The sequence below is a fragment of the Centroberyx gerrardi genome, chromosome 20 (assembly GCF_048128805.1).
Source record: "Centroberyx gerrardi isolate f3 chromosome 20, fCenGer3.hap1.cur.20231027, whole genome shotgun sequence".
NCBI classification, from domain to species: domain Eukaryota; kingdom Metazoa; phylum Chordata; class Actinopteri; order Beryciformes; family Berycidae; genus Centroberyx; species Centroberyx gerrardi.
In genome coordinates, this window is record NC_136016.1 from 12,296,566 (window position 1) to 12,440,744 (window position 144,179).

The 144,179-nt window shown below is 43.9% G+C and overlaps 5 protein-coding genes across 6 annotated transcripts in view; 3 read left to right on the forward strand and 2 right to left on the reverse strand.

The window, feature by feature from the left end:
- The first annotated feature begins 13,015 nt into the window (after window positions 1-13,015).
- LOC139920140 (thyroid hormone receptor alpha-B) lies at window positions 13,016-30,414 on the forward strand. The gene is made up of 7 exons (XM_071910072.2): window positions 13,016-13,051; window positions 17,488-17,588; window positions 19,081-19,228; window positions 19,500-19,705; window positions 25,902-26,048; window positions 27,853-28,111; window positions 30,084-30,414. The coding sequence occupies exons 1-7, from the start codon at window positions 13,045-13,047 to the stop codon at window positions 30,332-30,334; spliced, it is 1,119 nt and encodes a 372-aa protein (XP_071766173.2). The 5' UTR covers window positions 13,016-13,044; the 3' UTR covers window positions 30,335-30,414.
- An 18,019-nt stretch (window positions 30,415-48,433) lies between these two features.
- Window positions 48,434-61,231, forward strand: LOC139933176 (ATP-dependent RNA helicase DHX8). The gene is made up of 24 exons (XM_078290647.1): window positions 48,434-48,576; window positions 48,892-48,977; window positions 49,115-49,187; window positions 49,680-49,771; window positions 50,909-51,015; window positions 51,343-51,771; window positions 52,126-52,270; window positions 52,617-52,823; window positions 53,034-53,121; window positions 53,607-53,704; window positions 54,120-54,267; window positions 54,854-55,035; window positions 55,713-55,907; window positions 56,111-56,296; window positions 56,447-56,657; window positions 56,861-57,042; window positions 57,179-57,319; window positions 57,591-57,746; window positions 58,101-58,238; window positions 58,509-58,637; window positions 59,009-59,205; window positions 59,695-59,874; window positions 60,184-60,760; window positions 60,807-61,231. Exons 1-23 carry the CDS (start codon window positions 48,468-48,470, stop codon window positions 60,401-60,403), a joined length of 3,699 nt encoding a protein of 1,232 aa, XP_078146773.1. The 5' UTR covers window positions 48,434-48,467; the 3' UTR covers window positions 60,404-60,760; window positions 60,807-61,231.
- A 647-nt stretch (window positions 61,232-61,878) lies between these two features.
- Window positions 61,879-77,095, forward strand: LOC139933179 (ATP-dependent RNA helicase DHX8-like). 2 transcript variants are annotated; one of them, XM_071927216.2, is made up of 23 exons: window positions 61,879-62,000; window positions 62,187-62,272; window positions 62,370-62,436; window positions 62,528-62,619; window positions 62,921-63,027; window positions 63,331-63,675; window positions 64,091-64,235; window positions 64,896-65,087; window positions 65,225-65,312; window positions 65,407-65,504; window positions 65,742-65,889; window positions 66,667-66,848; window positions 67,196-67,390; window positions 67,947-68,132; window positions 68,279-68,489; window positions 68,688-68,869; window positions 69,248-69,388; window positions 69,576-69,731; window positions 74,365-74,502; window positions 74,990-75,118; window positions 75,484-75,680; window positions 75,984-76,163; window positions 76,445-77,095. In XM_071927216.2, the coding sequence occupies exons 1-23, from the start codon at window positions 61,898-61,900 to the stop codon at window positions 76,662-76,664; spliced, it is 3,588 nt and encodes a 1,195-aa protein (XP_071783317.2). In that variant the 5' UTR covers window positions 61,879-61,897; the 3' UTR covers window positions 76,665-77,095. The 2 variants fall into 2 exon arrangements, with proteins under 2 accessions (XP_071783317.2, XP_078146740.1); XM_078290614.1 differs by lacking the exon at window positions 69,248-69,388.
- Window positions 77,096-77,413: 318 nt separating this feature from the next.
- etv4 (ETS variant transcription factor 4) lies at window positions 77,414-107,698 on the reverse strand. The gene is made up of 12 exons (XM_071927220.2): window positions 107,566-107,698; window positions 106,790-106,880; window positions 106,470-106,517; window positions 101,351-101,404; window positions 88,356-88,485; window positions 87,600-87,782; window positions 86,490-86,926; window positions 82,943-83,011; window positions 82,056-82,103; window positions 80,480-80,652; window positions 78,534-78,635; window positions 77,414-77,920 (listed from the first exon to the last, which is right to left on the reverse strand). Exons 1-12 carry the CDS (start codon window positions 107,620-107,622, stop codon window positions 77,693-77,695), a joined length of 1,620 nt encoding a protein of 539 aa, XP_071783321.1. The 5' UTR covers window positions 107,623-107,698; the 3' UTR covers window positions 77,414-77,692.
- Window positions 107,699-141,423: 33,725 nt separating this feature from the next.
- Window positions 141,424-144,179, reverse strand: part of meox1 (mesenchyme homeobox 1) — a 9,962-nt gene continuing 7,206 nt past the window's right edge. Inside the window, exon 3 of the mRNA XM_071927215.2 lies at window positions 141,424-142,218. Coding sequence (XP_071783316.1) covers window positions 142,096-142,218 — 123 coding nt within the window. The 3' untranslated portion in view covers window positions 141,424-142,095. The remainder of the gene's footprint in view (window positions 142,219-144,179) is intronic.

Consider the following 144,179-nt stretch of genomic DNA (forward strand, 5'->3'; position numbering starts at 1 on the left):
TAGCATTTAGATGGTATAATGGGTGAAAAGCTCCTTCAAAGGCAAAAGGAGGTTGTTTGAATATGGCCTATAATCTGTCTATTAGCAGCAAAAGCAATAATAATATCAGTCATGTCTAAGAACATTCTCATGCTCTGAATCCCACTGTTCAGGATTAGAAAGGCATTGAACCAGGGATTAGCGGAGGAAGGAATAAAGCCCTGTGTGGACAAGAGAGGGCTGAGGCATGGGCTAATAGATCAAGACCTTCTGACTGCTTAGACACATACACACACACACACACACACAAACACACATACACACATACTCTTTCACACAGAGTCAGCAGCACGTCTCAAAGCTACTTAACCCTGCGTAAGAGGTGACATTCCGTAAGCAGATTCCAGGAACTATCCAGTTGTAGCAGCAAGAGTTGAAGGTGAGGGAGATGTGCCTCTGACCCGCGGGCCAATACATCCAGTCTTGACTCGGTGTGTGAAGCATACGAATCCCTCTGCTGCTGTGTGCTTGAGGAAAAGACCCTTTGTCGTGTGACCAGGGGTCATGTAATGTTAGACGCCATGTGAGAATCGCTCACATGGAAGGCTTAGAGGAGCTGACAGTATAACACAGTGTAGACACAACATGTGGTGGAGCATTTAGGGAAGCTCCCATACTGCCACTGATACTCTTAAGACCCAACTGCATGTCTTCAATTTAATTTGGCACGAGCAGAGGAACTCACTGATCAGATCATAGAAGCACGGATGGGCTTTTTTTTGACCCATTTAGAGCGTCCACCAATCCCAAATCCAAACCCAAATCCACCAATATTAGATGAATATAAAACTTAAACGCAGAAAAAAACTATAAAGCACAAAGATGTTTGTCCTATTTTAGCACTCAGTGTAGCATATGAAACTATCTGTCTCTCCTCAATAAAGGGGGAGCATTATGTCTGATGCACCTTCAGTGGGCATGCTGCCTTATCAATTTCATAGGAATTGCAAAAGCCCAGAGAGAATGAAGTGTGTGCGGACAGGTATACTGGTATGAATGCAGTACAAGTTAATACAGTATGCAAAGACTTTGTGAGATACATCAAAGACCCTTGTTATGGTAGTGACTGAGTGTGTCCATTCTTCTCTTCCAGAGTGGATCACGTTCCCCCCTCTTGAGACCCAGATCCCGCCCCAGCCCCAGCCCCAGGCCCAGCCCCAGCCCCAGGCCCAGGCCTGGCCCTTCCAGCCCCAGTGCAACCTCCAACAGCATCCCTATCTTGCAGCCCCACACCCAGCCCCAGCCAACCTCACAGGCGGTCGACTCCTTCCGGAGACCCCCAGACCCCCGGGACGGGACCCTGTCATGTCTCACTGACTGACCCCCCCAACCAGCGAATGACAAGTGTGCATCCGAGGGTGGGGCCCGCCTCAGTCTCGCATGATTGGCCGCTGGATGGAATTAAGGTGAATGGAACACATGCCCAAGGAGCAGGACCCTAACCTATCAGAGGGAGAAGAGAAACGGTGAGTTTCTTCATGAATTCCTACACCTTCAGCCTTTGTTTTACCTTTATTTACCCTGGGAAGATTGACTGAGCACACGTGTTCTATTTCAGCAATATGCAGGCTTCACACTCACACTATATTTATACATTCACAGCTCACCACATACATGTTTCATGTTCCTCTGCATGGTGTTGGTGTCCTTTTTGTTGCAATTTAGCTTTTCCCCAACATGTCTGTTGCTTAATTATTTATTGGTGTATGTTGTGTTTGCTCAGTCTGTTCTAATGCTTCTACATGTAAACCCCCCAGTGCTTCTTATTAAGAAGCCTTGTTTCCTTTTGTTGGGCTATAATAAATAGGAACATTGTTCTTTATTGTCGAGCCTTGGCCAGGTTAATGTTATTTAATGCAGTATAACCAAACCCCTCCTTCTTCCTCGCATGAGAGCCTTTTCTCAACTCCCCTGTTCCTTGTCTTCCCTGATGTAAACTTATGACCTCCCATCCATGAAATGAAGCAGGCTTTCGCTCTGCCTGTGTCACATGACTCTGTTATGGTGTTATGACTGGAAGAGGTCTTCTGAGGACACCAGAGAGTGAATCATTTCACTTTTCCTCATAGTGCTCCTCTGTTTCTACCTCTCTGTACCATTTTAAGCTTTTTCAGACAACCAAAAGATTGTAGCCCCCCTTTCCCTCTCTCCCTCATTCTCTTCCTCTCTCTGGACTGTTTTCAGAGAACCCAGACAACTAGGCCTCTAGTTCATTCCCACTGAACCCTGCCCCCTATAGTCCTCCATCTCACCATTCTTTGTATGTTTTTTACCGTCTGTTGAGAAGTGGAGCCAGTCGGTCAGGCCCAAACACACACAAACAAGGTGCTGTTTAAGCCCCTTCTCATTAATGAAAACATAACATTAGTGAAATGGAACCCCTCTCACAGTGCCGCCACAGAAGGAAGGGGCCTCCCTATGGAGGAGCAGAGAGGCTTCTGGGTAAATGGCAGGGTTATCAGTCAATCTGCTTTGCCCTTGAGAGAGGAGGCCCTCGCAGGCCCAATATGCAAGGACAGTTCATTAATTTGAGTTTGAGTTAAAATGGTGGTGAAAGCATGGAAGCTGTGTCAACAAGTGATGGTAAAAGCAATGTAGTTCATTATTATTATATGATATTGTTTGGCATTTTGCGTAAATAATTAATACTGCACTGTGTATTTTCACTTTGTTTAACCTTGTCATGCTTTAAGTGCTCCTCTTGATACTGAAGAGACAACAACTGCAAGTAGTATTTAGCCTAGAGTTTATTTATATTGCTACAAATGATGTAATAAATATACAACAGCTTTGGGTTTATAAAGTAATTAAAACATTAATTTTATGCCTGATGCCCATTCTGCACAAAGTAGCACTGTGTCGCTTGAACTCTAAAATCAAACAGCCACCAAAATAAAAATCTTTTGTTACAATTTTATTTTGTTATTTTTTTCTGACAAAAAGCACTTGAATGTACGACAAGCTGTACTTATGACTTTGAAACTCTGAAGTAGGACGATAGGAGGAGCACTTGAAGGCAACATTAGGCGCAGATCATGTACTTGCGACATTATAGGTTTGAATCTGACTCCTCACCTTTGTCATCCTCTCTCACTCTCTCATCTTTCCTGTCTCTCTCCACCGCATACATTCTATCCACCTGAAATGCTTTAAAAATAACATGAAAAAGAAGAAGAATCAGATTCAGGTTTGCGCGTGTGTGTGTGTGTGTGTGTGTGTGTGTGTGTGTTATGATCCATTTGCCCTGTGGAGACGCTCGCTGTCTGCCTAGAATGCAGAATCAAATTCCCCTCTACTGTGTCTCCATGTGCCGTATTACCAGGGCTGTAAAGGAAGCCAAGGCACTGGAGCCTGGATAGATTCCTCAGCTAACATGGACACCTGTCAATAGATTAACAACTCGGGCGCTGGGGACAGGGACAGTTGGTGTGGGTATGGGTGTATGAGTGGGTGTATAGGCTGTGTGCTTCACTTGTGTTCCTGTGTGACTGTGAGTACTGTATTTCTTGGTAGACATATGACCCTTTGTGTGTGTGTGTGTATATACGTGCATGTTGGAGTTAATCTCTTTCACTCTCCAGTGTGTATTCACAGTTACTTGCCATCTGTCTATATATTTGTGACCTTTCGATGCGAGTTCCTATACCTGTACCAAGTGCCAGCTAAATTAAGTCCCGCTGCACTTGGGGGATAATTAAAAGCATGAGGAATTAAGCGCTCCAGCCTCTGATTGGACTGGTTGCTAATGACATTGGATGTGATTGGCCTGCTCTGCATGACAGTGGGTTTAATTCAATCCCTCCCCTTCCCCTCAGCCTGTTGTTTAGCACCGGTCTGGCTCTTTGAAGTGACACTATGGTTACCGATGTGCAGACAGGGAACAGAACAGAGGAGCTGCCCTGCACCTATAGAATGGAAAACTGTCAAGCATCTTCAGCAACATTTTACGTAAATCCATTTTGTGTGCAATATTTGATCATTAAGCTAGACATGTTAAATGTCCACATGCAGCATGTCATGATGGACAATCTAGCTTGAATTTACTTCAGCTGAGGCAAGTTGTTGCTTCAGTTTTCGGAAGCTTTTATGAGTTAGTTCATCAGTATTACACTTTGAGTCAGCCTTCTGTATAAATGCAACATGATGCATATTTCTGAGCTCGTAGCACACTGTAGAAAGTAACCGTATTAATACAAGTGTCAGCTTTTTCATAAGCACACTGTGATTTTTATTTTGGTTTGATTGTTTATTTATGCTATATAAACTGTTATGTTCTGTACAGTGTATGTCATGTTGGATTTAGTCAGAAGTGGATACAAGTATTTTTTGCAGCATTTCTGCTTGCATCACTTCTCCCAGCGCATCACTACGGCTGATGCAAGGCTGCTTGCACCGTATTGCATTTACAGAAGCAAAGGCTTGCAACGCAGTAGTGGGTGGTTTGCCATATGCAGGAGTATATCATTCTCATGCTTAAAGTGCTGCAGAAAGGCTTGTTTTTATCCTTTGCAGTTAGCTGAGAGCTTCCAGTCAAGCAGCTTTCAGAGCAGATCACGGTGCCCAGTTAATTGCTGGTTCAGAGGTTTGCTAAGATTCCCTCTGGCAGCAGTCCTGTCAATGCTTTTAACCATAAACTCAATTACAGTAAATGATTTTAATAATTAAATTCCTCACCAAATCAGATGTAATTGTCGGTAAGGCGAAATGGAGGTGGTGAATCCCACAATCGGTAAAGAAAAAGCAGCATCGTTTCTCCTGTGCCACCCAGCGTATTTCCTCCCTTCAACATGTTAGAAGTGGTATATTGTGCTCATTTGAATTCCACATTCAACACAGAGATAAGCTGGTTTGCCCGGCTGTAAGGGGATAGAGACGGGTGATAATATCACTCCGCATTATCCGTGTCGGGGGAACACACACAAACCTACGTCCAACTCAGACAGACTCGGAGAGAGAGGGAGCGAGATTAATCTACCATGCAATTCTGATAAAATATGGGCTATTCCTCAACTTAAATGGCAACACAAGCACAAACACTCTCACGTACATGCACACACGTACAGAGAGAGAGAGAGAGAGACCAATCTACCATGAGATGCAGATAAAAAGAGGACATTTGCATCTCCGCACACACTTGGAGGCAGAAAATGTCATCCGTTTTCAAGGCACATATATATATAAATATATATATTCAAACACATATATATTCAAACAAACTTTTCTGTTGCCTCACCCTCCTAAGACACAGCCAGTCAGCCCTCCCTGTGTTTTTCCTTACTGCCTTTAATGTCTCCAGCAGCCTCTGTGTCTCCGCTTTAATCAGATTCTCTCTCCTTCCACACCATGGTATGTCTGTGGTGCAACTGAAGTCTCCAGAGAGGTAAACAAGATTTGTACCCATATTGCTTTTCCTTCCCCTTGACATCAGGATATCCTGTCAGGGGTGGGGTTATAGGCGTTGTTGCATGCTCTCCTGCTATGGATTTTACGACTTTTACAGCCACTGGTCCATTGTCCATTGGAGACTTAAATGTCAAGTTAATTGTATAGGCTTTAAAACTCTGCGGATGTGGTTTGAGAGCTGCTTCAACAGAGTGGGAAGTGGGTCCATAGGCATCTAAAGATAAAGATGTTTTTATATTTTTTTGTAATATGTATATGGATGTATCCATGTGTGTGTGTGTGTGAGAGAGAGAGAGAGAAAGAGAGCTGTCTACTCATTTACTTATTTCAATGTGTTCAAGGCTCTATTCATCTTAAAGCAGTTTTTGAATTTAAATCAAAAGCCTGCAGGAGCGTGGGAACAATTTTCTGGTTTGTTGCTGTCTTCCAAGTACATCATAGCATCATAGAGATTGCTGCTGAATGCAGGTGCTGGCTGTCTCTCCATGTCAAGGAGTGGCCTCTTGTGGTTGATTTGTGTGGTTTTGTCTGCTTGAGGAGCACAGGGCTGCGGCCGTTTACAGCCCGGGGTCTGTGTGTGTGTGTGCGCGTGTGTGTGTGTGTGTGTGTGTGTGTGTCCGCCTACACCTGGGCTAATCAATGTAATTGACCGAAGCGCTGTCAATTTCCTCAGTCAATTATTCCTTCTGGATGTGCATAATTAGAGTTCACTGCCAGGGATCTCACAACATTTTCAACAGCTTTGACATTTTTCAAACAAGCGTTTGCAGCGAATTATTGTAAAATAGGAGTATCAACTGATTCCTGCCAATTGAAACAAGCACAGCTGAGCGTCTCTGCGCTGATGCTGCATGTGGGCAGCCGTGATAAACTGGTAAACTTCCCAGGAAGGTACACCTCAATGACCCAAGAATTTGCACGTAAGTTGAGCTGTTGGATGATAGCAGACTTTAGTTGTGACATGTGACTCCTTTTACACCATAATTGTAAACAATGTTTTATGTTTAGGAATGAAACACCATGAAATATCAATGGTAAAATTCTACTTACCAACTGTCAATAAAGACCCTAAAACATGACTTCACATATTAAAGGGAAAAAAAAAGTTAAATGTTACATGCACCCGAACACGTTGTCACATTATACAGTATATCAGTTCAACTTAGCAGCTACTGTTTTTCTACTCCTGAACCTGATTTTGACTGTGATTGTCACTGAGGAGCTCGGGGATTTGAAAGGGCTGATATTGTCACTGGAGGCAAGCTTCAATTCTTTGTTCCATATTTCATCTTTCATCCCAGTATGTATGTACGTATGGTTTTGTGTCCCAGTGGGTCTGTGAATGTAATCATCGTCAGACACAGACAACTCTGCCTAGACCTGGATTTTTTAGACTTTTTTTACACATCAGAAGCATAATTTTCCCCACATTTTTTTTTTCATCCCAACCTATGAACGCCTTCAGAGTTTGATTGAAATCCTGATTTGAATCCTGACACAAAATGCAACTTTCGTTCTAAAATGAAATATCTAAAGTGACACCTACTCAGCACAGAACTAAAACAAAAGATGTTACTTTTTAAAAGACAGTAAGTAAAGTTAAATGAATGGATGAATGAATGAATGGTGAAATGTCAGGTAATGAGAGTTTTAAAAATTAACTCTTCACTTCTTCTCATAGATAATATTTATGATGTCATGGCTGCATGGCTCACCGGTCCACTGCATTTTTATATGCCGATTAAAATAGCTCCGCCATATAAAACCACTGAAGCTGCTGGGAGTCACACTGAAGTACGCAAAATGCCATCATACCAAGTACGAGCTGGAACTAATAGAGAGTTCATCAGTGCAACATGATCCCTGTTTTGGTTGTGATTTGACTGGCATTGTTCGCTGATAAACTCCTGAGCAAATGCAACCCCTTGAAATCACATTATGCAAATATGCTGCTACAGATACAGATGCGCCTGCCTCTGAAAGGTGCTAGTTCATTTACACAGTGATGCTTTATTACACCAACATCACGCCTAGCAGCTTAGTCTGTACTCACAATGGTTTTTAAGTTTCATGTTTGTCAAGCACACTTAAGAGGACTTAGAGGCTATATGCAGGCCATTAGCCTTTCTTATAGGTTTTTGAATTCCATAGTGTTACAGAGTGTACTCTCTGTATTTGTTTGAGGATTTAGCCCGTGTTTATTATTAGTTATATGTGGGTTACTGTGCCCTCCAGTGTATTTGGACAGAGGGAGTTGGCTAGCTTTCATCCAGTGGCATGCTATCCCCTCCTAGCTTAGCTTGTAATTTAGACAATAGTGGGACATACGAGGGAACAAAATGTCCATTAGCACTGGGGATGTATGGGATGGGACGGCCCCAGCTGTAGGCCTGTAGTATGCATGGTGAACAATAGGCTACTGTGGCGCTCTAAACATAGGACGGGGGGGCCTCTCTCAATGGCTGTCATGGATATAATTCCCTGGACTATTTTGAGTGTGTTTGTATTGTTGTTTCAAAGCAGGCGCATGTCAGTTTGTTTTTATTTTTGGCTTAAAGGTGTTAATTTGAGAAGAATTATCTGAGGACATTTTGTTCTCTTTCGCTGCTGTTTTGCCTTGCTATGGTCGCCCCACCGCCAGCAGTTCACCCAAAGCTATGCTCCTTGCTAGTATTTGCAGCCATGTAGCTTTGGCCATATTTAACTGTATGCTGTGTTAAAAATAGCTGAGTCTCATATGAGTGCTCTGTAACCTGGCAGCCTGGCAATTACCTGTTAGTCGCTATGTCAACCACACTGTCGTACTCCGAAGCCACTGTCAAAATCACAGGTAGAGAGGCTGGCTGCGGTCCAATCAGGAGAGATTGGGTGGGACTAGCAGTGGAGCGAGAAAGCCCCACAGATTGGAGGGAGAGAAAGAGAGAGTGAGAGAGAGCGAGAGAGAGTAAAAGAGGGTGTGTATGTGAGTGGGTCCCAAGCCAGAGAGCTAAACATAGAGCAACTGGTAGACTCAGAGACAGAGATAGACAGGCTGAGTGCATGTGTGAGTGCTGGTTAGCAGCCAAACAGTCAGCTACTACAACTGCAACTAGCACTGCTCATCTACCATGCATATTTTACACTCCCACTGCGTCATCAGGTCAGCATTGTCAGTCTTTTACATGTCACCTTTTCCACTGCCATGTTTTTGTTGTTATTTGTGTTTTTGTTGTGTATCTGTGGTGCAACATGTCTGCATATTCTACACACCTACTGTGTCATAGGCATAGAATTGTCGCTCTTTTGGTATGTCAACTTTTGTTTACTATAACATTGCTTATGTGTGCTGGGGGGCTGCGTACAGTATCATCTGTCTTGCTCATGCACATATTCAGAGGTGTGTCGCAATACATCTCCAGTCACGAGTTGAAGAGCTGAAAATCGAAAAGCGCTCTGTGGTATGCCTGTGCAGCTCACCGCGACGTGCCTCAACCTGCAAAAAATTACATCCTATCAAAAATATATTCAATTATGCATGATGTTTTCTTCCATGAACAAGCACACTTGTATTTGCGCTAAGTGGACGCGCATTCCCTGGCTGCGTGGCATAATTTAAAATCCTGCCAGGCTGCCAGCGTTCTTACATAAACACCCGAATCAAATGGAGCGGTGTTTTTTTCATTAGATAGACAAGAACTGGATCGTTCTTTATGGTACGTGCACAAACTCCCACAGCAAATGTAACCAGGCACGGGAGCCTGTGCTAACTGTAACTTACCTGAATGTTTTTCTGTGGTTGTTTTGATATGTTTATGTTTTTTTGTTTTGTTGTTTTTTTTTAGTATTTGTATCTTTCAAGGACACTTGCCCCTGCTAATGCTCAGGGCTTGTAACCTCTCCAGCTGAGCGTGAAATAATGCTGTTGTGTCGTAGAAGAAGAAAACAGGGTCTCCTCTTTCTTCTGTTTCTCTCTCTCTCTCTCTCTCTCTCAGAGAGGACACGGAGCGAGGATAACCACTTGTGAGGGTTCCGCCAAGGGTGCTAAGCTCTTTTTGGCTGCGAGGGTGCTAATATTTTCATTAGTGCTATTTTTGGATTGATCAGGTCTTAGAAGAGGGTTAGAGGGGAGCCTAGTCGGAGGATTGGTGACTCACATCATCAATTTTTTCATCGCTATGCCAGCACTCTTGCTGCCTTGCCATCAAATGTGTGCTTTGAAGAAGAGAACTAAACACTCTGGTGAGGAAAACAAAACTTCAGTGAGGAAAACAAAACTCTCCGTCATGTCATCTTAGGGTAGGAGGGAGCTGCAGCGGTCGGAGGGCGACGTGAGGATGGGAGGCGAGATCACAGGACAGAGAAGAAGAGAAAGAGCAGTCTCAGTAGGAACGAGAGAGAGAGAGGGAGAAAGAGTATGTGTTTTTATCCCGTTCGCCCATGTTTCCATCCACGTGGGAGGACTGAACTGTCACTTAGCTGACAATTTGATGGCTGTCGCCGCCAGCAACCGTATGTGATGGCTTTTGATGAGGAAGTCAGTCGGCAGAGGGAGAGACATTTACCTTTGGATGGCAGTGACAGCCCCACCTTGTCATTCACTCTGACAGCTTCCATTCTCTTTCTCTCAGCCTATTGACACTTTGTTGTTGTCCATAAAGAGAAAAAACAAAACTTGGTCATGTTCGAAGAGTATGTCAACCCCCCGGAATATATACATTTTTATAGCCTATTACACTGTGAAACACACACAGTGCAGTCTTTGGGGTCAATTGGTATTGGGTTCCCCACCCAGGAGGTGTTGCTTGATGACATCACAGGTGAGCATCCTGGCTCTCTTACAGCTTTTGGAAAGAATGTGAATGTGGTTCATGTGTATTGACTCACACTAATCTGTCCAAGTTGAGAACAACGTGAATTATTTCAGTGTGGATCCTTAGATCTCAGTGAGATCAATCATGTATGTTTCAAGTGCCCATTTCAGTTTCATCTCAAATCTTCTCCTCCCGCCTCCTCCCACCTTCTAGCATGACATGGGACATTATATCCCTGGGTTGGGCCTTAGTTCAAATCACTTGTTTAGCGTCTCTAATAAGATGCTACCGTAGCAACAATCAAGATAAACGAAGCCTTAACTCAATAGGATATTTAAAAGCTTAACCTAATGCCCTATTAAGCCTACTGATGCATTCTGAAAAGGGCAAAGGCAACCATAATTGAGAACAAGCTGGTGTTGTGATTTAAGCCAAGGTAGAATGTGAAAGGCAGTTGCAGATGGCATTTAGGCTCAATTACTGTAACTGCCAAATTGAACAGGCAATTTCCCAGGAGCAAAGATTGTTTGCTGGGGAGAATTATCAAAACATGCTGGCTTGTAAATGAAGTGAGAAACCTTTGTGTCATTTAAAAACTTTAATGAGAGAAAATGTGTGACATTCTCTATTAAAGCATTGTTCACTGAGAAAAGAGTTCAGAGCACGAATGTTTCGGTCACAGTCACACTGCATAAAACCGTTTCATTATATAGCATGGAGACATTGAAACAATGGCTACGTTTATATGCACTGATTAACCCAGCTATTAGACAAACTCTGGTTAAGGCCTTATTCAGGTTAAGCTGCTTACATGCACCTTTGATACCCTGTGAATGAGTTTCCCTGTTGCCATGAATAAACCAATTAACAGAATATTCCTGTCCACCTGTGGTGTCCCGCCCACAGATGGTCCACCAGCAAAAAAAGATGAAAATGTGTGGCTGCCAGCTCCCCCCTCCCTCTTTGACGGAGTAACAGTAGGTTGCTTCTAATAAAAGGGGATGAAATGATGATCCCAATAGTAATAGTAGCAAATTCAGTTCACTGTCATGTGCCCATAACTCTGTGCAAGTCTGAGTTTGCACAGATGGCGAGAACCAAAAGTGAAAGAAATAAGATGTTTACATGCAACAGTAACCAGTTTAATATCGGAGTAAGCCAGGCATCTTAACCATGTTTCTTCATGACTGGATTTCACAATAAGAGCATGAGCTTCTCATGGTTATTCTAACCAAGTTATGATGTTTACACGCGTTGACCTGAACAGAAGTCACCGGGTTATGAACGGAACATTCTGTGCATGTAATAATAGTTATTGTGTCCACTTACTGCAAAAACACTATGTTTTGGTGTTTGTTTTTTTCCCCAGAAATTAATGCTCTTGTATTTTGCAGCATTTTTTGTAGAGGAAAATGCAGATTTCTACTAGACACTGATAAAAGATGAGTAAGAACATGTATAAAAGTGATTCATTTCCTGCACCCAATATTTCCTGTAGTGTAGAAAAAAATCTGTTGCCTGTTATAGCTTAAATCCCACTCAAAGAACTTACTATAACTTGATTACTGAGCACATGCAACCTATATCCCTGTATATTACATCTTAACTGAGTGTGGCCATGTTTTATTGATGACGCTTTAATGGAGTCCTGCTCCCTCTCCTGGAGCTGGCATTAAAGAGCCTTGGGCCGGGAGGAAAGCTGGGGGCTATCAGGAGTGTCTGAGAGCAGAGATCAGCCCTCTGGGGAGTCTGCACACATCCCACTGTACAGCACTAATAGGGAGCGCTCGCTCTCTTTCTCTCTCACCTTCTCTCTGTCTCTTTTTTTTCACAGCTGTTTTTTTTTCTCCTCCACTTTCTTCTCTCCGTCTCTGTCTCCGTCTCGCTCTCCATCTCTGTGCTTTCACAATTCCCTATGGAGCAGGCGGTCAGCTAAGAGCTCCTGTCTGTGCTCTACATGTCTTTCAGATGTGTGTCAGCGTGGTTGCGGGTGTGTGAGTGGGTGTATGACTGTGCCCGAGTGTACATGCTTTCAATTAATCTTAAATTGGACAGAGATAGTAGTATGTTGCCAAGGGCCAACACCCTTCTGTGCGTGTGTTTGTGTGTGTGTGTGTGTGTGTGTGTGTGTGTGTGTGTGTGTGTGTGTGTGTGTGTGTGTGTGTGTGTGTGCAGTACATGCATATGTACGCAGCCCTATGGGAAATCACTTCAACTGTGCCTCAGTTATGCTGATGCAAAAAGAGGATGTAATTTTCTTATGGTTTGTGTGCCTGCACTTCATACCCAACTCTTGTGCCCTGCACTTGAATCAGGCCTAACCTTTTCTTTCTTGTTCCACATGGCTCCACCCCCCTCTGTTAGAAATTGAAGTGGCAGGCAAGCCTTGCTCTTGAAACACTTAAAGCTTGGCCAAGTGGGTGGTGTGTGTTTGCTTTTTGTGTGCACAGAGATATGCACTATACTCCCTAGCAATGATGACCTACCATATCTGGATTAAATCATATTATTTGCATTTGTTTCAACCTGATTTGAGTACCAGATGGTCGGTTGGTAGGATGATACAAGGAGTGCTAGAAAGTTTAGACAAACACAGAAAAGTATCTTGAATCACTATTTTAATTGTCTTGATATTGTGATGCTCACTCATCTGTGGCACTGTTTGCAGCTTACATTTGGTCTGTCATTTACTTATGTTGTAATTTCCTATGTGTTGTATATTTATGCTCTCTCTCTCTCTCTCTCTCTTTCTCTCAGGTGGCTCGATGGCCCGAAGAGGAAGAGGAAGAACAGCCAATGTTCGGTGAAGAGTATGACTGGTGAGTACCTGCCTGATGCATGGTGGTTTGATGCAGACAGACTCTCAGAAGCACATCTCTGAAGTGGCTGCTGGGCACAAAACTTTCCCAATCTTGCCTGCAGTAGCTGGGCGAATTGTTTAATAGATCAACGTCTCTTCAGAAACAAGCCTCTCCCTTGGAAAATAAATGCTCTCCAAACGCAGTCCACCGTTCGTGTTGAAAAATTATTTCCCGGCGTTTCATTTAGCTAGGCTTGATACATTTCAAGCCTTTTAGAAAGAGAACACTGTAGCTGTCACTCCTAACAGCAGTGAATGCGAGCATCTGTGCGTGCGACGCAGAAGCCAGCGGGACATGACTTACTGCCGCCTTGTTTACATTACACTTTCTATTTGTCACCTGAAAAGAGAAAAAGTAAAACAACTTGTGCGTCTGTCATCGATAAACGAAAGCCTTCTGCTTTGCTTGCTTTCTTGTCCGACGCAGCACTCTGTCTGACTGACAGCTCCAAATCCCTTGAGTTGAAAGAAGTGAATAAAGAGACAGAGAGAGAGAGAGAGAGAGAGAGAGAGAGGGAGAGATAGAGAGAGAGAGAGGGTGGGAGGATCAGAAGAGTCTACAGCATGGTTGGTATGGCATCTGCTGAGTAGCTACAAAACATGTGCGTTCATATGCATTTGTCGTAAGGCCAATTCTCGGACTGACCAATCAGGAAGCCCCAGAAGTCCCCCAGGCTCTGTGTCTGCCTGCCCGCCTGCCTGCCAGCCTTTGTACCATATGCTACCTGCCATGCTCCATTTGAATTGGGAAAGTATGACAATGTGTCTGTCTGAGGGTCAGTCAGTGGCATGGTTGTCTGAGGTGGAATTACATCAACCATAATGATGTCAGCGGTTGCCCATGGGAGAGTAGACCCTCAACCAGACTTGATTTTGCAGATGGGGCTACTTTGTCTGCTTCCAGAGCCTTTGAGGACAGCCAATGGCTACTACTCTGATGCACACTTGTGCCATTTTGCATCCCAGACTGATTTCAACTGAATGCTAGAAGTGCTGGAAACAAAGGATAAGTCTTGTATCACAGCTGCACAGTCTTCCTTGAACAGGGCATGACTTTTGTTACTAGAAATAAAGTCTGCTGCTTTTGTGTAATTTTGTGCAGACTCTGGTAAAATAACAGATAAAAAATCAATCCAGCACCCCGGGGCACACTGGCACTCCTCTGTGCTGAATCAGGATAAATTACCCAAGACTACTCTCAGTGTATTAATGCAATTTTTCCAGTGTCTCTCACGCATTGATATTGGTCAGTGTCGTGACCTGCGGAGCACAGACACTCACTCTAAAGAATCCTAATTTAGTGAAGAGGCATGCAGACTCTTGCTTAAAGTAAAAATATATAATGCATTCTGCTCGGTCAATGTTTTTAACCTAATGAAATAAGGCCACATAGACCAGACACAATCCAAAATGTGAATTGAATGCGCAATTCATGTAATGGCTGAAAGTTCATTTTCAGGCATATGTTCATAGATTGGACCCTTTTTATGGCAAAAGATGGCTAGTTCTTGACTTCTGAAGCGTATCTATTGCTTGATGTTATTGAATTGAAGGTGAATTAATCCAAACTGACATAGACAGTGTAACATAGTCTGGTAGTTAATGTTGGCAGATCTATTTCTGTGCCGGTCAGGAGAGGGACGATAAACACAACAGTAGTGGGCACACTACTATACTAGAGTTTGTGTCACACAGCTGTTGTTTGAAGCCCGGTCTCTGTGTATAGTTTGGGTTTTGTTCCCTAAGGCTCTAAAAGTTTGCAGAATTCAATGTAGGCTCACCCTGGGATTCAGTCCACTGAAGACACACCAGCTCTCGTGCCATGTAAGAACCCAGGAGAAACAACCCCGCGACACATTTTGGGACCCAGTCCACAGCTCACACGATATTGGCTTGATGCACACGGCCTGATCAAGTGAGAAATGTTCTGTTTTGAACCTTGCGAAGACAAAATATTTATCTTCACACAGACGCACGAGGAAAAGCTGCTTCCCTTCCCTGGATTACGGCTTGGTAGCTTAGTAGAGCCATTGCAGGGCCTGTCATGGGAGCGGCAGCAGCCAGAGTAGAGAGCTGCAGTAGTATTGATTTTGGGCTCGGCTTCCAAACACAGCCTCAGCAGACTGGCATGGGATCCGGCTGCTGCTGCCGGCCCTGCCAGCCCGCTGGAGCTGACGTCTTTCCGATATGATCCTCCTTCGTTGTTGTTGTCATCTTTCCTTTGCCCCCTCCTCCTCCTTCCTCTTACTGCCCCTTCTCCTCCTCCCCCACCTTCTCTTATTCTCCCCCTCCCTCTCTTTCCCTCTCTCGTTCTTCCTACTCTTTGCGCTCCTCCTTCCTTCTCTCCTCCTCAGCCTCTTCTGTCATCCCCTCCTCATCATCCTCTCTGGCCTCATTGTTCGCTTCCTCCTCCTCAGCGTCCCCCTCTTCTTTCCTGTCAACTTCGTCCTTGCCCTCCATCTCCTCTCTCCCTTCTTCTCCTCTCTCTTCTCTCCTCCTTCTCCTCCTCCTCTTTCTTGTCCACCCTCCTCCTCCTCCTCCTCCTCCTCCTCCTCCTCCTCCTCCTTCTCCTCCTCCATCTGTCGCTGAGCCAAAGGGCAGAGCCCGACTGACACTGCCGGGCACAACTCTTGCGGGGCCTTGGCACACAGCATACACACACACACACACACACAAACACATATATGTCGACAGACTGAGACAAAGAAGCTGATGCTGTGCTGTACAGAGTGCAAAGATCTGCCAGTGGCTGTGTGAATGTGTGTGTGTTTGTGTGTTCAGACATGGGTGTGTTTGCATGCGTGTTTGTGTATTTTTGTGTGACGTGCAGCGTACCATCTCCTCCCCCTCTCTCAGTTTCCCAGCTATATATCATATTAAATGGCTGGCAATCTGCTATTTCCTGTGTCTCTGTACTCGTTCCCTCAGTCTCACTGCTCTTCCAGGCTGTATGGAAAAAGAACAAACTGTCCTATTCCTGAGTTAAAAAGAACGGAAGACTTGACAGAGAGAGGAAACAGACCAGAGAGAGAGGAAAAAAAACCCATCATATGTAGATGTGCTGGCACTGTAATTCATGTAACATTTATGCCTGTAAAGCAAATTAAATTGAATTGAACTGAGCTGAATTGAATTGAACTGAGATAGGGAGAGGAAGAGCTCTTCAGCAGTGAAGGAGTCTTTTTGTGTTTGAAGAGCCTCTCTTAGCAAAGTGATCTGATGGAAGCCCTTTAAAAAAAAACCCTCAGTATATTTACCCCAGTTTATTATTTTGCCTTCTTTTATCCTCTTTCATCCCTTTTTCTGTCATCCACTCTCCTCCAAGTGATGAACGTGCCTCGGCGGCTGTGAAATCCTGATACATTTACTCTCAGATGCACAGAATCATGTTTTTACATCAGTAAATGTCAGTCATACAATGTAGGTAATTTGTTTTCCACAGATTGTCAGCCAAGAAGCCACAAGAACCACAAGAAGTGAAAAAAATAATAAAATGTCTACAGATTCGGTGTTGGTCATAAGGAGAGGAAAGATGATGCGGTGTAATGCCATCAACTATATATTCCTTTACCCTCATCTTTCACGCTCTATCTCTATAGCACTCACTCCAAATGGACTGTGTTTGTCTCTCAAATCAATTCATTTCATTTCACTTTAATTCGAGCAGCTTCAGGAGCGTGACGTTTGACCTGTTTTGGCAAAACCGCAAAAACAGAAATCAATCACAGTCCCGGTGGATCACATTATCAACAGGCATTACCTTTGAAATATTGCCACAGTTTCACTATGAATATAACAATACAGCAATCCCTGTGTTAAAAGTACTGGTATGAGGAGAGACAGCATGGGTTGAGGACAACATTACAAGCGCAGGACATACAGGATGCATGTCAGACTTTAGTAGAGCTAATCCACACAGTTGGGGCCTTTGAGAACAAGCCATTCTGACTCCCATGTGATTAGACCCTCCGGACAGAAAGCAGAACACAGGATTGATTTCATTTATTTATTTATTTACTGCTGTGTGTGTGTGTGTGTGTGTGTGTGTTTGTATGTGAACATTCTGTCTGTGCGCGCTGGCACTGAGATATCTCAGTTTTAATCTTCCGTTTGAGAATGTCCATGGTCTATGTCTATGTCACTTATCTGTTTAGCGGCAAAGCAAATACATTATGGACAGATAGCGGAGATTCATGTGTTTGCGTTTGAGAGAGAGAGAGAGAGAGAGAAAGAGAGAGAGAGAGAGAGAGAGAGGAAGAAAGGAAGAGAAAGAGAGAACCAACAGGTAATAAAAAATACATAAGCTCATTCTTGCTAACGCTCTGTCTCTCTCTGTCTCTCTCTGTCTCTCTCTCTCTCTTTCTCTCTCTCTCTCTCTCTCTCTTTCTCTCTTAGGGTACATCCCCAGCTACTTGGAGAAGGATGAGCCGTGTGTGGTGTGTGGGGACAAGGCCACAGGCTACCACTACCGCTGCATCACCTGCGAGGGCTGCAAGGTGCGGAAACACATACACACACACACACACACACACACACACACACACACACCTCACAGGTTAAGGCACAGCGGGTCCATGACCCACATAATGTCGACCAGAAAACCAGACATGATGCCTCTGTGGTCAACCGCTACAACACACACACACGCTTGCACATGCATGCACATGATACATACACACTCAGACACACATGCACTCACACACTCACTCACATACAGGCACATACGCACAAGGACATACACACATGCACAGACACTCAAAGACACACAAGTGCAAGGGCATAACGTATATATTCACACACACACACACACACACACACACACACGTACAGCATGACAGCAGCCTGTTTTGATGTCAGTCTGCTATGTCAGCTCCGAGCCCCGTATCATCTGTCTTCCTCTCTGTCAGACCGACACCCTCCCTCTGCTCTGACAGCTCGCACCTCTCCGCCCCTCCGCCCATCTGTCTCTCTTAATGTCTCTGTCCCTCTCTTTTGGCTGCCACCCGCCCGCTCACTTTCTCCCCGTGTTTTTGTCCCCCGCGCTGAAGTCGGGAGGAGGTCTCCTTCTGTTCGTTTGTTCATCTGTTTGTTCATCCATCACATGCGATATCTCAAACACCCCTGATTGGATTTTAATGGCGTTCGGGGGTTAGAATGCTTGGGGAATGGTGCATCTCACCATTTCGTTCCGGCATTATCAAAGTCACACTACTAGCTGCATGCTTGATATCTCAGCCACCGTCGATCAAGTTTTACCACAACTTAGCGAAATGATGCATCTCACCATCGCACTCCAGCATGTTTAAAATTACACTGATTGGCCTAAGGGTGAACGCTACAAGTACAGGTCGAAACAAGGTGGCATATTTGTTACTGATTGGCCTCGAGGGAGACTGCATCATTCTTAGGGGGGCGACATACACACAGAAAATGGTTCTAGAACCATATGGTTCTTTGGGATATTAAATGACTTTAATGATTCTTTGTGTGGTTCAACCTCTACCCTGCACATCATTGCCTGTCTTACACGAATGTCCACATACCTTTGAACGCTCACAAGCACACTGACAGGAAAAGCACACACAGATATATACACACACGCAAAGGCACACACACAAACCCAAGTGCACACACACACATCCACAGAGGAGAGAACCGTAAGCAAAAACACAAGCCAGCACACACACACATACACACACACAAACAGCCTCTGGCTCGATAGCAAGTCAGGCATACGTCAAGTTTGAGATTTTATTTCCAGATGAGTTTTTATCAGACAGAAGCAGCAGCAGCAGGGGGTTAAAATGCTGCTTCTTCTGTCTGTCATTCACTATTCCTCACACTGTGACAGGCGCCAATGAACTGTGGTAGACCGCTTATTCTCTCTCTCTTTCATCCCCTCTTCCTCCCCCACTCTGTCTTTTTGCTTCTCTTTCTCCCTGCCTGTTCTATCCATCCATCCCTCCCTCCCCGACCCTCTGTCTGCAGGGTTTCTTCCGTCGGACCATTCAGAAGAACCTCCACCCCTCCTACTCCTGTAAGTACGATGGCTGCTGCATCATCGACAAGATCACCCGCAACCAGTGTCAGCTCTGCCGCTTCAAGAAGTGCATCGCCGTGGGCATGGCCATGGACTGTGAGTGACGCGTGTACACACACACACACACACACACACACACACACACACACACACACGCACAGGCAAATGCACAAGATCGTATACAAGCAGAAAGAACAAAAATGTAGGACAAGGATCATACACTAATACACCATCACAGGTAGCTGTCATATGAAGTCTCACACTTGAGGACAGGATTGGAAAGAAGTCAGTGGCCAATATAGACATCGCTCTCCATTCTCTTTCTCGCCGTCTTTCTCTCCCCCTCCCTTCCTCCACCTCCTCCCAGTGGTGCTGGACGACTCGAAGCGGGTGGCCAAGCGGCGACTGATCGAGGAGAACCGCGAGCGACGCAAGAAGGAGGAGATGGTGAAGACGCTGCAGAACCGTCCCGAGCCCACCGGCTCCGAGTGGGAGCTGATCCGCCTGGTGACCGAGGCCCACCGGCACACCAACGCCCAGGGCTCCCACTGGAAACAGAAACGCAAGTTCCTGGTGAGAAGACACGGGGAAATAGGTGTAGTGGCGTAGACGCACACACACATACACACATACACACATACCAACGCCTGGGGCTCTCGCCAGAAACAGAAATGCAAATAGGCACAGAGTGATGCACAGAATATAATTTAAATCTTTATTTAACCAGGCAAGATGGGTAAGAACATATTCTTGTGTGCAGTTACTGCCAAGGGGAGTTATTGCACACACACACACACACACACACACACACACACACACTGGAAGTGATCTAGTACTAGCCCATTTTTCTGCTTTTGGAAGTTGTCAACAGAGGTGAGATGTTGCTTATTCACTTCTCCCACGCAAATTGTACAATCCCATTCCACATTCCAATTCTAAGCTTCATTCTCCAACTATTTGGCTAATCTAACATAACACAGGAACGTACCGTATTTATTTACAGGCACACACACGCACATATACACTCACGCAAACATAATGCCAGGGATTAGGCTTTAATTTCATCTGGGAGACAGAAAGCTGGGACTCTTTTCCTTCCACATGACTGTCAGTCTGTCAGCTCTGCCTCGGTCTCTCTCTGTCTCTTTCTGTCTCTATTTTGCAGTCTTTCTCACTTTCCTCTCTCTAGTATTCCAGGGCTTTATTTGACCTAATCCTTCTGGGCTCTTAACTAGCCCTAATTCCCTTGCGAGCTTTCCTTCGTTCCTCTACTCTCTATTTTCTCTTTAATCTCTTTCCCCTGTCTTGATTTCTTTGTTTCCTCTCTCTCTCTCTCTCTCTCTATCCCTCGTTTTCCTCTCAGTGTCCCTCAGTGTCTCCCTTTACTTTCCTCTGTATTTTGCCTGTCTCTTTTCCATGAGCTCCCTCCTTATCTTACCCTAGGCGAATCCTCAGTCATGTGCACTCAGCTCCAAGCTGGCAGGGATATTGGCAGTCAGTCAGTCTCTCTCTCTAACTCTCTTCCCTGCTGCCCTAGTGCTCAGGTTTATCCTGGATAGCCCTGTCAGGGTGCCCATGGCTGTGTCAGTCCACTCACACACACACAGAGAGAGAGACACTGACCGCATGTTTTGGCCCAGGATTATCCAAGCTGCTTACCCAATTTTAGCTGGGTACTCATTCCCTCTTTCACAGCAGAAATAGACCATAGCCCGTGACCAAATGAGGGGGCTTTATTAAAAATTCTTGCCCCGGGAACAGGTGAGGTGAAGCTGGGCGTGAGATGGGAGGAGATGGGCGGTTTAGGCTGGTGGAGGTTGAGGGCGTCCATAGTGCGTGGCAGGTGTTGTGGAGCGAGTTGCTAGGCAACTGGAAGGAAGTGGCAGAGTGTGATGGGAAGGGGGCCATATGGGGATCGGGTGGGGAGGCGTTAATCTTCAAGCAGAGAAGGAGAGGTGTGAGGATCTCCTGAAAGAGAAGAGATAAATTGGAAGCCTGTTGTGTGTGCGTGTGTGTGTGTGTCCTTGTTTTTTGGTCCTTGTGAGAACCAGTTTCAGTTTTAGACCTTCGTTGTGAGGCCATTTTTGTGAAGTGTTTTTATTTTGTTCGGTCCTCACTCGGTTTAGGGTTGAGGTTAGAATGAGGATTAGATTCAGGGTTAAGGTTTGGCATGTGGCGATGAGAGTTAAGGTTAGGTTTAAGGGTTAGGGAATGAATGTAGTCCATGAAAGGTCCCGAAAGTATGGTAAGACAAACGGTTGTGTGCATGTGTGCTTTGTGAGTATTCATTTACACTTATCTACAAATTGTGACTTTGCTTGGATTGTACATAATCATGGTCACTACAACATAGCCAGGTGGAAGGATGTGACAGTGTGAAATATAACCCAGAGCCCAGTGGTTTTAGAGTCAAGTTAACTCTGGGCAGTGTTGATAGGGTTAAGGAGCGTTCTTCAGGTCTTATCCACATGTGTGTTTGCTTGTACATAGCTATACCCACCTGCACTCCCCCCCCATGTAGCCGTGTGGGGCAGTTGATATGAATGTGAGTACAGTACAAGGCTTCAGAGCATGTTGGTCTTGGCAGGCTGCAGCATCACACTGCCAGTGGGTGAGTGGACACAGATGTGTTTTTAGGTGGGTTAGGTGCACTCAATCTGTCACTCCTCGGTGGCACAAGCCATGGAGGGCATGGAGACAGACACATCTGAACCATTGTTCGTGTTCTACTCCTCCCTCACTCCCCTGCTTGCTCCCTCTCTGGGGAGATAGGGAATGTGTGTGGCACATTGTCAATACATGCATCCAAAGAATGTACAGATATAGATATCCATGCCCAAATATTTAAAAGCACAGCACAGTCTCTTCTCTCTCACTCACACACAGACTCACTTGTTTTCTGGCATGCACAAAGGAATGAAACGTTCCTGATTTTACATTTTATTCCCTGCTCCTATAAAGAGGATCACTCTTTGCTGCATACCGTTCGCCCACAGAGCCACAGTCAATTTGCTTGTTTAAACCATAAATGTGTCCTAACCATTATGAGGAGTGTTAAGCACTGACAGCCCAAACCCACTGGACCAGAGCAAAGCTGCAACTTTTAACAGCCAGTACAGCGGGAGTGTCTTCTCAAGCAGTGCCAGAAGAAACCAAGAGTTTATGTGTATCAAGCTTCTAAATATAGATACAGACAGAGCAGCGGGCTAAGCTGGGAATAAAACAAAAAAAAACAACAAAAAAAGCCTGGGATGAAATTAGTCATGCCAACTTGAACATATTTGTCTGTATCCCATCGACAGATTGTAAATTGTTAAGAATGAATGAGTGTGTGATGCTAATAGGAATAAAGAGACACTAGCACTACATTAGTACCAAGAAGACCCGCATGGATCTGTGTATATAGGTACTGATCTTGGATCAGTGGGGTCACATGACACAAGTCCTCAATATACACTCAATATGCACCTGGTCAGCAACAATATTTAGGTCCACTGTGGCATTGTAATGATGCTCAGTTGGCACTAAAGCGCCTAATGTTTCCGGATGTCCCAGAGATGCTGGAACCAACGTGTCTGGCACTACGTTCAAAGTTGCTTAAATAAAGCGCCTTGCCCATTATATTGTTCCGCCGCACAGCAACTGAACCCAGATCATGTCTGCTGACAGGATGTACTTATGCTTTATTTATACATGACTCAATTCATTCGGGACAGTTGAGAGTCAGGGCCATAGCCGGGCTTCCCCAGTGCAATCCAATGATAATAGATTTTCCTGTATGTGTGTGTATATGTGCCTGTCTGTATATGTGTCTGTCTGTATGCTGTTTGTCTCATTGTATGTATGTATTTATGGCTTTATGCTGATATGTGCATTTTTGTGTCTCGTTTATGTGTGAGTGTATGTGTGTGTGTGTGTGTGTGTGTGTGCGTGTGTGTGTGTGTGTGTGTGTGTTGTTGGCCAGCTAACACACTGGTCTGAGTTATGGTTACACAGTGTTCTCTCTCACCACTCTGCGGTCAGGAATCTGGAAACAGCTTTTACGAGAGCAGGGAGCAGCAGCCAGTTCATACAGCTATGTGTGTGCCTGCGCGAGTATGTGTGTGTGTGTTAGTGTGTGTATGTGTGTGTTTGTGTGTGTTGTCAGCATTATAGCTAGTACAGAACGTATCTGCAATGCCAGCTACTAATGCACCACCAGTAGAAATGTACTATTACTACACATTAATACATAACATACAATGTGAAAAATCCTAGAGATATTTACCAGTGCACCGGATGTGATGTAACTATCCCTTGTGCTATTTAGGGTGCCGGCTGCTATGTAGAAACCTGGCTTGGATACCAGAGGAAAGGAGGGGGGATGAGAGCAGGTGTGTCACTGGGGTTATCAAATGGGCACGTCCCATCACAGATGTTTCATTCAGTATGGCCCACATCTGGCATTCCAGGTGACAATCTTGTAGTCTCTTGTCATCATACACTGTACTGTACACTATATTTGAAGAGATTCTTTCCAAATGAGTTAAATCAATTTTAAGGAAAATAACCGAACCTGTTCAGATCTCTATATTTCATTGGATTGGGAGTGTTTTGAAATTCCAGTGGCTGGGGAGTTTTATTGCAAAACTGAGTTTGGAAGCCAGAAATCAGCACCTGGAAAAGTAATCGTCATTGGTACTGATGAACAGCTTTATCAACCCCCGCAGATTCAGTACATTGTGGTCATTTTGTGTTATTTTACATCTTATTTATTGAATTTAAACAGCAGCTACAGTATGAATAGGTCTAATCTTGGCTGCACAAAGACACTTAACATTAAAAGCAATGTAAGCCAAAAAGAATAGAAAATACGATTCGCTCTATTCATTTAGCACATTTCTTAACAAAGTTACAATCAAATAGGAAAGGAAAGGTAATGCTCAAAGCACACTGGTAAAGCCATTACCCATATTAGAACATGTATGGACCCATTCCTCTCCTCCGGCCCCAGCGGAACAAACTTTCCAGAACTAATCCATTTGATAAAAGGTCAGCAGATGAATTGTACCACATGAGTGATGAGACTGCAGTTAACAAGAAATTGATGAGCGTTCCAGGAAAATCGCATTAGTCCATAAGAAGGCACGCACATCAAGCACACACATAGTTTTACCACGTGCACACACTCACTCTCTCACACACACACACACACACACACACACACACACAGACACAGCCCTTACTTCATGACTGTGTGTTAACTGGTCTTTAGGAAACTGGTGCTCTTGACTGGTGCTTTCAGTTTTGGGACTAATATTGATACTGCGATGGAGCGATGGAATTCATCTAGCCTTTTTTTCCTGGCTTTGGTACATTTTTATTTATACATGACTCAATTGACTCCATTTTGTACATGTACTTTAAATTAATCATTTCGATTGACTGATCATGGGCACTACAATCCCCAGGCTGTATGGGCCCACCTTAACACAATCTATTTTACATGCTGAAAACTGATTTACACACTTTGTACCTTCTTATACTGTGGGAGAACCATGGAAAATCGCTGTAAGAGGTAGTTTGCGTTACCAGAGTTTTGAGTCTAACCCGGTGTGAAGTTTAATATTTTGATACGAGATACAGTACACTGTGTGTTCGTTCCTGTTGTCTACATCTTGAAGCTCTCACTGGCGTGACACACAGCTGAACTCGCACTCGGTTTGTGTTGCGGTTTGTTTCTAAGCTACTCCACTTGAGAATGTGGCACGCATTCAGCAGTTCTGAACCTCAGCTGCTCTTTCTCTCCGAGGGCTATTTTCTCAACATCGAAACAAAAAAAAAAAATGCCGCCGGCCTCCAACAATGAAACCGATGCTTTATTTTGGACCTCGCATGACAAGAGATGCAGTCCATCAAAGCTATTATTACGATTATTCAAATGTTCCGTAATTGCTCGGCTCTCGGGTACATAGCAGGCGATTGGTTCGGCCCGCACTGATGTACTCAATCCATCTCCCGCTGGTTTATGAATATGATTCCATGTGTGAGGTGATTATTCCTGTACTTTTATCTCGTCCCATTTATTGTTGAAGCCCGTTCTGAATAAATTGACTGGAGCCGTGACACATGTTTTATTCACTAGAGCGTGAAACGATATTTTTCATAGTCTTGGCCTCGATTCACCTAACTCTGGAAGCACATGTATAGCTAGCCTGCAGTTCCCCGTCTCGAGACACTTCTCCATTCTTTTCACGGAGCACAATTTAGTACTTCACTTGTCATTATCTGATGAATTGGTCTTAAAGTGTCTCTCAAGACACCTGAGGACGTTGTCGAAGGGAGCAGATAGGGCATAAAAAAGCTAATAAGGGTGCTGTTGTCTCCAATATACTTTACCACACCACTTTTCTCCACTCATCTTTTCTTACCCTTCTCTTCTCCGCTCTGAAGTTCTTCAAATTTAACTATGCTCTCCTCCACTCCGCTTTACTCTGCTTTGTTATTCTTGTAATATACTCTATTGTTCTTTACGCTCTTCTTTTCTCTAATGAACTGTCTTCTCTTTATTCTCTTCTGCAGTCTACCCTGCTTAAATTTGCTCTACTCTAATTGACTCTTATTCTTCTCTTCTCTTCTCTTCTCTTCTCTCCTCTCCTCTCCTCTTCTCTCCTCTCCTCTCTTCTCTTCTACTCCACACAAATTTACCCTGCTCCTGTCCACTCTGTCATTTTCTGCTGTGCTCTGTTCAGCCCTGCCATAACAGACCCACGTTTATTTCCCTGTTTAGCCGGAAGAAATCGGCCAGTCGCCGGTCGCTCCCACGTCAGACGGAGACAAGGTGGACCTGGAGGCGTTCAGCGAGTTCACTAAGATCATCACCCCCGCCATCACCCGTGTCGTCGACTTTGCCAAAAAACTACCCATGTTCTCGGAGGTGAGTGCCAGTTAATTATGCTCCAGTCTGCGTGAGCCTGTTTATGTATGTCTGCGTGTGTGTGTGTGTGTGTGTGTGTGTGTGTGTGTGTGTGTGTGTGTATGTGTATGTGTGTGTGTGTGTGAGACAGATGGAGGGGCGGAGGAGTAGTGAGATGTGCACTTAAGGAGCAGAGGGAGGGAGTCAGGGTCTGACAGAGAGGAAGAGCGATGATACAGAGCTGACATGGCAGACTTACTGTGCATTAAAACACATGCTGCTGTCATGCTGTGCGTGTGTGTGTGTGTGTGTGTGTGTGTGTGTGTGTGTGTGTGTGTGTGTGTTTGAATCTGTTGAGGAAATTTGTGAGTTTGGGATCAATTTGTTTTGCCAAATTAGCAGAAATATCCTCACAAATATTTGAGTAAGATTACAAGAATGTTTTACCACAAAGAAAGTCCAAAGCACTCATAATGTTCGTCAGTCCCCTTCATCCCTCTGCAGATAAACCAGAAGCAACCTTTGTCGCTCATGACAATCAGAGGAGCACTCTGTGAAATCCTGGGCCGGTTTCTGTGTCTCTCTCCTCGGCATTGTGCATCTGTTTGCCCCGCCGTAATTAGCAACTGTAATCATGTTTCTTGTCTCTGCTGCTTGTAATGAGACCTTGTTTGATTGGATAATTATCAGGGTGTTGAATTATCGTCTGGTGTGACTGCTGCAGTGAAGTGTGTGTGTATGTGTGTGTGTGTATGTGTGTGTGTGTGTGTGTGTGAGAGAGGGGGGAGTTGGGGGTGTGCTAATCCATTTGCTTAAAAAAACAATAATTACATCACAGATACTTTTTAAAGTATAGGATTGTTGAAGGGAAAAGGCATGTAGATTCTGAAATTACAGACAATAATGTTATCGTACACATCTTGACATGATGGTTGATACTGGTTGTGGATGATAACACAATTCAAATGAGTGTGTAATTTGGAATAAATCCTTCCCTTTATTTACATTATAGTACATTATATTATGAAAGTAACCTTCCCAATCCTGATGAGGGAGGCGGAGAGAGAGAACCTGTTTACATGAGTTGTGTTCCTTCCACTGTAGCGGTGAATTACAGATAAACACACCCAGAAACAAAGCCCGCACTCTTCTAGAGACTAAAAATGAATCATCTTTTCCTTTTCCACAAATTGATTTTGTGGAGCAATAAATGCATTATGAGCTTTTACTCTAAGTATGCCCTCAAGGTACAAATGTACAAGACAAACCAAGCCCTTAAATGCTTATGAAAATGCTCACCAGTAAATAGCAGTGAAATAAATAACCCGCTTTACACATTAAGGTGAGATTCAATTCGCCACATCAGGGCCTGTAGATTTAATCAAATGGGTCTCAAGTCAGAGATTCCAATATCCATGTAAATCAGGGTATATTAGTTATCATTTACGTTCATCAGAGAAAAGAAATCCCTTCCCCTTTCCAACTCATCTTTCTGTGTTTCTCTCCCTGCCATCCCTCCTCTCTCTCTCCTCACTTCACCCGCAAAATGAATGATTTCCATTCCAAAATGTCCTATAGGGAAAAATGTTGCCTGATGTTCATTGCTGCTCACTATTTAAAAATCACAGATGGTTTCATCTTTCAAAATGTTATTCTTCTGTAAATGGCTTGTCTTAAGATAGCTTAGAACTGAGTTTTACGTTCATACCAGCAATCATTTTGGGAAAGTAGGTGTCAAATGGTGGATATCTCATTTGAGAAAGATATATTTGCGTTCAACTTTTTCAAACTCTTAAACCCCCCCCCCCCCCCCCCCCCCCCCCAGCTGCCTTGTGAAGATCAGATCATCCTGTTGAAGGGCTGCTGCATGGAGATCATGTCGCTGCGAGCCGCCGTGCGCTATGACCCCGAGAGCGAGACGCTGACGCTGAGCGGGGAGATGGCGGTGAAGCGCGAGCAGCTGAAGAACGGCGGGCTGGGCGTGGTGTCGGACGCCATCTTCGACCTGGGCAAGAGCCTGGCGCAGTTCAACCTGGACGACACCGAGGTGGCGCTGCTGCAGGCCGTGCTGCTTATGAGCTCAGGTCTGTCGACATGAGAACTCGCGTCTCGATCAGTTGTTCGGGCTCCTTTGTGAAACTTCAAGCTACTGCAGCACAATGCCTTTGCTGTCGGCGCTCTCATGTTACACATGTTGTAAGGGGGCTGTGGCTTTGACAGTCGCTCTTCTTACTATTGGCTGCTTGTAATGTTGACTAGCAATTTGAGGGCAATCTAGCAAATCTAGCAATTTCAGCTTATTCTATTGTTGGACTTTTTGCAAGGGCAACTGTGGATAAAATCGTTAACTAAATGTAATATAACGCAAATTCTTCTGTGCCATTGGAGACACACTGCCATGAAAGTCCATGTTTCTAATCATTACCTCCTGCTTTTTGTAGCTGTTAAATCAAAATGTAATGCCTGAAGGGAAAAGTATCCAGGGTACAAAGAGAGAAATCTAAAGCCTAACTGGTTAAAAAGCCTTTACTTCCTTGGTTTGTTCATCACAGAAAGCGGGGAGTATTTTATTTGAGGTCATATGTCACATAATATACTTAGCATTTTGAAATAATAGGATGGAAATGAGGCGAGGGTGTGTCCTCAAGGACAACCTTGGCCTCATGCAAGAGGAGCTATGTAATAATTCTCCTCTCAAGCTGTTTTCTCCTCATCTCTTTTGTTTCGTGTGATGGAAACAGAGTTGCCTCTGAACCCAGTTCTCAGCTGGGGATGCATCTCTCCTGTTTACATACGACTTGTTGAGGAGTCAAACAGACAAACTCATTCTCCCCGTAGGGTTCGAAATGATTAAAACAAAGTCGCTTTTCATTGCTTGCTTCTAGTGTCCTAGCTCACAAGGGATTGGATAGGATATAGAGATAGGATAAAGAAAGGATAGGAGGAGGAAATCAGAGAGTGATGTCAAGTATTGATTCCCACAGTCGTGTAGGGGAGTATATGCTGTACGGACTTATGAGATGTTGTCATAGGCTATCTCTGTGTCCCATGAACTCTGCTCAGTGTTTTCCATGCATCTAGAAGTAGGTCAGAAATGTGATGCTGCTTGATCATCTAGCCTGACAAAGTGTAAATTAAATTATTTGAATGGAGTACACAGGGGCCAAGAACCACCTAAAGCAAATTTAACGGAAACCTTCCAGCCAGTCAGAATTGAGTGTCGTCACTCGTGTAAAATAACATTTTTCTCATCAGTGGGAGCTTGTATAGCCTTGAGATGTCGGTTTGCCTTTAGCCTAACTTGTCTAGGTGCTTTTAAAAATTCTCTCTCTCTCTCTTGCACTCTTGATATGGCCATCTAAACTGTTGAGTTAAACAGTTTCGACCCTTTAGTGTTATTATTTCTTATGTAGATTTGGATTGTTAAGACATTACAATGACATGGTGTGTAATATTTTTTGTTCTGTGGAGCGGGCCTTAGTGGAGCCTGTAGTGCAAGTCTTCCCTTTCGTCTTCTTCTTATTATTATTATTATTGTTATTATGTAATTGTTTAAAGTTCATAGAAAACATGCTAATTCCAGGTTAATCCTTTCCTCTAGTTGTAGAAATCTCTGAAAAACCAAATGACACAACTCAGAACGTCAGAGTCTGTCTTATATGCCATGAAGTTCTCTTAAAGGCTGTTACCTTCTGTCAAATAAACACTTTATTGTCCATATACCTGTGACAGTTATGACAGTGCATGTGACCCAGCCTGAACCATACATGATAACCCAGTAATAGGCTGATGTGTTCACTGAGCTGACCACCCATCATCCCCCCCCTCCTCCCCTCCTCCCTCTTTACCTCGCTCTCTCCGTTCCTCCGTCCTTTGCTCCTTCTCCCTCCCTCTCTCCTTTCCCACATTCCCCCGTTCATCTTTCCCTTCATCGTTGCCTCCTACCCTCCCTCTCTGCCTCCCTACTTCCCTCTCTTTCTCCTTCCCTCCACTCCAACTCCTCTCCCTCTCGCCTCCAACTCTTTAACTGTCGCTCCCTCCCTCTCCTCTCCGCAGACCGCTCGGGCCTGACCTGCGTGGAGAAGATCGAGAAGTGCCAGGAGACCTACCTGCTGGCGTTCGAGCACTACATCAACTACCGCAAGCACAACATTCCCCACTTCTGGCCTAAGCTCCTGATGAAGGTGACGGACCTGCGGATGATCGGGGCCTGCCACGCCAGCCGCTTCCTCCACATGAAGGTGGAGTGTCCCAACGAACTCTTCCCCCCGCTCTTCCTGGAGGTCTTCGAGGACCAGGAAGTGTGAAACACGGTTCCCTCCACCGCGAAGGGGAAGAGGAAGTCGGGGCAAATTGGGAGATGGGAAGGGCCATCGTTTTTAAAAAAGGGGAAAGATGGAGGGAGAGTCTTCTCGGCAGGACTTGGCGTTTCTCCGAAATGATATTTTACGCGGTTTTGAAACAGGAAACGGCAACAACAACAGCAACACACCAGCAACAGGAGAGTCAAGCGAACAGAGGATTTTGTTTTTTTGAACATCCCCTCCTCCATCTCTTTCTCCTCCTTTTCCTTACCCGCATTTTGAAATCCGTGTGGGGGCCCTTCTGTCTGAGCATGATGTCTTATCTAGTAAGAGTTGTAGCCATTTGCCAATTCACATACATAGACACACACATGCACACACAGACAAACACACACACACAGCCACAGCCACCTCAGTTCCTCAGAGCAGTGCCCTTAGCGGGGGGCCTGTTGCTCGCTGTGGTTCTTTGTAGTGCCACCACCAGATGTGACGGTGGTCAAAGCTCACAGATTTACACCTGTTTAGAAACCCCTGTTACCAGCTTCCAGGCTGGCCAGCACCTCTCAGTGTTAATCTCTGAATTAGTGTTAGGCAGTGATTCAGAAAACATGGTCAACAGTGAAAGATATTACTTGCAGACATACAGGCGCGCGCAATCAGCAGTACTGCGCGTTTTTAAGTTTGAGCAGATGCTTAAAGCGTTACTCTGGTGCATAGTGACCGCAGTAGAGCAGTGCTATCAGACCTAGTAATTATCAACTCCTCAACTTAAACTGAGCCGTTATAACTGTTTTGGAGCCTTTTTTAGACCCCAGTTAAAATCGGTGCTATATTTATAAAGCTACTCCAGTTTTATGAAATTGTGTTGTCTACCTTTTAAAAAAGTGCAGACCATAGCTCCATATCTACCTTCATTTCTGTCATTGGACCGGCTCCTGTGACATACAGTACACACACACACACACACACACACATATGGGCAGACTTGCCTTGTCATTGCCTGTGCTGCTTGTGCCAGCGGCATACCCTCTCATGAATGACAATTGAGCCCTTCTCTCTCCAAGGAGAGTCGCCGCATTGAAGGAAAGAAAGAGGAGAGGAAAGGAGGAGGGGAGGTGCACTAGGAGGAGGAGGGGGGAGGAGGGGAGAGGGAGGAGCAGAGAGACGGGAAAGAAGAAGGGGCAAAGAGAGAGAGAGAGGGAGCAAGGAAATAAGATTTAATAGCTGGACAGTAGATTCTGAGCCAGGGATCTGAAGTAAATCTGTGCTGACTCCCACACCCAGCCTCCAAGGAGGGTTTCAATAGCAGCAACCACAAGCAAGGCAGGGAAGCTCATCTTACACACACACACACACACACACACTCTCTCCTTTTCTCTTTCTCTCTCTCTCTCTCTCTCTCTCTCTCTCTCTCTCTCTCTCTCTCTCTCTCTCTCTCTCTCACACACACACACACACACACACACACACACACACACACACACACACACACACACACACACCAACACAGACATACACAGCATCACCTCAGAATAACTTGAATGCCTCATTTTACTGTATGCACTGCACAGCGGTGTTGATATATAGCCCTAACCTGCAGGGTTTGTGTAGAGTCCTCTCCTGTTGGACTTAGCTCAGTGTGGCCCCTCCAGGCTTCCGTACACATATGCCTTTTACCATGGGCGTCAATGAGAGCAGGCAAATGCCAAGAAGGCTGCCATTTACCTCAAAGTGGGCACACCCCCAGGCTGGGGCAGCAACACTGCCCCTGTGGTGTCAGGCTCTACCTCACCTCTCTGGACACAGGGCAGCTGCCCACAGCCTACACACACACACACACACACATAGACATATATACCGTTCAAGTTGGCATGTGTAGAGTAACACAAATGTGCATAATTTTGCATGGATGCACACTTGTAGACATGTAAAAAAGACAAAACACTCACAGACACACACACACACACCCTCAGTGCTATCACTTGGTTGAAATGAAATACCACTGAAGACAGGAGGGCCGGCCATTCCCCTGGATAGTAAGGTTTCACTGACTGCAGGGGATGGTACCCATTACATTCGGGTGATCTCTTTTTGTTATATGGGACCAAGTGTCATCTTTTGAAATTTGGAATCCCCTTTTTTTCTGTCAAAAACAAACTCACAGAAGCAACGAAGGACAGTGTGGATGTACAGCCCAGCTGCCACCCAACTAAACCAGTAGCTGGAGGAAAGATAACAGAGTAACTGAGAAACCCCAGGTGGCCACGCCTGTTGAATTAGCATGCATAGAAAGGGCAATTTCCTCGTGTATCATGGTGATCTTCCACAGTACACTTATGATGGCTGCCATTGGATGTTGATAATGTTGTCATGGAAATAAGTGTTCTTTTATGCATGGACAGTGCATTAGACACAAAAAAGGCGGGATGTTCACAACTGAAATGAAGCCTCTTCAATGGTAGCTCATCAACTCTGTGAGTGTCTTGTGCTTTACCACTGCTCACACCTCTGTGATGACAATGTCACACATTCCATCGCAAATATCTTAAGTGTACTAGCCAAACGACCATTCAAGAATGTTGATTTGAATATAAAAGCCCACTCTATTCATTCCAATTCTGTGGCCAAGCCTAAACTAACTGGGTTTAGCACTCTTACAGGAAGAAAATGTAAAAAAGACTAAAATCTATTTTATATTCAATGCCAAGCAGTAGTTTATGAAACTGGGCAATTGTACAGGATGGGTGTTCAGCGCCCCTCTGAAGTACCTACACGGAGGAACGTGCAAAGCGGCGGGGATCATGGGAAATCATTACAGATGGCCAAGCCTCAATGCCTCAAAGTTGTGGAGCAATGCTGGGAGGAGAATGGAACTGGAACGCCGTGATCAGACCTCTGGGCACTCTGGCGGAGTAGCAACTCCAGAGTCCTGCACCTCAACTGACCTGCCTTTCTCACTCTCTGGAGAACCCCCACCCCCCCACCCCACCCCACCACACACACCACTCCCAGCCACTCATCACTCACCCCGCCCTGCCCTGCCCTGCCCTGCCCCTGACAGTGCCCTTTCTGGAGCCAAGCTCTGATTGAATTGCACCCCGCCACCACCACCATCATGTCGGCCCCCACCCAGCCAGGCTGGTGGGAGTTTTTGCACTACTGCAGTGGTCCTCAGCAATCGTTCCCTTCAGCGCTTACTCGTCAAAAGTTTTACCAACTCTCCCTTGTTGACCTACATGTTAAGTATGCCCCCCACCCCCCACCCCCCACCTCCTACTCCCCAAAGGGGCATCCTGACCCGCTCTGTGTAACAGAGGCTGGCAGCCGCAGTGGGCTCAGTCCCAAACCTGTCACATTGTCAGTATTAGACTAACAGCACATAACACCCCAGCCCCACCCACCCACCACCTCCAGGGGTGGAGAGAGGTCCCTGCATAGCGGAGGAGAGGGGCAGTGGGGCAGCTCATTTGGCACTTATACTCATTCTCCCTGTAGTACTCATTCTCCCATTCTCCTTCCTATAGCAGCGTCAGCCCAGTGACATTTCAAACGCTCGGCCCTCCTCCAAACACCCCCCCCCCCCCCCCCCCCTTCCATTAACACCCCCACCCCACCACCCCCACCCCCTCTCCTCTTCCCTAAGCATCCTACCTATCCACCCGCCCACCACTGAGTGGGAGGCCCCAAATTGGCCCAGAATCATTGACACCAAACGGAATCCAGGCCTCTCCCTTGTGAGACAAGGCTGGCCATAGCTGCCCTGTAGAGTGGCGCCACCGAATGAATGTGAATGGCGAAGCAGCAGCAACGGGAGAGACTGAGAGCGAGAATGTGAGCATGCAAGAGAAAGAAACGAGAAAGCGTGGGACAAGGAAAAAAAAAGGCCATCATAGACACGGGTTGGAGAGGGTGATGTGGCCGGTTGTCTAGACAATTTTACAAACACTTGGAGGAGGGGGAGACAGCGATGTACGAGGTGGTCTCCCCTTCCATTCCCACACAGCCCCACATTAGCCCCCCCGCCTTCCCAGCCCACAACCCCAAATGTCCCCCCTCAGCTCCCTCCAAAAGGAGAGCCTCCAACTTTCATATGGTGATGATCACCGAGAGAAAAGGTCCTGCATTCCAGTGATGCAGGTCTGGAATTCCAACCAATCTTTGAAAAAGAACTGAAAAAGAAAAAAAAAAAGATCTAGTGATGTCCTTCGTTCTCGTGAGCTGACTGGGTATGTGTGTGTGACAATAGGGGTTAAAATGCTGCTTTACCTTCTGAGTCTGATTTAGATTAAGAAAAAAAGATATATGAAATGATTATAAATCCATAAAACAAGATGAAAAGAGATGACTTTAAAAAAGACTCCTGAACAAAAGGCTTGGAGATTGAGCTTTTTTTCATTTTATCAATGTTTTCTTATTTTTCTGTTTGTTTTTGACGCTTAAACTGCTCTGTGTAAAAGAGAAAAAAGAACAGCCGTAGTCACTTTTTGACCATGCGTGCAGTGTAACATAGAAAATATTTCACTTCTTTTTCACATCTATAGTTTGTGTTGATAAGCCAACTGATCTGTTGTCTGTGTATCTGTCCGATTGTCCGTCCCCTTTTATCAGGAGGAATTTACAACCAACAAAACAGGAATATTTTCTTTTTTATATTTTTGTTTCCTTTTTTATGAAATACAACTTTGGAAAAAAAAAAACACAAACAGGAAAAATAATGCAACAGAAACTGAAAATACAAAAAAACTGAAACACAATCTTCTCATACCTCACACAACACAAAACTCAAAGGAACTTGGGAGGAGTCATATTTTGCAGGCACATGTGAAATGCATATATATATATATATATAAATATATATAAATATATATATATATAGAAAAAAATGTACGTTAAGATATGTGCTTGTGCGTACGCATCAGTAGAAGTTACAAAAGGACTCTTCCCTCAAGCTTTGGTGCTCTCTGTCTTATGGATTGGGTTCTGGGACGATGGCGGGATGCAGCGCAAACATCAGAAAAAGTTGTGCATCATTGGAGATGCTCCGCTCATGTGGGCAGTTGTCCCACTTCAAGGCACAGTCTGCGGGGTTAGACGGTGAAGTTAAATGTGAACGGCCCAGAGTTTGAGGGATCATGGCTTTTGTAATGGCTGAGTGTTTTATGGTATTGAATGTAGCTGACAGGACGGGGCTGGACCTGAGCCCGGCACCCACAACCTCACTTCCACACACCAGCAGAACGGATAGTGGTGTCACATAGACGTTACAAACAACCAACAAACTGAGAATATATTGCCCATCTGCAAGGTGCAATAATATGTTATGTATTTTTTGTACGTTTTCTGTTTTGCTTTTATTTTCATTTCATTTACATTTTATTTTGGCCATAACCAAGGATGTAAATACAAAAAAATGAAAGATAAAATCAGTATATGTAAAACCATATGCAACACTCAAAAATGACCAGATGTTGCGGCAAGCGCGCAAAAATACACTTAACCGCTCCATCCCACCATCTTGTAAAGTAAGAGAAAAAAATGCAAAGTAATGTGTAATGCTTCATACATCTGTATGTGTGCTTGTGTGCACTCTCACACGCGCATGCTGATCCATATTCAGAAGTGCCCCGTGACATTAATCATACAACCCTGTGCCTCCTCTTGTTTGCAAAGAGATAGATACTTACCCCCCCATGTTCTCACCACAGCATACGACACGCTACACTTGAATGCCTATAGTGTGTGTGTTCACCTATGGAATCAGACTCAGCTCTTCCAGACTATTGATGGGATGGGATGCCAGCAGCCACAGTGGGCAAAGGTCAGGAGGGCACTGGGGTTATTTTGGAGACTGATTGGAAGTGGGTGGTGGGGGAGGGAGATATCAGTACACCATAGGGAGTTTATCGTTGTTTGGCCTGAACCTCAGCTAACCTGGCTGCTGCACACCCTCATCATAGTCGGGGAAAGTCCAAAACAGAATCCCCCATCTGTCCCCCAACACCACCCCTCAGTAGCAATCTTATCCTGGTTCAGTCTAACATGTTGACACATTGGACGAGGGCGGAGATTATCTGTGATGTTTTTGGTTTTATGATTGTTTGGTCCCCCCCTATGCCAAATGTAGAGTTTGTGAAGACATGCAAGTAGCAAGATGTCTATGCAATTTCCCTCCAACTCCCTCCGAAAAGGCGAGCTCACCGTAACAACGAGCCGCTCTGGCAGTCTCGCATATGATGTTAAAATCAATTTCGACCTGGCGTGGATTCCAGGGGTCCTTTGTTTGACCCAGAAGCAAAGACCCTTGCTACTTTGTGTGGGCGAGGGTCAGGACTGCCGGAGCGAGCCGGCCTTTAGCCCAGCTCACCGGCTGGTCCTTGGGGCCGGTGAAGCCCACTCTTTAAGGTAGTCCAGGTCCCAGAGAGCAAGTAGGAGGGGCACTGGGGATGTTGTGGAGGATAAGGATACTACGAGTTGTGCTGTTTTTGTAAACTGCTCCAAAAGTGGTGTGTGCGTGTGTGTATGTTTATGTGTGTGCCGAAGTTTGGGTATGATTTGTGTCTACTTGCTACAGTGCTCTCATTGTTTGGTGGGTTGATCCCAGTGAAAATTATATAGACTCAAACTCCAAGGTTTGGACAAGACCCTAAATTATATCACTCCTTCAGAAATACGTGTAACAGCAGTTGAGCTTTAAGTACTTAATCCTGTGGCCAAATGAATGTAATGTTAAAGAGTATTCTCAGTGGGTGAGGAGTGATGTAGGTTGGTGAGATGTACATGGCGTGTGTAATGTTAGGTTTACCTGACTCTTGACCTCTCCCTTTGAGGTCAGGAAGGGAGCTGATTTGATCACAAGCCAATACACCGATGAACGATCAATGAGCAAACTACATCACCCCGCCGAAATGAACATCTGTAACCCACTGACAACCAATTTTTTAGGCACTTAGCTGAAATGCACTTTGAGCAGCCCCAACCTATGTGGAAGAATTGTTGTGGTTAATGATTGTGACAAAATTTAAAAAAAAAGAAATTGATTACAGCTAAATGGCTTTTGCACCATTTAAATGTTACTTTTTGAATTAGTCCAACCTGCAAAATGAATCGAGTTGCAGCCTTGAGGCAAAGACAGTTTAAGACAAATTATAAAGTTTAAAATTGTTTTTTAATGAAGTGCAATAAGTGAGTGAGTGACCCTTTTGTAGTTTTACTGGTCTTGTCAGATGTTTTTAGACAATTTTGGGGGGTTAATAAGGATTCTCGTGATTGCTTTTTAAATGCGCCCACCCATGAGAGCATATGCTAGCACACAGACCCACTCCACACACACACACACACACACACACACACACACACACACATGCACAGACTGCTTTTTGTGACTGGGTAAAGGAAGCTATTGAAGGATTCTCTCAGGTAAAAGAACATTTTCTAATAAATGATGATGAACCTTAGATGAACCACCATTGTTAGCTCATCTTTTTTTGTCTTCTGAATTTACAATCAGCAATGTACCTTTTTTCTGTTCTCTGGTGCTTTCGTTTGATTTCCCATTTCTGTTCTGGCAACGGCAAGACAGGATAAAAAAGTGTAGACATCCAGGTTTCAAGGAATTGGAACCCTATGTCTATTTCAAACACAAAGAAACAGTACCATGCCCTCATTGCTTTCTAAACCCTAAATGAGAAAATATGTCATTGTGTGTAGGGGTGAAAGAGTGTCTTTTGTGTTTGTCTGTCTATTGGTTTTGTTTGGATGAGAGTGTGTGTGAGTTGTGTTTGTGTGGGTTTGGTGCTGCACTGTGAAAACACACACAAAGTACTTTTTTTTTATTGGGCCAGCTTGTTACCTTTATTTGAAACATCCTGCTTCACCACGTGATCCTAAACAAATCTCATTTTTCGCCTTTTCTCATAAACACATGCTAGAGTGTACAAAAGCAATTTCAGCCCTCACAGTCAGTGCATTCCTATTTGATATTCTAGTCATTGCACTTTCTCCCTTTACGGTCAAAGTGCCAGCAGCAATACCCAGCTCTCCCTCACCCAGTTGGCTAATGGTGTACATACATGGCTCCCATCCAGCCCGGCACCATTTCCCCCCAGGCGGAGGAACTAGCTTTGTTCCTCGGCCCACAGACCCGTTCTATTTTGGTGTGCTTACTGTTTAATTTTGTGATGTACTGAAAGCTTGGCATGGCTGAAATTAAGGCTGTGCATGTATATAGGTGTGTGCATGTGAATGTTAGCGTCTGTGTTCACGTGAGAGAACTGTGTTCTGGGTGTGTGTATGTGTGCGAGCGCTCTGCATTGAGAGTCTGTCATGCTGATATCTGATCGACCTGCTTCGCTTTCCCTCCTGAACCCCCAAAGCACCTTCTGAGGCCGCACCATGAGACGGGATTCTGTAAAACAGAGCCTTGTCATAGACTTGTATTATTTCCTTTGAAGAATGTAACTAATATTGTGTTCAGCAGGCTAGGGGAGAGTAAGGAGAAGAGGGTCTTGGGAACCATTTGTAGGTGAGGGTGGGGGGTATAAAAGACGTGAGAACCAAGTGCAAGCGTGGGTATTACTTTAAAAAGAAAGGAGAGGCTGGAAGGACCGGTAGCCAGCGAACAAAACCCAGACTGTTGCAAGCAGTACAGAGGAGACTGCTTTTGTTGGTGTTCAAGGCTTTGCAATATTTTTTTTCTCTCTTTCCAAGTGGCGGCCTTATTGATTGCATTTTGTATCATTGTTCTGCAGTGTGTTACATAGAGCACTAGAGGATTTATTATTAACGCTTGCACTTACAAAACGCATGTTGTGGGGTTGGATCCCTGAGAAAGTGTGAGTTAGTGCTGGATTATAGCAGTTGAGGACTCCCGAGAGAGATTTTTAGGCTTTCGTTACACACAATATTAAATGACTAAATCTAAGCCAATACCCCCTTTGCACCCACATTGGTGCAACAGAAATCAGTTTAGAAACTTTAAGCCCATGAGGCGGCACTGTAATGAAAGTGCCAGATCAGCATATTAGGCTAGCTATCAACTCTGTCGTGGAAAAGCTGGAGAATCATAAGGATGTGTGTTCCGATTATTGTATTGGTGTATACACACGTGTGACTCTGTTTGACTGTTAAACAGTGACTGTTAAATGTCGTTTGCTATCCCCCACCTGTCTGGCATGCCTGTTCATTGAGTAAGAAGAAGGCTGAGTAAGAAGCTACGTATGAATAGAGGATTGTATTGGTCATGAAATGGCACTATGCTAACCCCCCACCCTCCACCCCACCCCTCCCCCATGGCACATGAAGCCACTAGACCTTATGAATAGCTTTGAGAGGACAATGAAATTGTCCTGTTTTGAGAGAGTTGCCTACCAGACCAAATTTTCCAGCAAGAGTTAATAGCACTTAAAGGTCGTGTTGTGGCAGATGACGAGCGTCTTGAGTTGACTGGCTTAGTGCTGCTTGGACTACCTACATGTGTACTATGTCTGAGATTTATAATTATGGGGATATTTTTATAAACGGGTGGGAAACTACATGCCTAGACAGCAAAGAATGTAAACCAATTAGCTAATCTCTCAGTATAATATATCAATCAGAGATGGGGGAATATTTTTGATGATTAGATAATAAATGATGTGAGCAGAATTATATTATAGTTTAGGGAGATCTGTGCTTATGAATAGATATGCAATGTTTGTCAGGTTGAAAACAGGTTTTGAAATGGTTCAGAACTGCTCAGGTTTGATAAGCCGGCCTCACAGGGTGCTTTCCCATCCATCCCCTCTCTTCCCCATGCTGTCAGTCCAACATGCCTCCTATATTTTCCTTGGGCTCTGCTCTGTCAAGTACCGTCGAAGCACATATCACTCCCTCGGCTCCCTCGGCACATACATAAGCCCCTCGGTGTATGCAAAACCAGAGGAAACGCTCCCTGCTCAGCTAGCTCCGGAAAACCTAGCGAAGGGATCAAATTATTCACGATTTTCCGCTCTGCATCAGGTCCATGTCATTTTATACAGCACCGGCAAATCACCAACCCCCAGCTCTGCGAGGCTGCGCGTCCGCCGGGAACCTCTCCTCACACACCACCTGCTTTCTCACATTGTTTTCAGTGGGAAGGGCACAGTGTTGCATGCAGCCGACAGCGATGAGAGCTTAGCATGTTCTTACCACCCAAAGAGCAAAATATACAAACTTTTAGCAGAAGAGCGCCATGCTTCAAACGGGTTTGTCGCATCAACAGCAGGAGCGAGACCAGTGTTTCATAAAAACATGACACTACAAGCTAAAAAATAAAACAGGCGCCCAGTGGATGCAAGTCCCGAGCCTGGTATGCAGAAGTTGGTGCTGGTAGAAGGTTCCATGTCAAACTCTCTTTCTTGATGGGGGGGGGGGGGTTATGTTGTACAGATGTCTGTGAACTATACTGTTTGTGTCTGTTTATTCACTATTTTACAAGCCACTGTCCTGTTACATAGAGAGAGGCCTCATGTGCCAATTTTACTTTGGAGGGGTGCGTTTCAACACGACACACCTTTTGCAAATCTCGTGTGTTTATATATTTCACCAAATTTGACCAATAGAAGCACGCTGAAGGGAACCTCAAAATCTGTGGAGGTGGACTTTTCTCGAGGTTGTTTATTTGTTTCACTTAATGTTGTTTCTATTGGGATTTCTTATTGTCTTTTTCTCAGATTATCTCAAGGACCCTGTTCAGCCGGTCTGTGTGTCAACCGCTCAACATATTTGTGATTATGGAAACACATAACAGACGTCAAGCCAGCAGTACATTCAAAACAAAATCTGACAGAAAAATGGAGTGAGCATGCAAACGAGCTATAAAGTACCATCACCACAAAAGCTAATACAACTACTATTCAGACTTTGGGATTTTTTTTTACTTTTGTATCACTTCTTCAAGAGTTCCTTGTTTCACTGTGACTGAGGCTGCCGGGAAATTATGACGAGGGCAAGTGTTTCACAGACGCTCAGGGGTCGTGACCTGTCAGGGTCAGGGTCATGGCGCAGAGGTTAGATGGTAGGCGCATGCGATCCTGTTGTCGAGGCTCTCTTTGAACACCGAGCCAGGCAAGTCCCCTCTGACAGCGGAGACAATTGGGTGTGAGAAATCGAAGCGAGCCTCTTTAGACTGTGACATTATGAAGGGAGGCTTCTGGAGAGAATTAGCAGCCAAAGGAAAACAAAAACCCAGACGAGCCTCTGTAGGTCTCCTCTGGAAAAATAAGTGTGATTGCAAGTGTATAAGAGACACTAGTTTGTAGGTACAAGCTAGGCTGGAGTGGAGGGAAGGCGCAGTATGCAGGCAAACGTGGCCATTCGCTGCACTAAGAGTAGGGATCTCTCTTTCTGTCTCTAGTTCTTTCCAGGCCTGAGTCGGATAATATTTTGAATACTTGTATCGGTTCGTTTTACCTTACTTAGGTGCTAGATCGTTGTGGTTTGCCATATAGGGCAATACAGAGAGTAGCAGAGAGTTTAGACAGTCGCAGGAAAGTGTTTGAAAGTCAATTCAGTTCACTTTTCCATGACTGATAATTTACCTGAGGCTCTCTAAATTGCCCTGACACACTAAACCCCACCCATCTGGTACACGCTGCAGGTTAAAACAAACGCTAAGAATTGTTTGCGAATATTATTTGAACCAGGTCTCGTTCTTTCCTTCTCCGTTTCTTTCTGTATCGGCCCGACTCTCAGATGAGGTCACTGTCACAGGCATGGCAAGCAAAGGAACAATATTCAGGATTCATTCCCACAAAGCACAGGGGCAAACAAACAAGCAAGGATGTACAGTCAAGCTTTAGGCAACGCTCTGGGCTAAATAAACACCCTGTCTCTCTTTCAAACACACACACACACACACACAGGAAACCTCCGAATATCTACTGTGATCTCCTCTCACACCACCCACACCTCCATCACACCCAACCCCTTCTCTCCTGGACCTGACCTCCCCGCGACCCCCCTATTAACCCGTTAACCCCCCCCCCCCTCCTCCTTTCCTCCTTTTCCTCCAATAAGAGTCCAGTGGGTGGTGTGATGTCAGGTTTTTGTGGTGGGCTGCTTATGACAGGTCCAGACAATCAGCGTGTTTGTAAATGTCAATGTGTGATTTTCAAATCTTTGTTTATGGTCAGGATTTTAAAGGAAGATATTTTTATGGTAATTGTCGCTGGTCTATTTTACTATATATTTATGTAATAAATATGTGACTAAATTTACATCTCACCGGCTCTTTCGTCTGTTATTGCCTCTTCCCTCTCCGACCGGCCGCTTCATGTTGGGATACTGGAACGTTTTCATTTAATGGGTTAATAAATTAAACCCACGAAAAAATGTTTTCTCATTATCGCCTACTTGTCTCTATTCCATGAAATTATATATACTTGTGGAAAGAAATTATGATTTTGGTCTTGATCAAGGTACTATAAATAGGAATAAATATACAATTACATGGGCTATTGTATCATGATTGATCTGTCAGCAAACCAGACCACTGAAATTGGAGATTATAGGTGGGAGAGCAGGGCCTGTAGGTTTAATATATATAATCCTGACAGATACATTTGACCTGTCTCAGCAAAAATACAGCACCAGGAAACAAATAAAGCAACAGTGACATAAACATTTGACTCTGAACGGATCATTTTGCCAGCAAAACTGGTGAAAAGCAAGCAGCCGCTGTCAAGGCCTGAATCAACACTCCATGCTCAAACATTCCACCCACTCCCAGTTTACCTTATACATAAGTGGAAAATTCTGCATAATTTACGTCGAAAAACAATGTTTACTGTTTACTTTTGCAGACAGAAAATTAATGGAAGTTCACTGGGTTGAAAAAATTGCTAAATGAGGAGTAAACAAGGTCTGCCTGGTCGCATCATTGTCAGCGTGGAAGACAGGGGCTGCCAGCGCTGTTCAGTTCATCAGCGCTTGTCACAGTACATCCTGTCTGATTTATTGACAGATCAAATCAGATGTCTCTCAGACTGCTGTGAGGTTTCCCTGTGAGAGACAGCTGGGTGCAAAGCTATGACTACTGATTCTACAACCCAGAAAGATCAGTCTTCACAGATAGGAAGACTGTGGCTTGCGTGGTTAGTCACAGAAAAATTACTTTAATTCAGTGGATCTTATCAATCCAGCAACTCTGTGTTTTTGCTTGTATGATCGTACAAGGCATTAAATGAAGTTATGAAATTGTAGCAAGCCTGCTAGATGGTGAGGGTCATCCGCTCCCCTAACACACAACACTTGCAGAAAGTAGAAGTCCCTGTCTGAGACCTTGTAAGCCAAAATATGTCCCTTGTGAAGGGGGATTCCTGTTTGAGCAGCTGCCAGATGTTGCCTTCCTGTGTTGGAGATCCAGGTTGGATTCTGTCCTGTGGCAGAAGAGGATTGTAAAGGATGCAGTGCAGTAAAAGTCTGCTCTCCAGGTCCAGGTTATGAGGGGTCACTTGGTGATGATGATGTCCAGCCTGACCGTGCATCACCATCTGGTGGTGGAAAGATTTAAAGCGTGTGCAAACTACCAGTGACCAGTCAGTCTCAACCTTTTAATACAGCAACCAAGCACAAAACTCCAAGGCACACCTGCTGTAATTATTGATTGCATGGAAATGTCACACAAAGCCTAAAATGACCAAGAGGAGATAGTAAATAGCTAGTCAAAGAGCAAATTGCATTAAAACTGAAGGGGGTGCAAACACAGGCTTATATAATTAGACAGGCAATGAAGTTAATATATTTGGTTGTGATTGCAGACCTGAACTCACTATAAGGCCCTCAAAGCCCTCTGCTCTGGGCTTCTGTTTCCCAAACTCAGTGCATGAGGCTGGTGCTGGGCCCTTCAGTGTGGTACATTATTTTTCCTGAATCAAGAATTTTGTCCCAAGATTAGATTTTGAAAAAAGAGACACCTTGAAAAAAAAAGTTGACAAACACTTTAAAGGCTGAATCTTCTATAATTTAGAAATATTGGATAATTAACTTTTAGAATAGTTCTTTTGGAACTCTTCTATATTGTTAGTATAGTTTTTAAAGTAACTAGGCGTATGCTTGTTTATAACTTTGCAGTGCTTGAAGGTGATACTATTCCTTACCCCCTGAGACAAAATGAAAAACTTGTTTTTGCCGTTCCAGATAGCAAGGAGATTGATGCTGTAGGGGACCTGCAAACGAGAAAAAAAGTCTGATTCTGCCACTATAGAAAATGATACAGGCTACACTCAGAAAACTGGGTCAGATAAAAAGATTGCTACACATAAGAGACAGACAGGAAGCTAATGGAGTGGCTGCCTGTGTGTGAAGGAATAGTTTAGTCTAGTCAAAGTCCTGTGACTCATGGTACACTTTACATTGAATAGTTGTCCTATTTTTCGAGCGAGAGATCCACTCTGACCCCTCTATAGAGATGTAAGGTATGTAATTGGGTCTATTGAAGCAGGCTCACACATCTTAATGGCTGCACTTTCCTCAATGGCACTTTCTTTTTTTTCTTTTTCTTTTTTTAGCAGGGTGGATCTTTTCACATGAAGTCCGTCATGTGGGTGGAAGCTGTTGTGGGGGCTGTGATCTCACAAAGGCAGCTTTCCCGCCAACCAATCCCTCTCTAGCTGCTCGGACCCTGGCCCTGCCCCCTCAGTTCCCCCTCCTCTTTTCTCTCTCTTTCACACACACACACGCACACACACACACACACACACATACGCACACTCCATGCTCCATACTCTGTCATAGCAGGAATTTTCCACTCAGCAGCAGGCGAACATTGCAGCCAGCTGTGCTGTCAATTCCAGTATATGCTCAAATCTCAAATACTGTTTGCAGACACTCTCTTTCTTTTAGCCAGCTTTTTCTGGCTTTCCTCATGAGCGTACACACATGCGCGCACACACACTGCACACTGCACACTGCAAGTGGTCCCTGCATGTGAGTCAGCGGCAAAGCTCTTTTTGATCCCTATCTATACCGTTCTCCTTGCTAACACAGCAAACAGACAAGGAGATCAGAAAAAACAACATGAGAAATCCATGCATTCTATGGACTTCACTCAAACATGAACATGGGGGTTTGTTTCCCAGGACAGAGGAACAGAAGAATGTAAAGTCAACTATAGGCGCCCGAGGGAGACAGGACTGCCTACTAACTACTAATACCCCACATATCTCTCTCTCTCTCTCTCTCTCTCTCTCACTGTCTGCTTGTAAAGAATCTTGCATGGCTCAACTCCAACAGTCGCTCTCTTTTTCCTCTCCTCAATTCTTAGTTCATCTGTCTCTCTCTCTCTCTCTTTCTCCCTCTTTAATCCCCACAATCCCACTCTCTGTCTCTCTTTCGCATCGTCATCAGTCTTGAATACATCAGCGACGCCCATGCACACGCAGACTGTGTGTTCTGCATACATTAAACGCTGCCTGTTATGTAAGTGTCCTACCCCGCCTTCCCCCTCCCCTTCTCCATACATATCCCTGCTTCCTCTCAAGTCGGGTCAGGTGAGGACGGCGGAGGCACAAAGCCACGGAAAGAGCCTCTGCTGCCCTGAAACCACCCCCATCCTTCTTTTTGAAAACATATGCATGAACTTAGTAACCTACACCGCACTAGGGAACAGAGAGGAGGGGAGAATAGTGAGTGATTTTTTATAAACATGGGCTGGGGCCAGAGCAGTGGGCCAAGGGGTAAAGAATCAAAACGGACAGAGAGAGAAAATAAATGGATGATGCATGGATCTTTAAAAGCGCAGTCTATAATTTCAGTATGGTGACCCCCTGTTGCAGCACTGTCATCCCACTGTTGGGGTTGATTACATGGTGTTCCTTTAATTGAGGACATTTTGTCCACTTTGATATTTATGGTCTGAACTTTTGAAACATGGGCTTACAGTGCGTTTTATATCTGCGAGGGCTGCAAAAGGGTTGTAGAAATTTGTGGTGGAAGTTAAATAGACTACACAATGAGTTACGGTGGGTCAAGAGACCTCCAGAAAAATGTATTTTCTATCAACAAGACAAACTCCCTGGGAGCATATGTGAATGTGCCCAAAAGTCAGATGGTTAAATCAATTCCAGATTGTATCTTTAACAGTGGAAGGGGGAGAAATACTTGGAAAAGATGTATTGACTTGGAAAAGATCATGTGGGAGTTCTGAGGAAAGAGACCTCCTGGGAGGAAAGCCTCTCAGAGCGAATACATTAAGTGAGATTGGCTATATCAACATATGAAGACATACAAACCGTATCTTTTTAAGGAATTGTAAAAGATGAAAAACAGTTGGGAAAGTGAGAAATGCTGTGCAAAAAAACATAGATTGCAGTGATTCAGTACTAGTCTAGTGTGTATACAGTATTTGGTCTTTCACAGATCTATTTTAGAGGCATTTGTTCCATTAAGATCAGCACAAAAAGAGATTCTGAAACAGTGACTGATGATTACAGTATATGTAGTATATGTACATAATAACAAGATACATACAGACATAAAGTTATAGATTACTATGTTTTAAAGAATTGTAAAACATCAGAGAGTATGTAAATATGAGAAATGTGCAAGAAATCAGGAAAGATTCCTTGACTGCAGTGATTTAGCACTAGTCTGTCTAGTATCTAGTGTGTGTGTGTGTTTACAGATGGGTAATGGGAATTAACTGTAATAAAGGATCTTAGAGCTGGGCTGCCTCAGCGGGGGGATCCAGTGCAACTAAACAGGACGCCTGGAGAGAGAAGCAGGGAAACACATGACAGGAGGAAGTGTGTATGTGTTTATGTGTGTACGTGTGGATGGGGGGTGGTGTGTGTGTGTGTGTGTGTGTGTGTATGTATGTGTGTGTGTGTGTGTGTGGAGGGGGGTCATGTGACTGGGTCAAGTGGGTGAGGATGTGCTGAGAGCAGTATGGAGGGTTATCCCAGGACGCAGGGAGGAAGGATGTCTCCTGTGTCTGACATACCAGCGTCTACTCACAAACATATTGGAAAAGACACATTGCACTGCACTGTATGTTACAGTAACACTGACAGTACGCACAGTGGCACTGCATGCGGCCTTGATTCATTGGCCTACACGACTCCCTCAGTAATACACTTCAGAGTCTCGATGATCTGAGAGTCAGAAGCACATTAGTGAGGGAATATGAGACCATGAATCATGACTGCTTGCAGTGACACTTTGTGTGTTGGCCAAGGAAAAAAGAGGGAGAAAAACATAGTGTTGGCCTAAGCCAGTGGTTCAGGACTGCATGGAGTGATTCATTACTATGTGCTGTCAAAGGCACAGTAGAAGCCTTAAGCCTGTCCAAATTCATATGAAAAGGCCTTGTGTGTGAACTGTATAATATTGAAGGTGTCTATCATCTTGTTGTTACTCAACACTTTGGGTAGGTTTCTCGTGACTCATGCTAATAATTTGATAAAGTTCACTGAGGTCACAGCTGAACAAAATGGACTGAATGACACGCCTGTTGCAGTTTCAGCACAACATCCCTCCAAATTTCACATCTAAAAACCATGAGTTTTAATAAATTCTTCATTACACCGTATCAAATTATTTAGGCCATCAGGCTAGGCGAGACATAATTCAGCTTTTGTTATGCATCCCCAGAGCCAAAGCTAAATCTGTACAGATATATAATAAATAAAACATAAAATGAAATAAGTTATGCATATATTTGCATACATCTTTATTACGCCTAATGTCTTAGGAAGATTTTCAACACGGTCATCTCTTAATAAGATGTTCTATTAAATATTTACACAAGACATACAATAAATAAAACAAGGGCCAGGAGCCTCATGTGCAGCAAAATACATATCTTTATTGCACACTATATTACCCTAAAATCCCTAAGAGGTGCTTTTGGTTTAATGGATCTATTTCAAATCATAAAGATTTTTAAAGTCTATTACCATAACCTAAATGACAACTTGACATTTCCAAAAAACAACCCAAATTAATTGACATTTTACATTAAATTCTTTACTTGTGTCTTGCCAAAGATTTTAGCGCCATCGCGTGGCGAGACTGACCACCTGTACGTGTTTCCGTAAAAGACGGAAGCGGAAGTTGCTCAAATCCAATATGTCTGCCGCTGTCTACGTTTTCTGAACAAAAACAAGACTCGTGGAGAATGGCAGACCTCGGAGTTGACGAGCTACAGCAGCTTGAATACTTATCTTTGGTGTCCAAGGTCTGCACAGAGCTTGACAACCATCTGGGAATAAGTGACAAAGACCTGGGTATGTACTTTGTTGCTGAGAACAGCCGCTTTATTAGCAACTGAGCTAACTGGCTAACGTTAGCTGCTGCTAGCCAGGCAGCGGCAAGTATTCCAACAGAGCATTCAAGTTCTGGGTTGCTGCAATTTAAACTATAATTGCGCTTTTACGTTTTTAGTAACGTTGCTGTTAATATATCTAAACGTTGCTATAACGTGTGACTTCGTGCCTTTGTTATATTGTAATGGTTATGGCCACCGTTAATGGGTGTAGCATAACGTTACTGCTTTAGAAACATGTCCAATCCTCGATTCATATTGTTTCATTACTTTACAGCCGAATTTGTCATCAACCTCGCTGAAAAACAACCGAGCTTTGATGGATTCAAATCTCTTTTGCTCAAAAATGGAGCGGAATTCACAGTAAGTTTAACACTCAAAGATACACGTCTGTAGCTAACAGTCACTGATATCAGTCCAATCGCTGAAGATGATAGTTAGCTAAGTGTCTGTTTTAATGTGAATCTGTTTTAAAGTCTGTTATGCTGTGTTTGTTGTAGGATTCTCTCATCAGCAATTTGCTCAGACTCATTCAAACTATGCGACCCCCGTCCAAGACGTCTACAAGCAAAGGTAAGTTAATAATGTGACCTTTGAACTGCCAGAGCATTAACTTAGGAATAAAGTTTAATAAGTTTCCACTCTGCTTTTGTTAGCAAATTTTCAGATGTGATGACGGCATTAATAAAGTGACATTTGCTTCAACTTTTCAGTCAACAAACTGATGTATGCCACTACAGGAATGTGCATAAAATGCTCAAGGTGTAGTTTCTCTGCTAATTGCGGGTCTATTTAGCTATTTCCTTAAAGATGAAAGTTGAGATCGGGGCTGTTTAGGCTGAACTCTGATAAGCGCTCAAGAGAAACTTCACCCTGGAGTGGCAAAGCATTCACCATTGATGTGTCATGTATACTTGTGTGTTACCTGTACTTGTACTGTGTCATTGGTGCTCCTGTGTCCTCCCTGTGTATGCGATGCGTTGTTGTTTTCCACACAACAGTTTCCCCTTGGGAATGATCAAATTTATCTGTTCAATATATTAACCCGCCATCTTCTTTTAATAGGCTCTGAGCCTGTGGTCAAGCCAAAGACGGAAAAGGAGAAATTGAAGGAGTTGTTCCCTGCACTGTGTAGGCCAAATGATCCAACACCGAAGGTAAGCGACTCCAGTTTTGCTCATTAACAAATCTATTGTATTGCCATTTGTTCCACCAATAATGCACCAGTGTACTTAGACAATGACTAAGATTCAAAACTTAAAGAACTAACTACAAAAGTGTTATCAGTGTTTTTCTTGTACTGACACCCTAAGTAAATAAGTTAATAAATACACAGATCACTTCCTATGAAGCCAATGAAATAGGATATAAAGAATAAATGAGTCCCTTAGATCAGTGACAATAATATAGCCAGATGATTAGAGAGCAGAGGTACCTCTCTCATTCGTTGATAATCTCTCCCTGTCAAGCAGGCTGTTTCGGGCGAGCTTCTTTGTAACTTTACCTCAGCTTATGTCATGCGCCAGTTGATTTCCTGCTGTTAGGGCAGACCATATAAGTTCAGTCAAAGTGGGACATCCAACATGTAGCTGAGATAAGAATCAGATGAGAGGAACAAACAATATAGCAAGAGATTCCAACAACAGCCCTGAAACATCTGTATCCACCAAACTGTTTGCTAGGTCTTTAAGAAATTGATATTGGTGAGAACTCAGTAACCCACCACAGTTGCAGTGTGCACAAGCTTATGTAGGCTATGAACAGCACTGCGGTTTCAGCATCTCATCTGTCAGATTATCCCAGATTTAGTGCTATATTTGGCTGGATGCATCACAATAATTCCATTGTTTGATGTCTTTTGAAATGGGCAAAAAAAAAAAAAAAGAGCCAGCAGAAGTTGACATTCACGCCCAGGCAGCACAAACCCAGCTGTTATTCAGTTTCATATCCTGATAAGAGCAATGGCTTTCAAAAGAACAATGTTCTGCTGATTCTTGGGTAGAGGAATTATTGGAGGAATGTGGGTTGGTAGTCATTTAGGTTTCAAACAAACTCCTGTGAACTAATGTGGCCTCCACCTAGCCTATGTTTGCAAAACACATGATCTCATAGCAGCGGCGCAAGAGAAGCCTCTAGGAGAAACATTGCATTTGTACAGTAAATTGTCAGATCAACATCTGTGAATCTCAAAAGTAATCAAATGATAAAGCTCTCTAACTAAGCAAAGATGTAAAGCATTGACAGCTGATTGTTACTGTGCCTCTAATGTCTTTTTGTCTGGCTAACTCCCTTAGAAGCTACTAGATGAGGATGATGTGAAAGTAGCAGCTGATGCCATGAAAGAGTTGGAGATGTTTATGCCCAGTGTCAGTGGGGTCGACTCAAAGAGCAGCAAGAGCAGGTAAGAGAACTGAGAAGTCATCTTAAATTTTCTTTGCCTTGAGGAACTCATTCACTCATTCACCTCCCATAATATATTTTTTATATTATTTTGTTGCTTAACAAACCAACAAAATGCTATATGATGTTCAGAAATGTGCTGTTTTGTGTACTGAATATATATACTGTATTGACCATATATTATCATAAACTGTTGTAGGTGACAGCTGTAGGTCTGATGTAGTGGGATTATAACTTTCAACTATAATCCCAGCATGGGTTTTGTTTTGTTTTGCTTGATGCTGATATGCTTTATGTAATCTTATGTACTTTTTCACTTATCTCCCAGGTCAGAAAAGAAGAGGCGACACAGCCGAAGTCGTAGCAGAAGCAAAGAAAGAGACAGAGATAGAGACCGAGACAAAGAGAGGGATCGGGATCGGGACAGGAAGAGACGGCACCGTTCTCGATCTCGCTCCAGGTCCAGGTCTCGCTCCAGAGACCGTGACCGGCACAGAGACAAAGACAGAGACAGAGAGCGCGGCAAAAGAAGAGACCGATCGTCCCGCTGGAGTGAGCGTTCCCCTAGCCCCCGCAGAGACAGAGAGAGAGAGAGGGAGAGAGACAAAGACCAAGATAAAGACAGAGACTCTGACCGCTGGAAGGACAAACATGTGGACCGGCCTCCACCAGAGGAGCCTTCTGTGGGAGACATCTACAATGGCAAAGTCACCAGCATCATGCAGTTTGGATGCTTTGTACAGCTGGAGGGACTACGGTCAGTATAAAGCTACCAAAGTGCTGTAAACACAACTTGGCCATAACCTAGAAAAGAGAATTATCTAGAGGTGCACCAATACCAATTTTTCAGAATTGCTACGGGTGCCAAGTACCTTATGTAGATCAGCTCAGATGCAGCAATGAATAGTTTATTTTCCCAATCAAAAGCTTCCATTTGAGTTGTTAACCCAGGCTTGCATTCTTGGGTTGCATACCCCTACCCGTAATGTTGTTAATATGAGTAATATGTGCATAAATGGAGCAGAAATGTAACCCAGGTAGATACTGTTCTTTTGCCCTGACTCTTAATTCTACCAGGAAACTCAATCATGTTGTATTTTCCCATTTGTAGGAAACGATGGGAGGGCTTGGTCCACATTTCAGAGCTGCGTAGAGAGGGTCGTGTTGCCAATGTGGCTGATGTTGTCAGCAAGGGCCAGAGAGTCAAGATCAAGGTGTTATCTTTCACTGGCTCCAAGACCAGCCTCAGTATGAAGGTAAGAAAACAGACATTTTGGGGGGGGGGGGGGGGAGATTTTCACAGATTTCACAGAAAATTGAGACTGTGGTGGCATTGATGCTTAATTAAGGAGTCTTGTGTGTGTGTGTGTTCTCATTTTAATCTGAAATTCCCTTCATATCAATGCAGTTAATGCTTTGAGTCAGTAAGTCATTAGCAAGTAAGCAAGTCATAAGCCCCACTTTACCTCCTATGCCAGACACTTGTGATATTTGAAAGTACTACTCACTGTATCATCACAGGACGTCCTCTCGGGGTAGACTGCTACCCCTTGAAGTGTCGGCGCGCATTTGGCCTAATTTCCTCCTCTTTCTCCCTGTCAGGACGTGGACCAGGAGACAGGGGAGGACTTGAACCCCAACAGGAGAAGGAACATGGGCCCAGACGGAGGGGAGGAGACCTCCATGAGGAACCCCGACCGGCCGACCAACCTCAACCTGGGTCACGCTCCTGAGCTGGAGCAGGACGACACCCTGGAGCGCAAGAGGCTCACCAAGATATCGGATCCAGAGAAGTGGGAGATCAAACAGGTAGGCTTGTATGAATTTCTGCACACATTCAAAGGTGCAGGAGGGTGGCAGAGTGACTAGGGAGACCACTGTTCAGCTGGAAAGATCTGGGTTCAAGCCCCCATGTCAGCAAGCATCCTCCATGCAGGGGGAGATTGCCCTAACATTTTCTGCTTATGTAGGCTTAATTTATCAGATGCAAATTTCCCCATGTATCTTATCTACCCTCAGATGATTGCTGCCAATGTCCTGTCCAAAGAAGAATTCCCGGACTTTGATGATGAGACAGGAATCCTTCCTAAAGTCGATGATGAAGAGGGTAAAAAATGAATTGTACTTATTGTACTAATGAATTGCAGTTTGTCTGGTCAAATGGCAATAGCCAGTATTACCCTGTTACATAATGACAAGCTAGAGAGCTAGCTAACCTAGCTTGGATAATACTTGCATCAAGTTGCATGGCTGTGAGATTTTTTCTTTTTAGGTGTTAGTGCATTTCTAACCCTGGCAGTTAATGCTGTGGTGTGACACTTAAGCTTTGCACAGTGAACTAAGCACCATATTATCCTGTTTCTGCTTACAGTTTTCCCATATTTTGGATGCTCTGGGTCAGAGTTTTTTGAATTCTCATTCGTACACACTTCAAAATAGAACAATGTGTCCATCATGAATGTGCAAATGAACCAATTTACATAGCATTAATGATGACAGCAACTACAAATAAACAAAAAGATTTCTGAGATGGTATGACCAAATGGCTGAGATTGGACTGCCTGCTAATTGATCTTGCTCCGTGTCATACAGATGAGGACTTGGAGATTGAGCTGGTTGAAGAAGAGCCTCCATTCCTGAGGGGACACACCAAACAAAGCATGGACATGAGCCCTGTCAAGATTGTTAAGGTACAGTATATCTTAACTGTGTGGTATGCAAACTGTGTGTGTAAGTGAGGGCGTTCTATATGTATTTTCTTTTTATTGCTATATATTGCTGTATATGCTATGTATAGGAGAAACTATGTAAACCTAAATGAAAAGATGTGTAATTTAGACTTAATTTTGTAGGGGTGTGCCAAGTATTTGGGGAATTTGGGAAAAATGGCTGCTGGAAAATTTGAATAGAATCAATATTGGAATAGAATTGATCCTTCTTGCCCTGACATGCAGAATTTGTTTATCTAGTTGACCTACGACCTGACTTATTACACATATACATTTAAACCTACACAGCATGTTATAGGCTGGCTATAGATTATTAAAGTAAACTCTCAAAATGGCACACCCCTATATAGTATGTCCTCCCTCTGCTGTCCATCAGAATCCCGATGGCTCCCTGTCCCAAGCAGCCATGATGCAGAGCGCTCTGGCTAAGGAGAGGCGAGAGTTGAAGCAGGCGGCGCGTGAGGCAGAGATGGACTCCATCCCCATGGGGCTCAACAAGCACTGGGTCGACCCGCTGCCAGACGGTCAGAAAATACATTAGATGTGTACATTATTCATTTTTAATGAACAGCTGTTGATGCTTAAGTACAATTGATCTAATGTGTAGCCACGGAAACATCAGCCAGCTGGAATTTGGCATACATTCTCATGTATGGATTATTTCAGCCACTGTCTCTAGATTTTATGTATTTTTTGAGTTTTATCTCTGCCATTGATCCGTTTAGTTTGGAGTGTTACAAATCTTTTTGGAACCCAGTCTGTGTGTTAGCCCTGCTTCGTCCAAACCGCAGCCCAGTCTGAATCAGACATGATACTTCCTTCATGGTGGCAGACAGCAGCCCTAAGGCTTGCCAGTACTGGAGATGGTTATCTGGTTTCCTGCAGCCCCCTAGCAGGCCGGATGGATTGGTCTTGCCATGGCGCTGTGTGGCCATATGCCCTCCATGGCCTGAGGTGGTCTAGACGGTTTGCAAGGGTGGCACTATCCTGCCGGAACCCTGCAGAACTGGCTGTGACTCAACCATTGATCCGATGAGGTTTTGGGGGGAGAGTTAACAAATGCATACCGGTTTTCCTCATTATATTATTATTCCGCTCCATTTTTAATAGCTGATGGAAGGCAGATTGCAGCCAACATGAGAGGCATTGGCATGATGCCCAACGACATCCCAGAGTGGAAGAAGCATGCTTTCGGGGGAAACAAGGCTTCCTATGGAAAGAAGACCCAGCTCTCCATCCTGGAGCAGAGAGAGAGCCTGCCCATCTATAAGCTCAAAGAGCAGCTCATTCAGGTCAGTTTAGAAATCAAACTGAAAGGGATACTTTCACAGATTTAGTTGGGGGCATTACGTGGACGTTTGCAGTTAATTGTGGTTGGTTTCTATTCATGATGTTACTATCCTTTAAGCAACAGCTGTTGATGCCAAAGTACATTTAACCTAATTGATGTGTAGCCATGAAAACATCTGCCAGCTGGAAATAACCATACAAAAAATTCAGTACCCGTTAATTTCAGCCTCTGTCTTAAATTTTGATTAATGTGCCATTCTCTGCTGTTGATAAATTATATGCTAACAATCCCTACAAAGTGATGTGTCTGAAGAAAAATAACCAGCTAAAACTCAAAGTATTTATTTTAAAGTACTTAAAAATTCAAAGGAAAGTTTAGATTGCAAATGGCTTTCACATAAAAAAAGACAGGGCGGTTAGGGCATAAAATTATAAGCGCTGTTGGGCCACAATGTCACTAACTGGAACCTGAAGCCCTTGCACAGGTGTTGACGGTGAAACAATTATGCTCTTATTAACCAGTGTGTGTGTGTGTGTGTGTGTGTATATATATATATTTGTAGTCACACACACACACACTGTCACCGTGTGGGTGTGATGTCTTGAGAATGGTTGAAGGACCCAAATGTCGATCAATAAAATAGTTTCTAACTTGCTGTTCCTTGTTAATCCGTCATAGGCCGTCCATGACAACCAGATCCTGATTGTAATTGGAGAGACGGGTTCTGGGAAGACGACGCAGATCACCCAGTACCTGGCAGAGGCGGGCTACACCACCCGGGGGAAGATCGGCTGTACTCAGCCCCGTCGTGTGGCCGCCATGTCAGTGGCCAAGAGAGTTTCTGAAGAGTACGGTTGCTGTCTGGGCCAGGAGGTGAGTGACCTCTTCTCTGCAATCTTTGCATGCCAGTTCACTAATGTGTTTTACATTTTTTTGGTGTGTGTTCCTGATCACGCCCTGAATCAAAACAACCTAGTTTTTAAGTTTTCCAGACATCTCAGGCAACTGTCCTCCAGTACAGCTTTTGTGTGTAATCTCTAGAGGGCTGATACATTTTATTTCTGTTTTTTCTCCAGGTGGGTTACACCATTCGTTTTGAGGACTGCACCAGCCCCGAGACAGTGATCAAGTACATGACAGACGGTATGCTGCTAAGGGAGTGCCTGATCGACTCTGAACTGGGCCAGTATGCCATCATCATGTTGGACGAAGCCCACGAGAGAACAATCCACACTGACGTTCTCTTTGGCCTGCTCAAGAAGGTAAGGAAGATTTCTTGAATCTGAACCTCAGTGTCACCGCTTGCATCTTCAACAAGTCAACAATCCAAAAATTTAGAAAAAGCTGTGATTAAGTTCCATCACTGTAAATTTCCTTAAGAGAGACTGAGTCTTTTTGTTTCTCTTTCTCAGACGGTACAGAAACGTACAGACATGAAGTTGATTGTAACCTCAGCTACACTGGACGCTGTGAAGTTCTCTCAGTATTTCTACGAAGCACCCATCTTCACCATCCCAGGAAGAACTTACCCAGTGGAGGTTCTCTACACCAAAGAACCTGAGACAGACTATCTGGATGCCAGCCTCATCACTGTCATGCAGATCCACCTCACTGAGCCTCCAGGTATGATCCAAATCCTTCAAAAGGGAGAGGCGCAAGCATACTGGAGTACTTGCTAAAAAAAAAAATCACCAACCCACCTTTAGGGTCTTTCCTGTTTCAAGTTTGTTCTCTCTCTGTGAACTGAAAGCAAACCAAGACTACTAAACTTTTGAATATCAAATCTCAAAACTGTGCTTCTCTGCTTGTCCTTTGTCTCTGTCCAGGTGACATCCTGGTGTTTCTGACGGGTCAGGAGGAGATCGACACTGCCTGTGAGATCCTGTATGAGCGGATGAAATCACTGGGGCCTGATGTTCCTGAACTGATCATCCTGCCGGTCTATTCTGCCCTGCCTAGCGAAATGCAAACAAGGATCTTTGACCCTGCACCCCCAGGCAGCAGAAAGGTACATATATTACCTTTTTAAAAAAAATATGTCCAGGCTGTGTTTAATGTAGACACAAAACATTTCTAATTTTGTATATATACAGCACTGTTTGACATGAAAGCAATCATTGAATGACCTTTCATTTTTTCCTTAGGTGGTCATTGCAACTAACATTGCAGAGACATCTCTGACCATCGATGGAATCTATTATGTGGTGGACCCAGGCTTTGTCAAGCAAAAAGTGTACAACTCTAAGACTGGCATTGACCAACTGGTAGTGACTCCCATCTCACAGGTATGTTTATGATGTACTTGGTATTACACATATTTCTTTAATGAAAGGCTTCAACTATAAATAAAAAAGAATATAACAAACTAAAAGAAACAACGTACAAGTTCCTGATATTTTATTTAGCACATAAGCAATCTTCAAGTTTTAAGTTGGCAGTCCTGTAGCTTACTGAAACAAAAACAGCAACAACAAAAATACAGTTTTGCTGGTCCCCGACACTAAATGTTTGAGAAGGTATACTCTAATAACATTTGCTTTACCCTTCCTTTATTAGGCCCAAGCCAAGCAGAGGGCAGGTCGAGCTGGCAGAACAGGACCGGGGAAATGTTACAGGCTCTACACTGAGAGAGCCTACAGAGATGAGATGCTGACAACCAATGTGCCTGAGATCCAGAGAACCAACTTGGCCAGCACTGTGCTGTCTCTCAAGGTAAACAGTCACTCTGCACCCAATATGTTGGGCTCGCTACTGGTATGAACTTAGAATTTGCTGTTACACAGGATGTGATGCAACAATCCCTTGTTGCTATAAAGAGTCAGCACCAATGTGGAAACTGCTGGCTCTACTTGGCTTTTAAAAGTGATCAATTAATCAAATGGAGTTTATTCTACAGTTTTTGTACACAGATTCACAATGCAATGTGGTTCACAAGTTCAGAAAAAAGGAAAAATTTAGAGCTTAATGCTGTGAACAATACAATTTACATTTGTGTGCTCACAGGCTTGACATTTAGATCTTAATGCAAAGCATCTACTCACGTTAGGTTTGTGTTCCCTTCCCCAGGCAATGGGCATCAATGACCTGCTGTCGTTTGACTTCATGGACGCTCCCCCCATGGAGACTCTGATCACAGCCATGGAGCAGCTCTACACTCTGGGAGCTCTGGACGATGAAGGCTTACTCACACGGCTGGGAAGAAGGGTAAGGAATGGAGGAACACGTGTTCAATTAGTCAAATCACTGCAACAGAACTGTCAAATATCATTAAATAAGGATGTCAATAAGTCCAGTTTGTCATGGTCAACTACTCTGTGCGGAATCTAAATGAATGTATGTCTAAATATACTGCAGTCATGGACAAATCACATCCTTGGATACTAAATTGTTTTTTTGCTTTGTTTTCTCTCTTCTGCCCTTAACTCTCCCTTCCCTTACTTTTTCTCCTCCCTTCTCTTCATCTCTGTCTCCTAGATGGCTGAGTTCCCTCTGGAGCCGATGCTGTGTAAGATGTTGATCATGTCCGTCCATCTGGGCTGCAGTGAGGAGATGCTTACCATCGTTTCCATGCTGTCTGTACAGAATGTCTTCTACAGGCCTAAGGTATGCCTACCCCAAAACATTATGGTTACATTTAATTATATAGGGTTTTCTAGGCAGCTCTCCAAGAACATGGTGTGCTCTAATTAAAGAACCAGAACAAAAATGCATTCTGTGGGTTCTGTCAGAGGAATTATGAGTGTTGGGAGTATTTTAGTTTTGTTGGTTTAATGTATTGCTGTGCCTGACAGGGTCCATGGAAACTAAGAAATGATTAGTTAAAGAGTTCCTTTCCAAATTGCTCTATATCCACTTTGAAAGGGAAAAAACATACTTGTTGAAGCTTATATATGGATGATCCAGTCGTTATTGTTTTATCCAGTCATACATGAATTGTTTAAATAATTGGTTCATTCATTCATTCTGTGATAAAGGACAAGCAGGCCTTGGCCGACCAGAAGAAGGCAAAGTTCCACCAGCCTGAGGGAGATCACCTGACCTTGCTGGCTGTCTACAACTCCTGGAAGAACAACAAGTTCTCCAACCCCTGGTGTTATGAGAACTTCATCCAGGCCCGCTCCCTGCGCAGAGCCCAGGACATCCGCAAGCAGATGCTGGGTATCATGGACAGGTACAGCAGCCATCAAATAAGAGCTGTTGAATTCCAAAGCATGTGTATTTGTAGAGTGAACTGTATAGCTTACTGTCTCTTACGTCCTGCACTGTATGTGAGGTCCTGTTGTTCTTGTACCATGTGTCAGTATGCACTGTTACTATGTGAGCTGTCAATATGAACCAATGCCACCAAGACAAAGTCCTTGACGTTTATTGTACTTGGCATCTAAACCTATTCTCATCTGGTCTGATTGTGATTGGATGGACCAGGGTGGATTCAACTCACTCCCAATTAGGAATATAAATTAAAAAAAACTTTCACATCAAGCATAAACAACATCATTAAGGATAATGCAGTAAAGTAATAGACTAATTTCTGTTGTGGTTCTCATAATGTAAAGATGGCAGGTTAGGTGAGGTAGATTAAATGTTAGCAATAATGTGTGAAATTACATAAAAATCTGTTAGTTTCTCATATACATCTAACATCCTCTCTTCTCTTCAGACATAAACTGGATGTGGTGTCTTGTGGCAAAGCCACGGTGCGCGTCCAGAAAGCCATCTGCAGTGGCTTCTTCAGGAATGCAGCCAAAAAGGACCCGCAGGAGGGCTACCGGACCCTTATAGACCAGCAAGTGGTGTACATCCACCCCTCCAGCGCCCTGTTCAACCGCCAGCCTGAGTGGTACGGCAGCACCTCAATACCAACCTTCTAGCAGTCAAACATGGAATAAATGTCCTTTTGAAATAGTTGATAATCATTTGGTGATTTGATAGTCGTGGTAGTGATTTTATTTATTTATTTTTTTTGTGAGAGCTGATGTGTGCAAACTTGCAGCTAGCTGTGCTCTGGTTTCGACGTGGAACATTAACAATGCTAACAAGCCATTTTGGGGAAAGTGAAAGATAAAATAAGTCTGGCGAAGGAAAAGTAGGCAACTACAATTCAAATCTTCAGAACAACCCTTTAACTTTCTACCTCTCTTGTCCACAGGGTTGTGTACCATGAGCTGGTGCTGACCACCAAGGAGTACATGCGGGAGGTGACCACCATCGACCCTCGCTGGCTGGTGGAGTTTTCACCAGCCTTTTTCAAAGTGTCTGACCCCACACGCCTCAGCAAGCAGAAGAAACAACAGCGCCTTGAGCCTCTGTACAACCGTTACGAGGAGCCCAACGCGTGGAGAATATCTCGCGCCTTCAGACGGCGTTGAAAAGTTTGACATGATAAATGCGAAACACAGATGCTTAGATGGTGCGTGATCCTGTACCAGCTACTGTTTGATAAATACTTTGTGGAGACATTATGGCTGTGCCATCACACCCTTCTGGCTGAAATCTGTATCATCACAACTCTAAAGTTCAAACTCTGTATTCACTCCTACTGTTGAAATTGTGCACATTGTACATTTTTATTTTTTCCCAACAGTTCCCAACTGTCATTTTATTGTTTTAAAAAGTAACTATTAACCTGACTTGAACTGGGTTTCCAAAAAGCGTCTTAGCACCGAGTGTAACGTTAGGTCTGCACAAGTATACATTTTATTTGCTTAGGTCTAAACTGTTTGTGTGTGCTACTACCATCCAGATTAGGCAAACTGTCTGTAGCACATACAGGCAGGCAGCATGGATTTTTAGTGCTAAGATCTTTCTTAGGAAACCCAGAGCCATGTACTTGACATAGCATTGAACCAGGACAGGGAAGAAAGCTTCAGCATCTGTCCTTTGAGACAAAGGTTTTAGGATTAATCTTCTGTGAGGAGATTATGCAAAACAAAACGGTGGACTGTTTATATTGACTCGTAATGTCATGCATAAGTAAGGACCTGATTGATAACAGAAATCGTCATGGGGCCTTGATGCTATTTGACTAGTCAATGTTTTAGTGTAGGACCGTAAGAATTGAAACAATACATGTTTTATATATTTTGTACTATAATTGGGACCATTCACTAGCCTTGTCTAAAGTGTAGCTCTCTGAGGTTGCTTAACTGTACTTGCCAGTGGAATCATTAATAAAATGTGTCCTCATTAAAGACTGAGTTCTCTTATGTGTCTGCTGCCAATTTTGTGGTGAACAATATGAGCATAGTTTGTTTCCGTGGATGAAATATTCAGGATCCATTACTGACAACATCAGTCAAAGCTACATGTTTCATTTGTCCTTGTGTGTTTAATCAAAACGGAACACGAAATTTGTCATGCATCATAGCTGCTCCATTCAGAATAAACACAATGACATGACATTGCACATAAAACACATAACCACACCACATTACACATAAACATCCGAATAGCAAATAGATAGCACAGGGACCCTCAGTTACCCCCATATTGCGCTAAGCCGATGTATTGCACTCTCCACCCAAAATCCCGATTTACACCTCACCATTAGATACATGCATGTGGCACACAGTCCAAGCAAATACCAGCTACAAACACAAGAGTACAGGAGCTGTATTTATTGACAGATAAATGCACAACTCCAGTATACCTTGACCTTTACTCTACCAACATTCATATTTCATACTCCCAACCACACAGTAGGATGACGCTGAATGAACGGTCTCGCTCCAGATACTGTTGTTTCTCTGCGGGCCTGTCGGGGGCAGCAGCACTGAAACACTTGGTTGGAGCTGATGGTGTGTTGCCAAGCCAACACGAAGAAGTAGAAATACTTCCTGGTCAGGTCATAGTAAACAAGAAAAATGTCTGGTTTAGATGCATTAGAACGTCTTGAATATTTATCTTTAGTGTCCAAGGTGTGCACCGAGTTGGAGAATCATCTGGGGATAAGCGAAAAAGATCTGGGTATGTTAAATGGGAGCATTGTTTCCTTAACTTTACCTTCTGAACTTGCTATGGCTTGATAACTAACTGCTAGTTAGCCTCATGATAAGCATAGGTTGAGTAACGTTAAACTAACGTTACATCAAATTAAACTAAACTAACGTTAGCAATTTTAGCTAACGTTAAACACAAATTGCTATTTTGCAGCTGAATTTATCATCGACCTTGCTGAAAAACATCCAACATTTGAGGAATTCAAAGCCATTCTGCTAAAAAATGGAGCAGATTTCACAGTAAGTGTGTAAACAAACATCACTCCAGTTGTAATTTTTGTTATGGCAAGTTTTAGCATTGTATCAGCATGTACTCAGTCCACATTTCCTTTCACAGGATACCCTTATTGGTAATTTACTCAGACTTATTCAAACTATGCGACCATCACCCTCTACAAGTAAAGGTATGGTAAGATTTTCTTCTATCCAGCCTAATATAAGAGCAGCTGATGTATCCTGTACTGTTTAATAGTTTATTCTCTATGGTGGTGACAGCACATCAGCCAGTGGTCAAGCCAAAGAGTGAGAAGGACAAGCTGAAAGAGGCATACCCTGCTTTATGTAAACCAGATGATCCTGTGTGGACGGTAAGCTTCAGTATATACTGTATGTGTGTGTATGTGATGTCTTATTGTCCCTGTACCTTGTGTGTCAGTTTGTACCATGAAAACTGGAAGCTGACAATGTCACTTTACTGTAGCCAATGCCAAGACTAATTCTAATAATAATATTGTATTTTCCAATTTAAGTGATTCTGATTTTGACATATGAGAGAAATGCTTTTAGGAGCTTAAAATGTATGTCATCATTTGGGGTAACTAGGGAGTTAGCGACTGCAATTCCAAGTATTTACGGAGCTATTTTAATGCCGTCTCACCTGTCCATCAGATTCCACCACGCTGTCCAGATAAAGATGATGAGCAGGTCGCAGCAGCTGCCATGAAAGAGCTGGAGATGCTTATGCCTAGTGTCAGTGGAATGAGCTCTGACAACAGGTAAAAAAGATAGAGATAGAGTTTTGTCCCAAAAATTGATATCTAGAATTTGTGTCGAAGTGTCGCTTACTCTTACTCTTACTTTGAAAGGATAGTCCTTGGTTGACAAAATGATAACATTTTTACAGACTATCAAATGATGAATATACAGGTTTTTGGAAATTAACTCTTCAATAAGGCTGCATTTCAGATTAATATTTATATATTCGGTGACATTATTTTAATGGATCTATGAGTTTTAAGTTACATTGTAAACAGAGTTTGATGAAAATTTGACTGAGCCTGTTCCCATTTGCTCCCCAGGTGGGACAAGGATCGGCAGAACGACAGGAGTCGAGACAGAGACAGAGACCGAGAAACTGGACGTCGCCGATCTCGTTCCCGCTCCAGATCGAGGGACCGCGACAGGGAAACAAACCACAAGCGCAGAAGGAAGCGGGTGTCCCGCTGGAGTGACCGCACACCCAGCCCACGCAGGGACAGCAACAACGACAACAGCAACAACAACGACAACAGAGACTCTGACCGCTGGCACGACAGACACGTGGACCGGCCGCCGCCAGACGAGCCTGTTGTGGGCGACATCTACAACGGCAAAATCAGCAGCATTATGCAGTTTGGCTGTTTTGTTCAGCTGGAGGGACTGAGGTCAGTAAGCTGCTTGATGGCCTCATACAAGACATACAGCAGTGTAATGTGTGACCATCCAGAATAGGTGCTGGGCAGAGAATCATTCAATCATTCAACAAACACAGAGCCTGCACACTATAACTGTTCTTTCCACCTTTTACTGTGAAGACAAGGACAACATTCATGCACACAAATATCCTGCCACATGTGGGAGGGGGTTGGGGGGTCTTTTCTTTCAGGATTCAACTTGTTTGGATGCATCCCTTCAGTTTTACCATATAGCACTTTGGATTAAAACATCCAGCAAATGGCATGTGTTATGTTGCATTCAGATTTGGTTTTGCCTGTATCTGACTATAATGTTTTATGAGTGTTTTAGAGCTGATCCTTCTGTAAGCCTCTGGTGTGGTAACTGTGAAGGATGTCTTTGCAGAAAGCGCTGGGAAGGCCTGGTGCACATCTCAGAGCTACGCAAAGAAGGCCGTATAGCCAACGTGGCTGACGTGGTCAACAAAGGCCAAAAGGTGAAGGTCAAGGTGCTGTCATTCACTGGAACCAAGGCCAGCCTTAGCATGAAGGTGAGACAACAACATCAACTGTGGCTGTCGTACTGTGTAATATTGTGTAAGAAGAGCTGGTTTTGCTCACCACGCTGTGAGGAGTAGAATGAAGTCCATATTCCATGACAGCAACGGTAGTCATTTGTTGAGATGTTGCAGTTCGGTCACACTGTCCTTTGCTACTTTCCTCATCTTTGTCCCCCAACTGCCTGAAAAACCATCCAAAGAATGAAAAAATACTCCGCCTTGAAGGAATTTTATTGATATAGAACACTAATAATGGTAATCTTCAGTATTTGATATCCACCTCCAATATCTGTGAAATGGTTAATTGGAACCTGGTCATATTTCTAAATAATTATTTGTGTTCTTTGTGTTTTTAACTGGAGAAAGCAGATGTATTACATGCATTTTACCCCAAATGTTAGACAATCATAAGAAATTAAATGAAATTCCTCCTATTTATCTGTGATTGACAATTTAGCCTACACTATGTGAATTGTCTTGATGCAGTAAAAACCAAAACCAACTAGTTACACTAGAACAAATAAATAAGTAAGTAAATGTATTTATTTGCAAATAATGCTTGACCCAGATCCATTATGGCCACTGGCTTCTCAAGTGTCAACAGGAAATCTTCAATCTTCACTTGTCTATGTCTTGTCTATGTCTTGTCAGGATGTAGACCAGGAGACGGGGGAGGACCTGAACCCCAACAGGAGGAGGAACCTGGACCTCGGGGTTGGAGACGAAGCCATGAGGAACCCAGACCGCCCCGTCGACCCCAGCTTGCAAGAGACGGAGGAAAACCCAACGGAGCGCAAAAGGCTCGCCAAGATAACGGACCTCGAGAAATGGGAAATCAAACAGGTATTCACCAAACACATGCACACAGAGATGCAAAACAGAAGCTTTAAGTTTTAAAGTCTTGAGGCAAAATCTTCCTTGACTGTTTTTTTTTTTTTCAAACCATTCCATTTACATCAAGCAACTTTTTCCCCATTCAGATGATTGCAGCTAATGTTCTTCCTAAAGAAGAGTTCCCAGAATTTGACGAAGAGACAGGGATCCTCCCCAACGTAGATGACGAAGAGGGTAAAACCCAAGTTTTTTTTTCTGACATTTTTGCAAAATGATGATTATACTGCATGTAAACAGATGATAATACCTCTAACTATGCTGTCAACAGATGAGGACATGGAGATTGATCTGGTTGAAGAGGAACCACCGTTCCTGAGGGGACAGACTAAATTTACCATGAACATGAGCCCAGTCAAAATAGTAAAGGTATATATGTCCATGCTCTAAAAAGGAAAAGGACTATTTTTTCAATATGTCTGTATAATTTTTATTTTCTTGCAGTTTAAATGTAGGAATGGATCACTGGGAATAGGTTGGCATCTAACTGCTTTTTGCACTTTAATGCTGATGCTGTCTGACACAATATATTCTCTCTCTCTCTCCCTCTCTTTTTCATTTCAACACACGTTCACCTCCTTTTCATTGTATCATTTTGTCCATCAGAATCCCGATGGCTCCCTCTCCCAAGCAGCCATGATGCAGAGCGCTCTGTCTAAGGAGAGGCGAGAGCTGAAGCAGGCGGCTCGTGCAGAAGAGATGGACGCCATCCCTACTGGTCTCAACAAGCACTGGATAGACCCCATGCCTGACTGTAAGGCCCTGGAACATTTTATTATATGATTCTGACCCCTTTTTTAATAAGGCTATGATGAATGAAAAAGTTCTCTTCTCTAGCAAACTTCACACTTGACTGAGAGGCTATGGATTCAGATGTAGGCAACCCTAACAGTCTCTGATTGCCTTCAGTAAATTGTATAGCACACATACAGTAGGTAGGCACACAGAGCATTTTCCGGTGTCATCTGGGACAAAATTGAGTCTTCCAGCCACGACTATTGTTGACCAGAAGCTAATTAAAAGGCAAAAACAATGGATGTTGATTCAGAAACTTATGAAAATCTTAAAAAAACAAAAATAAACTTAGCTGCCATCTATCTTGTGCCAGACCTCTTACACTGTTGGAGTAACTCCCCCCTTGGATTACCATGCCATGGCTGGAGATGATTATCTGGCTTCAAGATGAATTTAGAGTGGCTTGCAGAGACATAATGCACTGTATGTGTCTGTGTCTTCCATGGCCTGAGGTGGAATCGGAGATTATGGGGATGAACGAGTTCTTTCCAGCCCTGGACACTAGCTCTGACTCATAGTTCAGTACAAAAGGAGCTTGTTTTGGAGGATAATTATCATGGCGGTTCATCATGATTAAACAAAACAATAGTTTGCAGGGGGTGGGGGCGGATCCTGCCAAAACCTCACATTGGTTCTGAGTCACTATTGGTATGATGCAGACTGAGGAAAAATAAAAACTAAAAACAAATATCTACAATTTTTGTTTTTTCATTGAACACAATCCTCTCCTGTACAGATGAAGGAAGGCAGATTGCAGCCAACATGAGAGGCATTGGTGCCATGCCTGTTGATGTGCCAGAGTGGAAAAGATACGCCCTTGGAGGCAATCAGGTGTCCTATGGCAAGAAGACAGAACTTTCCATCTTGGAGCAGAGAGAGAGCCTGCCCATCTTCAAGCTCAAGGAGCAGCTCATTCAGGTCTGTGCATTGAGGAGATTACTGTGGGGCATTCCTGCTTTATTAGATACAGAAAGTGGAGAATAAGAAAGATGAATGAGAGATGTGTCAAAGGTCATGAGCCAGACCTGAACCCACAACATTACAACCAACTACATTACATTACACAACATTACACAACATGCACAGCAGCCTGCTGAGCCACCAGGACACCCAAATATGTTTAGTCTTTCAACATTTTTCTTTATTTTGTCTTTATTTACACATCTCTTGAGTGAAGCTAATTTTCAAGAGAGACCTGCAACATCTGAAAAATGTTTTAATAACTCATACAAAACACCTTGCCTATTCATTCTCTCTCCTCACAGGCTGTCCATGATAATCAAATCTTGATTGTAGTCGGGGAAACTGGTTCTGGGAAGACCACGCAGATCACCCAGTACCTGGCAGAGGCGGGCTACACCACTCGGGGGAAGATCGGCTGTACTCAGCCCCGTCGTGTGGCCGCCATGTCAGTGGCCAAGAGAGTTTCTGAAGAGTACGGCTGCTGTCTGGGCCAGGAGGTGAGTGACCTTCCCAAACTGTACAAGATCATCATTGTGTGAGATCGTTTGCTTTCGCCTGATGTGAGAGCAGTCCTCTCATTTCATTGTGGCTAATTTGTATCTCTCTCTATAAGCATTTTCATTTCACTAGATGCAAAAGTGGAAGTGAACTCAACTCAAAAAAATACATCTTAAAGCCAGACCTGAGTGAAAATTTCATTGAAATCTCTCAGTTACCTGACTATTTTTCTTAAGCCTGCCTGGAGTGCAAAAATGGAGGGGTGGTTGCACTTCTTCAGCAATCCAGTTTTTTTTTATGCCAGACAAAGTCAATTAGTCCCATAAAAGTAACTGAATTAAGTTTGAATTGTACTTTGACTCATGTCCTGTGAAGGTCAAGCACTTTAAATATCCAGTGATGTCTCCACTCCAAAGGCCACTAAACAGATCCTGATTAGAGTTTGGGCCTTTCAGCATAAACACATATCCTCCAACATGTCTGCCATAAGTCTCCTCTCTGAGTCACTGGCACCGTGATTCCTTACCTGTTTTTTTCCCCCCTTGTCAATTTTAGGTGGGCTACACCATTCGTTTTGAGGACTGCACCAGTACGGAGACGGTGATCAAATACATGACCCATGGTATGCTGCAGAGGGAGTGTCTCTTGGACCCAGACATGAGTCAGTACTCGCTCATTATGCTGGACGAGGCCCATGAGAGAACAATCCACACAGATGTGCTGTTTGGCCTGCTCAAGAAGGTATTTTAGGGTCTTATTCGTATTGAATAAAAAAGTGCCTAGTATTTTAAAGAAAGTAAATGACATTCCTCTATACTAACAATATGTAGTGATGCTGATTTCATATACTTAGCTTCATATATAATTACCTGCTCTGCCTCTCTTAGACGATACAGAAACGCAAGGATATGAAGCTGATAGTCTCTTCCGCTACACTGGATGCTGTCAAATTCTCTCAGTACTTCTTCGAGGCTCCCATCTTCACCATCCCAGGAAGAACTTTCCCAGTGGAGATTCTCTACACCAAAGAACCTGAGACAGACTATCTGGATGCCAGTCTCATCACTGTCATGCAGATCCATCTGACTGAGCCTCCAGGTATGGTGGCTTCAGAAATGGTTGCAAAAATGTTTTTTGGTTGTTAGGTGTAGGTGGGTTTCCTACTTCATAGTTGTTTTGAGAAACATAGTCCGATTCCTCTAAAGGACAGTGGGTGTTCTGCATTTCTTAAGTTGGATCAGCCTTTATATGAAGATGTAAAACCCTCTTTTTTCCTTGTCCTTTGTCTCTGTCCAGGTGACGTCCTGGTGTTTCTGACTGGTCAGGAGGAGATCGACACCTCCTGTGAGATCCTGTATGAGCGGATGAAGTCACTGGGGCCTGATGTTCCTGAACTGATCATCCTGCCGGTGTATTCTGCCCTGCCCAGCGAAATGCAAACAAGGATCTTTGACCCTGCACCCCCAGGCAGCAGAAAGGTAATAGAAAACGCTGAATAAAATCAGGGCTGTGTATTCTTGGAAATTTTTAGACAGTAATACCAGTTCTTACACTTCAAATTTGATCCTAGTTCTAAAATGACACTTTTTTCAAATGTCAATCTTTGGTGAATGACAAATCTATTACATTTTCACGTCATTTTCTTTCCAAATAGACCATAGCTACTGTTTGATGTCTTAAAATGTATATTTATACCCAGATATCAGCACAGAATAGATATGTATCTATTTATGTATAAATAAATATCTATGTATTTGTTAAATCCCAGCCCCACGCCATATACTGTATATTCACATTTTATTTCTGTGAAAAAAAGGTAAAATTCTCTCACTTCTACTTCATTTTCTCACCACTAGGTCATCATTGCCACAAACATTGCTGAGACATCTCTGACCATCGATGGAATCTACTATGTGGTGGACCCTGGCTTTGTCAAGCAGATTGTGTATAATTCCAAGACCGGCATCGACCAGCTTGTGGTGACCCCTATATCCCAGGTCATCTGTTTTAACAGAATCCTTATCATTATGAAATGAATCATTTTACTTTTGTAATCCATGGTAACTTACATGTTTTCAAACCCAGATATGTCTTGTTGAAGAGAAGATGCAACATTAGTAATGCATTGATACATGAACATCTCTTTCCTAAATAAATCTGTGAAAACCTTCTGTTTTTTTTCAGGCCCAGGCCAAACAAAGGTCTGGCAGAGCTGGCAGAACGGGCCCGGGGAAGTGTTACAGGCTCTACACAGAGAGAGCCTACAGAGATGAGATGCTGACAACCAATGTGCCAGAGATCCAGAGAACTAACTTGGCCAGCACTGTGCTGTCTCTCAAGGTATGTGCTTTAGATTTGGCCACAGTCATAATAAACCAACCCTTGTAATATACCTGTTTTTCTCAAGACCTGCATGAATCTTGGAGGAATGATGCATCTCACCACTGCATTTCAGCATTTTCAGAATTACACTGATTTGCCCAACAGGGGTGCTACATCTTTTTGTTTGTTCATCCATGTGTCACAGGCTATATCTCAGACACCACTGAACACATTTTGAAGAAACTTGGGTAAAAAGATGCATCTTACCACCAGCATTTTCAAAATGACAGTGATTGTCCCAAGGGGGGCTGCTACAAGTACAGGTCAAAACAAGGCGACATATTTGTTACTGGTTAGCAGTGAGGAGGACTGCAGTCGTGGGGGACGACATGTTTACTGATGCCATGTTCTTCTGTTGAGATAGTAGGAGACCAAAGACCAAAAAAAAAATGTCTTAGCAGGATTTGATCTAATCTTGGGCCCATCCATGAATATAATAACCTCTACTGTCTCAGTATTAGAAAGAATACTATGAGGAGTGGACTGCCCAATCTTCTCTAGGAAAGACATTTTAACCTAAACAGTATGTGTGACTTTGAATGTCAGATTCCAAAACACAGGAAAGGGTGTTGTTATCCTTTGTGCAAGCACGTACAAAGTTCATTGGTGGTTGGTTGACCTGTATAAGAAGACTGGGGGGGTAGTTTGAATTTTGGGACGCATCATCAGTAGTGCTCCTCCGGATCCTAGGGAGTTTCGGCCTTTCACACTATACACCCTCACCAGAGGCGGCCGGCTGCAGGGTGATCAGTCCTGAGCCTGCGTCCCATGCCCAATTATTCATGAGAGTCACCTTGTTGTTAAGTGGCAGACATCTCATGGGACTATGCATGGCAGGGTCGTCCTGTTCCCTGAGTCAAGCCTAAGCTGACCGCATACCTCCTGGTTTACTACTTGTGGGCCCAGCAGGGGTCCTTCCTCTTCATCCAGAGCCACTGGCTGCTTCTCTCTGCTGCCTCTGATGCAGTTTTGATGGCTGTGCGCAGGCTCTGGCCCCTGATTCCCAGGTCTCTCAGCAGTTTGGTGGTAGATGTTGCCACAAACCCTCTGCATCCAACCTCCACTGGGCGGACTTCCGTGTTCCAGCCGTGATGTTGTGCTTCAGCAGCTAGCTCAGCATAGCGCAGGTGTTTTCGCTCATAGGCCTCGTCCACGGAATCCTCCCAGGGTACGGTGAGCTCGATTATATAGACCTTCTTTAGGGAAGGGGACCAGAGCACCAGATCAGGTCTTAAGGTGGTGGTGGTGATCTCTGGAGGAAACACCAGTTGTTTGCCAATATCCGCGAGCAGTTTCCAGTCACGTGCTAAGCACAGCTGACCACTCTCCGATGGTGTGGAGCTGCTCCTGGTTGCTTTAGCCCCTTCACAGACAAAGGCAGTTCTCCATGGGGGGTTGGATACTGGAGGTGGTAGGGAGTTGATGGAAGTTCGCTTGTCCTCCAGGGTGGCCGCAAGGCTCTTTAGAACTTGGTTGTGGCGCCAAGTGTACCGCCCTTGGGTGAGACTGGTCTTACACCCTGTTAGTATGTGCCGGAGAGAGGCTGGTCTGGAGCAAAGGGTACAGCCTGGATCATCGCCAAACCACTGATGGCAATTGGTTGGTGTTGGAAGGACGTCGTAAGTAGCTCTGATGGTAAAGCTCAAACTTCGTGCTTCCATGGCCCACACATCCCTCCAACTGAACCTCCTCCTCTCCACACTGTCCCACCGTGTCCACTGTGCCTGTTTGCCAAGGGAGACCGCCTTGGCCCACCTTGCAGCCTCCTCCTGACGGCGTACTTCCTCCACCACCATCTTCCTCCGTGCTGGTGCAGTGGCCTTCCTCCAAGCTGGGCGGTTAGTTGTTAGACCAAGGCCTCCTCTTCCGTGCTGAACATTCCCCACAATGTCAGCATGTCTGAGCGCTGATGTTGCCTCCTCCACTGCTGTTGCTGGTGTCCATTTGCGTCCAGTAGCCAAGGTTGGTGCGTTGTTCCTCACCACTATGTCTTGGGATTCGTTCAGTGTCATCTGGAGTCGCGTTTTTGCGCACTTGAACTCCTCCGTGAGACTGGTGAGGGGCAATTTGAGGACACCATCTCCGTAGAGGCCTATGGTGGTGAGGCATCGTGGAAGTCCGAGCCACTTTTTGATGAATGCTGTGACTCCTCTTTCCAGCTTCTCTACTGTCGAGATGGGGACCTCATAGACTGCAAGGGGCCACAACACCCGGGGTAGGAGTCCAAATTGGAGGCACCAGGTCTTTAGCTTCCCAGGTAGTTGGGTGTTGTCAATGGATTGTAGGCCAGCGCTGATGTCCTTGCGCAGTTGTTTCACCTGGTCTCTGTCCTTCAGGCTTGCATCGTAGCACCTTCCGAGGCTTTTGACAGGCTGTTCAGATACTGTGGGGATTGGGTCGTCTCCAATGAAGAATTTCAGGTCAGCAAGCACTCCCTTCACCACTGAGATGCTGCGTGACTTAGATGGTTTGATCTTCATACGGGCCCAGCTGATGTTCTCCTCCAGTTTTCTGAGCAACCTCCTGGTGCATGGGATGGTGGTGGTCAGGATAGTGATGTCGTCCATGTAGGCTCTGAGTGGAGGGAGGCGCACACAAGAGCCGACTCGCTGTCCACCTACAACCCATTTTGAGGCTCGAATGATGATCTCCATCGCCATGGTGAACGCCAAGGGAGAGACGGTGCATCCGGCCATGATGCCTACTTCCAGGCACTGCCATGAGGTGGTGAACTGAGGGGTTGAGAAGCAAAACTGCAAGTCCTGAAAGTAGGCTTTAACCAGGGCTGTGATGGTGTTTGGGATGTGAAAGAAGCTGAAGGCAGTCCAAAGGAGCTCATGGGGCACAGAGCCAAAGGCGTTAGCAAGATCCAGGAAGATGACGTGGAGGTCCTTTTTCTCCAGCTTTGCCATTTGGATCTGGTGCCAGATCATGCTAGCATGTTCCAGGCACCCAGAGAAGCCTGATACCCCCGCTTTCTGTACAGATGTATCGATGTACTCATTCCTGCGCAGGTACTCGGCCATCCTCTGTGCAATGATGCTGAAGAACACTTTACCCTCCACGTTAAGTAGGGAGATTGGGCGGAACTGGCTGATGTTCATTGCATCCTTCTCCTTTGGGATCAAGACCCCGCCTGCCCTACGCCACACTTTGGGTACAGTCTTCTTCTGCCATACTGTCCTCATGAGCCTCCAGAGAAACCTCAAAACATCTGGTGCATTTTTATACACCTTGTATGGGACCCCATTTGGCCCAGGGGCTGATGCTGTTCTCGCCCGATGAACTATGCCTTCTACCTCTTTCCAGGTTGGAAGGCCAATCTTAAATTGATGTTCTGGGGGGGCGATTGGTGGGATGTCTGATGGGATGGCCAGCTGTTCGTAGCGCCTTGGGTCAGAGTGCGTTGTTTTCAAGTGCTCCTCCAGGTCGTTCTTTGTTGTCTTTAGAGCTCCACTTTTTTCTTTGGTGAAGAGAGTTTTTAGGAATTTGAAGGGATCTTTGTAGAACTGGGTTCTTGTGTGTTCTTTCTTCCTCCTTCGTTTCCTTAAATTCTCTGCTCTGCGGAGGGATGCCAGACGGATTTTAATGTCGGCTTGGAGAGCGCTTATGCCCTCCTTTTCCACTCCAGAGGCCTTCTTCCACTGTTTCCTGAGCTGTCTTCTTTCTTGAACGAGGCACCTGATCTCTTGTTGCCTCCTGGAAACTGGTGGGGTAGGAACCTCTTTAACGCCTTTCTTCTCTTGTAGTCCAAAGCGTTCTGCCCCATACTGGTAGATGATGTCTCCCATTTTCTCCAACTTCTTCTCCACTGTGCCTCGAAGTTGCTCAAGGGTCAGGGTCAGGTCAGTATTCACCGTTTCCCACAGCTTCTTGTCAGCAGCACCGGGCCACTTCACATGCAGTCTGTACCCTGGGAGGGTCTTTTCGATTGCAGGTCTGGGAGGTTGGGCAGGTTCCACAACTGATGATTGTTCCATCATTAATTCTGTGCTTGAGTTTCCAGCCTCCATGACAGTGGTGCTGATGCACTGCAAGCTATGGTTTGTGTCCGGTTGCTGTGCTTCACTCGACTGATTTGACCCCTTTCGTAGAAAGTAGTCAATGCGAGGCCCCTGTCTCTCTTCGCTCAAACACCTTTTCTTTCCTTGGTGAATCCTCAGCCCATGGTGAGATGTAATCTTCCTCCATCCACAGAGACATATCTGCAGTTTGCGGCCTGCTGTTGCATCGGTAGCTGTGACGATTACTGCGGTGTTCTCTTGTACTGTGCTTTCGTTACTCATAGTCGTTTCCGGTCCAGTCGTTACCATGTTGTCAGCCGATGAGTCTTCTTCCGCCCCCGCTCTCGCAGACTCTGGGGGTGTTTTCTTTCTTAGACTTTTCGTAGCTACAGCGGGTGTCTCCAACATGCTGCAAGGCATGAGAGACTACAGACATGGGCAGCTAACCCATGCCTGTCCCAGTGGGGTCTGTTCCCTCCTGCCAGCTGTCTCTCCATGCCGTCACAAGGACTTTCCCCTGTCGTCAGTTATTAGTTGAAAAAAATCTAGTCATACTTTACTTACCTTTTCTCTCCTTGTTTCCCCAGGCCATGGGTATTAATGACCTCTTGGCATTTGACTTCATGGACGCTCCCCCCATGGAGACTCTGATCATAGCCATGGAGCAGCTCTACACTCTGGGAGCTCTGGACGATGAAGGCTTACTCACACGGCTGGGTAGAAGGGTAAGGAGTGGAGGAAAATGCATGTAATGAGTCAAATCACTACAACATGTTAAATATCATACAATATGCTGATGACACAGCTGTATTTGCTGGTAAAATCAATCTTTAGTCTTAAGATACTGTTTGAATGATCCCGACGTGAATCCATTCTGTACCTTGGCGCAGCCTTTTCAGAGGCAGAACACATTTTTGCAAGACAGAAAAATCTACTGCACACAGTTACTGTTTGATAACGCTGGACAAGCCTCAAAATGAATTAACCCGAAGAAAATAGCTGATCATAATACAATGTCATAGAATATTTAAGACGTTAGTCTATATTTTAGTTTGATCTTCAATTTTTCAAACTTATTGTATTAGGTACTTATTGTGTGTTGAAAGCTCACCTATTGTACATTAGTTCCCTATGCATACTGTCTGTGTTGGGTTAACTATCCCATAGAATTTTCTGTTCATTTGTTGATGCATGTCTGTGTGTGTGCGTCAGATGGCTGAGTTCCCTCTGGAGCCCATGCTGTGCAAGATGTTGATCATGTCCGTCCATCTGAGCTGCAGTGAAGAGATGCTTACCATCGTCTCCATGCTGTCTGTTCAGAACATCTTTTACAGACCTAAGGTATGTAACTGTACACCACAATAGTTATAGTGACTACATTATTAAATTATGCGCAGCAGTTTGTAATCTTTTATTATGAAAGCAGAATTATTTTCATATGATATACACAGTTGTCAGCAATTGTTCCTAGCCTTCACTGGCAGCAGTACATCAAGCTAACTAGATTACTTAGCTATTGAATTACTTGATTTATGATCAGACTAACAAGGGAAAAAAAATCCTTGTTGGGGAAACAATATAAAAGCTTTTTTTCCATGGCAACAATATGGTAAAGATTAAAAACACTCCGGAGTAACACATTTCAGGCCCAAGGAGATCAAACGAACGAAAAAAAAAAAAAAAAAAACAAATCCTTGCTCTTGCAGGACAAACAGGCGCAGGCTGACCAGAAGAAGGCAAAGTTCTTCCAGCTTGAGGGAGACCATCTTACTTTGCTGGCTGTGTACAACTCCTGGAAGAACAACAAGTTCTCCAACCCCTGGTGTTTTGAGAACTTCATCCAGGCCCGCTCTTTAAAGAGAGCCCAGGACATCCGCAAGCAGATGCTGAGCATCATGGACAGGTAGCCTACATATGATATCCATCTGTGTTTCATCCATTGTTTGATCTCTTTCAGTTCAATTAAAAAAAATGGAATTCCCTATCAAAACTTGCTGTCTTTGTGTTCCCAAACAAACATTGCGTAACATTGATAGAAATGTTTGATGGAAAAAACAAAGACCACATTTTACACGATCTACCATGGGATATAGAAGTAGGGGCTCTTATTTACTGCCCATGTAATCATGGTAATTCATAAAAATATACTGTACAGTAATGTAATCTATCCCGAGTTTATTAAACAGTAAAATTTAACCTTCCTCAGACACAAGTTGGACGTGGTGTCTTGTGGAAAAGCTGCGATGCGGGTCCAGAAAGCTATTTGTAGCGGTTACTTCAGGAATGCTGCCAGGAAGCACCCTCAGGATGGGTACCGCACCCTGATCGACCAACAGGTGGTGTACCTTCACCCCTCCAGCACCCTCTTCAACCGCCAACCAGAGTGGTGAGTCCACGCATATTGCAGGGTTGGATTACCAAATGGGCTTATCTGACGTGTGTCCAGATGCATCTTGAGAAGAGGGGCAACTTGAGACTTCTGTGCCCATTTCCTAAGGGTGTTGTTGTCCGTCCTTGGCTCTGTCATAACACAATCATTGACTGTGGCTAATCAACAAGGTTCCTATCCATATTCGTTTGACACTGTGACCTGTAGATTGAGTCATTAAATGGTGTTGTATAATCATTAATAACCTATGTGTGTTCTCAACATTATTCTTTTTGCAGGCTTGTGTACCATGAGCTGGTGCTGACCACCAAGGAGTACATGCGGGAGGTGACCACCATCGACCCTCGCTGGCTGGTGGAGTTTGCGCCAGCTTTCTACAGAGTTGGCGACCCCACACGCCTCAGTAGGCAGAAGAAACAACAGAAACTGGAACCTCTCTACAACCGTTATGAGGAGCCCAACGCATGGAGAATCTCCCGCGCATTCAGGCGGCGTTGAAGACCTCTTGTGCTGAACACTCGTACCACATGTGCATATTGTGTGGTGCATATTAAGCCATCTGATGGCTGATAAAGACACTTTCCCTTTGTGATCCAAATATTGTTTGGTCTGATTAATGTATTTAATTTGCTTTGTCAAAGGGCAACCTTGGACTTAGAATCAGGCTAATCTGTATTAATTTTGTTGTTTGAATACAAACCCTGTTAACAACTATACTTAAGTTTTGTCATCTTAATTCAGATTAAATACTGATAACTGATACTGACTTACTTTTGCCATGTTAGCAATGTCATTACCATTATCAGCTGTTTGGTTGGTGAACATTTCCTACATTCTGTTTTCTGTTAAATCTTTTTTCTTTTTTTTAATATATAAGTGATTGTGATTTTTATTGCAATCTTGATGTTTCTGCCCTCATTATAGATAAATACTGGATGCTCTTTTATATGCTGCCGTCTGCTTATTGTCTTCTGCCTTGTTTGCATGGATTTGGACATATATCACATATTTATTCATTGAGTGTACAAAATATTAGGACCACCTGCTGTTTCCATGAAACGGACTGACCATTTGAATCCAGGTAAAAACTATGATCCCTGATTGATTTCACCTAAATCCACCTCAGTCACCAAGGGAAGATGAGGAGGAGACACGCTGAACATAGATCTGTCTAGAACTATACAATATCACATACAATTCATCACAAAAACAGGAGAAAGAATAGTCCGGACTTCTTTTTGGGTAGTATTATGGGTATTTATTAAGCAATCTCTTTAACCACAGTCATGTTTATGGATTGAATAGGCCTCAGAAGTGAGAGGAATGCAGCTCTTAAAAACTCAAAAAAAAAATCCCTAATGAGATTAATTTAAACAAAAACAAAAAACACCATAGCCTTATATACAAGTGGATGGGGTGGGCATGTGCAAGAGGTGCAGGGGGAATCGGGTATGTGTATGATGATGGGTGGGTACAACAGGAAGGTTTCTGAAGGCAGGAGGGCAGGGGGGAGGGAGGGCGTGGCTTTAGTACATGTAGCCTTTGGAGTAGGGCTGGGGGCCCATGTTTTGGGGGGCTTGTTCCGGGGGGTAGGACACTCCCTCGTCCAGGTGGGACAGGGGCACTGTGTCCTCCTCGTTGACGTAGCGCTCAAACTCGGCCTTCAGGCTGGGCCGCTGATTGTCGGGGAAGGCCAGGGAGATGAGGGCCTCAGGCTCACACACAAACTTGTAAACATAGCGCTCCCCTGCCACCTGCGGAAAGAGGGAAAAGCTTAATTCATACGGGTGCATACCTTTTAATTACTTTCCAAGTTAATTTCTGTCCAATCTTTTCATGGCTGTCTAAAGAGGGAATATCAGACTCCATGTGGTTTCTCCCTGTTTAATTCAGCGCAGCTAATCAGTAATGATTTACATATTTGATGACTGACAAGGGGTTGAGGCCTGACAACATCCCAGCCTTAACGGAGGAGAAGAAGGGCCCAAATAAAGATGAGATGGGGTTTAATGACATGAGTGATCTTTCTGCAGTTAAGCTAGTTGTATAAGTACATACAAAAATCTGGATCAGGTGCATGATATAGAAGGAAAAATTAGAAAACACCCCATTGTCAAGTTTTGGGGACAGTAAAGGCAGAGCTCCTGTATGTTTCATTGTTCTCTGCACCCTGAAGAATGCCAGGTGGGGTCGCAACATGTTGGTGCGTTTTCTAACATTTTAACATGAAATAGCCAAGAATAATAAAGGCTTTTTAACTTTATACAGAGGAGAGTGCCTTGGATTTTTTCTTCTTTTTTCCTCTACAAATAAATGAGAAATTTCAATTTACAAATTCTAAGAATATGACTAGAATGTGCTTTGTACCTTCTGCATGATTCCCTTCTCGTAGTAGTAGCGCAGAGAGCGGCTGAGCTTGTCGTAGTTCATGGCTGGACGGTTCTTCTGCATGCCCCACAGCCTGGCAACCTGGGGAGAGGCAGAATGAGGGAGGAGGAAAAGCAGGGAGGGAGGTAGAAAGGGAATGGCAGGGGAGGAGGAGAAAGGGAGGAGATGTGGTTACGCATCTGGGATGGTTCAGCTCTGGTGGCTTGGGCCAGGGTCCTTCACGGGTGACTACATGGCTATTTGCATTGTTTAGAAGAGCTGAAGAATGAGGCTTTCTTTCAAATGACACGTCTACAGATGAGAATAATTTGGGTCTGCGTTGTTGTTTTTTCATTTTTGTTTTCTTTACAAAGTTCATATTCCTAACCAATCATTGAACCACAAATCACTGACACAATCATTTGTAACTCCATACTCTAACCACTAGGGGGCCTCAGTGACAAGTTAAATGCTTCCTCTCTTTAACTCAGCGGCGTCAACATTGCCAAGAGCTGGGCGAGTCCCCACATGTGGATTCACTTCCTTTTTATGTAACCCATTACCACTTGAATGCAACCAAAGTCCCACAATGTGCGCAGTGAAATAAGAGTCGGTGGCTGGTTGTCATAGGCAGGCCATGAAATACAGTCAACCTTGAGTTGAACTCCCAGCTGACAAGGGGCCACTAATTCTGATACCAAAGGAGCGTCTCACAATCCCAAACAGGCGAGGGGAAGTAAATCACATTATTTAGGGGTTGTGAATTAGCTTTATGTTGACAAACATCTCACATATTGGAGGAAATAGTGAAATGGGGGAGGGGAGATACTCAGAGAGACTCATGACTCAGGAGGAGACGGGTTGTATCCCACAGTGGCCGTCCAGCCAGCAGCTCTGTTTGATCTTTGAGTGTGCTCTCAGCCCTAATTGCTCTTGTAAAACTCTTGCCTCATTCATTTTTAATGTACAGTAAAAAGATAATGGAAAAGACAGTTGGCCTATCTGTATTATGGCCCACCTAAATGGACGTTGTCTGATATGTCCATTCGAGTTGCAGACTTAAACATCGCGAAAATGTCTCGACCAAAGAAATGTGAGGAGGTGAGAGAGAAGGGGTGGGGGCGGAGGGGTGTTGGATGATTCGGTGATAGCGCTTGTCCTTCATTTTGTATCAATCTACCGTTTCATGTGTTGAATAATGAATGGGGGACTAATGGAGGATGGATCAGAGAATAGACCTATAAGGACAGTGGCCAAATCTCACTTCTGATCATTCTAATCTAGGCATCGCCTCAAAAGCATTTGCTTACATGGATTCATTCCGAGTAATATTCCTGTGCTGCCCCTATCAGATTTGTATTAACATCGTGATCTCTATCAACACTTTTCCAATATTTGTGGATAAGGAACTACAGTAAAATGAGGTAAAAACTAATGTTGATGCATTTTAAATGGGATATCTCTTTAATTCCCCACACTGAAGATTGATACAGATTTAAAGTAAACAGGTTAAGGCCTAAAAAAATGATCTATGGTTTATGTCCTAATGCTCCTAAGGGGTTCAAGCGCACTGAGCAGGGAAGTGATAAGAAAAAACCCAACAGAAAAAAAGAAGGAAAACAAGAATCTCCAATAGAAATTAATGTTGCATCCCTGCCTCTATGTAATGTCTCCTACTATGTCAGGAGTGTGTCTGTTCAAGGTCCTTATGGCTGAAACATCATGTTACTAATGGTACAATGAAGGATCTGCTTTTAACGGATAGAATGCTGCACCTATTCATCCCTTTGCACGTACTAATTATGTAAGATAATTAATCAATTAATTATTTAAGACAGCACCTCTGCTCCTGTTGCTTGAACACTAACTTTTTTCTCTGTGTTGTGTCCAAAGAACCCTAAACAAAATCACACCCTCAATTAAAAGTCAAATAAGTTGATGCCTACCTCTTCGGGTTCAATGAGTTTGAACTCCATGCCGCGGCCGGTCCAGGCGATGAAGTGGGCGTTGCCTGGGTCGTCCAGCAGGGCCACCAGGAACTGCCAGAGCTGCAGAGAGCCGCGGCGCTGGTAAGGCGTGCCCTCGCGAAACACACCACCCCCCTCCTGCTTCACCTCACCTGGACAAGGAGCAAAGAGACCAGAGGTCAGCGGGCTTATGGGCTACATTCACATATGTCAAAGTGTCTCCTTTTTACTTCTTATTCGCCGAGTGTGATCGAATATCTCCATTTAATGAGCTTAAGATGTGATTCAAGCACCTCTGTAAACACCTAACCCTAACCCTAAAAAAGGAGAAATCCAAGGCACTCTTCTCTTTCAAAATTAAAAGGCTTTTATTGTGTTGGCTAATACATAGTATCACTTAAAAAACGCATCATTAGTTACATTTGTTGGTGCGTATAAGTCTACCAGATCATGAAGATTCAACCACCAAAACTGGCTGCTTTGAGGACCCATAGTCAGCACTCGTTTAAAAATTGTAAGAGAGAATTTCTGCTAATTACAGCTAGGGAATAAATTCTGAATACCAGTGGTGACAGCAGATCCCCCAGATAATCTAATGTTGATGTTTCACGTTTGAATGCTGACAAGTGAAAAAATTTTCTTCCAAAGTGAAATATCACATTAAATCAAATGCTTACAGGGTCACAGACTGGTCACTGAAAATGGCTGCAGTGAGTTGTGACATTGTATAAAAGCAACAGATAAGGCTGTATAACCTGATTTGAACAACCTTGAGGGAAAATTTTAGGCCCTTCGTGAGAAACAATGTAAGAAAAAACACTTGAAGGTAATACAGCACACATCTGTGTTGACAGGCATATGAGAAAAATGAATGATTACCAGTAATGGGTGAAACAATGTGTAAATGGACACTGTTCTGTGCTTGGAATTGGTTGTTTACTGGTTATTGGATACGTTGTACACAAGTGTGGGAACATGAGGACCTCAGCTAAGTTACTGGTGTTGTCTCTAAGTGAACTTGCACCCTTCACTGGTTCAACCAGTGCTAAAGCCCTCAGGCTCTCCACTCAATCTCCTTTAGCATCAATCACTAACACCAACAACGCCATGGGAAACTGCTTGTCTCTGTTCTCACCGTGACACAGGAGCCCTACATCGTGTGCGTGGAGAAACCAAACCCACAAACCAAGCTCCTACCTACAGTAGTTTGCCTGTTACACAAAGACCCCTTAATACTTATTGTGTAGTGACACTACCTGATACACAAGGAGCTCTGATCCCGATATAAGATGATGGTCAGTGATAGGGATTGGATCCCAAACTGAGCGCCAACTAGGTGAGTGTATGGGTTGTGTTTCTGTCTTATACCCTAAGTGCTGTCATCCATAACCATTTGATCATTCGATCCAACTGACACCTAGCCGAGTGGATTGTGAACGAATTGTGTGTATGTGTGAGAGTGAACACGCGTGCATCTGTCTGTACGCACACGTGTATATGAGCACACACGTTTGTACGGTGGTCTGATTGAGAATGTGAGAGTGTAACGGCTCACCTTCGAACTTCTCTGGAACCACGCGGGAGTCATTTTCAAACAGATAGCCTGGAAGACAAGGGAAGGATTGTGTTAGAATTTCAAGCGGCCTTGGTCTTACCACAATTAGGTTGTTCAGTTGGGATCCATGCCAACATCTCAACAAAATACAAGGGTGTATTCACCCATGAATAGCATTAAGCCAATAAGTGTGTACTCCTCATCCACTTCGACACAAGTAGAGTAGAGCACTTTAGTGAGAGGGAGAGGATTTCATAGTGCAAACATCTGAAAGGGACTTGGATCCTCGCTCCCAGTTCCAGGACCTGTAAACTCAGGAGTAACACCCTTATAACTCCCCTTTGATTTGGGCCATTTAAGAGTTACAGTTATTCCACAGCTCTTATTTGCTAAGCGTAATTGGTGAACAAGAAATAGAATTACCCAAAATGGTGCAACAAACAATGGGAGTGAATGGGAGGATTGTTTTCCGTTTTTGCTAGGGAAAAATACTGTGCTTTTTCCAGGAGTAATATTTATTCAGGGATTCTTGAGGCAGGAGTGAGGCTGGAGCCTCTGCCAATGGAAACATAGACACACCGCCGGTTAGCCAATGGAAACACGGACACTCTAGGCCGGTTAGCCAATGACCGCAAAGCTTGAGCCAGTGAAGGCTCCATTTAGATAAAGCATGGGAGAGAGGGAGATTGGATATGCAACTGCAATACATTGACATCATTATGAACCCTTCTACAGTCAGTGGTCAGAGATTTTTTTTTTTTTATTTAACCTTTATTTAAACTGGTAGATCAATTAAGAATGAATACTGATTAACAATAATAATCTGGCAGAGACCACTAAAAAGATTACAATAAAGAACAAAAAGGAAATGCAGCTATTCTAATTACCTTCATTGCTGTGCTGGGGGGTTGGGTAGCCCTCGCTGTGGTGGTACATAGAGGGACATCCAGGCACATCTACAACACAGAAACACAAATGGCTACAGGTCAAAAATTTAGTTTAGTTTAGTTTAGTTTAACAGTGATATAACAGTGCAAAGTGACAGAAGCGTGATAAAACATAGTGATAAAATACAATGTTTAATCACCGGAAGAAGAAAGAAGCAGCCAAAATTATATGTTTTATCCATGTTTAGCCATCAATTAAAATGATTAGGGTTATGGTTAGGGTTAGGTTTCTAGTGCTGGGTCACAATAGTTTAAAAGAAATGGAAGATGACCTTGTGCAAATGCACACAATGTATCCATATGTTCAAGTGGATAAAAAAAAACATAACATAAAGCATATTTTGTACAAGGATCCCTTTCTCTGCTTGCTAAGCCAATATCCACTTGGGAAGGCGGGTGTATTATGTGAATATTTTGTGTGATCACCCCTAGCGCTGCAAGGACAAACGTTGCATTTATCATATCACTTGTCTTGTCTCTGGTGGTATTTTTAGGCCATGAGCAAGCACCTTCACCAGACCAGAAAAGTGGTACAGTATACAGTGTCTGCGCTTTGTCTGGGCACATCATTGGCTGACTCCAATAGCTGCATTCACTGAAATAGATTTTTTATTCCCCTCATAAACCTTCAAGCAAAATTCTTAGCAAGTTGGAACACTTGTGAAGCACATGTAACATGTTTTAATGAGTTGTGTAATTTGAGGAGTGTTGTTTGAGTTTATGCTCTCTTTCTCCTGGCCGCTGACCCCGTGTGTGTGGGTGTGTGTGTGCGTGTTTGTCTTTGGGTGTCTGTGCATACACATAAAGGTGTGTCACTGAGCGTATTTGTCTGTCTGTCTGTCTATCTGAATGCCGTCTGTAAACCGAATGAACGAGAGAAGTGAGAGCGCAGCAGCTGAAAGGTGTAGCGCTCTTGCCTCTGGCTCGGGCCGTGACTCACTCCTGGGGAATGCAGCTGCAGTGCTGTGGCTGTGATAAGATGCCACTGGGGAAAATCAAGCCCTCCATTCCGGGGCAGCAGCACTCGATCACACTGTAAATAATATGTCTGCCAGCAATGGCAGGTTCCCACTAGGGAGCGATGGGGAGATTGGGTGTGAGAGCGCCAGGGTCAATTGTGTGCTGAGTGGCATGGCCATTTTGTGCCTTTCATGCAACACAATAGCGGTGATTAAGCGATGGAATGCCAATTTGTATGTGAAACTAGGACTCTCATTCTCAGATCTACACCTACCCCGGGACTGTACACTTGTGGCATTTGGCTGCTATTGGTTACATTGTAAAGGTTAAAGGGAAATGTCAGTGTTGTTCAATTTTTGAGTTATTTCCCTCAGTGTGCCTCTATTTTATACTATCCTTGACCCATATCATTTGGGGCAGGGTACTTTTTAATTAAAGGGCCATGAACTGATGACATCATAAATCAACAGCAAATAAAAAAAACAATCCGTGGAGCCAAGCTTAGCAATGTTGTTTGCATAAACTGTATTAATGGAAAAATAGCACTGCCTGTTTTTGCTGCTGGGTGTATTGATTCAAATGCTATTTATTCAGTTATCCAAGTTATTTCCTAAAAGAAAGTTTGCACTGGTGGATTATGACCTCTGGTTTACAATCGTGTCTTTTAATGGGATTTTTGGAGTTTAAGACTACTTGGGATCCTTTGACCAGCATAAGTTCATGTGATTTTTATTTTTATTTAGTTTTTAACTTTTATTTATTTATTTATTTATTTATCCCCTCCTCTCCCACCCTCCTTTGTATATATACAGTTCCAAAGCTGCACAGTACAAGCAGTCGTCTACATCTGGAGTACTTGGGTGATAAGTGCCTTGCTCAAGGGCACCTTGTGCAATTCATTCACATTCCCCAGACAGATTCGTCCTAATTATGGATTTAAATAGACAATAGCCTACTTCCCCAACCTTTAGGCTCCTGCCACCCACAGTGACAGATCTCATGAACTGCTGGGTGTATTGGACAGTCGAGCTCTGTCTGTGAAATGACGGAGAGGAATGATAAACTCTGGTCTTTTCCTTTACGGTCTTGGCAATAGTATTTCTGATCAGGCCCCACCGTTGGCCAAACTCATATCAGAGACACCTCAGAGGAAACCCCACCAGCCTCAGCTCTCTCCTCCTCCCAGCAGCACACACACTTATCCACAGACAAACATCCTTTTGTTGTTTCTCTCTTTCTTCCTCAAGGTTGTGCAATTCCTCAAAGCACAAAGCTCAACTTTGTCAGTGCTATCCGGTCCCCCGATCGAAGGTATGGGTATGAAAAACATAAGAGTGAAAAGAATTTAGGTCGCTATTCCTCGGGTTTTTATTATGCATAAAGTATGCTGGTTTCAGTGCTGGAAGGCATTCTTTGTAGCCTTCCACTAATGTGCATGTAGGACCTGTGGGAACTGCAACAAAAGCATCTCTGCTCTCAGTTGACTGTCACTCCTATAGTAGCTATAACAGGTGAATGAGGACACAATGCATGTAGAGTGTTATGTTTCTCACTCCTTTGCTGGTTGCTGTGCTATCTAGTGGTAGAGCTTGTTGTTAAAGGGCTTGTGCTGGCTACCCCACCCTCTACCCCCCTCTCTTCTCCACCCCCCTCCCCCCACCCCCCCCTTCACCCAACATCCCCCCCCTTTCCAAAGCCCAGCCAGTGAGAGGTTCGGGTTACTGCGGCCACGCTCATTTTTCCATTATGAGTTCATCTGCCTGCAGAAAAAGGAAGCCGCTGGTGCAACCTGAAACCCTGGAGCACTCCACCAGGGACTCTAGTCTTTCCAGTGCCCTCCATTTTCTCAATGAAATTCCTCTGCCTCTCTCTCACTGAGACCAGAGGAGGGAGGGAGGGACGGAAGGAGGGAGGAGTGTAGTTGCAAGAGAAAAAAAATACTGTTTTTTCTTTTCTTTGCGAAGTGTCAGAGAGTTGAAAGGAGGAGTTTTGGAAGCAGGGAGGGGGTAGGGTAGGAGTCTAGGAGTAGATAGGCTACAGTAAAGAAGTGTGTTTGCCTTTTGGACATTTTGTTCTGAAGTTAGCTGTGCACATCGGGGAGGCTTTGTCTTCAAAGGGACTTTTGTGAGGCAGAATGCAATGCCACATAACACCTGAGAAATTCTCAGTGAGCTACTTTCAATTCACCACACCACATATTGCTTGACAGTGAAACTATCTCTTGAAAATTTAAATATGGATTCTGCCTAGACAAAGAAAGTCCATATTTCTCCATGCCTTTGTGCTTTCAATCACAATCCAAAACAAACAAATTTCCATGAGGTTTCTTTTCTGCAGTGCTAATGTGCATTATCACCCCAGTGAATCGGGGTGTAATAGCATAATTCACCCACTGGGCATGAAAAAATCACTATAGGCTCATTGAAAATTTGAATTGTATGTATTGCATGTAATGTACCCCAAATTTTACAAATACTGACTCCTCCTGCATCATCCATTCTCACTATAGCTGTTCTCTGTCACTCACCAGGATCGTAGGTGTAGTCTGTGGGCTCCTGCTTGACCATCATGTGGGCTGGTGGGAACCTGTGTGGATGGGGGTGTGGATGGGGGTGCGGGTGCGGGTGTGGATGTGGGTGGGGATGAGGTCCGTGCCCGTGTCCCGGTCCGTGCCCAGGCGCCGGTCCTGCCATGTGAGCCGCCCGCTCATACAAAGGGTCCAGGTATTCTTGCTTAAAGCTCTGCTGCAGGTAGGGCATGCAGGGGTCGGAGTGCTGCCGATGATACCCGCCACCGCCTCCACCCCCACCTCCACCTCCACCCCCTGGCCCCCCGCCCCCTCCTCCCCCGGCTCCACTGCCCCCGGCGTGTCCAGCTGGGGCAGGCGGCATGCGCTGGAAGGCCTGCCCTGGTGGGGGGAACTGGGGGCACATGGGGTCTGCTGAGGCGCCCTGATACCTGGAGCTGAGAGATGAGGCAGAGTTAGTTTTAGGCTCTCACATATGTTCATCCATAATATGCAAATACACCATCATGTCCTTATCTCCGAGGTAGTTCATTTTGTATCATATTGATTTTATATTAGATTCTCTTCTAATTTCTTGTAATTGCTAACTCAACACGGGACACAAAAAAATGCCGCAGTGGTCAGGGGGCTATATGAATTCTACATATGAGTCTGTGTGTGAATAAAATAAAATAACATCACCTCTGCACATCTGTGGAGGGCAGGAGAAATTATGAATAGATTTTTGACCCTGTGGCTTGTTTTGTTACTTCTGCTGGGAGCATTGACCATTGCTCAAAGAATTGCCTATGTATCTCCTCAAGGTTCATTATGCTAATGAAATTAGTATGAATGCAGTTCATGGGTTGAGTTAATCAAAACTGAATTATACAAGAAATTTACTGTCACTGCAATGCAATGACACTAATTCTTTTCATATTTTGATCACAAAACCAACTGCCTATGTCTATTGTGGAAATGTTATTGAGGAAGACACTGAACCCCAACCTGCTCACCAACTGTAAGTTGTTCTGGATAGTGTCAGCTAAATTCCTTAAAAGTAAATGTAAAAAATCATACATATGGAAAAATATCATGCTTAAGTCCTGCCAAGATTTTGTGGTGGGTCACCTGGGGTTGATGGGGTAGTTGTGGCTGGGCAGTGGCTGGGAGGTGGCAGCAGGGTTCATGTAGCCAGCGTCAGGCCGTCCGGCCACGGCAGGTTTGGGGGAGTAATGTTGCTGCATGGGAGACATGGGGGTCCCTGGGCAGGAGCTCTTGGCTCCTCCTGCAGCCCTTTTCTGCTCATAGGCACTGAAAAAACATCCACACAAACACACACATGTATCAAACATGTTAGAACACGGTTGCACTGGGGAGTGGCACTAGTTTTACAAGTCAATACAACAACCAGGGCTAATGGGAGCTGTGTAGTGGGGGTTGTAGTGGTCAGTCTTTTAGCTGTACTGACTTATGCATGAGAGGTGACCAGTGCTCGGTTTCTCATCAATGTTATATTGCATGGCACTGCACACCCTAAGATAATTGTAGTCAGGGTGAGATTTGAGAAGGGACGAAGCACATATTGTTTCATTTATTTTCCCCTTAGTCTTCCCCTTAAATTAGCCTGTGTATCATCCCCCTTCTTGGAAACCTTAGACACATGTGTGCATTGTAACAAAGAGGTCTAGGTGCTGAAACATAAAGCCTGATCCCCAATTGCAATCCTTGTCTCCTATATACCTACCACCCTAACCAATTTACCACATAGTTTTTGGCTGGACATTGTCAATTGGCAAGTGTTTGGGGACTGTAAGGCACTTCAAATGAAAGCATGCACCAAATGATATATATATTAAGACTTCCATCAGAAGAAATTGAAGGTACCTGGCATAAAGGCACTGCTCTCCATTGGGGTAGCTGAAGCTCTGCTTGTGGCTACAGGACTGGCTGGGGTCGGAGCCCGGGCTCTGGGGCTCCTTCTTGATAGTGACCGGCGGGCTGTGAAATGCCACCGCTACAAAGAGACAGTGAGCAGAAACAGAGATGTTGGTTGGCACACACAGCAGGGTTTGTGTTTTCTTTTTTTTTATCCGCCCCTTCCCTGATACTACTGTCGTTAAGCTTAAAGGCAAAAGCAAATACTTCTGTCTGCACAGGAATCTCTTTTACGTGCCAGCCAAATTGCTTAAGTGACTGTCAATTGAAAACACAGGGAAGCAGACAGACACATATAAACTCACCAGCACACACAGACACATGCCGAGAAACGCACACACACACACATGCACACACGACTGCATTCCAGCAGTCATTTGGAAGCCCAACGTGTCCTCGCCCACTTTTCTTCACTCTTCCAGACACAACAGCAGCCAAAACTTCCTCTGTCAAAGTCAAGCTCAAACGTAAACAACTCTACGGGCCAGAGAGCCGTCTCTGGCCTGATGAAAGCCAATGTCACACCTCTGTTAGAACAGCATATACACTGTATATGTGACTCAGCATTCTTTCCTATTGGTATCCAGATGTTAGTAGCCACTTGTGTGTTTGATTTGTTTGCCTTTGAGTAAAGAGGGGAACATAAAAAGTAAGGAGCGAGTGTCTGATTGTCTGATAATGCCAGGTAATCTGTATCTCCTCAAAGTCTAAAACACTTAGCTGCATTTTTGCCGTTTGATCTTTCTCCAAAGGCATCCACTCTTTCTTTTTTTTCCCCCCAAATTTGCAAACTCTACCTAACGCATTGAACTGTCTATCAAGCCGGACTGCTGGAGGGGACCTTTGCCTTGAAGGCCACAGAAACCACCCAAAGTGGAGCTTCAAACTGTGCCGAGGGCTTGTGTTTATTATGTGAGGGGAGGTTTTCACCCGGAGTACTGTACAGGATGTTTTTCTGGTCCCGACAGGGTAAACAGCAGCAGCTGTGCACTTCCAGCTGGGGAGGCCTGTGTTTATGTGTGCGTGTGTGCGTGTGTGCATGTGCGAGACTGCGTATGTGTGTGTTAGCAATCTCGGTGTGTCTCTCTATCTGTGTGTGCGTACAAATGTGTGTGTCTCTGTGTGTGTGTGCGTGTCTGTGTGTATGCAGTGGGTGTGGAGCTGACAGAACAGGCCACACTGAAAGCTGAGCCCAGGTAATTACATACTGTGGCCCATTCACAAAAAAGGAGGAGAAAAAATGTAGCGACCGGCTGGCTGGCTGGCTGTATAAGGCCTGAGACGACTGTTCCACTAAGGCGAGAGAAAGGAAGTGAAAAAATGAGGGAGGAGACACGGCTAGAGAGTGAACAAAGAGTGAGAACTGATTAAAGTGACATTTCACTTTGATAGAACGTTTTGACTTTTTAAAATGCACGCCTCTAAAGAATTTCGGGAGCAGTCAACCTCCAACAGTAGCTGCCATGGGATCTGCTGTCACTATCGCCCAGTCAGGATCCCCCCCCCCCCCAGCTCTTAATAATGATAACTGTGAAGACTTCTTGAAAACTGTCATCGGCATGAAATAGAAACGGAATTAAGTAGTATTACCAGGGTTTAGTTTTTCTTCTTTGTAAATGTATTACAAGTACAATTTTGTATTCAAAATGAGAGTGAGGAGGCAGTGGTGACTATGAGTCTCCCCTGAGCAAACAGATTTAGTGGGTGATCATTCACAAAACTCCTACAGTTATGTGCGCTAAAAAATTTAAATGCTCTACCAAAGTGAAATAAAGCTGAAAGAAAGAATGAAGTGCAGGCAGGAACAGGTACCGATTTTTAAACAATTTTTCACACCTCAGTTATAACAGCATACACAGTTTATATTGAAACATTCTTTCCAGTCCTTATCCAGATGTTAACAGTCACTTGTATATTTGTGTGTTTCACTTCATTTGTGTTTGCCTTCGAGTGACAAACGAAAAATGTATCAAGTGGTAAACGGAGTCTAAAAATCAAACAGTGCCGCTCATCATCATAACCTTCCTATTTTTGGTCTCTACTCACTCTCCCATGGCAGGCAGGCAGGTGAGGAAGTGTTGGCTTTAGCGGAGGATCAACGGGATTAGAGAGCATTTACCCAGATTTCCCAGACAGACACAATGGGATTCCAGCCTCCTCTAAGTCTCCGACAGCTCGTCTGCTCATACACAGAGGGTGGCACATGACTGGCTCTCTAATAATACTAGTGTGTTTGTCTATTGACATTCTCCCCTTTCTCTGCCGTGGTCATGAACTGCAAACAATCCGCAGTGTGTGTACACAAGTCCACTCACAATGCGGCCAAGTGGAGCCACTAATGCGATTGGCAGGAATATTGCCCTTGATGTGGCCCTCGGTTTATGAGGATGTTCCATTTCAAACACTCCGGCCTGGGAATGGCGTCAGCTGTATATGGAGGTGTCTGTGTGTGTGTGTGTGTGTGTGTGTGTGAGTGTGTGTGCCATTTGTGTGAAACAGTGTGTGTGACCTCTCTAGCATATTAATTAATCTGGTAAATGAGCACGGGACAGCTTTGTGTGTGTGTGTGTACGTGTCAGTGTGTGTGTGTGTGTGTGTGTGTGTGCATGTTTGTGATTGGGGTTGTTGCCTGTTGCCCAGCATGCTCTTCCAATTAGATGGAGTTGGCTGATGTCCCTGTTAATGAATGCCCTGACAAAGAATACACAGATTTATAAAGCCAAGGATCAAAGAACCATGCAGAAAATTGGAATATTCAACATACTTTGATCCTGCATGGAAACATGTGCAGAGTATGAATTGCTTCATATTTTGATAACTAATCGAATTTTGCAAACAAATTTTCAGAATGAATCTAAGATCCGTTCCGATTCCAAGATCAGTCTATAAATCAAAACAAACTCTGGCTTCCAGCAACTATTTCAGACTCTCTGGAGTACTGCAGTAAATCTCCCAGTCCAAATGATGTCAAATTTGCTGCTAAAGTTTATAAGCTAGTGGCAGTCTTGTAAATAGAGCCACGGAGAGTTATGCTCTTCACGTTCCCCTCTCTCTCCCCTCTCCTGGTTTTATTTGGGGCAATATGACCCCGGTTCTCAGGCTCTGGTTTCATCCTCCAACAGCTTTGTTAAATGTTACATCACCCTTTCACAGAGATCCTCATATTTCATAGTTTCTTTTCTACATAGAAGGGGAAGGTGGGTTCATGAACTTAAACACAGAGCACGATGGCCCCGAAAGGTGTTTAGACCGTCAAAGACAGATACAGTACACATTAGCCGTTGCAATTTAAAGCAGACAATTCTGAGATAACACAGAAGTTTGGTGAATGTGTATGTGTGTGAATGAGTATACGTATGCATTTGCATGTGCCTATGACTGCCTGCTTGCATGTGTGTGTGTGTGGGCATGCACGCTCCTGTGGGTGCGATTTCTGCACATTCTCCCGGGGCGTTGGGTGGACCATGGCGGATTCTCAGCACATCCTAAACTGATAAGGTCAGAGGGTTTTTCCTCACTCACAGACAAACTTGTCTTATCTCCTCCTTCCTTATTTTGTGGTATTCTTTGCCGTCTCCCATTCACACCCTATTCTGAGCGCCGTCTATAGAGAGATGACCCCCAGCTAAAGGCAGGGTGGAGATGGACTTTTACATATGTAAATTGTGGCGCTTAGAGGGGGAGGATGCGGGGTGAAAGGTGATGGTCATGGCTGAGTGCTTTAGGAAGTAGAGGGATCATTACATAGGGGGGGCCTATTCAACAGACACCCACCACAAACAAATCCCAGGAGCAAGGATGGCACCCTGCAACACCCCCCCCCCCCCCCCCCCCCCCCCCCCCACCACCTCTTCTCTACACAATGGGCTCCTCAGCTGGGCCATATGGAGGTAGTGGGAACTCGTAGGAAAACACTATAGGACTCCTGCGGGATCCTCGTCCGAAGCTAAAGAACACAAACAGCTCTGACAGAGAGATACGCTGCCACACTGATACAGCATGCTGACTATGCTGTGAAAAACTCAGCAGGCACATAATAGGAAGAGCAATGATCCACTGCATCATTAGAACATACACTACCAGTCAAAAGTTTGGACACATGCATTTTTCTTTATTTGTACTATTTTTCACATTTTAGAATAATAGTAAAGACATCAAAACTATGAGGCAACACAAATGGAATTATGCAGCAACCAAAAAAGTGTCAAAACTATCTTATATTTTAGATTCTTTAAAGTAGCCACTCTGCCCTTGGAAAGAAATTCATACATGGGCATCAACTTCACTATTTATATTTGTCTAAAAACAAATTTCAAGCATTTAAGCATAAGCCTTTAGATCAAAATGGCTTTAAGATAATGAAAAACATAATACATTCCAAACTTGTCCAAACTTTTGACTGGTAGTGTATGATTTTAATTAATATAATTAATTGTTCATCTGATATTTTGTAACCTTTGATAAGTGTCTAGATCCATAATGAAAGAGAGAGGAATTCGCAGGATTATACTTCAAATCAAAACATTTTACATATCACCAGCGCACGGGCCATTTCAGGCAGCTGAAGAGACCCTGCTATGAACTCCCCATCTTATTTTAGACAGAGTATTTCCTACCATTAAAGGCCCTGCTGTAGGGAAATCCAATCTGAAGTCAGGAGTGGATCTGGAGAGTCTTACATTGGATGTTTATCTGTGACTTGGCCAAGTCTTAAGCCTCTGGAAGTCTGCAGCACACGACAGCCTCGCTCGCAGTAACTCATCATTCTGGCTGGTTGGACATCGGCCCCAGTGTCAAATAGGGTGAATGAAACTAGCTAAACCGGACGACACGTGAACGTAATGTAAATCCACCGTTAATGGGTCGAATCATACAAATCGGATTCAAGTGTTACTCTTCGGGGAACTATCTCTAGGGCTATTTGGGGGTCTGGTTCGTATCCCCCATGATTAGTGCATGTGCGGTGCAGGCGGCACGTGGGCTCGGTGTACTATACTCCCGGTCTATCTGATAGGCTACACCTGGTTCCCCCCACATCTCTTATGTGGTGACGGATCAATAAAAACAACAAGGATGCCAATTATGTCACAATGGCTTTAAAGGTTAAAAAGGAAGGTATTGATTCAGATGGGTTGCAAATAACATTACTCACTCAGCTGAATGCATGGCTCCACTGTGGTGAGAGGGAGGCGTAATAGGGAAAAGCAACAGTGTAATTTAGAAGTATTGGACTGTCAACACACGGTTCATAAGTTAGATGTAACCTATACTTTAATGGTAATTTTAAAGCACTGCGTGTGGTGGTATGTTTTGCTTCCACGGACAAGGGTTGGGTGCCGTTTCTATTACATCTAAGCTTTACTTTATATGTTTGACTAAACATTTAGATGAAAATGAAAAGCTGACACCACAGTATCAAATATGCTGAACTTAACACTGAAGGCACGTCCAATAGTTCAGTGGAAAAATTCTCAGAGCGAGCGAGTGAAAGAGAGAGTGAGGGAGAGAGAGAGAGAGAGAGAGAGAGAGAGAGAGAGAGACAGAGAAGGAAAGGAAGCGAGGCGATACAATATAATCCAGACCATTTCAACTGGAGAGACTATCCAGTCATTCCACTGGTGCGTGGAAACATGTGCTGGACATGTGTGTGTGCTTCTCAGGTCACTGCACAATCAGGAAGACAGAGAGAGAGAGAGAGAGAAAGAGAGAGAGAGAGAGAGAGAGAGAGAGAGAGAGAGAAAGAGAGAGACAAGCAGCCTGGCCAGCACTGACAAGCTCGTCCTCATCTCTGAGAGCCAACAGGCCCAAGAGTGGCTTCAGTATCTATCTGCTCAGGGAGCCCAGGAGCGTTGGATCCATTAGTCTCTGCTCTATCTGATTTACAGGTCGTCCTCTCTCATCTGATAATGGTTCAGCCTCCTTGAATATTTAAAGAATTGTTGTCAGATACCTGCCAAACAAGCCCAACGAGATTGATGGAAAGTACAGTGGTATCAACGGGGGAAGATGATTGGTCGGGAGAGCAACGTGGCCCTTTCACAACTGGGAGTTTTGTAGGCCGTTAAAACGTTCCGGGGTATCTTTTGTTGTGTTGGCTAACAGGATGTGGATTTGAATGACACCCATCATGTGAAAGCACTAGCGCCGTGAATTTCGCAAATATCAAAGTTTCACTTCTCTTTTCAAAATGGAAATATCACAGCATTCTTCTGAACTGGTGGGAATGATCTTGTCAACTGTAAGTGGGAATGACCTTAGTGTGTACTCGTGTGTGTGTGTGTGTCTGTGAGTGTGCATGGGTGCCTGTGTGTCTGTGTGATCTCCTGTGGTCAAGCGGAGTCAGGAGTGTCTGAATAAGCAATGTCAGCTCTTTCCTCAGAATGATTCCTGCCCTACTTCTTGAATCTTCTCAATGAATCAACCTAAAGCCGCTTTTCCACCGCATGGTACCGGCTCATCTCGACTCGACTCTACTCGCCTTTTTTAGTTTTCCATTGGGCAAGTACCAGGTACCAGGTACCATATTACCTGGTACTTTTTTTGGTAGCACCTCCGTCGAGGTTCCAAGCGAGCTGAGGCGATACCAAAGGTGACGTGAAAACACTGCAGACTACTGATTGGTCAGATAGAATCGTCATCATTGCGCATCAATGCTAACATTAGCTACCAGGTTAGCTTACCCTCTTACGTCGCCTTTGAGCAACCAGAGTCGTCTCGTCGTCTGAGCTTTGATGTAGGATTTCCCAAACTCTCCTGTTTTCTGAAATAAAATCTGTCTCCTTGCTGTGACTAACAGCCACATACCGAGAATCAAGAAAAACCATCCCTTTGATGGTGTTCTTGGGGGGGGGGGGGGGGGGGGGGGTGCACATTGAGGGGGTACTATCTGCAGTGGAAAACCAAGTGGTACTACCAAAAGCGAGTAGAGTCAAGTCGAGGCAAGTTGAGCCGGTACCATGCGGTGGAAAAGCGGCATAATATTGATCAGCATTACTATCACGGGATATGAGTGGAAATAATGGGTGGGTGGGGGAAACAGAAATCTCCCACTGTAAATGAATGGGTGCTGTGTGTGTTGCAAAAGCATGAAATTGTGAAGGAAAAAAACCACCCAAAATGTCAAACTTCACATGGGCCACATCCTTGGTAACAACAAGGGATCCACAACGTGATCGGTAAACGTTCTGATCTCGCACGTTTTCCCCATTGTCCACTTCACTTCCAATTGTGCCGCATTGGCTTTTTATAAATGGCCATTGACCAATCATAAATCTCACTGGCCCATTGCTGTTTAGTGGACCCGATACAATACATCCCTGTCCCGGGACATGTGCAGCGAGAGGGGCGTCCCTTCGCAGGCTAGGGGGGGATGTAATTAATCTGGCACAATATTGACTCCTCACTCACAATCCCTCGGCCCCCAATATAGCTGTCCCCTCTTAATGTTTAATGTAGCAATCGATCCACCCCCACACTGTTACTGAAATGATATAATGAGCTCCCACTGCCCACCAGGGTATCATGGAAGTGAGGGAGGGGGAGAATGTGTGTGTGTGTGTGTGTGTGCATGTGTGTAGACTTGCATGTGGCTCCATGTGCATATGTGTTTGTGTGTGAATGCATGCCTGTGTGTGTGTTTAGAGGGAGGAATCTGCCTTATCAGAGTGAGATAACACATACAACACAGAAAGGCCGGGACACCTTGCTCTAAATTATCGGAGCACATGCCACATCCACAGTTCTTCCTGCTCGTCCAATCTCTCCTCGCGATCTCTCTCTCTTCTTCTTCTCCTTTCGCTCTCTCTCTCTCTCTCAATCTCTCGATTGGGATCTCGATCGTAATGCTCCGAGGCACGTTTGACCCCCTTTTACCCCTCTCCTTCCCCTATCTCCCTTCATCCTGATTTATCTGTGCTTTATCTTTATCTATCCATCCATCACCCCCCCTCCATCTCCTCCTACTCCTCTCCTGGATCGGTGAGGATCGATACTGCCATACGCTGGCTCTCAACTCACTCTACACACCTACTGGCCTGTGTCAGCAACTTACTATAGATGCAGCCTGCAACCACCTCCTCCACTCACGTGTTCTGTGTGTGTGTGTGTGTGTGGACTGTCTACCATATGAACTGGTAGTCATGCCAGGCGTATGAATACGGTAAACACAATAAGATCCAAGTATGACTGTCAGCCAAGAAAATAGCAAAAACAGCCCTACAGGCACTATGTTCAAAATGGACTTCACAGTGTGTGTGTGTGTGTGTGTGTGTGTGTGTGTGTGTGTGTTGTTTGACACACTCCCAGTGTCTTATTGGTGATCGCTTCAAGTCCAACTACTGTTATTTTAAGGGCCCCGCTCCTTCTGCTTTACTGCATCTGTTCCCCCTCGGTTGGTGCTCGCTTTCGAAAGAGAAAACATTCCAGCTGCAGCGAACGTTAAAGCGCAGCCGTCCCTCTGGAGTACATGCGCGCGCACACACACACACACACACAAACACACACACACACACACGCAAGTAGGCATACACACAGGCATACAGTTACACATCAACGCAGACATACAGATGCACAGGCACGCATATGAACATACACACTGAGATACACAGGCACACTCTCTCTCTCTCTCTCTTCCTCACACACACACAGGCACACACACACACACACACACACACACCTCCCCTCTCTCCTGTAATAAAACACACACTGCCGTCCATTCACAAAGCTATGCTGCTGACACTCGGCTGCGCTGCCTGGCTCAAATCCCTGCGGCCCCCTGGCTTTGACAGGACTGTTCTGAATCAACACGGAGAAGTACTGCTTTTACTTCCCCACTGGAAGCTGTTAAACGCCTATTACACTACGCGCCTGGCCTTTACAAAGCCACTTTCATTGAATTTGATCGGCAGACGACTAAATAATGTCATAAACTAGCAATAACTTTTTTTCAAACATTGCAATGTCTTTTTTTTTCAAATCCTTTATTCTGGACTACACCAAAGAAGGGAAATAGCTTCTTCATCAGAAAAAAATGGGAATTGTGTGCTCCAAAAAAGCTGAAATCCTGGGGGAAAAAAAAGGAGTGAATTCTCTATAATTCTGCTGTCAGGTGAAGACTGACAGAGAAATAGGCCAGTTCCTCTCTTAGGTGTTGTTAGTGGTAGAATAACGTCCCCCCCCGTTTCATGAATGGAGGTTCACTCCCCTTGACTCAATGTGCTGCCTCAGCCAGTCTCTCACAACCAGCCCATTCATAAAACCGCGGGGCTGAAGTTTGTGTGTGTAGAAGGTGTGCGTCTGTGTGCGTGTGTGTATGCACACGAGGGCAAGTGTGTTTATGCGAGTGTGTGCGTGTGTGTGTGTGTAGGTGGATGAGTGGCTGTCAAGAGAAATCACCCATTCACTTAAGAGAAATCAGGCATTTACTCATAAGCACAAATCCGTGTGAGCACACAGGCAGAAAACGCACAAACACTGCAACAAACACAGTCATTGAAGAAGGCTCGCCTCCCCGGAGTGAGCGGTATCCGCGCATATCTGGCAGGCACCTGGCTGTTTTTTTGCGCACTTTGTTGCATAGCAGCTGTATTTTGGAAAGTGGAGAACACAGAGCTGCATACTTCTCTTTCGGGGAGAGGGGGGAGCGGGCGGAGGGAGGGGTACAGCTCGCCCGCTCCCTGCGCTCCACACAGGGCCTGATTGGGCCAGTTCTGATCCAAAGTGAGCAGGGGAGAAAAACAACCCAAACAAGAGAAAGGCTGTGAATCCATGACAAAGCAGAACTCTCACAGCCAGAGAGACGCACTGCTGGGAGGATTTGGACGGAGCTGGCTCACTGGAACCTTTCCTTCTTTTCTTTTTCTTTCTTTCTTTCTTTTTTTTTTTCTTTTTCTTTCTGTCTTTCTTTCTTTTTTCCTCTCTTTCTGTCTTTCTTTCTTTCTAAGTATTTTTCTTTATTTGTCTGACACCTTCCTCTTTGTGTCTTTGTATTTTTCCCCTCTCTCTCTCTCTCTCTCTCTCTCTCTCTCTCTCTCTCTCTCTCTCTCTCTCTCTCTCTGTCTCTGAACTTGTCCTCTGAAAGCACTGTAACGGCATTCTATAGCCACAACTTCCTATATAATTACTGCAAGGCACAAAACTAAACAATCGTCCCACACAGCTCAGAAATCGCTGGATTAGTTCACATCTTGGAACACTCAATGTGTAGAGTGAAAAGAGAGAGAGAGAGAGAGAGAGAGAGAGGGAGAGAGAGAAAGGGGAAAGGGGGGTGTCCAGATTTTTAAATTCGGCTTAGTTTGTACAGACACAGGAAGGGAGGGAGGGGTTTGGAGTATCCACTTGGAGAGGAGGGGGCGTCAGAGAGGGGGATCTGTAGTACTGTAGGGCTTTTTTATGAATGAAGACTTAAGGAGAGAGCAGCGCAGGAGAGAGAGAGAGAGGGGGGAGGGAGAGGCACACTTCCTCTTACGCAGAGAAGAAAATTTATGAATGGGTCACATCTCTCGGGCTGCTCCGAGTGTAAACAACATACTTGGACAAAGAAGAACGGGCTCTCCGTGCAAGTTGTGCCTCAGCGAACGTCCCGACTGAGGCCTTTCATTCAGTTTGTCCAAGTGAACAACGCTAGAACATGTTTTGGGTGTTTTTAACACTAAAACTAGAAAACTTTGGAACATTAAAAGATTTAAAATGTGTGCTGAAAAGTTGACTGACACCTCCCCGTGTTCCCTCCCTGCAGGCAGAATACAGACAATGGAATCTGTCCGACAACCTAGCGTCAGGCGAGGCTTACCCCCTCCGAGGTGCTGTCAGCCCCCAAAATCAAACATATCCCTCTCCCCTCCTCTCGACGAGCCCGAGATGGAAGCCACATCTCTTTTTAAAGCCTGTTTGTTTCCATGCATGGTCAATCACATCAGTTCAAGGGAAAAGTACGGCGCGCTGTTATCACCGATGGCTCAATTAGCTTTAAACACACACACAGGCAGGTCAGCAAGTACATAAAAGTTGTGTGTTTACATAACCTTCCCTCAATGGCAGCCTGCGGACGGGGCGCACTCGTTAGCTGTGAACCGAGGGAGAATGGACGAGATGAGATAGATTTACCAGATGTGCAGGTATTGCACAATCCCTGGTCTCCCCGTCCCTCCTTTTGCCCCCTCCTCTTCCTTGATCTAGCATTCCAACATGTCCCGATGTTTTCGCCTCTCTCTCTCGCGCTGTTGCCCTCGCCCCCTCCCTCCCTCCTTCTCTTCCCTCTCCGTCAACACCACACCCATGCAGGTAACAACCTGACTCAGTAAACAACAATGTTTAATTTTACCAGGGCGCCTTTTCAATACAAGCCTCAATTATATTCTGGTCACCTGGGATTAGGGCTCTGCTTGATGCTTTTTTGTCTGTGCCGGAGTTTCCAAAACATGTGACTCACCTGTTTTTAGCTCTACAATACACACTGAGGGTGTCAACGGAATTATATTTGGCATGGGAAAAGATGGGCCTTTTTATAAAGCCACGCTGACGCCTTTAAAAGACCCCCTACAGGATCTACCACAAACACACAGATGAATATATTTATAGAGGCTTGTCAACTTCAATTTCCCATCAATCGAAGCTGAATAGAGATGCTCCAACTGGACTCTGTGGCTATTGACTGTGAACAGCAGGGACGCTGTCTGTCAACGCAGGAGTGTCTCTACCGCGTATAAGTGAGCTGCCCATCAAACCGAAGCCCCCCTGATCCTGCAGACCATACCCGGGTCAACCGTTAGCGGAACCCCGACAGCTGATTGGCTGACAGGCCAGGGGGTTAAGTAGACATGACCCCTGCGTGCCCCTGGGTTCAGCTCCACTTCCTCCTCCTCATTGTTGGCCAACAGACAAGGACAATGTTCCACAGGGCATGTGTCACCGCGGGGCTCACCAGTTGTGACTTAGGGCCGGTTAAATCACACGATGTTTACACACAAAAGAGGTGCGGGTTTGAATCGGAGGAAATGCCATTGACTGGGCTTGACAGCTGTCAGTTTTACTTTCGGGATGAGATTATTCTTGAGGCATTTCAGGTTCTCTTGAAGTCGCTGTGTTAACTATCCCAGTGTCAGTGTCATCATTAAGGAAGGAGAAGCCCGTCGTTTTATGAATGGGGCAGAAAAACTCATGTTTGTAGAGCGTCACTCACACTCCCACACAGATCCTGAATCACCATTGTTAAGACGCACAACGAGAAAGGGAAACCCATTCAAATAGCAGCCGCTCAGTTGTGCGGCCCAGGAATTTGCTTTCCCATTTTACACCTTCCGATCTGCACAAAGGGCCATCTTTGTACCTGGGCCCTGAATGATCTTTTACTGGTTTCCTGGGCTGTACCCATTCAGCTTTTCAAAGCCATGCAAATGCACGGCGGCGGTGTACAATGCTGGCATCCAAATTCACTTCATGTTGACTGGGTCATTAGGCCTTGTGTCTCTGCAAGGCTTTGTCTCCCAAAGAGATTACTGTAACATCAGCAAGTTACAGTATCCCCACCCAAGCCTCTGGCAGTTTCACAATCCAAATCTGACCCCATACCGCTGGTTTCGCCCTCACTTTCTCATAAGCGCACATACTTACTCACATACTACATAGGGGCAAGCACACACACATACTTTGGCTGGACTTCAACTAGCAGGCCAACAGGCCAGATCTGATTCTCTGCATATGGCATGGATCAGGCAGTGAGCTCAAAAATATCTGACAGATTATACAGCAATGAAATAAATCTAATCTGTGCCATGTATGGTCAGAAAATTATTTTTTTTTTATGTCTAAAGCCACCCATTGACAGACACGGACACACAGGCATAAACAAAACTCACACACAAGTACACACACACACACACACACACACACACACACACAGATATAAAATGCATAGAGGGAACACCAAAATTGAGTGGGGTACTCACAGTTCTCAGAATGGAAGTCAGGAACAAACTGCTCGTCGCTGTCAGGAACCTGAGCTGAAATTAGAAGAGAAAAAAAGAGCAATCATTATTTAGCCATTAGATTTTAGACCAAGCCTCTCTGTCTCTCTCTCTTTCTTCCTTGGGCTTGAAACCCGAGTCATGGCCGGGCCGTGCCTCACTCTAAGCGACCTTCACCTCCCAACTTTTGCAGTATGCCAGCACTTTTCTTATCCACAGATCAATGCACCAGAGTCAAGAGGAGCGTGGAGCTCCTGAATGGCAACACAGATGCCTGCCAGCCTTGTTTCATGTAGAATTTAACATCTCTTGGTAATGCTGACCTTTGACTTCAGCTTACAGATTTCAGCCTATGAAAAGCAGACACGTTGGCCATAACCATAAAGATAAAATCCAACTTTTACTTGCACATAAATATTTACAGTTTCAGTAGGAAAGTTCTTATGTACCAATGGTAAATTTACCAAGCAGACTATAGGTTGATCAGAGCAGTAAATACTGGTTCAGGATCATGACCAGTGGTCCGATTTGATGCGTGTAAGTGTGCAGTAAGAGTCACGCTGGACAGAGTTACTGTCACTCATACAGACTAACTATTGAACCAAGCTGATGGTGGATCAATAGAGAGGTAAAGTCGCCTTTCCCCTTCCTCCAATACGCATCCAATGCCTGACACTCACGTCTAACCATTCTACCCAAACCTGTCAGACATCTTTACACTGACCTGAACTGTGACCATTTTGGAAAAATGTAAGTCTGTAAAACTAGCTGTTTAGCTACTTTGCGTCTATTTCCATTGTAGAAACCGAGACAGACTAAACAGGCTGTTCTGGCGAAACGAGTGAGGAAATCCGTCAAGTGGTGTGACCAGCCAACTACATTGTAGCAACTTCTCTCTGTCCCAAACTGAAGTCGTACGGGACTTTCTCTAACAATCTAGAAGTGCTCTGGAATTCATCACCTGTTTAGATGGCTTTGAGGAATCGCTCTTAAGGTCAAACTAGAAGCGGCTAGAGAACAAGGAAACCACAGACCAAAGGCGAGAGGAGAAGTGGGGGTGAAACAAGAGCAAGTTAAGGTTAAAGCACTTCTTAGATCTTTTTGTCACATGGCCATTATCTATAGTGAATTAATGATGTGTTTCCTACAGCAGCACTTAATCACGGAGCAAAGATGTGATCTTACTACTTCTCTTGTTAAGTAGTAACTGTAGACACAGTTCATATATCAACCTATATTGGTTTCAACGCTCTGATGCATGATATTAGCATTGCCATTCCTCAGTGTATGTCACTCAGAAACAATATACAGCCAGCTTACAGTAAATACTGATTTTTAAAAATAGATAAGTCAATATACAGATATAGTATGTGTACATGCATTACCTTGATCTGAGATACAATTACTTAGTGATTTGCAGTAGATATACAATTTCCCAAAGTATCAATGGTCCTGATTAGGCATTCTCTCATAATGAGGCTCATTTAGGCCCTATAACTGAATTAGCGCAGTCAGTGATGCCAAGCCCAGGTGCAGTGGAGCTAGACAGACACTATTGTATGGTTCTTATTGTAGGAATCCAAACCCATTCACAATTGTCCTTTGGAGCTTTGGATTTTGAGTCACACAAACAGGTTAGAAAAGCCCCATCATTCGACTGCCAACGCCCCAATAGGGGTGAGGGGGTCAAATTCACCCATTGAGCCATGAGCGCACTGGCATTTGATTCACTATCCACGGATTAATGGCCTAACCCTAAACCTAGAGCGGAGCCAGGGCTAGCAACCTTTTCATCTGGCACCGCTCCAGCTCCACAAGAGTTTCTGGGTTTTCTAAAGTGTTTCCATAGCTTGGGACTCACACTTACGTCATGGTACAAACTAACTGGTAGGGAAAAGTTGATGGCTATCATTAAATATCATGGACCCAATCTGGGCCATAATGGCCAACAAAAACAAAATGGCATCACATCGCGGGTACACGTATCCCCACAGCATTCTTAGCTCACTATGATTTTGTGATGCCAGCTCTGAGGTGATGACACCAAAGCTATTTTCTGAATCATTCTGTATCATTCAAATCAAAACTGAGGCATAATGTAGGAATTACAGTACTTCTGTATTTTTCTCTAAAAGTGGAAGGTTCACAGAGCCGTGTGCCATGGCTTGTGACAGTGACCTCACCCAGCCAAGCAAAAGACCCAACGTCTAGCCCGGCATTCAACCTCTCTCACTTCACCCGCTATGGTTTCCAGACCATGAAACACAGCACGGAAACCGAAACGGAGAGAGAGCGAGAGAGAAAGAGAGGGAGAAAAGAGGAAATAAGAAATTCAAATCCACTTTCTTTCTTGTAGTCGTGCTCCTCCTTCCTGTGCAGAGGAAACCGGATGACGGCGTTTTGGAGCATGTTCAGATAAATGACATTGATTTCTTATATAATGCCGCATCCTGTGGCTTACTATACAGTAATATTATTACCCCCTTTTAACTTTTCAGTCTTTTGCCCCCAAGGAGAAGAATAAAGCTGCTTTATGAGACAGAGCAGAGGCCAATATTTAGTCCTCCAGATCAAACAATCAATCATTTCCACTAGTTTCAACATGTCTAAAATGGAACATGCTGGACCTCACTCAGAAAAACGAAGAAAAAAAAACATTGAGGATGTCTGAGTGTCAGACAAGATCACAACCCTGGTGCCTAGGAGTGTGTGTGTGTCTGTGTGTGTGTGTGTGTGTATGTGTATGCCTGTATACATGCATGTGTATTAATGTGTCTGTTTGCTTGTCTGTGTATGTTCCCGTTATATGCATGTCTACGTGGCCTCATCATGTGTTTGTGTGTGTGTGTTGTGTTGTATTGTGTGTGTGTGTGTGTGTGTGTGTTGTGTTGTGTGTGTGTGATTGGGCACTTGTCTATGTGCGCATGCATGTGTATCTGATTTGTTTCCCGGAACACCTCGTCAGGGGCTTTGAGATGCAAGTCAGCACAAGAAGGAAAGTGCGTTTACACGAGCGCAGACGCATGTTCCCCTCTTTGCTTCCAGGCACCTTGAATGACTTTTTTTCTCTCAGTGGGAGATCCTGGGCGGAGCCAGGCAACCTCAGTCATATAAACCTAAAGGCCAATGAGACAAGATGTGACAAGCTCCTGAACTCTCGCCATTCAGTCTCTCTCTGTCTCTCTCCCTCTCTCTCTCTCTTCCGCTCTCTTTTGGCAAAAAAAAAAAACTCCCTCCAGCTACCCAGTTTTTACAATCTTGGTGAATCCCTCACAACTGCAATCAGTCATGATAAGGTCTTTAATTAATGCAACAGGAAAGGAGAGGTCTTAGCCAGGGAAGCTGAAAAACAAGCCAGTACTTAGGGTTAAATAACACTTTGATAAAGTTACACTTCCATCTTCCAGTCCTCTTTTTTTTTTTTTTTTTTACTTGCTCGCTCTCTACAACTCAACATTACGCTGCCACCCAATTTGTAAATGCAGCATATCACTCAATGTCCCGTCTAAAGGGCGGCGTGTATAGCCGAATCTGTGAATACAAGTAAATGGCATTCAAAGGATCAGACTTTGAAGTGAGTCCCATTGTTGCCAGTTTTATTGGTATTGGCTCTGCCTTTGTCTGAGAGACGCTGGTGTGAAGTGAACTTGCTGGTTTGACACTGCATGAGAAAAGGTGAGAAACCTGAGGTGGATACAGCATTGTTTGCCTCGCACCATAAACAGTAGCTGTCCAGGGAGTAGGCTGTATTTAAATGTCTTGCTCAACTCAAGCAGGCGCAGCCGCTTCCTCAATGTGTCTGACTGCATCTGCTTGACTTCCCTGGTTAGCTGACCTGCTTTATAGATCACTCTGAGTCAATGCTAGGACCCTGTGTGAAATCTGGGCCACAACAAATGAAACAGTGTAAAGAGTTAAGGTGACAAGCAATTTCTCATGCTCAGAAATATTATGAAATGCCCTTTTCCCATAACAACAGCTCTGTGGCACAGGGCAACACCCATACTCTGTACTCCTATTTTCTCACTGCATGAGAACAGCACTGGGAATATTTACATGGAATATACAAAGACATTTTTTCCACAACCAAAACAAGACTTATCAGCTCAATACGGTTCACATTAGACTGAAAATGTCAAAACTGAGGAACTTTGCCCTTTAATCCTCCACACCAAAGGACATCAAACCAACTGACACAACAAATTCACACCTTATGGTGCAGTTGTTTTTGCTTGAAATTTCCAGCACATATAGGCCTACTGTCCTGACTCTGCTCTGCTCCGGGTTTAGCAAACATTACCAAACAGGCCTAATGACTCATGCCTCGGTGTTGTTGTCCTGTCCTGACATATAATTGCTCTATTAGTGCTCACGTCATCATTGTACTTATAAAGTCTACTAGCTGACAATTGCCTCCGACTGGGCTCCATTTCATCGCTATGTGCCTTTGAGTGACACAAGCCAAATACCCTGTTTGTTTGCATTGGCCGCTGGCTGGCACGCTCACTACATGCCAACACGGCCAAAATAGGACATGCTCAAAGCTAATAATGTCCCGTCTGTGTTCTCTCTAGCTGGACATTTTTTTTCTCTCTTTTTTGCTGTTGTATAGTTTATGAGCATGTGTGTTGCATCAGAAAGTTTTGGCTCCCAATGAGACTCTTTACGGCAGCTTCAACCCTCCTAAACCTAGGAGGTCATCTTTTTACCAGAGGACTGCTGCACTCTGCAGTGGATTTGCATCCAATGCTTTAATACAGAATAATGTTCTAAATCTGTTACATAAAAAACTAGGAAAACTGAGCATTCACGGTAAATTCTGAAACCATGTTAAAATGCTGCGTAGACGCTTTGGCAAAGGAATTTCTCCATGGCTGGTTCAAAGCAAGCACTGCATGTGTTTAATACCTAACGTTTAATGGTAGTGTGAATAGAATAGCATAGAATAGAATAGAATTTCTGTATTTTTCATATTTCTCTATTCACCATATTTTCCAGACAGCCACATCATTCAGCTTCATTATTGTTGTCATAAATAGGGAAACATTCATTGGTGAAAAGTGCAAATTAAAAGGAAATGCAGCCTGCAGGCAAGTCTCACCTTCTGTGAGCCATGTCTCTTGGAGTTGGCTTAAATCCTGGAAGAGGTCTGAAAAGAAAGATAGGAAGAAAGAATATATAATTAGCACCGTGCAGAATGACAACATGAAAGATCTTTTAGACCATTACTCACCAGTAGACCACTGCTTACTACTGATGTGGTCTAAGTCAGAATGTGTCATATCATCTCTATATCTGAATACAGTAAGATTTAAACCGGCATTGCTTAGCTTGGTAGACTACTATGTAAACCTGATGTAAACCTGTGTCACATAAAGCTACTTGAGGCCATTGTGAACTTTCTTTGAGCTCTTACTTTACCTTCAGATTCCTGAGGGGGTAATTCCGTGTCCATGTATTTCCTTTTCGCTGCCATCAACAGTCTATTTAGGGCCCCATTTCCTTGCGACTTCTGCAGAACAGCAGAGATGTTAGAGAACAGAAGTGAGAAACACACTCTAATAGGGCATTTCCAGTAAGTGACTGTCAGGACAGGTAATGCCATGTCTGCTATGGCCTGTGAGATCTAACTGATGCACTAAACACCACTCTAACACATTGCACAAAGGCATAATAATAGTAATAATAATAGTAATAATAATAATAATAATAATAATAATAATAATAGTAAACCATAATAAACAATAATTATAATAATAAAAATAATGTCTAAATGTCATAAGCTAGAATAAGAGTCAATAGCCTAGGCTACTGCAGCTAGGTGAACAGCAAGCTCCTACAGAAAACAACACATTTCCCAGTTGCAGAGGCAATCTTGGAAAAACAAATGCGCTCTTTGCGCCTCTAGTAAAGTGACCATTTGGCACACACTGACACGTTCCTCAACCAAAGAAACCCATAGCAGCAAATCGCTGACAAACATTGTAAAATGCAATATTCCCAATGCTTTAGTTTGTGTAAGACTGCTGGAGATTTCATGATAGTTTAAAGCGTACTGAGAAATAGTTTCCATCGCGCACACAGCTGCTTCAGCCAAAACTCGTGCAGGAACGAGACGGAGAAAGATAAAGCCCGGTAGCCGAGTCATAAAACTAGGCAAAAGCATTTAAGTAATACAAGAGTTCATCCATACGTACATTTGCTAAAGTGTAAGGCACTTGCTGGTCCAAATATCCATCCATCTTATAATCCATCCGTTAACCGTTTGTGGTCATTTAGGCTGAGTTGAGTGAGATCCACGCAGCCTGCAGGGAGAGGGAGCGCTGCTTGTGAATGGAGCTGCGTGGAGGCTGCATGCATAATGAGCTCCATTCACAAAAAATGCCGAGGGGAAGTGATGGCGAGTGATTACCCAGCGGGCTGCTGCCCTCTTTACCGCTACAAATCTGTTTTTTTGTGTGACAGACAGCCCGTCACATTACCCACAAGATAGCAGGTATACTTCTACACTGAAAATGATGCACTTCCCCTGTTTTTACAGCGTATTAAAGGCACTCTTGTTTGGTTTCTCTAAAGTGGCTTATGTAATTAGAGTAATGCGCTTTCAGATTTAAAAACATGACATTATGTCGCACGGGCCATTAAACTCGTATAAAATATGTGTCTTATTTAGTTTGCTATTTTTTGGCCTTTTTGCCACTTCTGCCCCAAATTACCAGGCTACACTTTCAGCGTTAGGAAACAGTCCGGCGCTGTGAGGGGAAACTGTGGCCCAGCGTGAAAAGAAACAGATGTTGCGTTTCAGTCAAGTGACGGCAACAAAACCAAACCCCATTTCGACAAGAATAACTTGACTTATGTGATTAGAATAAGTTTAAATGTGCAGTGGGGTGACTTTTGAATGCCAGTGGTGCTGTCATTTCTGTAGCAGACATGAGTGTTGATTTGGGATAATAGGAAGACTTGCTTTTCTTGCTCGGGCCAGAGGAGGCTGCTGATTGGTGGATTTCCTCTTTCAAGGGCTCGAATTTCTTGCCTTTGTCCTGATGAATACACTGACTTATGAATGAAATCTCGGTTCCCCCCTATGAACCAATCAGCAACCCGATAGACCGGGTCCCTAGCAACCATGGGCGGAGCTTGCGCCGCCGCAGCCAATCAGCGCTCGAAAGTCTGCGGGCTTTTATACTGGATTTTCCAGTTGTTTTTCATTCACAAAAAGAGAGAGAGGGAAAGTTAGAAAAAACTTCCATTCATAAAAACCTGCCCCAGCATGAATATCCCGACTTGTTTTTCTTTTCCTGCCCAGACACACTCAAAGAACTTAAGTTTGTTTACCTTCTTCCACCGTCTCTACCCCTGTATTTATTACAGGGAAGTTTACTTCCTCACTGTGTGAAAGTGAGGGAAGAGTGAAAACAACCAGGCACCAATGAACAAAATGGCACAATCTTTGCAGAAGCCCTGTGCATCAAAATGAACATCAAAACTGCCTCAAAATAGTTCCGGGCTATGTAGTTTTTGTGGTTTTACACTACATGAAAATCACATAATTTGAAGTTCTGCGTGAAGCTTTGTGCACAGAACCGTCAGAATGGTGCAGTGTTTTTCAATGAGCCTAACTAAAGCCAAACAGACTTTTTTAAAAGGAGAGTGGGCAGCCAGGAGACAGGAAAGAAGGTTCTGATGGGATTTGAGTTGAGGCCAGTTGGTGTATGAGATTCAGAGGAAAGCGTCTTAACCGCTACACAGTCTGAGCATAAACAATACACAATGTGACAGACTGTACACACTCTGTTTCAATCTTCATAACAGGTGACAGATTTACGCACAAGCAACCATGAATCAAACATTATTTTATATCCTGGGATTCTTACGTGACTTTTCTCTACAGTTGCCAAGTACTGATTTATGACACTATAGGCTCAAGACATTACATAAGCACATCATGTTATTAACTTATATAATACACTTTTCACAGTCTTGTACTCTTGGCCACTGAGCAGCTTCACTGGAGCAGTGGGGGATTATGTGCCGTGCTCAAGGACATTTAAAAAAAAAAAAAAGTTAATTATGATTGATTAGTAGTTGTCTCATTCACTTTATTCCGGTCACAAAGTCACTTCCCTAACCAAAGGCTAAGGCCTCTAAATCCCTGTATGAATTGAAAGATGAATTGAAATATGTATTTTCTTCCCATAACCTCATTTTAACTTTATGTTATTACCATATATACTGTAGGATTGGCAAATTCCTCTCCTTACAAAAAAAAGTTACATGTGAAAACCCACATGTGAATTAAAAGCACATGTGCCTTCTGGATAACATATTGATTTTCATATGTGTACATATGTGTGAAATTTTCCATTTACCATGTGAAAAAGACATTTTCACCTCTGAACTGTCTTTTTACATGTGAAACAAATATCACATTTAATGTCTGGTGAAAACCTGAAAAAAAAGAAAGAAAAAAAACCCCTATGAATTGAAATATTCATATCTGAAGTGAAACACATGTGGTGTCAGAATGCAACGTGTAAAAAAAAAAAAACGTATGAAAGCCAACATTTCCAAAAAGCACATGTGCTTTAAATTTACATGTGGGTTTTCACATGTGCATTTTTTTTGTAGGACTAACGTCTAAGATTAGATAAAAGGGACAAAGAAAACAGCCTGTGCTAATTGTTAATTTCCCATGTATGCAGTCTCAGCGACAGATAGACCTATACGCATACTATGGTGTTGTTACTATATATAAAACACTGATTAACTACCATTATGTTGTTAAGATATAGGATTAACAACTTCTTTGGTTTCCCTAAGATGAATTGAAATGGGGGAAAAAATAGGCAGTGGCCGTAGATCATCTCTCAAGTATTCCATTTACAGTGCACACACACTTTAGTGCTAAAATGCATTGTAAAATCTATTGTAATAGTCCATCCACCTCTGGGTCTAATATAGCTTTGTCAGCAGAGTGATAAGTACATACAGAGACAGAGGGGAGACATTTTAAGTTCAGTGCGGTGCTATGGAGTATACTGAAAGTGCTTATTGATCAAAGCGGGCCGTGCTTGATGGATGGGTGAAATGTTATTATAGCTTCAGCTGTTCTAGTTGTGGAGAGACAGAGTGAGGTGTGTGTGTGTGTGAGAGAGAGAGAGGGAGAGAGAAGGAGAGAGAGTGAAAAACAGAGGTGACTGTGCAGTGTTTTGTAAGGGAGAGACTGAGAGGAAACAGTTAAAAAAGGGCAGAGGGTGAAATGGAGGGAGAAGGAGAGAAATATTTTGGAAAGAGTGAAACAGTTCCATGGATAAAAGACAAGGGCAGGAGGAAAGAAAGAAAAAGAAAGAAACAATGAATGAAAGAAAGGGGGGAAATGAAAGAATAAGAAAAAGAGAGTGAAGAGAATGAAAAAGCTAGGAAGAAAGAGTGAGAGAATAAAGGACAGAGAGCAGAACGGCAGACAGGGGGAGAGAGAGGCAGACTATCTGTGGGGGATGGTGGAGTGTGGAAGGCTCGTCGACAACACCTCCGTCGTCTTTCTTCTCTTCCTCTCTCTGGAGCTTCTTCCTCTCCCCTCCTCCCTCCTCCTCCCTCGCTCCTGATAAGGCTGATGGTGACTGATAAACGAATGAAGATCTTTGACAACACAAGGACATCACACAGGGACTTACTGGAAGCCCCATCCATGATGAAAACATCCAATCACTCCCACTATACAGACTTTACTGAATTAACTCTGTACTGACACAATATTACTTATACAGAAAATATTCTAATATTCTAGGCTATATTATGTTGTGTATTAATTTACTTTGAAATGCTCCTGGGTTCAGTGCAAATCAAATTCTTGGTGCATGTAAAATGTTAATGATAAAAAAAAAAAAATGTGATTTTCACTCTGATAGGCCTTTTATTTTTAGACTGGATGAATTTGATCTGATCATGAACTGGTTAATTCTCTTTTTAGTGGTAAATATAGTGAAATATAAATTCCACTTGACTATACAGAAACAAACAAATGCATATTTATCAGTATGATATTGTGGTTTTCAGTCTTGAAAAGGCCCTGTTTTTACTTAACCTACATCAGTCTGGCACTACTCACCATGATATTCATACTTTATTCACTTATGACTTTGTATAAAAGTTAAAAAAAAAATAAAAAAAAATTAGAGGGTGAAGTAGGTTTACATGGGTCTACCTGCCACTCCATCACTGGCTGTCACCCCTTGTGTTCTTTAGTAAGCAGCAGCTTGCCCTGCTGGGTCAAGCAGCGGTCCATAGTGTGAATCCAGCCTCACCCCTACTGGGAATGTAATGAATTCCCATAACAAGCAATGCTCTGCTTTGCTAAACCATGAAAACAGCAAACCATATGGGCTATACTCAATGTGCCAATATATGAATCCTTCCCCCACACCAACATTTCCATATTTAATTATTTATCTTTGCTAATTTTAGGGATATTTTTCTGTTCTATTTCACAGAAATCATAAATATGTGTATTCCAATAATGCATCAGATTTCTACATTAAAATATTGTGTTGTCAAGATTCATTCACTAAACAGCATACTTGGATATTCCACTAACATGTAGTACCAGGATTGAAAAAATGTCACATTTTGTTTTTAGTAAATTGATAATCAATTGAAAATGTGATATTCTGCACGATTCATGCTGTATGACTTTCTTTACAACACAAAACAAAGATTAAGCTGGCATCCGTTATATTAATGCCATGAGACATCTGCTGTACATGGATGACATTAGTTCTCATCATGGACGCTGGGCCATTAAAACAAACAGGACATGCTCCCAGGCTGTAGGCAGCGGCCAGACAAGACAGGGAGCCCGGGTTGTTTGGAGTGGGGAACGGGCTTCCGAGGAAGAGCAGCTTGCTCTCACGTGCCATGTCAACTGGAAAATGATTCCTAATGCAAACAGTCATTGTGTGAAACAAGGGGCAGGGGGTGTGTGTCTCTGTGTGTGTATGTGTGCACAGAGACAAACCTTTTCCAGTGTAACCAAAAATAATCTCCACTGCACGTACGGTCTCTGACTTATCTCACATCCTTACTGTACCAGGCTGCCAAATGTGGACCCCGAGGGCTGCCCCATGTCCTGCCTGCCTTAAACCCACGATGCCTGATTTACATCCAGGAGACTATTTCCTCCGTCCTCCTGGACAGCAAACAATACACACCTGAAAATAACTCCAGACAAAGCAGAGACAGCCATGTTTAGCGCTTTTTTAATACACCAGGAACACTTCCTTAAAGGGTCAAATGCGGGAGTATTGAACCTGCAACCTTCCAGGAGAGATCCCATTGTTGAGGAAACTACTGTATATCATGCGGTTCTTGGACAGCTGCCCTAAGCACACAGGCGCTGGTGTCTCTGTTATGAGAGAGCACCTGAACACTGAACATATTTGAACCCCCCGGGGCTCACAAGGCAGCTAAAGATGATTTGTGAGTCACTTTTGTTGACATGATTAGTTGTTAGTTTGGAGACTGTTGCAGGATTTTGATTTACACCGCCTGGCACTGTGCTGGTGGGGCTGGTGCAGGGGACTGTCACTGCCTGCTGCTTTTAGACCACAGACACACACACAGTGATTTCCCACCGATGCACCACCCCTGTGGAATTCCTGGCAGAGCGGACCAGTCAGCACCCCAGACAGGCTCCGCTCGCCTCAGTTAAGCCCTGCCTGTCCTCAGCAACAGATGAGCTTCAGCGGAGGTGTGTGTGTGTGTATGTGCAGTGTGTGTGTAAGAGAAAAAGAATGAGAGAGAAAGAGATCTTTATGAGAAAGTGTGTGTGTGTTTCATGTTTAATGCATATGTGTCCATGTAGGTGCACCCCCATACATCTCTCCCTCCGCCGCTCGCTGTCACTGTGTGTGTGTGTGTGTGTGCTGTGAAACCCGCCCGCGGCCTGTTCTTCATTCCCCCAGGACACGGCACCGTTGCTGGGATGCCTGCTTGTGTATAGGCATAGTCAGGAAATGTCACTGTTGGCATCTGAGGAGGGCTAGTGCGCCAACCCAAGCGTGCCTCCTAGCCACCTGCGGCCCAACCTCCTCCGCCGCAGACACTGGCTCGCTTGTTTGTTCACCGACCGTTCCTCGCCATTCCCCACCAAAGTCAGCCTGTCTGGCCTGCCCCGGGCCTATGAAAGATCAATCAGGTGAGCACAATAGCGTTTATAGGGGTGTTTTTGACTGGTAGCCCTGTAGAAAAGGAGCTGCCATGCAGCTGCACTGGCCCAGCTGAGCTGCCAGATAAAACACAAAGCTGACTCTAAACTCTCCCACACACACACACAGATATACAGACACTGCAAAACAACCATTTTAACAAAGTTTCAATTTTCTTGAAACAAGGGGCAGTGTCTTGAGAAGAGGCATAGCATACCACTTGTTTCAAAATGTCACTCGCTTCAAGAAAATGACTGAAACAAGTTGAGCTGTGCTGAAACAAGGGAAATGATCTCATCTGTTTTTCACTTGTTTTATGAAAAGCAAGGTTTCAATATGTAATATGACATGAAATTACTTATTCAGATGGACATGTTTTGTAGTGTAAAACACACATGCACGTTTGTATGCACGCGGATTCATATATACACACACACACACACACACACACACTATTAACCCGGCCCTCTATTACTAGCCAAGGGCATGTCGGGGAGACCAAAGAGTGTTGTGGGAGACATTGTTTTGTTCTAAAAGCAGGATGGCTTTAAGGAGAAGACACAGAGGAGCCTTGTTGATGTCTCTCTCTCTCTCCCTCTCCCTCTCTCTCTCTCTCTCTCTCCCTCTCTACCCACACAGCGCTGGTTTTGTGTAAACGCTCCTATTGTCGCCACCAGGCCCCTCTCACCCACATTTCCATTTATATCCCATTTTCCACTTCATTTCCATGCTAATTTGGGGGGACAAAACAAAATCCCATGTTATGTCAGTTATAGTGATGCAGCTGGTTTATCTATCCACACAAGGGGAAAACCAGTGGGGTTGGCCCCAGGACATGGCCCACGCTTCATCAAAACTCTCTCTGTCCAATCAAAGGCTCCATACATAGATAGTAGGAATGTTTGGCATACTGGAGATGAAGATGTCTATAATGAATATAGCATAATGGAGAGATTAGAGAGAAATTGTACATCAAACGAAAATTAGATTAATGGCAAGTTATTTTAGCTATTCTGGCCTCTGTTCCACATTTTCTGGTGGGGTTTCATGGTTTTGCGAAGCTGTATCGTACTGTTTTCACAAGGGAGCCTGACTAATTTTGTTGAATTCCAGGTTGTAATGACTTTGAGTCCTTATAAACTCTGTGGCGTAAACAATGCCCCCAGATCTTTCCACCAAAACAACACACAGGCCTGTTTGGGAGTCTAAACAAGTGGGCGGTCGTGTTTAGTTTGGGTTTATCCGGTGCTGGGAGACCTGATAACGCAAGGTCACTCAGCTTGACCGCAGATGTCCCACCATGTTCGACGGTAAATTTGATGGGATGCGGAGGTTAAAGAAAAAATCACTGGAATTGAACGTCTATATGATCCCTTGTAGTATGTGATGCTTAATTTTTACAAACATTTTGCTGATATATTTCACTCAAAGATAGTTTTAAAAAAATGCAAGGCTGGCAATGAGACAATTAGGCTTTTTTTTTCTTTGTTATTGAGCAACTGCAACATAAAACAGCTGTGGCAGTGGAGCTGGAGCACTACTGTAGAATAAATGCAGCCCTTTTCATTTGCAACTATTGGATTATATGTTTTTGATATTGCTCTTGATATCGCAGATCATCGCTACTCTCTTTATTCATAAACGATCAAGAGCGTTATGTTGTATATTAAATGCGTCTTAAGATCACAGCTGTTCAAAATGTCAATCATGAAAGACATAGCCTGCATATCATTTTATGTGCCTATCATCAGTACACAGATCCCCCCCCCAGTCACACACACACACACACACACACACATGCGTGCACACACAATATAACAGCAAATCAAAAGATAAAAGGTGACCTTTTGCACCTGTAAGAACCAGCTAATTCCCCACATGCGGCAAATGCCTGGCACTCCGCTCTGTCTTTGAAGTGAGCGGACAGCGGGAGAATTATGTGAGACTGGCACCCGTGCCATCCTGTGCCATCTGGGCATTCGCTGGGCCTGGAATGCACACGACCGCCCTTGATTCTGGGGCAGGTATGTGGGACTGGTAGTTCAGTAGCAGTGTGGACACGGTTTAAGGCCTATTACCATAAGCTGTGTCCTCGGGGGTGGAAATGCCAGTGGGTTTGTGCAAAGCGGCCCTAATGAATGGTGTCCTTTGAAAGACACCCGATGCCTCTCAGTGATATTAACACTACATTTATGGTAGTTGCAGTTTGCTTTTAATAAATGCGGGTATCTCAGTATAAGCACATAGGGCACACAGAGTTTTATGCACCTCCAAAGTCTCATCACAGGAGCTGGAAAAGTCAACATAAAAATGTTGTGCACTCTATTGCTACTCCCAAAATATGCTTTATTAAATAATCATGTAACACAATATAATACAGAGCAAAATTGTCAAAATGTAATTAAACTCTGAAAGTGTACAAATCACCACTATACCAGTATCTACATAAGTCACCTATAAGTCCTCACCCATCAGAGTTATATTACATTTGATAGTTTTGAAAGTCCAGAGACATATCAGCTCTATGAATGGACAAACAACTCTCCAATCAACACTTGTCTCAAAATAATTGTCACTGAAAAAAATCAACATTTACTAACACTGGGAAATTTGCTGTGCATATACTGTCAAAACAATATAACATAATCACCGGTTTATTTAATAAACATTTCAGGAGTGTTACTTATTCCTTCTTAGATCCCCTGGAAATGGATGTCCTCCTTATAAAGCATGTGATTTCCAAAGCTTAGTTGGATCAGACACAGTATATATAAAACATTTATGAATTTAATCCCAGGTTTCCTCACTATGAGTGCAGTATGCTATTTACCAAAACATACAAACTGATGTGATTATCCCTTGTGCTGTTAAACTAGGTTAAAAACCGGGCTTGGATGTGAGCAGGTGTCTTTGGGTGTTCAAATGGACGCCACCCGTAACATGTTTTGTGTAACATCCCACCTTGTTTTCTCAGCCCTCCTCGGTACGGTCATTGAGGGTATAGCGACACACAGTATGACATAATAAAAACAATATTCCATTGAGAAAACTTGGGCCTCTATAGCGGGCAATACCAAGTGACCACTCCCTTCTCGTGTCATGCTATATTTGCTCTGCTCAGGTATAGTTGCAGTGATGTCAGCGCTCTCTCGGCCGAACATCAGGGGATGAAGTCAGTGGTGTTTGAAGGAGTGAGATCATTTTTCCATTGACTGCAGAGTGGGGCAGTGTAAGGGACACCTCTTGTGGCAATCAGGGAGATGTTGCTCGTCTGCCTGCATGCCTGTCTGTCGACTTGCCTGTCTACCTGGTTTTCTGCTTGCCTGCCTGTCTGCTTGCTGGTGTGTCTGCATGCCTACCTGTCTGTCTGCCTGTGGGGCCGCGGCATTCGAAAGCATTGAGGAACACAACTGGGGATAGTCAGTGTTTGCCCACCCACATCAACTGCAAAAATTGCTCCTTTTTCTTCCTGACCGTGTACACAGAAACACCGGAATGCATACACACACACACACACACACACACACACATACACACACACGCACACATTTCACCAGTCCTGCCTGTGTTACATCATATTATCCATGGGCACAGTTAGTCATCCTCATGTGGTTTACTGACTAAAACCTTCATCTCTGCATCTCTCTGTGGGGCAATATCACACACACACACACGCACACACACACACACACACACACACACACACAAATCTCACTAACACACTCAAATCAATCCCTCTCTCACATACACAGACTCTGCACTGAGCCCTCCACCCCACCCCACCCCACCCCTTTACCCGTCTCAGCATGACATCAGCTCGTCCTGGGTTACTCGGCCTCCCGAGTGTCCTGATGGCAGAGATAAGGCAGGAAAGTCACTGATTAGCTGGGAATCTCGTTACACAGGGAGCAATGGATCCCTCCCTTCCTCCTCTTCTCTCCTCTCCTCTCCTCCTCTCTCCTCCACCACTCCTCGCCTTCTTCACCGACACCATGCACGAGTGGCTCTGAGGCCAAAGTGCTGAGCAGATCAGCCAAAAAAAAAACACTTGACTCAGGCCAGAAAATTCAAACCTGGCCCTGCATGAATCTGAAAAATATCCGTCCAAACCCAAACTGAGCTGGAGAGGTAAATATTAACAATTTTTTGACAACATTTTTCAATCTGAACCTAATCAAAATGTAAGAAATGTATTTAGAAATTCACTCTAACCCACTCAAACCATGCAAACCGTGCATTATCGTTCATGCAGCACAGTCCTAGCATTGCTCCAACATGGTGAGGTGAAGCATTAGGCTAGCTTGTTAACCACATCTGGTATAACAGCATTAGCCATGCTGGCACAGAGTTTCATCTGTGTTAGATCCAGGGAGTTTGAATAAGCAGACATCACAACAAAAACATCTAAATTCAAAACCACAAGGCCCTGCTCCATAAAAAATCAAACCATGGAGTTAGTTTGTGAAACGTTAGTGTTGTAAATTAGAATGGGAGTCTATGAGAATTGCACTATATGCAATGTTGACTTCAGCAGCCCCCTGTTGCTCTGATGTCCCAACATTTCCCGTTGGTGTTGCAAGGGCGTTGTTGTTTTGCTGGTGCGTTGGGCTCATTGTCCAGGGGACAAGGAGAGCGAACGCATGCTTGAGGGAGCCCCCTTTAAGACTCAATCAGTCCTTTGGTGGGGTCCATTGACCCAGAAAATGGGTTTCCACAGCCAGAGGAAATGATAGCCAGTAATCACCTTACTGGCAACACTGACGAAGGAATGCTGGGGGATCTCGCACATAGTTGCAGAGTAGAATAGAATAGAATAGAATAGAATAGAATACAATAAGAACACAGCAGTTTAAATATTGTGACTAAAGTGAGCAATGAAAATGCACAAACTGAACTTTTAACTTTTTTTTCCTTAGGAAATCTAGTGTTTTTGTATATCTATATTTTATATTTCTGTATTTCTGTATCTCTATTTCTGTATCTCTGTATATATTAGCATGTAAAACTGTATTATGTAAACTTTATTATGACATTTTTTTCAAATCATTTTCTGTAGGCAGCCTTCTTAGATAATATGCTTAGATAATATGCATGTTTTGTTGTATTGTTGTGGCTTTGATTTGGTTGCTACTGCCTTTACAAACATGTTTCCCACACATTCCTGTCATACACACATCATACAAGGGAATTCTCCAGAGCTGAGAGCAGGTGTATCATGTGTCTCTCTTGTTACTTTCTCATGGGAGATGTGGTTGAGATCTTAGATAAAACAAAGGGTACGTAGCAAATGTTCACTCCCAGCCCCATTCTTACTGAAGCCCTCGTGTGACGGCAATAACTGTGAAGTGGCTTCCCTAACCAACCTGCCAGACTACTGCATGTGAAAAAGCTTGCTCTAGCCCTGAAGCTAATAATGCCATATTGAGACGCATAGTGCATCCGATACGGGTGGGTCTGGCTCAATGAAAACATTTTCCCTGTGCTATCCTGTTACACATGCCATTGCATAATCACAGGCAATTCTAAATAGGTCATTCAGGCACTTGTTATTTAAGATCTTTGGAGGACCTGTTTTGACAGTCGTGCCAATTGATCTGGGTTGGAATCCAGTTTCACATGGGAATTGATTGCGTGATAAAGATAGAATGATTGATTGACTTGATTGAGAAAGCAATATATGCAACAGTCCACTCCACTACTGGACACCAGATTGGATCATTAATTCTTTATAAAAAAAACAAAATAAAGCCAGCAAGCTTATTTACTCTTAATTTGGTCCTTAATGTAACCTAATTTAAATGAAAGACAACATCATTTTAAATGGAATGGGAATGTTATTGAATAGTGAAGTACTTCAGTGAAATAATGCTTTTACTGTTCCCAGTAGGCTCAGCATAAGGTTTGGCAAACTTCAAGAATTCTTCAACTAATCAGGCACCAAGGTTGCTGTTCCAAGTTTCAAGAACAGGATTCTCCTATGAAAAAACAGCTACGACATGGGATTTCCACTCTGATATTTAAACTTTTCCTTGGTGCTAAATCATGATCAAGAATCTTTAAGTGTGTTTCCCTTCCATAGAAAAGGCTCTCTCTTTCTCTGGACATGTGCAGCCTCTTTGTTTTCATTCTGTTCAGTTGGAGGCCTTTTACTGTAAATCACATGCTGCCACATCCTCCAGTGAGCATTAATGTGTGTGGCGTGATCTGGGCAGGTCACAACACACGGCAACGTCAAGAAGGAAGTCAGAAGTGGAATACATGCGGATAAATTAACATTGCCATTGGTTATGTCCGCTCCCTGGCTTTGTACTGTATATCTACCTGAGCAAATGGCTAATACTGCAGAATGTAAGTGATGGCAGATGGCAGAGGTGGCGAACTGACAGAAGACGATAAGGTTTATGGTGATGTCCCCCGGCAACACAGCCTGGGTGATATAAAATTCTGGCACTGTGTTTGGTTTGAGTAAATATTTTGGTGGGTGAATGGGTGTGCTGGAAACCACATGACTGCTCGTTCATATTCAGAATTGTCAATAATTGAGGTGCAGCGAGAGGAATGCTTGTGTATTTAGTTTCCCTTTGATTTTTTTAATATTCTTTTTTATGATCATTTGCTCACTGTTTTCAAGAATGACCTCTTGAAACGAAGGTTTTATGTCCTGAAAATGTGATTCAGTTAACAGGTCATATCCTAGCCACAGACGCCACCATGAGGTTAACTCTGGTAGAGCACAATGTCTACTGGATTGTGGATAGATTGTGTGAGTTTGTCATTTTTTGAGGACAAAGGTCAGTCAGTGAACATAGCAACCATTAAATTGATTCAGTCAAATCAGAAACAATGAACAGCAAAGAATGTTAAGGAGGGGGGCATATTCACAATTTACACAGCTTTGAAGGTAATAGAAGACACACACACATACACACACACACACACACACACACACACACACACACACACACACACACGTACATATTTATTTGACTCAGTATATGAACTTCAGGCCTTGAGGGCAATAGTTACTTTCCAGCAGAGCAGTGTTTGTGAGTCACAGACTTATAGGAGCCTACTTGTGTATTGCTTGTGCCCTGGTGTATGGTTGTGTGTGCACTTGTGTGACTCAGCAGCAAAACAAACAACACTCATGTGTCATTGTATCTGCCAATTCCAAACAAAAAGAGCTGTTCAAAATGAAGGTACAGGAAACCTGTATTGAGTTATAGCTTTCTCATTGATTTTCTCATCCTGGCATGTGGATTGGATGAGAAAATATTTGTTCAACAAATGAAGATGGAGGGCCAAAGATATTGCTGCTGTGGATATATTATTAAATATATAATTATAGCTTTTATATATTTTCAGTAGGCTTTTCATGAGGGACAGCTCACAACCTTTTTACGTGTGTGGCCTATGCAAGGGCCCACATCATCCCACTAGGGGCCTCAGGGAAAACATATGCTATGGGCCCCTGCATTGCCAGTGATTGCCCTGTACATTGTGCATCTGCACAGTCAAGTACCCAACCCATCAAGTTAAGCACGCCATACTGAAAATTGTTCAGTGCAAGTGATAGTCAAGATAGATTTCAAATTTGTACCAGAGTGCAAATTTAGCTGCAATTAAATCACAGATTTATCCACATGGAGCCTCAGGGCTTTAAGTGGCCTTGGTGATCAAGTGCCATGCATGCTCTGTTGGTAATCCAGGCCTACAAACCCATAAAAACAGTGAATAAAAACACACTCAGAGTGAGATTTACAGCTGCTTTCTTGAGAATTGAGAATGGAGTGTTACAAATGAGCACTAGATGGCGTCAATGTACTACTATTTTTCAAGTCAACTCTGGACATTCAACACCTGAATCAAGCATGAGACAGCCACCTCAACAATATAACAGTGATTTTTATTGATGTGAGGATAGAAGTATGAAAAAGAACTATAGTGACCCTATAATAACATTTAGAAAGATACAAAAGGCTACAACATCACAGCAAATATATTTATATATATATATATATATATATACTGCATATCTTGCAGCTACTATGGGTCAAATAAAGTAGGTCTAGCAATACCAAAAGAGATAAAATGTGGACTACCGTAGGATCCCTATAAACTCACTATTGAGTACCACAGACACACTACGAGTCCCTTTAGGAATATTCTAATGATTTTTTGCTGGGGACAGGACAAACATGCCTCTGTGCTAATTCATGAAGGCTTCCACAAACAATACAGGTTAAGTTTTAAACCAGATACAATGTAAAGATACTCCAGTTAAATGTTTAACACACCGTAACATTCAGGCTCTGTATTCCAAATGGAAATTTATATTAACCGATGATTGTCTTCCCTGAGGTTAGGGATTCATATTAAGGACAAGCTGTTCCTTCCAAGACTGGTGATTACAACTTTTTCCCCTTCAGCGGGTCATGGTGATTAATTATGAATGCTTTCGCTCCTAAGGTGACTAGTGTTTTATGATGGTGCTATGGTTTGTATTTAAAGCCATTATATAAACATGATCACACATTATACTAAATTGGCTGCTTAGCTATCTGCCATCACTGGCCCATCACTGCTAATCTTATTTATAAGGCCATTTGAGGACAGCCTTAATGAAAAATCACTATAATATTCCTATGAGGAGACTGTGGTTCTCAATAGTGATTTTTCTAGTGACCTTGTTGGACTTTGTGATATTTTTTAAACTCTTCTGGTACTCTTCTGGTACCATAGGATTTCCTGTGATATAGTTTTTGACTTATAATAAATGCATATTTTATTGTTTTGCTGTGATATTTGTAGGCTATCCTAAAATGTATTATAGCATGATGTAATATAGTTCATTTCTGTAAGCTTTCATTCATTTATATGACACATGATATCCTATGATGATACTATCATGAACATGATATTCCAAGATTTAACTCAGAGGGCAGAAGATGAATCAGGAGATGAAGTTGAGTCACTTCTAGATGGATTTGCATTGCTCTCTCTCTCTCTCTCTCTCTCTCTCTCTCTCTCTCTCTCTGTCTCTCACCTTTTAGATGTTTTCAGATAACTTTTTTAGTATGCTACTTTGCATTAATTGAAAGAGTCTGACGCAAGATGTCGCTTAAACAGATTTAATGTGCGCAGTCAAACCTCTCTGTGTAAGTTTAAGATGAACAAATTAAATAAAAAAATAAATAAATACATGCCCCCAGTCCCCTACAGTGTCTAGATCAGTTACATTCACTAGTGACGGAGTTATCATGGTAGCAGTGGAGAGCCTATATATTTTTGGGCATACATCTGTCTCATTCACCACATCATGGAGCAGTATTTCAATCTTGCCCACTTGTTTGACTTGCAGGGGAAATCCAGACAATCTGGTAATGATGTCACTTTTCCAAGCCTATCAAGACCAATTAGTGTACAACACAAGGACACATGCACACGGGCACTGACAGACGCACACACACACACACACACACACACACACACACACACACACACACGCCATAATTAAGAAATAAGCTTATATAAACAGAGTAATACAATATCTTAAAACCCATTTAGTGGGAGCATTGAAATAAACCTTTCGCTTATTACATTTGTCAGGTCTCTCAAACTGATTGGTCTCTCTCTCTCTGTCTCTGTCTCTCTCTCTCTCAGACATGTATTTTTTTCCCCAGACTGATGAAATATTGTGCAGGAAGATGAGTGAAATCTTGCCTGCTCTGACACACATGGGCTGTTATAGCGAGAGGTCTGGAAGGAAGTATGCAGGCAGAGGAGGAGAGGGGAAGAGAAGCAGGTAATAATGGTGGCCTTCTTGGAACAGACCCCGAGCCCAGGCAGGTTTCACCAAGGTCCTCTTTTTCCTTCCCAGAGTCTGGGGGTGTAGAGTAACACGGCGTTGACCCGGTGTCTCGTCCGCATGACAGACTGACAGAAACGTTATTTCGCTCTGTCTTTTTCTTACAGACGAAGTCAATCTCCCAAGCTCTCTTTTCTTTAATGAGACACAAGGAAGTAGGAAAGTGATACAGAGAAGGGGAGACATTGACGGAAAAGTTCTGGTGGGATTCAGTCTCAAGCCAACAGCACACACTATGATGATGATCCTCTGTTTCGTCAAAGCTGTGTGCTGCTGGGAGGATTTTCATGATGAGAAAGATATGACTTTTATTCATATCAAATAGGTCCAAAACTTTTTTCCAAAAGGGTTTTAGAGCTCAGTATTTCCCAGTTTATGTGGACAAACAGACTGAAGCATCTGCAGCATATTGTAATTGTGTTAGGCAGACATGTCTAATATACAGTATATATATAGGGAGAGCAGTCTGGCCTGGCATTATATTTCTACTGACTCCAAAGCAGATAAGTAAGTAATTGTGTTCATTAAGTACATATAGAGACCTCACATCACAAAGAATAAAGTTTGAAGTTAACAGTATTCTGTTCTCAAGGGGAAATTTGTTGTTCCATGTTTGTGAATTGATACATAACTTGGCATCATTTTGAAAACGCACAAACAATGCAACATTGTCCAAAGAAACGGCCTCGGGTTCCCATAATTGCATCGGTCGCTGTGTTTGTGTATCTGTCCGGGCCAGGAATGTAGATTTACGAGCGCGTGCAGCCATGCAGATGTGGAACCGAAGAGCAAGTGTTTTGGCGTCTCCCCTGGTGTGTGAGTCCACCCTCTCCACTCCTCACCCCTTCCAGCCTTCCCTTCCACCCCTCCACACCTCCTCCGTTCCCTCTATCCCATCCACCTCTCCTCTCCTCCGTCCCTTCCCCCCGTCAGCAGCAGGAGCAGCAGCATCCCTGCTGGGCCTGGCCTGTTTATCTCTTCCGAAGCGGCCATGATTAATGAGGCCCTGAACACATCCTCTCTTTCCCCTGGACCTGGGGAGCCCCACAGCTGAGTAAACAGGCCCAGCCAGACCCGGGCTGCTATTCCACCCTGCTGCCCCCATCCTGGGCTTCAGGCAGGGAACCCCCTGCTCCAGGTAGCAGCTCAGGAGACAAGATGTGTCACAGCCTCACTGTTCTGCCTGTATTGCTGCAATTCTAGTTATACCAAGATGCTTGAATTGCACAGTGAACTGAACAAAAGGAAAACTCAGCGACCCTGAGTGAATGAGTAAGGGAGAAAATCCTTGGCATCGGTATCCTCAAGTGGAATTCTTGAGACCCCCCAAAATATGCTCTCCCTAAACATGTTGGACACACACACACACACACACACACGCATATTAGCACCTCATGGCCAAGCAGTCCCTGAGAGACTACTCTGCTCCGTGCCAGAGGGTTTTTGCTATGGAAAAATCACATACTGTAACTACAGCTTTATTGTTTTTCTTACATGAATTTCAAATGTTCTTTGTCATTTATGTGTGTATGTGGTGATAACGATGTGTGACGTGGATTAAGAGACAGGTATTTGAGTGAATATATAGCATACAATGAAATATTACTCTTCCATGTAAGGAAGGATGATGAATTATCAATTCAGTAGAAGTATTAGGCATTGTTTATCCTCCCATACTTTAAAGTAATCAGTTATTATATAATATTATGTCCTTGGTTCCAATCCCAGCTGCCTTCCTTTCAACTATTAAATCATGCCGCAATGTCATCATAAATATTGCCTAATTTCGACAAAAGGATTTTATAATTACAATTAATGAGCACTAACCATAAACAACCAGTGTTTCTCTTAAAAATATTATAAAAATCTCATAAAAATTCTTGTGGAGTTTTATATAAACCATCTGAATTTTTGGGGGATGAATATAGTCTGCTTATTCGCAGATATATCCAACATGACTAATGCCAGATTCTTACAGAGATTTTCTTTTGGCAGCTAGTTTCAAGATTGATCTGTTGATCTGCGTGCCCTGACAGGCTGGCTAATCAAAATAGATACCTAGACGACAAAGGCATTACTTGTGGGGAGAAAACAACTTAATTGCCAACAGCATATGGAATTTAAAATGGTTTTATTCAGCGGTAGTTGCTACCAGAACCGCCAGAACACAAGAACACAAAATACTTTCCACGTCTAGGAATGCCATGCATCAAATACAACCAGTAATCATGACGAATTTCTCTAGACTTGTATACTGTTTCTATTATTTGTCACGATGCATTTGTTTACACTTGTGTCCAGCAGGGCTCCTGGTTTATTTGTTTAGGCTAGACCCTGGTGCCAAAAGTTTGTTTCTCATGTCAGGCCACGGTGTCAAACGTTATGTTCCAGACTCAGTAGGGGAGCTTTCTCCACTAACAGCCCAGAGGCAGATTTAACAACCTCACGCCCGCTATCCTCCACTTTTTCACAGGTGATGTGATGGGGGCACTCTATACAGCGGTCACTTCACTTTTGGGGCCATTTGTCCAAAGGCATTTCCTCTTTTGGGTGTGTTTGTCTTTCAAAGTGTTGAACATGACACCCACCCCCCGCCCCCCACCCCACCCCCACAACAGTGCTGCAGTTGGATAGTGGTGCATCGAACACTCGAGAGTTGCACTTACCAATTCTGTCTGTAAACAAATCTATTTGTATTTGTCTAATCTATCCCAATGCACTTTTATATGCATTTAATAGTGAATTTAATTTGTGTAATTCCATCATTTGCCTCTCTTTCTGGTTCATTATTAAATTGGGTATTGTCCTATAAGCATGTTGTAAAAGAATTCTTCTATGGGAGGAGAGAGTGTGTGCTCAAACTGCAGGAGCAGATTGGCTACCTGGAATAAGTAGTAAGTCCATAGAGAACAACTGCAACACACTCTCTCCATTTCATTCTAGGCTTTACTATTGGATCAAAAAGACATTCTGGCCATATTCATTCATCATCACCATCATTAAGTCACTGCACTCAATCACTACAGTTTACCCACTGAAAATGGATCTTTTTATACACTATCTGGTGGCTTTTGAAAAACATCTTGGAGTGATGAGAGGTGGATGTGTACCCATCAATTCTCATCCTGCTGCGTGGGTGTTTGGAGGATGAAGTGTGTGTATACTGGATGCACGTGTGTGTGTGTGTGTATGTGTGTGTGTGTGTGTGTCTTTACATCCTTGTGAGTGTGTGGGAATCCCCTGGTAGCTGCTGGCATGGTGTGGGCTGAAGGAACCCATGAGTGTGTTGTGTTTGTGTGTGTAATGTGGATACAGTGGTCTTCCGCATTAGGGCCTTCTTCCCAGGACCGAATGCCTGGCTGGCTGGCTTGTTGGCTGGGGGCGCCTCCCCTGTCTGTCCCCATACCCGTCTGTCTCTGGGCTCAGCCTGGAGAGGTGTGGGGTGAAGGATGGGGAGCCAGGAAGATGAACAGCCATTAAGTGGTGACATGGGTGAGAGCCTCGGGTCTGGGAGCCTGTGGAATGGCAGAACCATGGATTATATCGAGCTAGGTAAACCTGTCTCATGAGGACCAACACCAAGTTCAAAGAGAAAAGAAAAAACTTGTACACACCAAGATCCATGCAATTTTCCTACTTTTCTGGTCACCAAGAAACAAATTCAGGTCAGTCAGTAAGGGATGAGACACTCTTCTATACCTGTGGACTATCAAACTTAATCATATGTGCAGCAATGAATGTAATGCCAGGTAATTTCAAATTCTTTCCTATAATGATTCAATAATGCTCCTGAAAATAAGCAACATTATCTTCACTATTCCAAACTATATCACATGTTTTAAGTTAACTCTTGAAGTGGTTCCTTTTTTAATCCAAGTGTCTTGAAACCACTGAAAGTATCTGCCAGTGCAGTATCTGTCTACTACTGTCTGAAGTGGCACTGAGAAACAGCTGGGCCGAGGTTAGATGTGAGTGTGTGCTGAACTGCAGCTCTCGTTTCAGTTTCAGAGAAGATGTAAATGGTGTGTAATGGTGTGTGTGGGCATGTGTTGTGTGTATGTGTGTGGTTATGTGTATGTATGTGGTTATATAACTGTAGCTGTGTGTATTGTGTTTGTGTACTTGCATGTCTTTATGTGTGTATGCGCATGTATTTGGCGCCATTGTGCAGCTTCATATCTTGGTGAGCGTATGTGCATATATTTGTTGGTGTGTGCATGGCTGTGTGTGTTTGTGTACGTGTGTTTTTGTGTGTGTGTGTGTGTGTGTGTGTGTCTGGCAGTCGGTCTCTGTATTGTTCTATGCATGCTCAGGTATATGTGAGGTTGCCTGATCACGGCCTGTCTGTCTGAGGTCTGTCCCCCCGGGGGCCTGGGCTGTTCATTGGAAAAGTGCCTCTGACGCTCTTCCTCTTTGTCTTTCAATCTCTCTCTCTCTCTCTCTCTCTCTCTCTCTCTGTCTCTCTCTCTCTCTCAGCCTAGGAGAACACAAACAGAGGTGCTGCCTTCGTGAGGCACAAATCCCCACTTCCTCTGAAACTTCCAGGGCCGCTTTTTTCCTGTCCAAATTCCACAGCCATTAAACTTTCCTGGCAGGCATTCAGAAAACAACCCAGAAAGAGAAAGAGAGAGATGGGGGTGGGGGGGGGGGGGGGGGGGGGGGGGGGGGCACTCCACCCTCCCACACCCCCCCCCCCCCCCCTTCCCCCGTCCCCCCCTCTTGTCTCCTCTCCTCTGGATATCACAGATCTGCGGTCTTGCCGACTACCTTAAATAAAGATCTGACTTCATACTTGTTTTCGTTGCTGATCAGGTTTCCTCAAAAGTGTCTACTGGTTTTCACTAAGGGTCAATGAGGTGCCGGGGCGCAGTTCACTGTCCACACACACACACACACACCCCGTCCTCAGACATTTCTGTTTCCATCCGTTCGCAGAGCAGGGATGATATAAACCATGGGCAGATTAGTCTAAGGTAAACATTCAATCAGAGGCTGTGATTTCTAGGCTTTATTACCACTGGTGCTTTGGTTCACCAGTGGTAGTTACACAACACAAACAATATGGCCTCCCACTCAGCGGGGCGGCTGAGGGAGTGGTGGTGCTACCGTGTTGGACAACTTCTCACTTTCTCACTTTCTGTCGATTGTGTCTGAGAAAAATTACACAGAGCTTACGCTGCTTTATGGCCGTTTTCAGTGCCACATCTGGTGTTTTGTGTATATTTCAGAAAATGAAAAGAAACGGGGTAATACAAGCATGAGAACTGCACAAACACATAAAAATAATATGACGTTGCCTATTACTCTTTGGTTTTACAATATGGTTTGTCCTGCAAACCACACAATCTTTGAGAGAAAGACCCTTACAGTCAAGTTGAGTGTCAAAGGAGGAGAAGGTGGCTTATGGCAGAGTAAGTGGGAACAAGTCTCACTCTCTCCCCACAACCTCGACCCCCACCCGCCCCCCCCCCCCCCCCAAAACCAAACTTTTTTAATGTGCCTTTGGTGTTGAGCCTCTGACTCTCCCTCTGTCACCTTCCACAAGCTTTATCTTTTTAACTATCCCAAATCCCTGGAGATTTAGTGAGCAAACCAGCTGCTTGGACTTGTAAAACCCAGAGAAGGATTGAGGAAGAAAGGAGTGTGTGTGTGTGTGTGTGTGTGTGTGTGTGTGTGTGTGTGAGAGAGAGACAGCGAGCACCGGGGTCTGCAGTGAGATACAAGGCCCTGACCTCACCAGACTAAATGAGAACAATCTGGAACTGCCTGTGCGAGTCGTCTAACCCACAGAGAAAGAGAGAGTGAGAGAAGGAGCGTGGGAGGGAGCGAAAGAAGCAGGAGGACAGGGAATTAAAGCTCTCGTCAAAGAGGAGAAGAATTGACAGGGGGAGGAGAAGAAAGGCTCTGACACCTGCGGCGGAAGCCCTCAGCGCGCTGTTTCAGGGGGTAGGGCGGGACGGGAGGTGGGGTGGCCGGCTGTGGCGGACCAGACCAGACCAGACCGTGCCGGGCTAGTGCTGCAGTGAACGGCCGCACTGTAATAACTCAGGGGCCGGGGGGCTGAAAGGCGATAGCCTGGCAGGAGTTGGTTTACAGCCAAGGCAGCCGACACTCCTGGATGCTGAGACTTCCCCTTCAGACGGAGGCAAACGCGAGCGTAATCGGTGTAAGGGTAGATTTCCTGTCTATGAAAGTTTGTGTGTGCGGACTTGCGGCGAGTCGGGCAATGGAAACTAGTTGATGGAAGAGGATGGAGTGATGAAGACCGACTATGGTGTTATGAAAGCTGGTGATGATGATGTATAGGAGAGAGATGGTGTTTTTGGCCACCGGCTTCGCCAGGTGTTTTGCCGAAAGGCGAGGGCGCTGGTCAGTTTCTGTGAGAGTTCCTGTCCTCTGTGGGATGGGATTAAGGAACAGGATACAGGCCGTTGGTTTCGCACCAGCTGGTGCCAGAGTTTTTTAGCATTTATTTAGTTTATTTGCCATTCTATTTCATGTGGTGTTAAATAGCCATAATAATCTAACAGTAGGAAGTATTGAGACCTCAAGAGATTAATTCCAAGCCATAACTACAAACTCTACATACTTTCCTCAAGGCTTCTTAAGATCCCTTATTCACATCCAAACATCTCATAAGCACATCTACAATACATTTCTTTCAAAGCTGTGTAGGTCCTGGTTCCTTAAAATATGGATCAGGACCCAAAGTGGGTCACAGCCCTATTTCAGGCCTCTTCCTACATGACAACAGTAGCAATATATTCCTATGGGCCAGGATCCCAGTGGAGTTATTTTCTTATTGAGGTCCTTCACTGAAATGTGAATGGACCCCTAGTCTAGTTGGAAGTTATGTTATTTTTTATTGTCGATATGCCCAAAAACATCAGTTGATCCACAACACAGCTGCCAGTAATGGAATAACTTTAAAAGGGAGTGCTGCCAGTCATATTTCCTTATTACCCTATTTGTGTTGCTGCCAGTCTAAAAGATCCCTCTGAATGGTGTTGAATGGTGTTTGGAGAGCGGTAGGTCAATATTGACCCGTGTCCACAGATGGTCTGCAGTAATGGCTCGTGTTGCTGTCTGTGAGGAGGGAGCCAGCCTGGCCCAGGGTAAACAGTCAAACAAACACAGAGGTAATCCCAGGGTTGTTTTGGTTAGGCCCAGCTAGCCTGCTGACTGGCATAACAACCTGTCAATATACTGAGACAGGGATCACATGATGTATCAATGACCGTGCCTTCACTGCCGCGACCTCTCCACTGTGCAGCACTTTGATCAACTCCTGTTGTTTTTACATGTGCTTTATAAATAAATTGACTTGACATACAGTATAGTGATGACTACATAGTCAGGGAATAATTTCAAAATAATAGATTTCATCACATGCATTATTCTAATTTCAGTTCATTACATTTCACATCATATATTTTTTATGATGTAATAAAATCAAAGACATTTAATACAGATTCAGGAACATTTTTGATACATTTAGATTTGCAATTTTCATCTGATAATGATTTAACACTTAAAAGGCATATGGTGTATGCTTACCTTTGTACCTTTCAACAATTGATGCATAAAACATTTCAGAAATCTGACAATAAAGTTCTATTGTATCGCATCGCATCACATCGTATTGTATTGTATCATAATTGTTCTTCTGGGCAGTCACCTCTGCCACAGGAGCTGCTCTCACTTTGAATAAAAGTAGAGAATGAGAGTCTCAACTTAAACCTATGCTGTTACACAATCCTCTTTCCTTTCTCTTTAAACAGAGCATTCCCATTATTTGGCGTGTTTGTCTGTCTGTCTGTCTGTGTGTGTGTGTGTGTGTGTGTGTGTGTGTGTGTGAATGGAATGGTTTATCTGTACATTCCCACAGGTCCCCCCTCTTGGGAGTGTCTGGTGGTATTGACTCTCACTCTGAGATCAGAGGGTGTGGAGGCTACCAGTAACACACAATGACCCTGGCCAGCTAACAATGGCCACACACACATATTGTTATGGTTTGGCCCAGTGTTGCGTCCCCTCCGACACACACACACCTCCCCCTCCTTCTCTGGACCCCCCACTGATGGATTGCTTTCCTCACTCTCGGTGTCTGGCGTGTGCTGTGGCCTCGCCGGACCCCGGCGGACCACTGGGAACTGCCCTGTTTTCCCTCTCCCTGACTCTAAACCCTCTGCTAAACACTCAGCAACTCTGCTCATTAGCCAAGCTAGCCCCCCAACCCCCCCCCCCGCCCCCACCCCCACCCTCGCCGTCCCTCCTTCCCTTCCTACCGTATTGTGTTGCCTGCTATTTTTCCAATGCTGGCAGACGAGGAGGATGGATTCTGCCGTTGCTCCTGAATCTGCTTCCAGACAATATAACGAAATAGAGCCGATGACTGTCTTCTGGTTCCTGTTCAAGAGGCGGAGAGAGAAGCAGACTGATGTGACAGGAGGGGTATACAGTAACCGGCTATCGTCTTGCACATTTTCTGCACATATACTTATGCACACTACACGCACACGCACACACACACACACACACACACACACACACACAAAACTACGGCTGGTGAATCCAGCCCTGCCAGCTCATTCTCAGGGTAAAACCAGCATAATCCTGTGGACATTTGCCAGCTCGCTATGGCTCATTCTGCCAACTTGCTAACACACAGGCTATCCGCGGCCCACATGGGGCTGAGGCACAGGTTCTCACTTTCAGGGAGGCGTAGGTGTCACGGGAAGCCAGATCGCTATCCACTGGACGTGCGAGAGGCCTGCAGCTGGAGAACGGCTGCTCGGAGAGACCTAATCCTCAGGGCTTCAAGTGGGATCTGGACCAGGATTTTGTACACATACGGGTGCATACACTCACACACATACCCCCGCACATGCAAGCACGTACGCACGCACTTACGCTTATGTACATAGACCAGGGATCTGAAAATAGGATTTAATTGGAACTTGGCATGAGGTTTATTTATGGGGCTTTATGTGTGTATTTGTGTGTTTGTGTGTGTATGAGCCTAGGATGAGGTTCTGTGTAAGCTTAGAAGGAGTTTCATGGGTTTTTTCCCCCTCTGCGGATGCTTCTGTTTGCGTGCATGCATGTGAATGTGTGTGCCTGCGAATGAGAGCCAAGAAGGGCGGATGAAGTGTGGGTGGGTGTGAATGATTCTGACATCATCACCGCCTGCCGTCCCGTCCTCTTCCAGTGCCCCGACACTGACAGGTCCTCTATTGTTCCAGCGGTGCGTGGGCCCCCGAGGCTCCCATGTGTTAGAAATCATCCACCCACGTGCTGCAGCAGACAGGGGCCCACGACTGTGAAACCGTATACTGGGAGTCTGTGGGCCGCGGGACGGGCCCTGATGAAAGACAGTGCGACTGTAGAGAGAATAACATAGGCCAGGCTCCTAGACACTAGATATACACACACTCGCACATACCCACAGGGACGCAAACGCAGGCGCAGACACACACACACACAGACGTAGATATTCATGCGGATGCAAACACACAGAGATATAGACGCAGACAAACACACGCACACATGCACACATTGTCACGCCACGGCTCCTGCAGCCCAGACTCGGGTTCCATCTGCGGGGGCCAATGGGAGTTGGAGTGTGGGGGCGGGTGGAGGGATGGCTAGCTGGATAGATGGATGGGTGGTGGTGGAGTGGATGGATGAGGAGCTGGAGAGAGAGCTGGTTCACTATGGCTGAGCCCATTTCTGGTTCTGCTCAAAATGGGTTTGGATGAAAGCCAGGCTGACTTTGCTGGCACAGGTGAACACAGTCACACTCTTGGCTCACAGTCCCCCCACAGATCATTAAAGTACAGAGTGCAGAGGACAGAACTGGGACTCTGTATGTTTTCAATGGAGTTGGTCTCATTGTGTGGCTGCATCAACATTTATTGAAATCATCTGCAGGCCTGGAACAAATAGTATTTGCAAATATTTGGTAGCATTTTCATTTAACCTGCTTTGGGTACCAGATGGCCGGGGCTTGCCACATAGGACTGCACAATGAGGTGCCAGAAGTTTTACACTATTTGAAAATGTAACAGCCTTATGTGATCGCCAACTTTAGTTTCAAGTTTAGACTCAGGTTTGTGTCAGCATTTATTGACATTAAGTTTCAGTGTCATTTGGTAAGAAAAGGGTCAGAATGTGAACATATATTTTAATACACTGTCAGACAGTCATGTGTGAAATCTGTTTCTTTTTCCAAAAAGTGTTCCCATGACTGAACTGTTTAGTGTACATAGAAAGTCAAAACACAGCCTCACATTTCACCTCAAACACTTCAAAATGACACCTTGTTCAAACACCAAACTGTGACCTCTTGCGGTGTTGCTGCTACCTTGCTCTACATATTGATTGCATTACCTCACACAGGCTCTTCATTGTTGGATCTTGTTCATCTTTTTTATGACAGCACCTGTACTTGAAAACCTCTGCCATCTTGCATCTAAAACTTTGTATGGAAACCCAAATCCCTGGAATTTATTGGAGGCAGTAAACGGGCGGCTGATGCTCACTAACCCCTGCTATTTATTGATCAGCAAGTGAGTGTTAAACTTCTAACCTTTCATGCTCATACAAAAGGTCCTATTGAAATCGGTCCCTGCTTCTGACATAATCTATGAACCAATAGCTTAATCATACACGTATTATTCATCACCTACAATAATAGCCTAAATGACCCTACAACTCATTCCCATTCATCTGCAGTGGGATAAATCATGCTCCATAATGTACTGAATATATCAGATAGATTAGAGCAGTTGTTTTCAAACTTTTTCTATGGGCAATGACATTATCAAAAAAAATTTCCCCTACGAACCAAAAGTAATTTTGCAGTCTATAGTGTAGACTTATATATGAATACTGTATTTTAGACCACAGATCTGATATTCTATTCAGTTTATCTTATATTGCAGAGACTTTGGAAGGCAATTGCAACAAGATAGTCAATATCATTCAATATATATTTTGTCTGAATAATTCGGGGACCTATTATAAGTTTTCAAAACACATCATAAGACTAAACTTTCCAGGTGCAGACGGGCAGGGCTGGGATTCCCAAAATATCCTGACAAATATCCTGAAATCGTATTTCATTTTCCCACTTTCCAATTCATATAGTGAGAAAAGTTCCACACGCTAAGATCTATGCAAATTTCCTCTGTGTTTTTAAGCTTTTGGTCTAAACAGACCTTCAGCAGAGCATAGTCAGTATACATTAGCACATATACAGTACATCACAGCATGTGGGTCATCAGATACTGTATAGGGAATTGTAGTACTGTTGATTACTCTGATGTTTTTTAAATCCCTGCCTATATATTATCTTGTGTGTATGCTGCAGAGATTTCTATCACACTGGAAGCATATCATAAAGATGAAAACTGTATAGAACAAAGTGTATGGAAGTTTTCTGTTTGTTTGGATTCTGTATTCTCTACATCACCTTGGAGAAGTTTGGCAGGGTGAGTGGTAGAATCTGCAGTTTCCAGTGATCGTAATCTTCAGATGCTTTCGTGAAACCAGATTCCAGAAACCAGACTCAAATTGGATCCCTATATAGTCAAGAGACATGGGTGTCTTTGTTGTCCTAGGACGCGGGCGTCTGGCAGCCATGACACCTTTATGACAGCGGCCTGATCCCAGTGCACTCTGGGAGCCCGCGCGTTGATGGATGGTTCCTCTGCTGCCCGATGCCATTGCTTCCAGGGCCATTTCCCCAGCGCTCTTCAAGCCAGGGCTGTTTGGACAGGGGATCTGCTGAGTGGGAGGAGGAATGGAGATCTGGTCAAAATGGCTCAATGAGCTTTTGTGCTTGATGGAGAGTCTTGCTGGTTGTACTGGTGGGTTAGAAGGACTAGATGCGGATTGTCTTACCCTGAAGACAAAGCCTACTGTTCTACAGTGAGTGTGAGAAGCTGTTGATATATTTGATTGATATGTTTTTGCTGTAGACCTATATCCATCCTTTATGGGGCTGTATGTATTTTATTGGGTTTTTATTCTTTTATAGCATTTGCCAGACATTAGACTTAAATCAGGGGATCATGGCTAAATTATTTAATTTTAAATTATTAGTTTTACCTTAATATAAAGGCTATTATTCTCTACACAAATAAATCAGTGGAGTAGATATTATATATGTCAGGTTGATATGAGATGTAAGGCAGTAGTTCTGAAACTTTCTTTGCCAGGAACCCTTATGAAATTTAGTCCTGTTCTATGGCCCCGGTTCAGGAAATCTTGCCCTGGGAACTAGACTCATTTAAATCTTCTTGGCATGTGGAAACTTATCAGACCCAAGCTAGCAGCCCACTTTGGATTCTGACCAATAGTTTAATGAACACTAATCTAGAGTGTACTACACTGATTGTGCAAAATACAAGGGGCAACTTTCCTTCTAGTAGAGTAACAGGTGAATCCAGGTGAAAGCTACTTCAGTCGTTAAGGGGAGATGTAGATGATGGGCAGGAGACAGGTTAAAGAAGGCCTTGAGAACATTTGAAACAAATTGGGCAAAAGCGGTTCCAATTCTTTATTACAAAAGTGGATATGATAGTATAATATATCATTAAGTTTGGAGTTCAAAAGGTTCTTCAAATAGTGCTGTTTCTATAATGTGCCACAAAGAACCTCCGAGGAATCATCTTGTTTTGGAGTCAATGTCTGTCCCAAGTTTGCTAAAACTCTCTCATACTCCTTTCATAGAACTCCAAAAGGATTCCTGACCCATAACTTGAGAAACACTGAGAGTATACTTTGTATGATTGTTTCATGCACTTTTGCATTGGTTTTGTTGATGTCTTTGTGCCAGACATCGAAGCCTCGCTCTCCAACCAGCACATTTTCATGTTGTGTACTTGCTGTGTACTTCTTGTGAACAACACCCTCTATGTTCACTGTACTCAGCAAACACTTTGATTGAGTGGTCCTCTGTGTGATGATTTGCAGAGTCAAACTGCTGCTGGATTTCCTGGCTCCACACCAGGCCGGGGAAGAGCAGGTCAGCGGCACCAGCCAGAGGGAGCAATAGACCAGGGTCCCATGGCCTCAGGCTCCTGGTATCCACTACGCTAAAGACGCAACATCCAAAGGAGCCTTTGCAGGAAGTCTCAGATAATTTAATGGTGTGCGGCTCCCCGACTCGGGCCCGTCTTGACTGATTGTGCAATGGAAATGGAAGATTTATCGCTCCTGTAGGAGTCGCTAATCACGGGAGACGAGAGACTGGGGGGGTGGAGGGATGAGCAGAGGAGGGGTGCGTCAGAGGCTGTCGCTGACCACATCCGACTGAGTAACACAGGCTTACTCGCCGGACATGTTCTCTAACCCACAGGTACACAGGCTCACACACATGCAAACATGCTTATGGACGTGCACTCTGACATGACACACGAACTAGTCACACACACACACGCACGCACACAGGCAAACACACGTTCCTTGTATGCCTCCCTCAACACAACGGCCGTCTTGGGAGGATGTGCGGAAGACATCGCACATTTCCTCCCTCCTCTGTGCTGTTCAGCGGTTTCTGTCTTGCATGTGTGAGAGGCTGAAAACAGACACACAGAAGAGAGAGAGGGGCTAAAAAGGAGGAATAGATTTGCAGGTGGCCTAAAACAACAGTAAGGATGAAAAGAAAGGGAGGATGTGTGTCCATTTCTCTGAGCCCCTTTGCAAGCGACTGGACGAGGGATTAAAGGAGAGGAGGGCAGAGGAGAGAGACAGGGAAAAAGTGGAACAGTCTTGTTACATTAAGTTTCTCCTGGGTCCATTTCGCTTGACAAAACCCAGCGTACTTTTGTCTTTTACTTGGCAGTCCTGCAGCAAGGTGAGACAGACATGTCTGGAACACATCCTTACTTCCTTACTGTCAGATCAGGAAAGATGAGGAATAACAATAGACAGAGTGAAAATAATTAAATGTACACAAGACAGGTCTGACTTTTTAGACAAGCACTCCCAAGGTTGTGTTGTATGCTGACCATGGGTTGGATGAGTCTTAATGATTGTCAGTTCACTATATCATCGGTGTCTGGCAAAGACATTTTATTTTATTTCATTTCATTTCATTTTATCTTATTTTATTTTACTCTATCAGCCGTCTCTTACATTTATAGCATATTTCACAGACCTGGCTGGCACTGACCCAAACCATTCATAATGCATTGTAAACTGTCAAAAATATATGGCTGTTAGTCTTGACATTTTGATCACATGAGGTTTCTGTGGGTCACTTTTTTTCTTCTCTCATGACCTACAGTATATTATATTGGACGTGTTTCCTATTTTTATCTCCTCATTTATTTATCTTTCTTTCATTCCTTCCTGTAAAGCACTTTGTAAACTCTGCTTTTAGATAAGTGCTATATAAATGAAACGTATTACTTACTTACTTATGGAAATTATTATTACTATTATTATTATTATTATTATGCAGGTTAATGACTATGGTGGTGAGGCAAACAGAATAACAGATGTACCGCCCTGTGGATGCCTGTTTGCTGTTTTAAAATATAATCTTCACTTTTTTTTTCTTTTTCTTTTTTTTTCAATTTTCATGATCCATATTTTGTAGGAAAATTAAATAGAACACAGGAAATATGTGCACTGGGGATATTTCTACTCTGAAACTGACTAGTTCTGTGATGCATTTCTCTTTTTATTTTTACCCAAGTTAAATACAATACATTCCCAAAGCCACACAAATACACACACACACACACACACACACAGACTCACTTGCACACATCACATACACTAACCCCCCATTCTCCGTTCAAACACACACCCCTACAACATTATCACATTATGATGTTATCTTAACTCTCACTATCTTATATTTTCACAGCGGTGTCCTTCCGTATTAGCCTGTCAGGCTCGTAGAAAGGGGGGTCTTTGATGTGACCAGTGAGCTGCTGCCTCACTGCACAATAACAGTGTGCAGATGGAGCTCATGGAGCAGAGCGCAGGGCCCTGCAGGAGAAGGACACGCTTTAATTTCTACGGTCGCGTCTTGTAGAGCTGACCTTCACACCTCCGGCCATCCATCAAGCTCTTTCCCGCCCAGAGCTGGAGCGAAGGCCGAGCACCGGGTTTTCAAAATAAAAGTACCGTGGGTTTGTCTTGGTGGCTTAGCAGGTGAAGATGCATAATGTGTACTTACTGTAAGATGCCAAGGGCTCAAGCCTAGTTTATGACATTTGTTGCGTGTCACCCCATCACTGTTTCTCTCCCATTTTTTTTCCTTTTTTCTGATGAAGTTACAATGGCTACAAAAAATATTTAAAAAAATATGTACTGAAATTGGCTCAGCCTCAAGTTTAACAGTGGCTGAGAGAGTGACCTTAGAGTGATTTTGTGTAATTCTTTGCTAATAATGCATTTAGATGATCTATTGCATTTTTGCGAAATCAATCTTAGTCTGTATTTTTTTCCAGTGACTATATAGACTCTGTGGTGTTAAGTATTTTTGAATTCTTTTGAGGTTAATGACTGTATGCATGCCACATTTTTGATTAATGCTGTTATATCCAGATGAATGATTCATAACTGGAAATGTTTTTAAATGGAAACGGTGTAGTGCAGCTGCCCATGTAACCGCAAGTCGCATTTCTCCACAAATGCAACATTTTTAGCGTAGTGCTGGTGCCGTGGTTTGGTTGAGAGCCCCCTCACTTAAATAGAGCGCTTGGCCGAATTCTCTGGTAAGCTGTGCTTTCAGTGGCAATATCTTCCGTATGTCGAAAGCCCATTTTAAGACTATTCCTGTTGAGTGTCGAGGATGAAGTCACCAACTGCTCCAAGGTCTGACAAATGTTTTCTTATGACTGCAGTTATTGAGCTTTGCCCACAAAAAAGGTCGTATTCGCTGAGTGTCGAATCAGGAGTTATTTCAAGAATGTTTCCTGCAGCTGAATCTGCTTTTATAATCAGTGCTAAGGAGATATTGCTGGGACTGTCCCCATCCTTATTTTTGGTGGCTGCCACAGACTTTAATTCTGTGCCACTGTCAACTCAGATTTAGCAATGAGGAGCAACAGCTGTATTCTTAGAAATATGTGTTGCATGAACTTGTCCTTCTACAGCGCTGTTCAAAGTCCCAGGAGCAAATCAATCTATGTTAAATCAATAAAAACGTAACAAGATGTACAAGATTAATGATAGGGTAAGAAAATATGTTTTCACTCCCTGGATGAACTGCTTTCTTGGTAAGCATTTACCTTGATAAGTGAAAGGGAAACCTACAATTTTGACCTACTTGGGTGTTTTGGCAAGACCGTACAACCCACAATCACAATACCATCAAATTAAATCTAATCCATAAATTTGACCACCCCTGTGCCTTTTAAAGGAACCTCTATGGTGAAAGAACAACATTCCAGTTTCATTGGTTTACACTGCTGATATTAATACTATCATTACAATTGGACATGGTTTATTTTGACTACTATTACCACTAATACAATAATAGCCCCTAATAGAGGCTGAGTGTGGGGGGAAACGGGCAAAGGATCGGCTTGGAGTTATTCCACCCCCAGCAGCTGCAGCAGGGGCCCGGAGGGGTCAGACGTACAGTAACACTTGACCCCTGCTCTGTGTGTGTGTGTGAGTGTGTGTGTGTGTGTGTGGAACGACCATCCCAACCTCCCACCACCCCCTGTCCCTGCAGACCAACAGAAAGGGCAGTAACCTCTGAAGGCTTTGTTTGGCCGGCCCAAGCCTGAGCATAGGCCCACCATTGTAAGTCCCGGGACTCCTATGCTCTGGCTCTTGTTTTCTTTGGGAAGCAGGAAATTGGATGACTGGCTACCTGCTACAACAACATCCTGTACTTGAGAAGCCGTCTTTTCACCCATACCCACCTATTATTTCCCTTTTCCATCATACGCAAGTGGTCAGCCAGCAAGCCTTTTTTTTTTTTTTTTTTTTTCTCTGGTCCTAGGGGCCCCATGCGTGGGTTTGTCTAGGTTCCACTCAGGTTGAGATCAAATTGGCCCCATCCAGATGCTTCCGTTGAAAATAGTCTGCGGGGGCCAAATACTTCAGCTTTTGGAGCCCGACTCCACCTTGTCAGGTTGATGGCCCTTTGTGAGCTGATTGGAATGACAGTGATGGTGGTGCACAAGTGAATGTTCCTATTCAAACTCACACTCACTCACATCTACTTATAGCGCTGTCAGTGCATGTCAGGTCAATTTAGACCAATCAGAATGATCTGCGCTGGGTCTAGAGGAGACCACTTGCCACTATGAAAACATCCTTAAGGATTATGGTCCTATAAGCAGGATCTAGGTGGGCGTCAATGAGAGCTGATGCAGATCTGACCTCGGGATATCCCACCTCCACATGAGGTATTAATGAAGATAATTACAGCAACGTCATCGGAAGGGATTTTCTGTGGCGCTTTCTCTGCTGCAGGGGTTCTCAAATAATTTCATGTCACGGACACCCGTATTACACATTAGGCCATGGAATCCCTTTTGATAAGACTTTGTCCCAGCAGCCTCCACATGTGAAGATTTTACTGAGTTGTATAACTGTCTACACTGTATGTGGGGAGATGTAACGGATGCACACATGTATACACATGAATGCACACATATGCTTTTGCATGCATGAGGGGACATGCAAGCACACACACACACACACACACACACACACATGATTTATAACATTAGATGTCAGCTACCGACATCAAAAGCAGATGAAAGCAAAATATTCTTCTGCGGGCAGCAACCCAGTGGTCATTTTTCTCTCACGTCTCTGAGATTGTAGTCATAATGTCTGACCAAAAAGTCTACACATGACAAAAGCATCAGCCAAGACTACAGATTTACCTACTGTCAAATCGTAACTCAGTTGTTGTGGGTGGAAGAAATTATCAAGATATTTTCCCCATTTTGTAGCAGATGATTTATTCTATTTGCAGAGATAGGCAACATCTGTGTTTTATCAATAGCATTCAAAATGTAGAAAAAAAAGAATAGTAAAAAAAAAACTTGCTTGACAGAAAAACTATATTCTAGGAAAGAAATTGACAAAATGAAAAAAATAAAAATCAGATTTGGAGGCACTTATGGTTTGGCAACACTTGTGCAGTTTGAGTTTTCGCAGGTGGTTGTAGTCAAGCGTCAAAGGCCATGATTACGATATGGGAACCGAAGGGGATGCACTCAAACACAATCACATCATGGTCTGATATGTCATCGCTGGCCTAAAAGCTATTGCATGGAATTTGTCACTGCTCTGCAGCACTCGTGTGAGTAGTGAGCAGAGACTTGCCATTAAAGGGAATTATCATCTCTAATCTCTGACCACAGTCAATGCAATAAGAGTCAGGCTTTCAAACAGAGCATTTGCCATTGGTGTGTCAAAATGGAGTTCAATATGGACATTAATAAACTGAGCCCCACAGTATTTACAACAGAAAACAGCAAAGGAGTTGCCCAGTATTTTTTCCTGGGGAAACAAGTCTCTAGAATTATTTTGATTCCTGCAGTCAACTTTCCAAAGAAGTGACTGGAGGTCACATTGTGCTGCATTGGTGTCCAGTTGACCTCACTCCCTTTGTCTCGAGAGGCCATCCGCAGCTCCTTTCCACAACGCTGGTCCGTTGTTCACTCGGAACTGGGCGAGGCGGCGGAGTCTATGTCGTCATTCTCCAGGTCGTTGGGCGAGGCCGACTGTCCTCCTTTCACTCTCTTCCACTTCATCCTCCTGTTCTGGAACCACACTTTCACCTGGAGACAAACAGAGGAAACACTTTATTAAAGCTTATAATGTCGTGCATAAAGACTAATCATTGTTAAGGGAATCGTTCATGCTCGCAAAGAATCTAGTCTGCTCTTAGGGTGACTTGAGCTAAATTTAAAGTGTGCCATTGATTTTGATAAAGGATTATATTTCTAACAAAAAAGTGTGTTTAACGGACTTCTCCAACATTGTTACATCAACATAGATAAGACAAATTCCTAACACCATATATCACTGAGGATAAGACAGCTGTGACAAGAGTCAATTCAAATTAGCATCTTTTAGCTGTAATTCTTGGCAGATTTCATCATGAGACAAATGGACTCTCGGCACATAAAAGTACAAAACTGCGTGGAGAGAGGATAGATGGATTGGACACGATAGACCTTGTGTTGAAGGAAATTTCTTAGATAAATTCCTTCCTCCTGTTCCTGCTATACTAAGACTGTACTATATAACAAATCCATACTACAACTAAATACTTAGCATAAGTGCTTATCTGTGAGATAACTTGTGAAATAAGTGTGAAATAAGTCTTGATAACTACAACAACACACAGATCATACCTCAAGTACAGAATGTAATTTTTCAGCATAAGAACTTGTAACAAGAACAGTGTGGATTGCATAGTTAGATGTGCATTTAAGCTAATAACCCATGATCATCTCAGTGCAGTTTCCTTGATTCCTTATCCAAGTTTTTCTGTGTTTTTGTAATTTTGAACAAAATGTACAACACGGTCCGCAGAAAAATAGACAAATCATCCCCCTCAACTCTCACAGTGCAGCGTATAAATTGGCCTGGTCTGCTTTTGCCTTGTAAGGAGAATGAGTAGGCAATACAAAGCACTTTGTCTTGGCTCACAAATCTCTCCAAATGCAGTCAGAGAGTATCGTATGGACAGTAGGTCGCAGGAGTCAACTACCAGGATGTCTGCCTACACAGGATGGAGGTTTACTCGCGGTGGATTGTGCTCAGCTGTGCCATTGCACTGTTCTCAAATGAGTATGATATCATGCTTTAACTGTCCTGCCAAGAATAGCAGCAAAAACACACACTTCCTCAACCTTAAGAAGGTGACAGGGAAGAAAGACTGCAGAAGGGGTTAGGGTTACTGTAGTGTGCATGTCTGTTGGGTCCGTGCTCAAGATGTCATACACTCATTAAATAAGCTTACACACTGCATGAACTCTGGCTCATTTATAACACCTGGGAAGCCAGTCATAACAGCTATATGAGGCATTCATGAATGCTGATTCAATCCTTAATATCAGCCGTCATTAAGTGAGATCAGGTGCTCATGTAATACTTATGTCATTCATGCTATAGCAGGTTTAGTGTGACTGTTTAATGAGTGAAAATGTAGCTGTTACAAAGCTCTTATTCAGGCGTTATAAATGTGTTATAAACCAGTTATAAACCAAGATCGTGCAAAGTTAAATACACTGATATAGTTAAATGATGTATATGAAGTATGCATATCCCCTATATGATGTATATGATGTAGTATGTATATGTATGATGTAGTATGGTATATGACATGTACATGATGGTATGTAAATGCCCTTTGAGACTTGGCTGTGATAAAGGGCTATATAAATAAACAAGACTAGACTAGACTGTTATAATGATTGTTGCAACTCCAGGCTCTAATGCTCACTAGTCAGCCAACCACTGTTGCCTCAGTTGAGCTTTTGCGATCAGGGAGACAGTGGGTGACCTCTGCACATCCCGCTAAGCATTCCCCACTGCAACTCTGGGACATAGATTAATCTGTTCCCACACTATTTATAATAGCCTCTTCGTCTCTGAGTTTGTCCGCTCGTCTTGACTGATTGAAGGCACGGCAAAGCGCCAAGACATGTAGGATGAGTTGGAAAAAGCTGCCGAGTTGCAGTGGGACTCTGAGGCCCTGACTTAAGATGGAACCTGGCTCAGTGTGTGTGTG

Coding starts and splice junctions, on each gene's coding strand:
- LOC139920140 (XM_071910072.2), top strand. Junction 19,229..19,499: donor CGTGGGCATGGCCATGGACT/GTGAGTGACGCG, acceptor ACCTCCTCCCAG/TGGTGCTGGACGACTCGAAG. Junction 26,049..27,852: donor AACTACCCATGTTCTCGGAG/GTGAGTGCCAGT, acceptor CCCCCCCCCCAG/CTGCCTTGTGAAGATCAGAT.
- etv4 (XM_071927220.2), bottom strand. CDS start 107,622: ATGGATTATAAGATGGATGGATATTTGGACCAGCAAGTGCCTTACACT. Junction 101,405..106,469: donor AGAGACATGGCTCACAGAAG/GTGAGACTTGCC, acceptor TTCTAATTTCAG/CTCAGGTTCCTGACAGCGAC. Junction 87,783..88,355: donor GAGCAGTGCCTTTATGCCAG/GTACCTTCAATT, acceptor ATGTTTTTTCAG/TGCCTATGAGCAGAAAAGGG.
- LOC139933176 (XM_078290647.1), top strand. CDS start 48,468: ATGGCAGACCTCGGAGTTGACGAGCTACAGCAGCTTGAATACTTATCT. Junction 53,122..53,606: donor TAAAGTCGATGATGAAGAGG/GTAAAAAATGAA, acceptor CGTGTCATACAG/ATGAGGACTTGGAGATTGAG. Junction 59,206..59,694: donor ATGCTGGGTATCATGGACAG/GTACAGCAGCCA, acceptor TCTTCTCTTCAG/ACATAAACTGGATGTGGTGT.
- LOC139933179 (XM_071927216.2), top strand. CDS start 61,898: ATGTCTGGTTTAGATGCATTAGAACGTCTTGAATATTTATCTTTAGTG. Junction 69,389..69,575: donor TGGTGACCCCTATATCCCAG/GTCATCTGTTTT, acceptor GTTTTTTTTCAG/GCCCAGGCCAAACAAAGGTC. Junction 74,503..74,989: donor TCACACGGCTGGGTAGAAGG/GTAAGGAGTGGA, acceptor TGTGTGCGTCAG/ATGGCTGAGTTCCCTCTGGA.